Source organism: Hippoglossus hippoglossus, chromosome 14 (genome assembly GCF_009819705.1).
Source record: "Hippoglossus hippoglossus isolate fHipHip1 chromosome 14, fHipHip1.pri, whole genome shotgun sequence".
NCBI classification, from domain to species: Eukaryota; Metazoa; Chordata; class Actinopteri; order Pleuronectiformes; family Pleuronectidae; genus Hippoglossus; species Hippoglossus hippoglossus.
In genome coordinates this window covers 23,997,936-24,116,186 of record NC_047164.1, presented here as the reverse complement: position 1 = coordinate 24,116,186, position 118,251 = coordinate 23,997,936, and the positions used below count along the sequence as shown (strand labels likewise).

Sequence of the window (118,251 nt, the reverse complement as noted above, 5' to 3'; positions counted from 1 at the left end):
TGCAGCCTCACCTCGAGCTGCAGCCTCACCTCGAGCTGCAGCCTCACCTCAAGCTGCAGCCTCACCTCGAGCTGCAGCCTCACCTCGAGCTGCAGCCTCACCTCGAGCTGCAGCCTCACCTCGGGCTGCAGCCTCACCTCAAGCTGCAGCCTCACCTCGGGCTGCAGCCTCACCTCGGGCTGCAGCCTCACCTCGGGCTGCAGCCTCACCTCGAGCTGCAGCCTCACCTCGAGCTGCAGCCTCACCTCGAGCTGCAGCCTCACCTCGAGCTGCAGCCTCACCTCAGGCTGCAGCCTCACCTCGAGCTGCAGCCTCACCTCGAGCTGCAGCCTCACCTCTCTCTCCCCCTCTTCACTACTGACTGGCATTTTTGCTTTATGGCCTCACCTGCCTGGAACCTACCACCTGCGCCGGTAAGTATAAGGTGAGCTAAACAGAAAGACCACTAGAAACCACACTCAACACAAGACCCTGAAGTTTGGACTCTGGGTAACTGCTGACCTATCAATTCAACCTATCTGCACAAATACAGCAGATCAATGCAATAGATTGACTCAAATGTGATCTATTGCAGAACACGTCACCCATTGTCTGTCCCCTTGGGTCTGCCCAGCCCCTCCTCTCTCACAGACCTGATCATGCACACCTGTTTGAGCTGCTGATGTGACCCCACATCACTGGAAAACAAGATCCAAACAGAGCAACACTGTCACACACATAACAGAATAAACAGTGTACACATACTGGCTGTAAAAGAATACAGCACACAACTCAAAAAAGAGTATCTACATAATCTAATCCAAATTCAAATAATAAGCAAATGACCAAATGTTTAATGTAGGGAGACGGCCTAGAGAAAAGGGGGGGGGGGGAACATCCTATTCACTAGGTGAACAGCTTGTTGTGCTGCAGTGGTGGTGTGGATACAGGGTTTTGCGGACTGAGTCCTGCAGCCGGCTTAACTCTGCAGGTCACTTTCACAGTTACAGAAAGAAAGCAGCAACAGCTATTCCCATGCACACCCTATCATTAATATCATCTTTACACTCTTATTGTTTTCATTACAACTAGTCAGAGCTGAAACCTGATGGTGCACAAGTGTTCCTGGTCTCTCTCTCCTCTCTCTCACCCTCTCCTCCCCCCTATCTCTCTCTCTTCTCCCTCCCCTTTTCCACCCACCTCTCCCTCATTTCTCCCTGCTCACCCCAACCGGTCGAGGCAGATGGCCACCCACATTGAGTCTGGTTCTCTTAGAGGTTTCTTCCTGTTAATGAGGGAGTGTTTTCTCTCCACAGTCTCCAAAGTGCTTCTCTTTATGGGAACTGTTGGGTGTCTCTATACATTTTAAGTTCTCGACCTTCTATGTAAAGTGCCTTGAGATAATGTATATTATGATTTGGTGCTGTACAAATAAAATGAATTGAATTGAATTCCCACAGGCCAAGCCAACAGCCCATATCAAACAGACAGGTTTAGAACAGTGCCTTTTTCTTTCCTCATTGATAACATCAAAGTTTTGTTGTCAGTTTTATTTTCTTCTTTTAGTCTAATCTCAGTAGCGCAATGTATTCTTTAATCTTTTAATGTGTTATTTTAATGTTTTTTTTTAACTCATGCAATTTATTAAACTGTAAACTCTTAATTGGCCACTTTGATCTTCTTTGTCTCCGAATTGTTTTCACTCATGTGGCAGAACAAAGAATTAGAGGCAGAGGAGGGTTTAACAGATTAGTTGTAACGCAAAGTAAAGAATCTGAACTTGCTGTATTTGAGCATATAACTGGATTTCAAACAGTAGAGCAGATTGAAAGTGCACTGACAACAGGTAGGCTGGAGAGCAGGTAAAAAGGGGCATGAGCATATAAAGTATCCTTATTGGCAGATGAGGACTAAGCTGGACATGGCATGAAACTAACTTGAGTTGTATCTTGAACCGGAGGCAAACTGGATTAAAGTGGTGATAGCATTTCCTCTCTATGTGACTGGATGTGTGATCTGGCAGTCTGGATGAATGGGGTGGAGTTTGAACACTGCAGCAGGTTGTGGAGTAGATGAACTGATGAACCACAGTTGTGCAGATGAATTGGCCTCAACAGAGACCAGAACAACACACACACACACACACACACACACACACACACACACACACACACACACACACACACACACACACACACACACACACACACACACACACACACAAAACACAAATACAGGGAATACAGTGTCTAACTGGCCTGACCGTCAAGAAGCTAGGCCAGAGTGCCAAGGCTTCTTCTGCTTTTCGTCAAACCTTAGAAATTGAAGAAACAGATTTCTCTGTTTTAAGGTGAGGATTCATCTTGAACCACAGACATGTCAGAGAGCTGTGGGATGTGCAGCATATGTTGGAGACCTAACACCTTAGTGCTCTCTACAGTGACTGCAGACCTAAGAACCTGGCATGTCATCTGGACATTCAACACATCATCAGGTCATTCTAGGCAGTGATTTTGTTGCTGTAACGTAGCGTGTATTGTGAACACAGAGCATACAGTGGAGTCCTCTCTTCCCAATACAAATTACTTCTTATCTTCAATCACTTGCTAGCCCTGACACAGAGGTGCTGAGGCTGTGTATCTGATGAACGTATCATCAGTCAGCTGCATTTTATACACTATCAGATTGTTGATTCCGATACAACAGTGTTTATGATGGGATTCACTTTTGTGGAGCTTGAGGTATAGAGCTTGTTTTAACTTTGTGACTAACAGGGTAAAAAAACATTAACGTAGAAACCTCACAGAGAGTCACATGTGAGGGATCCTTCTCCCAGATGGACAGAAGTGCAAAAGATGCAGCGATTAGAAGAAACATATTTTAACATATTGGAAAGGTGTGTCAATATTTCAAGTATTTATACAGAAGAAAATGTCTGATAGAGATGAAGGGAGCAACAATGACAATTGAAATGGAGGAGTTATTGTCAGTAATGGTAGAATATACTGTATGTGAGTAGGCATATTGTATATCAAGCCGTCTTGTTGTAATCATAGTCCAGGATCAGCTGCCACCACGATCACAATCTACCATCCACCATCGCAATCCAGGATGTGGCCGCAGCAGCCATCCTGGATCTGCAAACGATAAAGCACAAGGGGAAGAAGTCAAGTCTGTAACATGTATTAATGAGACATTAATGTGATAAAGAGGGAGAATTTGAGGGGAAGAAAAGAGAAGCTCCGTGTGTCATGTGTCCCCAGACATTCTCGACCTAAAAGAGTTGGTTAAAGACTGATCAAGAAAACAACCAGCAGACCTGACCATAATGAAAATGTTTATTAGTTATATAATTTCTCATAAATCCCTCCACCTCACATTCACAGTGCAGGACTTTTACTTGTGGAGTATTTCTACTCTAAGATAAGGATCTGCATATTTCCTGCAACATATTTGGCCTGTTTCGTGGCCTCAGCCAACTTTTGATACTGTTCCACAAACTTACAATACATAGACACCAACATGAGCATTTACTTCAAACCACACCTTTTAACATAATGTAATGGATTTTGGAGGAAAGTTATCCCCAAATAATAATTGTAATTATTTTTGCTGGATAACATTTTTGTATTTTTAAAGCTAAATCAAGAACAACTTTAAATTTAAGTTGTTGTTTTTTTAATACACTTTTTTCTTTTGGAGACTTTTTGAAGAATAATTGCTACAAATCTAAACAAAGTAGAACAACATAACAGGAAATGGGAGAAAATCTGCTCTGAGGAAGAGTTGGACTATATGGGACTTTGAATGTGCTGTACATGTTTATTTCAGTTTCTAGATAAACTGGTATTGTAAATCGAATGACTTTGAATTATTGAACAGATCCTGTCAAATTTCACTTTGTTTTTTTGTGTTTCTGTTTATTTATTACTTAATTGAAACAATAGTGGATAAATCCATGACTTTTAAAAGATGTGAGCCTGTATACTCAAATAGCTGCCAGTACTCGTAAACCCCATTTCCTCTTTTCCATAAACCCAGTAATGCAACTTCATGTTTCTCTGTAATTTGACTATTGACAGTTCCTCTCTCACCTTAAATGTTGGCTGCCTCGTTCTCTTGTGTATTGATTGCCATCTGTTGGAACATTTGTGCAATGCTATTAGTAAGACTGATATCACACTCTCACACACAAACACACACATAGCCACAGATGCATATGATAGGTCATTTTGGACTTACCTTGACCACTACTAACCCCAAACTCCTAACCCCAGTCCCTAACGCTACCCCCAGCACGCCAGACCCCAGCCATAACATAAACCTAATCTTAATCTAAATCTAATCAAAGGCAGAAACTCCAACTGTTCCCATTCAGAAACATGAAAAGGAAATTCCGGAAAGGCACAGGCTGGAGAGGGTTATGTTCCACCACAAGGTTATACTGACATAGACCAAATCCTAACATATTATTGCATTATTATTGTTAATATTGTTATCCTGTATTTATTACTACTTCATTTAGTGTCAATGGTGTTTCGCTATATTCACTGACAAGGTCTGAGGTAAAATTCATTCACAGTTATTAGACATGGAGCTAACAAGACAACAGGCCAGTTTATCTTATCTCAGATGACATATTAAATTATAGGAGGCTACTGATCCTATTGAATAGCCCCAGGTCCTCAGGTGAGGCTCCTCTGGTCATTCCCAAACCCCAACTCAGGACTACAAGTGACTGGGTTTTTGCAGACAGGGCCTCTCAGCCCTGGAACTTCCTGTCAGAGGATCTGAGGCTGCAGAATCTCTGATATCTTTTAATACACCTCTTAAAGCTGATCACTATGAAAACGCTTTTGATTCATTCCAAATATTTGTTTCACCTTTGATATGTTTTAATTATATTCTTCTTTATACTGTTTCATTCTCTGTGGCCTGATCTGATTTAATTCTATCATGCTTAATTGATGTATTTTTCCATTCAGAACAATGTTACTCTGTATTAAGCCAAGGTGAATGTTAATGTATGATATAATTCCAGCCATACAGTTTTCATTATATTCAGCTGATTAACTAATATTGTAAATCAATGGGCTCAGAATGTCACAGACTACACGTATCCAGCTTTCAAGGACAGTAACCATTCAAGTCCCTTTACTTGTATCCTGTAAAGGAAGTGTAGGGCCTGTACTATAAGATTGGACATTCTTTGGGAGATTAAAATACACCAGGGAACTACCAGGGCCAGTCTGCCTCCACTGCCTGTGACTAAACACACAAACTAAGTTTATACTTCTGTTATTTTGTATTATTTAGGCCTAACTTCACCACACGTGTCCTGGACATTATATGTGAGGACGGTACACTAATCTGAAAACACTAGAACATAACGTCGCTCCTCATTGGTGTAACCGAACTGTCCATCAGAAGGAGCATCCAGTCACACGTGGCTTTACATGGCGGGGTGGGCATGCTCGGTGTGTACAGTGTGCTGCACAAGTGTTGGTAAATTCACGGCTGGATGTTTGCGAGGAGACTTCGGCACAAAGCTGCCCGGTGACTGTGCGGCCGCCCTCAGGTAAGACCCGCTCAACCTCCGCTGCACGTCTGGAACAAGTGTGAGCAGTCATCACGCGCACAAACACCCAGGAAGCTCCGAACAGAGGCCACTCAGCGGAGGGAGATTGGAGGCAGCTGCAGCCGCTGCTTATCGGGGCTGTCTGGGGCTTTCGGTGACCTTTGTCAGTCGGACCGAGCAGAGACATGAAGTCCAGTGAGGGATGGTGTCCGCGAGCCCAGGCCAGTGTGGGTCCGAGCACTTTGCAGACCGGGGGAGGGGAGGGGAGGGATATAGCCGAGGGCAGAAATTTTCTCCCACCTCGAGGAAAACGAAAGTGATTTGTGTGACTTTCTGTGACTGAACAAGTGTGTGTTTGTGCCAGCACCAGCGCGTCGCGGTGTTCCCTCTGCGGGCCGAGGTCGCTCAATGTGCCACCTTCGCTGACACTAACATTCATCATCTCGTGAAGTGCTGCGTTTCTGTACCGCCGTCAAGCCGCGCTCAGCAGCGCGGACCGTTTCCGGTCCACGTTGTGACGTTAAAAGCGTTCACTTGTACTGGAGATGGGTGGCGACTGTTTCATATTGTGTATTCATTTTATTACAGTGTTATACCTTGGTTGGCACACGATCCGTACCTTATTCTTTTATTCCAGAAGATTACATTGGTATACTTTATTTTACTCTTTTTACATTTTTTGTTTTGTGTTTCTTTTACATGTGCCTTGTTAAAGCACTACACATTGTTTTAATGTTGAAAGGTGCCATAAAATTAAACTTGACTTAAGAATTACTACACTAGGTTCACTTAAAAAATAGCCTTTGTTTATTTGTTTGACATGTTGACAACATGTTGTAAAATACCTTAAGTTGAGGGCTGCGGAGAGAATGTACTGAGAAGAAATGGAATGTATTGATACGAGTTATGTTGTACATTGTGATACATTTATAATAATAATAGTAATAATAACAACCTTATGTGAAGAGCACACAAAATACAGCGCTGCACAACAAGAAATCAAATGGTTAAAATACAGAAGAAAGTACCTTAATAATAATAATAACGATAATACTAATAATAAAAGACTAAAATAGCCTGGCACCCCAAATAACTTCAGGAATACGCCTTAAGAAAAAAAGTTTTTAAGCTTAGACACGTACCAGACAACATTATTTGCTCAGGCTATTCATTCCAGAGCCTTGGGGGCCTGATGACTGGAAGTTTTCAGTCCAGATAATAACCAATAACCATCACATCGGAGCCAAACTACAGTGGGTCATAGCTGAGGAGAGATATCTACTGTCTGGAGCTGCATCCACTTTCTGTCAACAACCTGGAGCCTCGTTGCGTTGAGTACAAACGCTTTTATTGTGGTGACGAATGTCCGTGCTTCCGGCGTATCGGTCGGACTTGACGCGGCTGTGTCTCCGGTGCCGAACTGTTATGATGTGTCAATAAGTTAAAAGGTGGACGGCACCAATGATGAGAGGCCTCCTCCGGCACCTGAGCGGGATTCCTGAGGTACGTTGAGCCACCGAGGCGCCGCTCATCACAGACAACTTGTGCTTTGATTCAAAAGCCTCCAGCTCTCACTCAGTCACTCAGAAATATTATTATCGCCGCTGTGGACATGATGTCCGCCTGCTGCCGTCGCCTCGCAGTCTCCCGTCTCTCACCGACATTTGACGGAGGAGCAGTGTTTCACAGCAGCCGGTCCTCGGTGTCGCCGCTCCGCTCCCGCAGCTCCTCTCTCCTGTTTGAAAACACCGTGTAAAATAAATGTTTCTCAGTGAGGCGGTGTGACCCCCTCCTCCTCCTCCTCCTCCTGCTGCTCCTCCTGCTCTCCGCATCAAATACTCTTTAAAACCTGCGACGTTCGTCCGGCAGCTGCCGCGGCGGCACCGACCATCACCGTCCTGTCGGCAGCTGTTCTACGAGCTCTCAGTGTGTTCGACCATCGCAGGTTAAAACCGTGACACGTCCAGTTAGCAGGCTGCGGAGCTAGCAAGCTAACTAGCTACTTTTATTCCTAGTAACGCTGCGAGGAAATGGAGCGAGTGCTCAGCAAAACACTGGCCACGGATGCATGTGCCTGGGCAGAAAATCCCCAGTTTAATTAATCAGTGTGGATGTATTGTCCTCGGAGTGGGAGACATTGTCAGCGGAGAGTTTGACAGCAGTGAATTATCCCCCCACCACTGTACTGTACTTGGGGTTTCTCCTCCAACCCGAAGCAAGATGGACTCTCATTCGGCTTGTCTGTCTTGTCAGGGCTCGCATCGACGTTGTGCACGGAGATGAAAATGTCTGCTTAGGGGTAAGAACACGTTCGGGGGACAGACTGGTGTTTTATGGTTTGTTGTTGACAAATGTTTTTCTGTTAATGTGCGGGAGGAAGTCGCTACAGCGGCTCAAGACTTTACTCCCGACACAGTCCGACCAGGCATCAGCAGTTTTACCTGACAACACCACGCAGCCTCTGCGGATCTGAGACCCTCCTGTGCCTGCCCGGCCCGCCACTGTGGTGTTGTTTGAAATGCATCCAGTGGTCGCAGGTCTCTGGCCTGCGTGCTGTGGCCACAAGGGCGGATCGACTGCACGATTTGAATGATCAGTGATCACATCCGACAAAATGTCCCACCGTGCTGTGCAGCCGGGCAGCTCCTGGGCTATGCCACCCACCAATGCTCTGCTAAAGTTGCTCAGCACACATTTATTCCTGCAGCCGGGCTCAAGCTGTGGCAGAATAGTTGCAGATATGTGACCATGTAGCATGACTGAGAACCGTGTCTTGTGTTTTATAGGTCATCGTCATTGCATGACAAAGGCAGTGGCAGATCCATCTTCATCACTCATACAGCATTTCCATAGTTTCATCTCCAGTAAGTATCCCTGGTTTACACATGACTTCCATACATACATACACTGACAACTGGATGGTGTCCAAAGGAACAAACAGCCATTCAGTCACTCATTCACTGACTGGTACATTTCATGTGTCATGTTTGATAGACATCCAGGACAAATGCAAACCTGTTGAGGGACAGAAAAACAACAAAGCTAAATAAACAAATATCTAAGTTCATCTTTATCAATGTTCAGCTGTTCTCTGATCTGTATGAGTGTAGAACATGACAGTGCCCTGCAGATGATACTAAGACAACGTGGCAGTGATAAATGCTTCATACAGTCCTCTTCTGGTTTTGTTAGTGAAACACAAACGTAGAGAGGACACCAACATGAACATTTTAACAGTGTTGTGCTGAATGAAATATAATCAGTGCAACAGTCAATTACAAGGCACTTGATAGTATAAAGGGCAAAGACACACTTCCCAATACATAAAATCAATGTACTTTGGTGCCTCCATAATATTTATGAGGTCTCCAGGTTCCCTTATTCTTTATTCAACAACTTTCTCTGAAATATTTGACCTTATAAATCACTTTTCATGATTAGTGAATTGACGGCTTGCAGCAGTTCCTCCGGTCTGCGGCTGGCTGACCACTGCTGTTGTGACTTTGTTGCTGTTATCTTTTTGCAATGAAAACTTGCCAGGGGCAGCTCTAAGAAAGCACAGAGTCCGCCAATGACCGTGTGCAGCTCCTGTAGTGACCAGTAACACAGAAGAGGTTCATGCTCATTGGTCAACAGCAATTACATAATTTTGTGCTGGTAGACCCCCTCCTCCCTCAAGAATATTTTAAAAAGTGCAATCTAGTATGGTTTTATAAATGCCAATAAATAATTACATAATCTACAGTATGTTTGTTTTAGTTGTGGGAGCACTTACTTTCAGAAAAGCAAGTCTGAGTTCCCCTGATCCTTCATCGTGTACATATTATAATTTTGGTTTTGATTGGACTTTTATAAATTACATTGATCTATCAAAACATATATCACACCTCATCACCATCACAGAACCAAGCTTAGATTTAATCACTTGCTTCCTCAGTGGTTTGTGATATTAGAGGGTGGTATTTCTTATGTGTTTTGGAGATTCACCCAAACTGCAGGAGCACTTACTGGCTCAGAGTGACCACACGTTCTTCTACCAATATTCCAGAGGGAGTTTCCAACAAAGTGCCAGACACATCCACATGATGATATAGTTTAAGCGTCAGAAATGAATGTGACTACCTGTGCTTCACATTGAGAAAGCACAAGTGTGTAGTAAAACACTTTTTACCATCTTTTTTCAAAGGTCCCACAACAGGAGGTCTGTGTAAAGCCAGCTGAGGCAGAACATTAGCATATTAAATAAAAGCAAATGAAATGATGGCCAGTGGGGGATAATAATTTTGCTTTTTCTCTTGCTCCCCTGCTGAATATTAAACTAAAGCAAATCAACATAGAAGCTGTAATTCATAGTTTTAAAGAGATCTTCAACTTTCAGTCAAGCCCATTAAAAAAAATCCTTAGTTTGTTTCAGCGACATAGGGATGAGTTCCCCTTTTGATTTTCATAATCCCTTTATTCCGTCTGGAAGCCAGTAAAGACTTAAACAAATTCAACCCATTTTGCAAAATATTGTAGATGATTGTGGCAGGACTGATAAGGACATTGAGTATTCTCATTTCGAATTTGTTACAGATCTGTGTCTCAGCATGTTAATGTTCATGTTTTTGTGAAGAAGGCCTTAAGAAGAGTTCAGTTGGTTTAGAATTGGTTTCTGTAAATTACTGCTTTCACATCATAGTAGCTTTTTTTGTTCATTTTATTATATTTTAAATGTTTTCCATATATTAGAGGGTTCCTACAGTAAATTTGATTTTAAGATAATGTCACATTAAATGTTAAACTTTATTTCTATTTAAATTGATGTTATATACTCTATATTGTTGCTGGTATAACAGTGACACTAATATGTTCTTATTGAATTGTGCATATATATGTAGGTGATTACTTGATTAGTTCCTGCACATTACCATTATTTTGGTAGCAAGTATCTCTTATTTTCTGCGTCCATAAGACAACATATATCTTTTTGTAGAGACATGATCTTATGGTGTGTCAAATCCATTGTTCTTTTTAGGTGCGGTAGTACCATGAAAGGTGGAGGAAGGGGTAAGGAGCCACCTGTTATCGGGGAGGTCACTGGCAAGCGCCCCAAACGCAAATGCCTTCAGTGGCACCCACTTCTCTCCAAAAAGACTCTAGATTTCTCTGAGGAGGAGGAAGAAGATGATGAAGAGGAGCTGGAGAAGGTGAATAGATAGATGTACTTTATTGATCCCAATTTGAAAATGATTGCAAGTACGCTAAATGGCTTGACAGGTCCATGAACGGAATAACAAATCTGTCATTTTATCACAACCAACTGAACGGCATTGCATCTAAAGATTTATGGATTTCTTATCAGCAGCCAGTGTTGTGTGGCCAGGACAAGGGGTCGCAAATGGAGTGTGGAAGCACAACAGAGGATGTGGAGGAGGACTCAAATGAACAACGAGCACGGCGGCCAATGAACGCATTCCTTCTCTTCTGCAAACGCCACCGGTCTCTGGTGCGACAGCAACACCCTCGCCTGGACAACCGCGGGGCCACCAAGATCCTGGCTGATTGGTGGGCTGTGCTGGAGCCCAAAGAGAAGCAGAAATACACTGACATGGCCAAGGAGGTGAGGCTGCTCTCTGACTCTAACTCCGTTACTAACATTAATTGTAACTTTACCTTCTGGTATCTCCAAAGTAACAAGAGTCAGTTTTTTGTGAACATTATTTTTTTAGGAACCGGTGCATCGTAGTAAAAGTTATGCTCCTGGAAATATATATATATATATATATATTTTAAATAAAAAAACGTAATATAAAAACTACTAGTTACTAAAGTTACTGCCATGGAACAGGACTTCTCTCACTAGTGTCAGTTAAGATACAGTATAAATATCAAACTTGTGCAAATTAAGTCTTGCATCATAGCAGACATTCTAGCTTTAATGATAACCCTCCTATTCATGTTTCCTTTATGCTCCTTGTGTAATTATGATAAAGAAAAATGTTTGGTCTGTTCAGGTTTGCATGGTTTATATAGAAGATTGGAAGTTGATCTGAAGTGATGAACTATATTGTGCCAAAAATGTATTTAATGGGATGAACATTTTTGCACCAATAAGGTGAACACTGCTTATCCCACAATGCAATGCATCACAGTTTATAGATGAAAAATATACAGTCATGCACACATGTCAGTGATTATGATGAAAACAAACATGATTCAGTATCTGAGCTCCTTGTGTAATAGAAACAGTTGAGTGTCTGTTAAATTGAGAATTATGACACTGACAGTTGGTTATGGTTATTGGTTACATTTTTTCAGGCCACTATCAAATCTGATCAAACTACACCTTCACAGATCTGATGATGTCGATCAATTGAAATTTATAGTTCAAGTTAACACTGGGTCAACAGTACAATGAAAGGAAGAGAAGAAACAGGTCAGCTGAGCAGTGCAATATTTACATTAAAATAAAAAGTAAGGTAGAAAGAGCTTAATATAAAAAAAGTCAAATACAATACTAAGAAAAAGTATACATTCAGGGGTGAAGTGTAACATTCAAGGATGCAAAAGTAGTGACAACTCAAATTGGATGGAATTTGTATGTATAAGTTATTGCACATTTTCCAGAGGTGAGTTGAGAGAAAAAATACTGCAAACAGGCAGGTAAACAGATATGCTGAGGGTCGTTGGACATGAATTGACTACGAGATTGGGCATGAATTGACTTTTGAACTTTTTATTAACGTTACTTCATGTTTTTTTTGCTAAACTATGATTGTTCTTGTTAAGTCATTAGTATTGAATAGGAAAACAGAGAAATGCACGTATTGTTTTTAAACTAAATCCATTCTGGATGTTCTTTCAGTACAAGGAGGCTTTCATGAAGGCAAACCCGGGCTACAAGTGGTGTCCCACCACCAGCAAGCCAGTTAAGAGTCCCTCCTGTCCACCAGTCAGCAATCCTCGCAAAAAGGTTTGGTCCTTCTCTTCCAACTCATCCAAGGACTCCACCACTGCCAAAAAAGTGCCCAAAACTGACAGCATGCCACAGTTAAACTTTGCCATGGCAGGTGTGTATAGTTACAGTTTATGAGTTCAATGTAACGTTACAAAATGTAGGATTGTTTTTTTTGACTAGTGTCATTTCACCGTCAGATCCTACTAAGATGGGAGGCCTTAGCATGCTGCTATTAGCTGGGGAACATGCCCTCACGAACAGGGAGGTAAGTCACTGCAGCAAGCCACCCAGGGGTGCATCCATCTAATGCACCAATGTGTGTTAGTTTTATCTGTATCACAGAAAACATTTGTGTCTTTAAAATGTCAGTTTTTTGTACTTAATCCCAGTGTTCTTTACCTCTTTAGACCCCTTCCAGCACCAAACCTAGTTTACCCGACACAGCCAGTGAAGAGAACTGCTTTCCAGGGGAACAGGAAGAGGTTTGTTCTGAGGTTATATTTCTCTTCCTCCTATACTCTGAACATGTTACACCCATGGCTACACCACATACTTGATGTTCATGTTGTCTTGCTAAAGTGGGTCACTAATGGGGTCTGACTAAACTCTAATATGTGCAAAGTTAAAAATGTCTTTAGGAACTCTTGTATGTATATCGACAATAGGAAACAACATAATGTATTCAATAAGTATATTTACTCAAGCATGGCTTGTACATGTTTCCATATCACGTTTATATATCGACTGATATTTCTGAAGCCAAGATCATTATTACTCCACTTAAGTTTATTTGCTTTATTCACTGTTAGTATGCACATTCAGACTACACATTTGTGCACCAATTTGATAAGTGAATTATTATATTATGATTATTTCCGTATTATAAGAATATATTATTTTGAAAAGGGCCATCCTGCAAAAGTACTTTTTCTATTGGTGTTTTGGGTGATTTCAAAACATAGGTTTGACACATCACAATTTGCACAAAAGTGTACATTTTTTTCAATATTCACAAATCACAATTTGTGTCATAGGGCTTCACAGGGGCTACATCCTCTGCAAGAGTAAGGGAAAAACTACCCCAGAATCATTTTTAACACATATTGTGTCAATCCATAATCCACCATCTCATCACATCATTGATGATTTGAACTGTGACTGGCTGAACCCACTTAGCACAGAAGTGGTATTCAAAGCTTACAGCAGCACTGACTTGTTTCTTCTTGCCTTGTTTTGATTCACAGATGTTGTCTGGAACAATACCGAAAAGAGGGCTTGATGTTACTGAAAGCAGGGTTAAGACTGCCATTTCCCCACCGGCAGAGGTACGACCTTCAGTTCGTGAAAGATGTCTCATTTAACTGTTTGCATCTGTGTTCCTATATCGATGAATGCCATGTCTTGAAGTCATTGCCAAGTTGAAAGCAGGATTCAGTTTTTCCTAATTGGCATAGGTAAATGCCCCGCCAATGCCCATAAAAGAGCATGGAACTGCAGTGCTGTGTGCATGCCATACAGTCTATGGTGCACACACAAAAATCTCAGAAACTGAAAAGAACATTTAAGAAGCCAAGAATGATTGAATGAAAATCTAAAGATGGCGCTGTACCAGACTCAAACTGTAAAAAAAATTGTAATATTTTGTAGTGTCAGCAGTGAACATAAAATACCACAAAATGGAATGCAGTTACACGTTCAGTGAAAGCTGTATCGCTAGAAATCAGCATTATTAAAGTAAAAAAACCTTTTGATCTGAGATTTGAGAAAAAATATAGTTGAACACAGAAGAGAGAAGCGGGGAGAAAAGAAAGGTGCACAGAGTAAACTGAGCTGGAGCAGCTCGTCATTGGAAACACAGCACTGCAGGTGAGCCCTCAGCTGAGAGTCTGTGGACACTCGACCTGAGCCTGACAGGATCCATCAGGACCGAGCATGTTGGGCCAGTTTCAGACTAAATGTTTTCAATCATATTTGGGTTCAGGTCCTGCTCGATGCGCAGGGAGCTCTGCCTCCACAGACCTGGGTGCAGTGCACACCATGTGGTATAAGATATAAGCTCAGTTTTCAGAGTTAACAGGCCACACTTGGATAGAACATTTGAACTAAAAGCTGTGGCAGTAAAACTATGGAACATGTCACACATTTAATATGTGAACAGCAGTCGGTAAAACCTAAAGACGTGTGAATATTTCTGTGACTAAATATTCATGTTTAAAAAGTGTTATCTTTTTCAGTATATACCAAATATTATGTGTGTTCCCCTCCTCAAAACAATTATAATACGATGCAATATTATGGTAATTTCAATCTTATTATAAAACACTAGTAAAAAACTCAATAACTGAATTAGTTTACAGAAGCATTTCAGTTGTCAAGTGTGCATAAGAGTGCTCTTCAGTGTGCGTAGATTCTGTTCTTGCATAAGAACAAATCCCAGATAAGAAAACATTTGTGAATGTCAGAATCTTTGTAAAAACGGTTTAGAATGGTTGGTGAATGAGGCCCAATGTTCCATGGAATGCACAGTGACCACTGAGTAGTATTAGTCCATTTTACAGATTAAACAAAGCTTTGATGCAAATCATTTGAATCAAGGATTTTAGTTTTCAAGTTATTCAAGTTATTCAAGTTATTCGATTAATCGTTGCAGCCCTACATAATTGTGTTAAAACTGACCAGAATGGCAACATGCTGTGCACCTAAAGTACCCAGATGGATCACTTACAATCGTGTCTAAAATGGCCGCCACTTCTCACCCTCAATGGTCGCCATCTTCGCTGTGGACCTGAGGGTTAAGGACCAAATGTATTTTTAAACTTAAATAACAGCAGAGGAAGGAGGACATGTCATTGGTTCTAATGGTGATGTAATTTCCATGTCACATTGCATAGAAGGCACTCACAAAATACAATCAAATATAATTGTTTAGGTCAGGTGCAGTAAAACAGGCAGCGATTGTCATTTTCAGTGAGCGCACCATGTTTGATATTAACACAGTGTACTACATGTGAATGTAGTACACATGTGAATCTGTGAGTAGAGACAATGTCCAACCCCATGAAACCACAGCGTGATGTCAACTAGCCAGTCAGTATCAACTAAAAAACTGAAACTGGGATTTAGGATATTGGACATGGTATGTTATAATAAGTGGGCTCTCTCCAGCTCTCTTTGGACTTAACTCAGGTTTTCCAGTTTGATCTTGCTTTTAATTTGGGTGAGATCACCTGGATAACATATGCCACTTGGCTAACCTGCTCCAGTGCAGATTAACTTCAGGGAAACAGATCCAAACCTGCCTGACACAGAGTTACAAGTAATACAGAGCAGTAGGTATTTTTACACATCAGTCGAATGCTTTTACTGTCCCACAATTTCCATGTGCCCACTTTGTTTTTAAAACGGAGCATTTAACAAAAAGGTTTATGTATGCGGACAGAATTCTGGACAGTGTCACAGCTTGTATTACTTTTCACTCTTACTCCATCACTGCAGCTCAAAATAACATAAAATTACTTAATGAAAAAAAAAAATACAATTAATTAGCTACCTTGGCTATAGATGCTGCATTCTGCATACACAGGCATTAAGTACTTCTCCTCTCTGCTTTGTCAGCAGTTACAGTCTGACAATACTTTTGTTCATCAGAAAAAGGATTTCTCACTCTGTATCCCCTGCATTTCATTTCTGATTATTTCTGATAATTGTTGTAGCTGTCAAATGAGCTCACTCATAGCTGGATTGGTAAACACTGAGTAGTAAACAGTTCCAGTTGGTACCCAGCCTCACAACACCCGTTATCTAGGGTCACTGATATTAGATTCAGTGAAGCCAGAGAACCTAAAGAGGGAAACTTTAAAGATTAATGTGTTTCATGGTACAGGCCCTACATGTAGTATTTTCTACTATAAAAATGAAAAAGGTGACATTTCTAGTAGTAAGTCAATATGTTACTGTATGTTCACAGTCATCTCTGTCTGCGGCACCTGAAGGAAAACCATGCAAACAGTCAGCTCTATTCCAGCTTGCTGAGGTAAGACATTGGACAGTTTGCACACAGACACAGTGCATGTTAAAGCTTCAGTTTTATTCTGGGACTCCACAAGAAGCTTCCCACTATTCACTGTTCAAAATTGTTTTATCTCAAACTTTTCACATTGTGACAATTGTAATGTGATCTCTACTAGAATTGATACATGATATCATGTTCAAATTACACATTATTTATCTCAGTCCGTTCACTGCTGCAGTGCCTCTATTCACTGAATACAGAGAAAGTGTTATAAATGTCAGAATGAAGTGTGTAGTGCAGTTAATTGCTCATTGGCATAAATCTGATCCTATGTCACATGATGGTTATTAATGCCATCAGCAGATTCACATATGAGTATATATACATATCTGCTTAGAAAAGATCAGTCAATCAGAATTTTCACCAACAGTAAAAAGCATTTCGGCCATTCTAAGATTAGATCAATTTTAGAAGTGTTATACAGTACAATTTGTAGAATTTTGTAATTAGTTTTACAAACAAACTATATATATTACAGGCAAAGATAGAGAGTTAGTATCAAAGAGTACAGTACATTTGACCAATTAACTCTGAGTGTGTGTTTTGTGTTTTGAAAGATGTGCTTAGCGTCGGAAGCTGGAAAGATGGACACAGTTGTGTCTCAGCCAGAGGACAGCTCCTCTGCTGCCTCTATCCAGCAAACTAGAGTCAAGCCAGAGATCAAGGAAGAGAAAGCAGACACGAATGACTGTCCTCCCTCCTCTCACACATCAGCCCTCTTACCTTCATCTTCTGTCACGTCTACCTCCACTGATGCCATTCCCCAACAACTTAGCAGCCAAAATGCATGTGTCAAAAAGAAGAGCAAGAAAAAAGAGGTAACCAAGTCACATGATAACAATGAGATCCCTTGCACAGCAAAGAAGATCTTCAAAAAGTCTAACCATGCAGAATCAGACGCGGATAGTGTTTTCAGTACGATTGAAGCCGTGGCCAAAGGGGCGTGGAAAGACACAGAGGAGAAGGCCAAGAAAAAGATTCAGAGTGGTCCTAGTGGTGCTAGCTCTGGTTTTCCCAAAAAGAAGAGCAAGCCCAAAGTCAAGACCTCTATTTCAGAAAAGGAGGAGGAGATGGATACAGACAGTGCGCAGTGTGCACAGTACAGTTCCTCTGAAGTGGAGATACAGGAAGAGATGACCAACATGAGTCCCAAGACAGAAGCAGAGGAAGCAAGTATTGGAAGCACAGACCTTCAGGACAGCATGACAGAGCTCCATCACTCCCCCTGCAACTTTTCACCTGCTAAGCTCAAAGACGAGGACAAGGGGATGGAGAGGCAGGGTGAAGTGACCTTTGAGTCCAACATGGAGCACCGCGGCTCAAGGAAATCAGAACGGAGCTGTAAAGGAGCCTTGTATAAAACCCTGGTTTCTGAGGGAATGCTTACTTCACTAAGAGCCAACATTGACCGAGGTACCCATTTTAATTCCAGGGCAAACCAATTAATAAATGAAGGAGGCATAATCCAGTCTGTGTATGGCATCTGGTTAATATTTCCTGTTTGTTTGACTTGTTTTATGTGTGTGCGCGAGTAGGTAAAAGAGGAGCTTTCCGTGGTTCTGATCCTGATGCAAACTGGTGCGATGACAGCTGGACTGTTCCCCAGGTGGTACCTAATAATTCCAAGAAGCTGAAAAAGTCCAAGCCCAAAGATGAATCTTCACAGGGGTGAGTCAGGTCTCCTCATAGAACTACTGTACGTTGAAGGATTCTGTGCAGCGATTGATGACAGACTGAGATATATATATATATATATATATATATATATATATATATATATATATATTAGAGTATTTGATAATTCTGGAGGGGTATTGCTGCCGCACGAAAAAAGTGCGATACATAAGAATCAAGATATAACATTATGTTAACGTTAAAACTACACATTTTACATTAAAACCAAAAACCTTTCACATTAAAACCAAAAACTTTTCATGTTATAACTCATTGCCTCAATGTTTTATGTTTTAACGATAAGCAGTCAGATATTTAATTATTGTTATGAGGATGGTTGTACATCCTCTTTCGGGCTTCATTATTCTGCACACAGCAGAGTATTATTTTCACAACCTCTTTGTCTGTGCGTATCTCAACAATGCATGTACGTATTTTCACCAAATTTGTGTGAAAATACAAGTGAATATTACTGGGCCGGTATTTGTGTGCCTCTGCCCGGTTCTCTGCTGTGACCTCCTCCAACACAAAAAGCAGGAGCAGGCGGTTTCAACTCTTAAAAAGAAACTGCAGATTCTGTGATTTAATTAGCAACATTAACTTTAAGATGTTCACCTGCACACACAAATTCTTTATCTACATTATCAGCCTTCTCTCATACAGGGGACGGTGATGGCTGAGAGGGGATGACAGAATTATTAGCAGGAGGATGATTGCCGACTGACAATATACGTTATAACGTTAAAAGTTTTACATGTGATTTCTGATTTGTTCTTTTCTTTTTCTAGTATGGCATAAGATACACTTCTATAGATATTAGATTTTTTTTGCCCCCATGTTTTTGTCCACTATGTATTAAATATATTATACAATATCTGAAATATCGACAGTGTATACAGTTTGAACATCAATTTAACTTTATCAGAACACCCAGGTTAAAAGTAATCTTTCTACATCTTTGTACGCATTCAGTTATACTCACACCCCCAATAAGCATCTGTTTTTCTGTGTAGTCACTGGCCCTCTGGTAGTTTGAGTCCCTGCAGACACATTTAGCTTTTTAAAGATGCATCACTGACTTTTTACTCATAGATCTGTTTCCTTTTATTGAGTTCCCTCAGCTCAGCTTATTAAAAAAATATTGGTAACCTGATGGCGAAGTTAAAATGTCTACGCAAAACTTTGACTTAATTCTTAACATGATTTGGTTGAACAGGTTTAGTTAGTCTATTGACTATATACTTAACGATATGAACTCTGATCTTCACTTGTCAGCCTAGGGAAACTGGAGGAGGAGTTTGAAAAGAAATTTAACAGCCTACCACAGTATAGCCCAATGACATTTGATAAGAAGGGCACTACTGTCGTAAAGAAGAAGAAGAGCGACAGCTCCACTGTCCAAGAGGAGGCCTTGAAAGTCGGAAAAGGTAAGAACAGAGTGAAAGATTTCTCCAGTGAATAAACACAATGGCTGTTCTTTAATATCTCATTTCATCCATGGCCCACTCTGCACCTGTTTTTAAAATCATATTTTCCACACCTTAGGTGAACAGGACCGATTCTTTCTGTTTAAAAAACAACATCATTTGGACTTCATAACACAGCATTTCCATGCTCTTTTTTTCTTTGTTTTTGCTACATCAGGACCATCTCCATCTCAGAAAAAGACTTCATTCCACAAGATTGTTAGGAAGCAAAAACAGAAAAAGGAGAAACCAGTGGACAAAGGTGAACTAGAATGTCGATGTTTGTGCATTATATAGCAGGGATGTGAACATTTTAACAGATTCATGTGTCAGTTACCCATTACTAATGTGACCAAGACCAACGAAATGTTATAGTTAAAGACATATTTTTAATGAGAAGAATGTCATTACTTCAAACTCAAATATCTAGTTTATTGTGTAAAACAGTCGAGATTAAGAGCAACTTGAAATAGAGTCTTTAACATATGGCCATTATTTTGTGGAACATGGCTGAGCTACCTAAAATTCACTGAGATTTAAACAAACATCTCTATGTATTTCATGCATTAGACTTACATTGTTCAATTTGTACCGTTTCTACTATTAGCATATTTATATATACTTGGCTGCTGATGCCTATATGCTAACAATAACTTTCATCTGTTGTGATTGAAGACCTTAGTAACTCAAGTCCATGTTAAGAAGATTCTAAAATTGGGCCATTGATTTTCATGAGTACATTTGCAATGTTCAAATCATATATATTTGTATGACCTTTTCTCCACTGCAGTGCTACAGAGTGATTCCACCATGCCGGATTCAGCTTCAAAAGCCAAATCATGTGCCCCCGTTGCCACAATGTGCCCAGATTTGCAGGGTACCACTAGTATGGAGATGCTAGTTGGTAGCCAGAAGAGGAAAGCGAGGAAGACCAAGATCACACACTTGGTGCGCACAGCTGATGGCAGTGTGTCTCCAGCTGAGGGTGAGTGATGAACGATTCATTGATTGATCTATAGATCAGTTGGTGTGGAATTAGATCTTCTTTCTTTTACATTGCATTATTTTAAACCACCGAGAGACTTGGGTAAGAATTAATGGTACTACTTTAAATTTACTCCGTTCCTACCTCTCCAACATAACCTTCTCAGTCACTCTCAGCTGAGATGTGGTGTCCCTCATGGCTCTGTCCTTGGTCCCCTTTTGTGATCTATGCTGCATCTTGGCCAGGTCATTCAAAGTCATGATATATTTGATCATTTTTAGGCAGACAACTAATTTACATATGCCATTAAAACCCAGAGATCTGACTCTGAGCGGTCTAACAATCTCGTAACCTGCCTATCTGATATTAAATCCTCGAAGTTCCACAATTTCCTTAAATTCAATGATTACAAGTCTGAGGTCATCCTGTTTAGTCTCACTAATTCCATCTTCTTCGTTACTGCTAATCTTTCTGATCGGACGAACAATACCAAGCTGACTGTATATCTTCTCGCTGTGATTATTGCAATGCACTTTACTCAGGTGTCAGCCAGAGCTCCCTCCAGTGTCTCCAGCTGATACAAACTGTTGCTGCCCAGTTTATCACTGGGACAAGGCATGACCACGTCACCCCTGCGCTGGCCTCCTTACTCTAGCTCCCTGTTAAATTTCATATTGATTTCAAGATTTTATTGCTCACTATTAAGCCCCTTAATAGCCTTACACTCAAATACCTTTCAGAATTATTGACTAACATCTGCAAATGTAGCAGTGCTGGTTACTCCCAGGTCTCACCGTGTATTAACGGGTGACAAAGCTTTTGCTATTAAAGCCGATAAATTATGTAATTTGCTTCCCATTTTACTTAGACAGAATAATTCTCCACCTTCTTTTAAATCCATTTTTAAAACTTTTCTTTTTTTTGAAAGCTTCCACAAATTATTGACATTGGCTCTTAATTACACTTACTAATCCTATTTATTTATACAATTGTATGTGTTTTATTTTTCTATTCCCTCTGCGCATGTTCCATTGTTTTATTCAAATTATTTTTGTCCAGTGCTATCACTTGCTTGTAAAGCACATTTTTAAGAAAAGTGCTATTTATATAAGAGCTATAAGTGCTACTTTTTCATTGTACATAATACAAAACTTATTTCTCAAATTGTATCATTACATGTTTTAATTTCTTTAAATTTACTATAGATTTTTTCATTTTTTTAGCTGAATTTTAGGAACATTTATGGAAAAAGCCATAAAAGCACAACTGATAGCTCACTAGTTGGAGACTACACTTTCAGAGAGGAAGTTCTTCTGATCCATCAAAAAGAGCCATATTATCAAAATATAAGCCACAGATTAGTTTAACATTAAGAATGCTACGCGTTTTGTGTAGACAGTTTAAAATATGATTATAATAACAACATTTTAATAAACCAACCATAACCACACAGATTAAGGAAATCTGTCAATATGTGACATAGTATTCTTAATCATGATCATATCTTTCTTTTTGTATAGGGGCTAAGTATTCTGTAAGTCACTTTTAATTCCTAAAAAAAGTTGATATTAATTAAAACAAATAAAATAAAATAAACTAGTTTTATTTAACTACTTTTCTTAGGAGGGTTGACACTGATGTCTCCCCTAAAAAATACTATGATTCAGTGATCCCAGCACAGCACAATTTTTTAAGCTGCATCACTGTATACAGAGCAAGGCAGGGGCCGCAGTGTGACAAGTTGTAACATTCACAAACTGAGTGTCTTGTTTTAAAATGACAAGCCGCAAAACTGGTGATGGGCAGTGCGACTCAGTGCTGGTGTCAGGCTGACATCGCTGTCAGCAGCCAGGCACGACAAACACTCCCTGATGTTAGGACTTCATTACTGGGCTCTGACCTTTTACTTTCTCATTTCTCAAAAAAAAAATTTAAGTAAGAAAGTTATGTATGGGAGTACAGTGTACAGCTCGGCTGCGTGGGCAGGAAGGTGAATGATAGATTTTCACATTTGTAGATAAGGTATAATGAAGAAAATACTTTAGTAATACAATAGAAAATTATAGATAAGAAAAAGCAGGAACCAATGATCCAAAGGCACTTGACCATATAATCCACTGAAAATAAAAATAACCCCACCCTCCTCGAGTCAATTGTATTGGTTACAACTGCTGACAATTCTGACATTTTCTCCATTAAATACATTGTGTTTTTTTTGCTACAGAGGACAAAACTAGGGACCTGAACCAGGAACAGGATAAGAAGCCATTACACCAACAGAATTTATGCAATGAAAAAGGGTGCTACAGTAATCCCAGAGCAGAGGAGACGGAGAGGAGCACCGTACCACAAGAGCTACCTGCTTTCTTCAGCTTGGCAGCCCTCGCTGAGGTAGCAGCCATGGAAAACGTTCACAGGTGGAGACAAAGCACAAGTTATACACAATAATGATGTGTAAATAGTAACATATGCTACAGTGTGATTTTCATGAAATGTCCTTTATGTGCCTGATAACTGACTTATAATGAATGACTTATAGTTTGCAAAGGTTTTTTGAACTTTTACGACCTAATTTTGATTCTGCCTTGTATTAGACTGTCACGGCCAACTCAACTCTTCATCATATCTAGTCTCCAAGGAACAGACCAGTGTGTTGTATGTAGACAGTTTAATGTGAAGAAAAATCATACAAATCTTTTCACCCTCCCTCCGTATTAGTCCCTGTCTGTATTCCAAAAAGCTTAGTTTCCAGGCAGGCCCACCACAGCTTGATCAGACCTGGGTGCATGTCCCTAGCATCTTGGGGCCCAGTTGGGATCTTTCTTCCTGATCCAGAGCCATTGGCTGCATTGGTCTGCAGTCTGTGATGTTTCTGTTATGGTCTGGCGCTGGGCTTGTCCATGGATTTTTTTGGTGGATGTTGCAATAAAACCCCTGCAGCCAACCTCCACAGGGCAAACTATTGCTTTCCAGCCGCGTTGCTCTGCCTCAAATGCCATGCATACCGCAGCCTTTTCCTCTCATTCGCTTCATCAACTCCATCCTCCCAGGGTACTGTCAAGTCTACAAAGTAGTCAACACGCAGGATGTTGGACCAGAGTATCAGGTCTGCTCTTTTTTTTGATTGGTCAACTACGTGACAGAAATCTCTCGGACCTTACTTTAGCTATAAACACCACTTTAGCCATGGTAACTATTGTGTCAGTTCTGCTGTAGCCTACTAACTTGAGCCAAACTCGCCGGTAGGTGGACATGTTACAGGTTATATGTTACATGGCGACACATTAACCAGAAAACATCTGAAATGCAAACAAGGCATTTCAGGAGTTTTCAATGTACACTAGTCATGTGCATGTCAGTGCAAACAGGAAGCACATTGTCTGCTCTGGAGTTGGTTGCTCAGTTGCAACCAAGAAACAGCAATGGTGAAAAATGGTAATAAATTGGTAAAAGCAGGCATTTCTTTACCTGGACTGACCAGTTGGAACTGTTACTGCCAGTAAGTGTTAGCAACACTTTGTATTTAGTGCTGGTTGTTGAGTTGTGACTAATGAGACCCAATCGAGAAGCGAATGTGGGTGACTGTCATCATTTCCAAAAGTCTCTAGCCATTTTCAGACATGACCTGCGGTTAAACTCCGTAGCCAATTCTTCGGATTTTACCTGCAGTCTGCCTTACACGCATGCACAACACAGCGGGAGGTTCTCTGCACAGACGCGTTCACAACAGCATCAAATCGTCTGCATTATTCAGGCGCGAGGTGGTGCAGCCGGGTGCAGCAGACAGAGGTGTAGGATAATAAATATGCAAATGTCCATGCTGAAGCCCATGTTTTACAGTTGCCTTCATGTACCTTTCTCAACTTGACTCTGCACTCTAGCTCTGACAGAAAAGACAGCAGTAGATTAGAGCAAAGTGTCACTGTATATGCAAGTATTTAAAACACATTGTCCAATGTCCTGTTTCAGAGGCCAGAGAGGCTTGGCTGAGAGTCAGAAGAAAGAGCTTGCCCAGACTCCAGTCCTCATCTCCTGTGCTGATCAGTGAAACTCTGCTGCTGTTATGAGAAGCCACAACCTGGACATTGACAGTGGAGCTTTATTTCCTCAGTGGTAAGCCCACGCTGAAGGGAGACTTGAACAGGAAGCTTTGGAAGGACTCCTTCCTCCTTATGGTGAATTTGCTTGAGCTCGGGTTCACGTTGGGGGAAAGACACCTTCTCCTCCTCCTCCCTGCTCCTTGCTATCTCAGTGTTTCCCTGAAGCCTTCCTTTGGTTTGAGGCAGGATGCCTTTCTTCACCCCCCTTAGATGCTCTGTTAGGGCCTGTGGAAGAACCAAGCTATCTCTTAGTGCATGGGTTCCCCTATAGAGATGGTTCAGTTTGTTGTACACTGTTTTGTCAACTAGAGGCCATTTTTAAGGTCATATCTTGCCGTTTAATAAAGAGCATTTTAGGTAAGAAAAGACCCAATAATGCATTGGTTTTTATAGACAAACACAGCTTGCTGTCACCTTTTTACCTCACACACACGCCTACTGAAGAGCTCCCTGCACCTCTGGTAGAATACCTCCCTATTTGAATAGCTCTTATCCCTTCCATGTCCTCCAGCTTCAACCCAAAATGAATTTAACCAGGGTAAATAATCATGATGGATAGGCATCCATTAGCAACTACTTGCTTAGTGTTTCCCTTTGGTACACTGTTGTGGTGTACCCAAACTACAGATAAACCATGGATGAGCATTTGATATGTATGTCAAGATGATCCTACTGTAAAACAGTATGTGGTAGCTAGAAATAATCATTTTAGACTGAATGTTTAAGAATACAACTGTGCATACCTTTGCATTTGGACTAGAGTTCACTGTGTCCCTGTCTGGCTCATGAAACAGTAAGATTGCTTTGAAACTGCTTCTTGTTATGGGGAGATGGTGTGGAAGTAATTCAGATATAGCCTTAACCCTCCCACCTAGACCCTCTTTACCACCACAAAGCCCTCAACCAGCTTCTTGCTCAATACCATCATAGTCCCCAAGTCAGTTTAACATTTTTGAATAGTGAAAATGCAGTTTTTGTCAATACTTGATCTTATTGCAGTTTGCGTAGCAATTAGAATGGTCAGTTCCTTGTGTGCAACTTATTTCATGAAAGGTTTTTGTTAGTTAGTTTGTTTTTCAATTACATAAACACTGCACTAATTTGTAGCTTAAGTTTGAGTTGCTCTTGGAAGGGTAATAAAATGCCTTGTCTCCACCAGACAGAGTTCTTACTTTAAGTTAATTAAGGCCTGTCTCAATAGTGTCTTGAGTGTCCTGGCCAAAGCCAGCCACAAACTCCCATGTAAAAGATCAGGGGTTTGCCAATGTAAATGGATTAAATTTGTGAAAGGGTTTTATTCTGTATGTCTCATAAAATGAGCAATTTGGAAACAAAAAACATTTTCTGTTTTTTATTTCTTGTGGAAATCAGACTGAGCTGTGCTATAGTCCCTCTCAGAGCTAATGGAGACAAGGCATTTCATAATAATTTGATAATAACTTCCCCATTTGTTTCCTATTGGCCTTTTGAGATTTTATTGCCAAGTAATGGTCTACTCAGAGGTCCCATGTAATCCATGTTTTAATTTGTACAAGTATTTATCTGTGCTCTTTCTGTTTTGGATTTATTGTGTTATGTTGGTCAGGATCATTCCAGTTCCATGCCGCTGTCCTGGCTGTACTTTAGTTTGCAGTTGATAAGCAGTAGTAATACAGTCCTGCTGAAGGTGTGTTGTCTTCCCAAGGGTCGGTGGAACCTGGAAGAGCTGCCACAGGCTTGTGGAGGCTACCTGAGAGCTACAGACTCCCCAGCAATACCCCTCACCTCCTTAGCAAGCAGCTTGTAGTTCCTCTGTGTAGACCAATACTTTAGTGATCACATTTTCGATTCAGTCACATTTATAACGTTTATAGATTTGTCTTTTCTGTTCTGTTTTAAATGTGCATTTATGATGCTGTTTTTACCAGGTCCTCTTTATGAGCTTGGTTTTTCTTGAGGTCAAGTTTACTGGATTAAGACTGTTGTCAAAAAAAGATCAAGCTCATAGACAACTAATGTATCTGTGCTTACCTGCTAAGCAAATGGGCACTAACATAAAATGCAGCGTCTCTTGACAATAAGCTTGTCTTTTCACCTCTGGAGGAGTGTGTTTCACTATGACTGCATCACTATTTCTTAGACACTTAATGTCAGGACCAACAAATAAGAAAGTAATGGGTCTTAGAGAACTTGTGGATCTTGAAAAAAGTGTTTCTTCCTAAATCAAGGCATTGCTACATGGTAATAGGGTTTTGCTTATGTAGGCCCTTGTGTGCAAGTTTTGTAGTAGATGCAAAAAACTATAATTGCTTGAGATTTATCCTTAAAATCTAATAAACAAAGTGTAAATGTTTCCCAGTTAAGTTAAAGGAGACCACAGTATGCTTTACAAAAATGTAATATTAAACGGAATAGCTCATTTAAATATTTTGGCTGGACCGCAACAGCACGGCAGGCTGCTATAAACTTAAACGCCAGTCTGTGACCGACTGAGTGATTGCATTATACTACTGCTTGAGCCAAGTGTTCCAGCTTTCCCCATTGGGTTTTTGCTCGCCTGAAATGAATTGGTGCGACCAGTTTGCTACCATAAGAGGTGCACTGACGGGCAGTGTTGCCAACTTAGCGCCTTTATTGTCTGCAACAAACCTTAGCTACTTTCTGTAAAAGACAGTCACCCGTATTTGGCCGCAGGCACAAAGTCTGGCTTTTCCTTCGTAGGCTAACCTTTATGACTCTTATCCAATTGACTGCAGTTACATGGATGCGAATGAGCTTCGAACGTTCTGATAAATCATTTCACTCAGCCATTGTCTGTTACTCACATGTCTGGCGATTTCGTTGACCGTCATCAAATTTATAAAATCAGGATTTTAGCACAGCAGTCACTGCTGGGTAATATGTCGTTTTAATAGGCCATGTTTCTGTCACTGTTTCATAAATGTTCCATTGTTTGACACAGAAACAGAAAAAGTCATGTCAAAGACAACAGCTTTATTTTGAACTTAGCTGTATTAAAATCTGTATATGTGAGCACAGAGGGTAGGAGAGAGGCAAAAAAGGCTGAAACCAGCTGACACTAAGCAGAATGCAAATATGACACCATGACATTGATATGAAATAGTATTTTACATCATATAACATTTAGTGACTTTTCAAGCAGGATTTTGCTACTTCCTAATGAAAGTAGTTGTTTACAGCGGTTCCTACGTCCTCAATGCGCGGTCCAGCCATATACTAGGTTTTGACCTTGTCTTCTTTAAATATGTAAGAAAGTCACATTAGGATGTTAACATCCAAGCAGTAAACTGTATAGTTCTTCCACTGGTGGACATCAGTGTAGGTCTTTGCAAGACAAAATTGTCTTCCCCCAAAATAGATATATATTTGCTTTTGAGTTTATTGACATTTGCCAAAGAAAAGGAACACTTATATTCAAATGGAAATATTGTCAAAAAAAAAGAAAAAGAAAAGACGGAAACAAAGCTAGCGTACCAGTTGCACTGCATTTTCTAGGTGTGTAAATCTTCAGGTAACAATGTCAGCACAATTCATCCTATGTATCTAATGGGCTTTCCTTGGTGTTTGAACCCAGAGTTGGAATGATGTGCAACAAAAGAGCACCACTCAATGCCTCTTTTAGTATACAGTATTTGCACCTTATGACCCAAACCAAAATGATCATGATCTTTGAAAAAATATATATAAATTTTTACCCACTCTCTAGAAATTATGCATTTTAACATTACATAGGCGAGAAATCAGTCAATAACAAATCCACACATCTACAAAACAGCCATAATACTGTCATTTCTCCACCCCCTCACCTTTTCTATCTAGAAAATGCTTCTATAAAGTTGAAATTCCTATATTAGTTACCTAAATGACTATAATACCCTTTGTGCTAGTACTGTCTTCTTGAATGTAATCATTTTGTACCTGTATTTTTCTAATTCAGTCTTGATTGTACTGTACGTATGCTATGATGGTATACTGTTCCTTAGGTGCATAGTTACAACCGTTCTCACGACAGGATAGGTGCTGTGCTGCAGACTCAGTGGAAATGTGTGAAGATTTTAAGTCCGAAGGACTTACTGTACCATGTGAGCATTAATGAGAGATTCTTGCTGTTTGAGTGGCGGGACAATAGCTTTCCCTGGTTTGCTACTATTTTTTTCTTTGCAGTAAAAGTGAAAGTCTGTTCAGGACAGTTTATGAAACAGGGATGCTCCTGCAATCAGACCGAACAACTGAATGCTTGAGTTTCAACTTATTTATTACTGTTCTTTTTTATAGGTTTAGTGGAATAAAGGATCAATGGAATATACAACTGAATATGCACCCATTTATACATGAACATGTATAAGATTATCTACCCTTTACTGGAATGTAGATCATGGCTTTGTTTTTGTTTTTTTGTGATGAGATTATGCCAGATGTTTTGATTCTCTTTCCTCCATGTAGTTTTTACAACATTTGCTTAATCTAATTTATCTTATTGGTAAGCATCATGACAGATATGTTTTTTGATTGTTACAGCCCACTTGTTAAATGCAGCCTTACTGGAACCCCTGCTTAGTGAGGGATCCCTCATCCACCCACCACCCTTACCCCACCTACAACTTCTATGTCATAACACTGTTTGCTGATGCAACTATTATTCCTTTTACACTTTCTGCTGACGCAATTATAACTTCTTGAACACCTATTAAAATAACGTCTATTCCACCTGTGTGAAAAAGATTTTTGTTCTTTATTCTGATTTTCAAAGCACATTATTTGGTTCACTGAACACCAACATACACCTGCAGTTCAGGATTTCCTCACATGGTTATACTGTAGTGAAGTGTTATATTGAGCCGTCATGGTATAAAATGTAGGATACTACATCTTTGCATAGTTATAAAGATCATTTTACATAGTGTTAAAGATAGTGCCTCTGTGTTTTGTAGGGTGCTAACCTCGAGCAGTGGAGAGCCTGGTGATCAAATAACAGCCACAGTGAAATATGTTGTATTCTGTAAATCTTGAACTTACTAAACTTAAGCTGACTTGAGTATAATTCCTGAGATTTACCAGGAATCATTGAGTCAAATCAGTGCCAGCATCGCATCAATGAAAGTTCAGCTGGATCCTCTGGTGTGCTAACATGTCAGACATGTACATATATACAGTATAAGGTTTTTCCAACGATATTCTTAATTCTGTGGGGGTGTTTCCCATTCATCAGGTTATGGTAAACCTGATGAATGTCTGTGTGTGTCCCTGCAATGAAGACAAGCAGGAGTGTCTTCAGGACAAGTCCCTGACAGTTCCTGAGTAGCCCAGAAAAAGACATCAACCCACAGAGGATGTACAGAGCTGGAGATGAAAGTTATATCATCCACGGTCCCCAGGCTGACTTCAGATGAGCTGATCCGTCAGGAGGAAGGAGACAAAGTGAAGAAATCCAGGTGTGAAGCTCATAGAGACCTGAAGCTGTAAGTGTTTCCTTAAGGGACTTCAACAAATTACTGAATTAAAGATTTTTGTAAATGAGATTTCATTTAGGGATATTCAAGAAATTTGCTATACTTTCTAATGTATTATTAAATGTAGATGGATGGGCACACATCAGTTTTATCCACTGGAAATAAACTGTCCATGCAACTAAAGTGGAGTGGTGTGGAAACGTGTTCACCTGTGATCTGGTGGGACGTTTACAGACAGAATAACTTTACAGAATAAGATTCAATAAAAACAGTACTTTCGTTTTTTCTATTGTCAATGGTCACGTGTTGATAGATCGAGGATCGACAACGCCGGTTTGCTCACGTGACTTTTGTGTCACATGACGACGCCCTGTTCCACTCAGCTAACGCTAACAAAATGGCAGCCTTCTTACAGTGGCGGAAATTTGTCTTCTTCGACAAAGACACGGTGAAGGATCCGGTGGATAATGGGAAGAACTGTGTTCTTCCGAGCGGAGTCTCGGCCTGTGACTCGGGCCGTGGCCACATCGTCCTGGGAGATATCCTTTACCAGCAGCGAGCAGCTAATGTTGTGCTAGCTCCTGACAGCTGATGCTAGCTAACATGAAAGTAAACACTTGTTATTTGGTGTCTGTGTTAGAAATAAAAGAAACTTAACGGCACATGGGATCAAGCAGTGAGCTGAGGACTGACCGGTAGTCAGGTCCGTTTCCGTTCGCTGCTTTTAGAAACAGCGTCGCACCAAACTCTGTTTAAAAACCTTTAAAGTCTGGATTTATTCCACCCGAAGCTCGAGTGGCCTTGGGAATTTCTTTCTACTTCGCTATTGATTCTTCACACTGGACAACAAATAGCTGGTGAAACGACCTCCGGAATAACCCCCTTAAACCCCATAGCAACATGACTTCAGCAGAGCCATGACTGTGCAGCCAGGAGAACGGAGTGGTCCAGGTCAACCCAGGACAGTGGTGTGTACAGATTTGAGTGGCTCTTCACAGACGGAAGCTGAATTTCCAAACGTGTACATGGAGTTTGGTTTTAATAGAAAACACCAGGTACCGGAGGGAGGGATAGAGCAGTGGCAGATCTCTAACACTGTAAATGTATCGACAGAGAAGCCTCCTCTTTCCTCTCAAAGCAGAACATGTTCCCTTGCTGCACTATCCAGATGTGCATGCACAGCTGTTGTATTAGTAGAGCACAGACACTACTGCCTTACAGAAATGCAACTTTATAGAATTAGTTAGCAGGGTTGGTGGTCAGTGATTTCATTGACAGACAAGCTTCCCATAGCCTAAAATGACCAAACTTGATTTATCATGCCGACTGCATCTTGTGCAACAGCTATGTCCAACTGTCTTTAACATTCATGATGTCACATATGGATGGCAAGATCTGGCTCATGACGCGCTCCCTGCAGCTGACCTTTTTTCAGGCCTACAAGCTGCGAGTGACACACCTTTACCAGCTGAAGCAGCACAGCATCCTGGTGTCAGTGGGGCAGGATGAACAAGGAATAAACCCTCTAGTAAGTGTCTCTTTCAAGAGAAGCCTAAAGCACAGAACATTTGCGCCAGTGATTTCATGGAAACTGAGGCGGCTCTCATTTCACAGGTAAAGGTCTGGAACCTAGACAAGAGAGACAGTGGAAATCCTCTCTGCACCAGGATTTTTCCTGCGATTCCTGGCAACAAACCGACTGAAGTGTCTTGCCTCGGTGTGCACGAGAACCTCAACTTCATGGCCATCGGTAAGACACAATGGAAGGGTCTGCTTCCTGCCCATTCACCCAGCACTCATTGTTTGGCTAACACAGAGTTTTCTCTTCCCAGATTATAATGGCTGTTGTGTTTCTTGACAGGCTTCACAGATGGCAGTGTGGTTTTGACCAAAGGTGACATCACCAGGGATCGCCACAGTAAGACTCTAACACTGCACGAGGGGAGCAGCCCAGTCACTGGCCTCGCCTTCCGCCAAGTGGCAAAGGTCACACATCTGTTTGTTGCCACTCTGGAGAAGGTTCATGTAAGTCTGGTCGCTCTGAGAACATTGGGCTGCGTGGTGGAGATAAACCCTTTCAACTTTTATAGAGCCTTGCTTTAACAGTAAAGCTGTTTGCAGACATGACCTGAGGGTAAAATCCAGAGAATTGGCTACGGATTTTACCTGCAGTTTGGCAGGAAGCGACGTGTTCACTTATTTGCGGAGATCACATGGTTTTCTTTACCACACAGACACCGTCATCAGCTCTTCTTTCCACTAACTCTTTGCAGGGTTCCTGCAGCTCCTTAAAAAGTCTTAAATTAAAATCAATGAAATTAAGGTCTTAAATTATCTTAAATTGACCATAAGTTTGCTGCAAAGTATTACAATTGCAGGCAATGCATTTAAGGCTGATGGGGAAACTGTCAAGCACCAATGGGTGTTGATTTCTACTACGCTGAATGTTAAGTATTCATGTGGGAAGAGCACGACACAGCGCCACACAATTCTCAGTCTTTCATATCAGTGGTCAGCTATGGAACTGCAATCAGCCCTGTAATTCCTGAAAGTAATGTCTCTCCATGTCAGTTGTAGTGTGTGAACCATTCAACAGTGTAGTTTCTTAACACAATCAAACAAATGCAAATTGTGAACACAGTGATGTATCATTTATATTCCTTTAGGCTACACTGTAGTTTTAGAGAAATCACCTTTGTGTCCTCTTGAGGTTTATGTAAAGGGTCAGTGAGCACTTGAATTTTGTCCGACATAATAGTCATGTGATCGAAAAAAAGTTTTTTGTTGAAGTCAATGAAGCTTCATTGGCAGACATGACCATAACATTGTACAACTAATAAACAATAAGACTAATAATAATATACTAATAGTAACAATTGCAACAATGCTAATAACATTGATAATTGTAATTTAACAGGATATTTACAACAAAAAGAACTTACACGTGTGTGTGTATATATGTATGTGTGCAAAGTAACTTTATTTTTAAAATATTTCTTCTAATGTCCCTAAGTGTTACACTCACTTAATGTTATTGTTCTAATATCTTAATAAACTTATAAATAGGTTAAATACATTCTCTTAAAAACTGTATTTATTGAGGTCTTGAAAAGCACAAAATTTGACATCTTCATCAGTGTCTTCTATGTTTGTAGCTCAGCTTTTTCATTGGGATATATTTTTGCTTTTTTCAGTTTTGCATCTGTCACGCCTTAGAAGCGCCATCAACTCGCTCATGGTGAATCCGCGCTTTGTTCTCACATCGAATTCTCCTGAATTTCTATTGACTTTATACTAGTAGGCTTGGCAGAGAAACTGTGGAGCCTCTCACTCTGACATTTGCATTCACACATGCACCTACTCAGGTGAAAATATGGAGTATCTGCGTATGTCTGAAAGCAGCTTAAGTCAACATGTAATTGAAATTTTGAAAGAGAAGATACTATTGTCAACCTGAAGATGAACCACACAGTCAGCTAAATTCCTGACATTTTTTTTGTACTCCATTCTGACCTCCCATCATCTCGCTTCTTGTCTCCTCTTGTTCAGTGCTACACCCTGTCCATCAAGGAGTATCCAAAAGTTGAGCTTGATACACATGGCTGTGGACTCCGCTGCTCCTCACTTGCAGATCCTTCCCAGGATTCCCAGTTCATTGTGGCCGGTGATGAATGCGTGTACCTGTATCAGCCCGATGAGCGAGGGCCCTGCTTCGCCTTCGATGGACACAAGCTGCTCGCCAAGTGGCACCGAGGTTACCTGTTTTTACTCATCAGGGATGCAAAGTCACCAAACAAGTAAGGACAAGACTGAATAAACAAGTAGAAGTTACATGGTGGCTTAAGGATCTCTGCGCTGTTATGGGCAACTTTTAACACTCTGGTAATATGTGAATATGTATGATAGAGAAGCCACATATAGAAGCACTGTATGAATGTGTGAATATAACCTTTAATATAAAGCACTTTGAAGAAATGCAATATAAGTTCAGTTCATCCAATGAGTAAATGAGTCTTGGAAACGTCGCATTACATTCATTACCACATTTGACTGTCTGATTCAACAGGGTGATGTTTGAAGAAGAACAGTCCTGGTTCCTGTGAGACTGTTGACACTGTCTTTTCTGTTCAGGGCAGGGTTTGGTAGCAGGGAGAGCTCTCCATCAGAAAAACAGCTTCTCACCATCTATGACCTGGACAACAAGTTCATTGCCTACAGTTCCTCTTTTGATGATGTCGTCGATGTGGTGGCAGAGTGGGGCTCCTTTTACATCCTAACCAGGGATGGAAAAATGTTTGTTCTTCAAGAGAAAGACACACAGACCAAGCTGGAGGTGAGTCCATTGGCCTGTGATAATGTGAAATGAACTCACTAAATCAGCTCACTCACTGTTATTACTGTGGATCAGGCAGCAATGTTGTTCCATGCTTATTTGTCTTTTAAGATGCTGTTTAAAAAGAACCTGTTTGTGATGGCCATAAACCTGGCTAAGAGCCAGCACCTGGACAGTGACGGCCTGTCAGAGATCTTCAGGCAGTATGGGGACCACCTCTATTTAAAGGGAGACCATGACGGTGCCATCCAGCAGTACATTCGGTAACTACATCACCAAATATTTGCCAGCAAGCTGCTGTTATTGTCATAGATTAGACTGTGATATTTGCTGTGAAGGGTTGAGATACAACCACTCAGAAAACATCCCTGTATGTTCTCACAGCACCATTGGGAAACTGGAGCCATCGTACGTTATCAGGAAATTTCTGGACGCACAGAGGATCCACAACCTGACGGCATATCTGCAGGCCCTGCACAGACAGTCACTGGCTAACGCAGACCACACCACACTGCTGCTGAACTGTTACACAAAGCTGAAGGACAGCTCCAAGCTGGAGGAGTTCATTAAGGTGACTGTCTGCTAAATGTCAGCACTGTGTGAGTGATGTATGATAAGCTGCTTTCAGACATGCACTGAACTTTAGAGATCCTCAGGACTTTCTCCACAGGGGCTGTATGTGTGAATGTAAATTATCTCTGTGAAGATTTTTGTGGCAACTGAAAGACTGGAAACCAGTAAGACTAGAACCATTTACAATTTAAAAGTGAGCGATGCAGGTTTTAGAGATGAAAACAAATGAAAGTTTGTGAAAGTGAAGGAAGTGGAACAATGTGTCTGTGTTAATGAGCTAACAGCTGCCATATCAAATGCTGACACCACTGTCTTTCTGTAATCTATTTCAACAGAGTAGTGACAGTGAGGTCCACTTTGATGTGGAGATTGCCATCAAGGTTCTAAGGCAGGCCGGCTACCACAGTCACGCTGTTTTCTTGGCTGAGAAGCACATGCACCATGAATGGTACCTGAAGATCCAGCTGGAGGACCTCAAGGTAAATAATAAAACATACAAGCATTTGCAAACCTTTACTAATTTAAAAACACAATTTCAAATGTAAAAAAACATTTTAAAAAACTGCTGTAAAGTGAGAAAAGAATGTATCCATTAGGGATATAATTTAACACAAATGCAGAATTTTAATAGTCTCTGAACAGACAGACAGCTTCCACATGTTTATCTGTTTATCAATCAATTATAGTAATGAAAATATAATTTTCTTCATTGCAGTATAACAAAAGGTTAATTATATAAGGGCTGGGCAATATTACTTCAAGTCAATATCCCGATTATTTCAAACTTTTTACTTGATTACCATTATGAACAATTATTTTATAACACCCCCCAAATGGGGACAAGTGACTCTGCCCCTCTGCTCTTTTCGAGTCACTCACACGTAGAACTGATCTTTATAAATACCTGCTGAATTCATATTTATGTGTTGGCAGTTAAACGGGTGTCGCTTCTTGTGCAACAATGAAGTTAAAACACTGTGTTGCCTCATAATCTCTCTCTGTGTGTGTGTGTGTGTGTGTGTGTGTGTGTGTGTGTGTGTGTGTGTGTGTGTGTGTGTGTGTGTGTGTGTGTGTGTGTGTGTGTGTGTGTGTGTGTGTGTGTGTGTGTGTGTGTGTGTGTGTGTGTGTGTCCGTGTCCGTGTCCCTGTCGCGCTTCACACAAACTGAAGATCACATTTATTTAGTTACTTATCGATCATGCGGATCGTTCTAGTCACTTTAACCCTGAAGTCCTGGCTGTGCGCGTCATGTTACAGACACAAAAATGTTACACTTTTTATCAATGTGTTTATATACGTGTCTCCTAAACTTTAGAGCTAGTCAAACAAACACAAAGTAAACTTCAAGTACTGTAGCCTAAGTGTTTTAATAACTTCTGATTAGTGCTGGTGTTTATTGTTAACGTGTAAAGTGAGCGCAGGTCAGTGGGGGAGTGAGGAGGGAGGACATGCAGCGGGGTGATACGGCACGTAACGTAGCGGAAACCCCACAGTTTGAGAATTCAGGCATTTTTTTTAATGTTTCACTGTTCACCAAATAAATAAAACCACAGTAAATTGGTTTCTCCAGTTTTCACTTCTCCAGAATTAGAAAGAAATAATGATTCAACATTTTTCTTGATAATTGTCTATATCGAATGAGATGAACAAATTTATAGTAATACCATTTTGACCATATCACCCAGCTCTGTTTATTATTCCTGAGCACAGTCATTGGCACTATGTTTTTTCGTTGTCTGTCAGTCTGTCCCATTACTGTGAACACAACATCTGCGGAACGACTTGAGAGAATTTTGGTCAAATTAGGTACAAACCTTCACTTGGACTAAAAGATGAACTGATTAGACTGGGTTGGTCACATGATTTCTGATATCTATCAATGATAAACATCCATAAATCCCTGATCAAAGTGCTGCTTATAACATGAGAACTTCTCTCATAATCATCAGCTGATTATTGTCCCTGCAGGGTGAACAGAAGCTGCTTGTAGCCGAAGCAGCAGGACTTTCCATGATGCATATGTGCCCAAAATTAAACAAAAAAGACAGACGTGTGGATAGAATCTGAAGAACAACACTCAGACATGCTGCTCCACTCTTCAGTAAGAGTTCAGCAGCTGTGTTGTGCAGTGCAGGATAAAGTTTGATATTTCACATTTCATGATCTGATCCTGACTGCTGACCCTGGTGACTTTACAGAAGGAAACTGATGAGTTGAAGTTAGCGACCATCTCATAAGTGCTTGCAAAAGAGCCAAGAGAGCATTTCAAATTTTTGTTAATAGCTTTCAAATTTTTTCATTGACACTTAAAATGAATATTATTATCATCTGGACCCCCTCTCATCGCACAATCAAACTCCCAGTGCAATTCTTCCCTTCGGTAAAACCTCCTCTTCTCAATTAAATTCAACTTTATTGCAGACACAAAGGTCCATATCTATATACAATACAATAAAATACAAACAAACGACATATAAATACAATCAAAGCAGCTCACAAATCCAAGATAATTAAGTTATTGTTAGGACACATACAGGCATTTGTTCCAGTGTTTCCAGAAACAAGAGGAATACCTTGTGTCATTCTGTTGAGGCTCAGTTGAGGACATTATGATGACATTTGTCGAATCAGTTTATCGACACAAATTTAGCAATCATAAACACACTCTTCTTAGGGTTAAACTTCATATCAAACTGCAAACCATAATCTGAGCAGAATCTAAGTAGCTGCTGCAAACCAGCACTATAAGTAAACAAAACAAGTCCATCATCAGCATAAAAAAGATGGTCCACACCATATACACAAATCGGTGCCATGTTTGTTTTTAAAACCAAATTGATTGTCAGTGGTTATATTCTTGAAGTCTATCCAAGAGATGTTGTTGAAGTACTTTGGAAACTGTACAAGCCAGAGGAATTGGTCTGTAATTTTCCATGCTGGATATTTTTTCCAGTTTTGTTCTTAACAACTGGCACTAATACGAAAGACAACGTGGAGTCAGGCAATATGCCAGGCATATATGGCATAGCATAGCAGACCAGTAAAACAAACATCAAGTAACACTGAGATCCTGTGGCTAGCATATTTCAGATGTTCTGTTGTATGGTCATGGCCACATGCTTTGTACTGCCAATTTCTCAATGGCACATTTCACCAGGTCTAATAACCATACCAACCCTGTTAGAAACGTCACCTACATTAAATTCTTCACTCTTAATACAATTAAAAATATCACTGTAATGATTTCTATATAATACAGCACTACTTTCAGACCCAGTGACCCAATCAATACTGGAAGGCAAGGGCATCTTGCTGTTATTCATAACCATAACTTCTTTCCAAAATAGAAAGACATTATTTTGCTGACGCCTTTTGGCCATAGAGTTTGCCCTCATGGCCTGCTCATTTCTTTTAACAAAACATTTTGCATATTTGAACCTAGCATTTGCATGTCTCGTGTTCAACCTCTGGAACATGTCTAGTTTCTAAAAGCTTCTTTGGCCTCAGTATGAAGTTCAGACACATATTCATTCAACTCAGGTCTCAAATTATATTGTCTCACTCTTTTTTTGGCAAAATGCTCTACTGCTATTATGTAAACAATTCACAATGTCATAATACATAAATCTCCAGTGGGACTTTGGTTATTACAATTAATGTTACACCAGAGAATAGCATCAAGTGGTACATCAATGTTACTCAGGCACTTCTCAGTCAGTGATTCATAATACCAGAGTTTCCCACTTTGCTCGTGGTTTTCTTTATCAATTAGCTCATGTAAACTCTCAACATTTAATATCGTAAAGACAGGTATATTGTCGGTTGTGGCAAAACTGTACAGAATTTAAACTCTCTCCATCCCGTCATGAGCATCAGCTGTACATATACAGTGATCCAACCAAGATGTAGTGTGCCATGCTTCACTAATATATGTGAAACTATCTTCTGGTAACAACACCTTGCTTGACAGCACCAGCTTGCTAGGGAGTTATTACCTGAAATATCAGCGTTCATGTCCTCAACAACAAATACACATGCATATGCACACTCTCTAACAAAACAACTTATAAAAGCAAGACTGTTAAAGGGATAGTTCACCAACAATTGAAAATTCACTTATTACCTACACACCACGATGGAGGGGTAGGTGAAGTGTGTGAGTCCACAAAACACTTCTGGAGTCTCAACGGTAAACTTTGTTGCAGCAGAATCCAATAGAATGGTAGTCAATGGTGACCTCTTCTTCAGATGTAATAAAACAACAGAAAAAACACAACATGCCTCCATACTGCTCCTGTGGTGTCACCCAAGTGTCCGCAAGCTCCGACATTCATATTCGACTCGAAACAAGGTCATTTACACCAAGTTTTAGGCCTAAAAGTCCACTGGTATGGCTAAGCTAGCGGACGTAGCAACACAATGGTGTGTCCGTGGGTCCATGAACGCACCTCGTAGGAAAAATCAGTGAACATTTAGGCTTAAAACAAGGTGTAAATTAGGCTGTTTCAAATCGAATATGAATGTCGGGGCTTGCGGACACTTGGATGACACCACACAAGCAGTATGGAGGCATGTTATGTTTTTTCTGTTTTATTACATCTGAAGTGTTTTATTGTGCCATTTACTTCAGTTGTATTGGATTCTGCTGCAGAAAAGTTTACCCCTGAGACTCCTAAAGTGTTTTGTGGACTCGTACACTTCACCCACTCCTCCATCGGCATAGTAGTGTGTAGATAATGAACGAATTTTCATTTTTCGGTGAACTATCCCTTAAAGATATTCATCCTCATTTAGATAACATTCACAAGGTGTGTAAACATTTACAATTACAAAAGCATTCTTATTATTTACAACTTTAATTGCTATGCACCATTCCACCTCTTTGCCTAATCACACTGACTGGTGGATCATATTTCTTATGCCAAAGTATGGCCACCCCCCCAGATATTGTGCCACGTGCTATCTTCGTGCTTAAATCTGTCTTGTTTAGCTAACAAAGTATCCCGTATGCACAGGACATCAGTATTCTCCAGGAGTTTGTCAATAATAATGCGTCGTGCTTTGTCCCCATCACTCTGCCCTAAGCGTAAGACCTCGCAAGTTATATGACACCACTCCGATAGTCATGATTCACTGTCAAATCTGCTGCACATCTGATGCCCCAGGCACATTTTTTGCAGCAGTAAGTGCAGCCCAAGGCTTTCGCGCTTCATAGAAGAAGTATAAAGCTCTTTAACACAGAAAATGAAGCAGTTTAGACAGTTGTAGATCCACACCTTTTTTGTTTTATAAACAGATACAGTGGAAACTGCAGTGTTTCCCCTAGGTTTACAGCTTGGGGGGCGGCGGACACGGACACAAAAACTTAAAGGAATCATGATGTTCATGTGTTTCTTTTAATGACAGCAGTCAATATAACATCTGAACAATTTTTGAACTGTACATTGAACTAAACATGAATGGAATTATCCACAAAGTGTGCAGCTTTTGTCACTTGTCGGGGGCAGGGCGTGCAACACTTGGGCTCTTTTCTGTACTTGGACCCGGAGCAGGAGAGCTACTCCGGCTGCTACTCGCAGGAGAGTGAGTGTTGCCATCTTCACCACCCTGGGAGCGTTTAAAAAACACGGATATTTTTATCTGCTTTTCAGGTGGTTGATGCGACATGTTTTCCGATGGATGCTCTCTGTCCGCTGGTGGGAGTGTGCTCACCTGTGTGTGCGCGCACGTGTCAGTGTGTGTGTGCGTGCGTGCGCACGTGTCTGTGTGTGCGTGTGTACATGCCGTTGTGTAAATAAGATAAATAACATAAGGCCATTTAGTTTGTTTAATAAAAGAGCAAGCTATAGAAAGGTATAGGAAAGGTAACCTTAAATGACTTATGTTGAGATCTGGCGCTATATTAAAAAAAATTAAAAATTAAAAATTAACTTGACCTTCCAGGGGGGGTGGGGGGTGCCGTTGGGGGCACTTACAGTGTTCATCAGTAATTTACTGCTCTTCTCCTTCTCTGCCTCTATCATTCGCTCTGCGCACTGCCAACCGAATTGAGCTAAACTGAGCACGCCTCGCCATTTCCTCTAGCTCTCTATGCATTGTCTACGTTTACAAATACAGAAGTTACGGAATTCACTTATAACTGATTTATCTTATTGTGCCCCTCCAACACTTAGAATTATCAGGAAGGGCTACGTTACATCGGACGTTTGCCTTTTGAACAAGCTGAAAGCACCATGAAGCATTACGGCAAGACGCTGATGCACCATGTTCCTGAAGGCACCACACTGCTCCTGAAGGGCCTGTGCACCACCTACCAACCCAGTGGAGACGCTGGTGAAAAAGGCAGCCCAGAGAGGAGTCGCGTCAATAAGGTCAGTCTGTAGTGATGCTGTTTTCTTTATGTGTGGGGGGGCTAAAAACCTTCTGCTCCTGAAATGAGTCCTGATAGCTATATTGGATTTTGTTTAAGGCCAACTCTGAGGAATTCATCCCAGTTTTTGCAAACAACCCTCGAGAACTGAAAGCCTTCCTGGAGCACATGATCGAGGTGGACCCCCGTTCTTCCCAGGGTGTGTATGACACACTGCTGGAGCTCCGGCTGCAAGACTGGGCACATGAACAGGACCCAGAGGTCAGTGCAAAACAGCCAAACTAGCTAAGAATCCTAGCACAATGAAATAACAATGCAGTTTGCAGTAGAAAGTAATTGCTGTGTGATGTCATTCCAGAAAATTTGAAAGTTTAGCAGAATTTGAATTGTTGTTTAACGAGGGAAGAATTATTTTAACTTATTTTCTTCTCATGCATGTGTGTGTCAGAGAAAAAAGGTCCTGCAGGGGGAGGCGGTGTCACTGCTGAGGAGTGACCACACTGTGTTTGATAAAGCCCTGGTCCTGTGCCAGATGCACAACTTCAAAGAAGGTGTCCTCTACCTTTATGAGAAGGGCAAACTGTAAGTAAGGAGCACAGCATCATCTGAATATGAATGAAGCCAGGTAATGGGATCATCTCATTACTTGCTGCTTTCATGTGGCAAACAAAACAAGTCTGGAAGTGGAAGTGTGTTACTAACAACATGAGCCAGTTTGAGATCATTGTTGCTGTGTATAGTTTATTATTGATTATTGATGATTGATGCAATTTGGCATGACATTATTTCTTAATAATGCTTAATGTGATATTTTTGTTAAACCCCTTGAATTTAAGTCTACACTTATTTGAAATACACTGGTTGTGTACAGACGTAAAATTACAAAAACTGTGACACTATCCAAATACATACAGACCTGACTGTATAATTTATTCAGGGTTGGATGTTCATCTTCATTATTGCACTTTGGATGAAAGTGTGGGTCTGCGGTTTCATGCCCGTTGAGCTGAGAACTATGACCCAAAGTATGTTCATTTTTAATTTTATAACCATTAACATTTGTGTGCAGGTACCAGCAGATAATGCACTACCACATGCAGAATGAAGAGTATGGAAAAGTGGTAGAGGCCTGCAAGCGCTATGGGGATCAAGAGGGTTGCCTCTGGGAGCAGGCACTTGGATACTTTGCTAGAAAAGAAGAGGACTGCAAGGCCTACATCAGTGAGGTCCTACATCATATCGACCAAAACAACCTGATGCCTCCCTTACTTGGTGAGCTGGTGAACATTTGATTTCATACTTAATGCAAGTTAGTTTGGATGTCATATTAGAATCAGTTCAGGAGAAGACAGAGCGTTGAGCTCTCATGGCATCAGTAAGATGCTGTTTGAAAAGAAGAGGCATTCCCATCTTACATCCATTGTTTTTGTACGGCCATAGTGGTGCAGACACTGGCACACAACTCGACGGCCACTCTCTCCGTCATCAAGGACTACCTCATCAACAAGCTGCAGAGGGAGAGCCAGCAGATAGAGGACGATGAACGCAAAATCTGCCAGTACCGCGAGGAAACTGCTCACCTCCGTTCTGAGATCCAGGAGCTCAAAACAAGGTTGGTCACATGACGGACTTTACCCCTGAACAGCTAGGGCAGGGGTCAAATTAGCTTGGGGCCACTGCTGGTAGTGTCATCTCAAAAGAGGGCCACTTCAATGTTCAAGTAGTGCAACAAAGAGCAATATTAGTAAAATTGTGCTTCTTTATTTCCATTACCAACATAATAATATGCTAAATGAAAACAGCAGTTGTTTAAATATTTAGTTTTTAACAGTTAGTACATATCTATTTTCCTTAATCTTAGTAAGTGATGAACTAGTAAGTACGTAGCAGTAAGTAACTTACTGAAACCTTGTATTGAACTAACAAGATGAAATCGCTATGAAATCGTATACAAATACATTTGTATTTAGGACACCTGACAGTACTTCTACTCATATTTTCTTCATACTTGATAGAATAATGCAAATATTTTATACTCATTAGTTTTAAGTTAGTGCAAATATTTTTTTCCATTAGAATAACATAAAAACCTTGTACTGAAGGGGATGAAACCCTGAATAATGTATGTCTTACCAGACACCGGGCAGTGCTTCTGCTCACACAGCTGAGCCACATTGGCCCTGATGGAGGTCACAGTTGACACCCTGAGTGCAGCTTCAAGATGGGCATCGGTGAGCCCGGACCTGTACATTTATTGAAGTTCATATTTGAGTTTCTCACACTGATATGTGCTCCCAAAAAAGCACATTATCTGGCTGATCACTTTGGACAGTTCTGGGAAGGATGGATGCAATTCTCTTAGAAATTGTCCAGTCATGTCTTTTCCCTGTGCCCTTCAGAATTTAGTTTTTAGCTCACTGTTGCACTGCAAGTCAATAAGTTCCATTTGCAACACACAAGTGTCACGGTGTGCCTTGAAGTCAGCAAAACGCTCATCAAACTCCTGCTGTAGGTTTTCAATAGCAGTGGCATCTCCATCCCCACTGAATGCTCTGCCCTCTTCCACAAGAGATCTGCATGCTGGGAAATTACTGAGGTTTTTTGCAGACAGCTGAGTTTTCCACAATCTCAGTTTTGTGGAGAAGGCTTTCACACTTTCATAAGCTGCTGTGATGAGCTGGCCAGGGCCCAGCAGCTTCAGGTTAAGGATGTTCAGCTCCCTGTGTTATGTCCTCTAAAAATGCAAGATCCATGATCCATTGTGAATCATCAGGTTCAGGAACATCCATTCTGCCATATTCCATGAATCTCTTCACCTCTGCTCTTATCTCACTTAACTCAAAACATCTCTTCAAGACTTTTCCCCTGCTGAGCCAGCACACATCAGTGCAGTACATCACCATATGCTGACTCGATTTCTTCTAAAAAAGACCCCGAACTGGCAGTGCTCTAAACTCCTGGAGCTGATGTAATTGATACATTTCAGGAAGGCGGACATGACATTTCAAGCATTTGCTGCACAATGCCTGGTGTATGAGACAGTGCAGAACAACTGCTGGATCCGCATTTTCCTTCTCTCATTTTTTTTTAACCAGTGCTACCAGTCTGTCTTTTTAAATCTGTCATGGACGTGGCTCCATCAGTGGTAATGCCTACTATTCCGTTCAATGACAAACCAGCCCGCTCTATGGCACCATACAGCTGCTGAAGTATATCCTTGGCTGTGGTACGGCTGTGCATTGGAGACAAACTCAGCAACTTCTCTGTCACCTCAGATTTCTCATAAATACCTCTGATGAAAATGGCCAGCACTGGTGGTTTGGTCTGTACTTTACTCGAGCGCCACAGTGTATGCAGTTAAGCGTCAGGCTTTGTAGAGTAATTGTTAATAAATGTCACTTGATAACTCGTTAATCCGCTCTGCCACTGTGTTTGTTGATAGCGAGATATTATTGAACAAGCTCTCCTTTCCTGGACATAGAATATCAGCAACTTGCAACATGCGGTCTTTCAAAAACTGCACTTTTAATGGCTTTCACGCTTTGCCGATTAATTCACTCACCACATAACTTGCTTCCATCCGCGTCCTTCTTGGCTTTATGAAAAAGACGTTGCTGAGATGTTAGCTTTCTGTAGCTGTGTGGCTCGTTTTTTACTCTTGTCTCACTCGTATTTCTCTTAATGTTCACTGTGTTCAGTTGAGTAGTGATGCTTGAGATTATATTCCTCAAGCATCTGCTAGGGTGCAGATGCAGAACAGCAAATTTTTCATTGCATATCAGGCAGGTAGCATTCCCATTGAAAAAGTACTGTAATGCCAGTGTTCAGCGTCCACTTTTCTTTTCGGTTTGGAAAGCAACATCTTTATTGTTCATGGACAACCAACGAATACAGCTCTGAATCTGCTCTCTTCCGCTCTCTTCATCTTCACCTTTAACCTTTGCTCGGATTTTGCATCAAACTAAATAAATTTTTAAACAGAATTGTTTTTTTATTTTAATTGCACATAAAGGGGTAGTTTAAATTACCCACGATAATGTGGAACAACTAATTGATAGTAAAGTCCCAAACAATGTTCACAGGCCTGATTATATTATATTTTGTGCATCAGATCGCTAGACTTATAGAGGGGGGGTAGCCCGGGGGCCGGGAGTTTTACACCCCTAAGCTAGGGTCTTCTCTTAATAGATAAACATCAGCAATTTTTCTACTACAATTCTATCATCCTCAGTTTTTGTGACTTTAATTTCTGTCAGTTGCAGCCACTGGAGTCTCAGATTGACGGTGAATGTTTACCCCAATCTTTCCACACAGTGCCAAGATATTCCAGAAGACCAAGTGCAACATGTGCAACAGTCCCCTGGAGCTGCCCTCTGTTCATTTCCTGTGCAGTCACTCCTTCCACCAACACTGCTTCGAAAGCTACGCTGAGAGTGAGGCTGAGTGCCCAACGTGCACCCCTGAGAACCGAAAAGTCATGGACATGCTGCGTGCACAGGACCAGAAACGCGACCTGCACGACCACTTCAGCAGACAGGTATTAATTAAACTGTGAACAAAAAACAATTTAACGTATATGTTTCATTTACATCCTTTTATTCTGAAATCATTTGAAATAATCAATCTAATCTATCTTCTTTACTCCTCCCCTGGGTGGAATTTAGTCATAGTTATTCTATGTTAGCAACTGACTGATAAATTCAAGTCTTTTCTGTGCTTTTCAGTTACGCAGCTCCAACGATGGTTTCTCAGTGGTGGCTGACTATTTTGGTCGAGGAGTGTTCAACAAACTGACTCTGGTCACTGACCTGCCTGGCAGCAAAACAGTCGGGAATCTAGAAGTCAACCTGCAGAGAGACCTGCTCATCCACACCAAGAGGAACTGCTAGAACCCTCAGTCCGTAATCACAGTGTGATTCCTGCTGGAGCTGGAGCTCTATCTCCAGCTTCGACCACGTGCTTTGTTGCGGGGGTGCCACTTTATTCAGCAGAGAATGCATTTGCCTGCTTTTAGTACCTGTTGTGGACCTGTTAGCATAATTGTGTTCGTAGTCTGTGTCATGATTCACTGGAGACTGCATAAATGTACTTAGATTTAAAACATGCAAAACCTCGCTCAACGATAACTTGGAGAATTCTGCTTTGGATTCTTTGCTTGTAGTCATGTGATCTTACACAGAACCTTCAAAAACAGTTGAACCAGCTGCCATTAATACTTTATTTTGATGGCTTTCACACTATCTTAATAATTAACAATAAATAAAGTCATTATTAAGTGTATTTTCTCCCCTGGCTGTATTGGTTTTGCGGCTGTCACCTGCCAGTCTAGCCTTTTAAAAATACACAGAACTTGTATGATGACATCGATTATCAGTTTATATTACATCGCAAGAAACTAGGACATGGGAAAACCTTCAGTACCCTAGCAGCTAGGGTATTGAAGGTTGGGCCCAGCTCATCTATGATTCACTGGTTCCTGAGCCTGACTGTGTCTGAGACACTCTACATTATCTGTTTCATCTGCATGCTTATAATGTCTTGGCTCCTTGGGGTATGTACTTTAACTGAAGCTTATTTGCACTGATGCTTCAGCCTCTCCACATAAACATGTTATTTACATGGTGGAACCTGCTCTGTGATGCTCTCACCTCAGAAATCACATTGGCCCCTGAGTGCAGTTACATGGAGGGTGGGGACTTCTTCCAAAGCTTCTGTTCCTCCTCTCTGTAGTGTTCTGAGAGGAGAGCCTCTTTGCTCTAGACACATACTTTCTTTAACATGAATATCAGTGATGGGTACTATAAGTAGTTGCATGCAAAATAAGCCAAAATTTGTCTTCTTGGCCAGTGGGTTCACTCAGGTGACCGAGGCTGAAGCGGACCACCCCTGATCTTATTTCACTGGCCTGTCATCTGGTCTTTGTTTGGCACTACACACCTTTCAACTGTTGATGAAGAGAATTGTTGTTGAATGAGGTTTCCTGCCACTGCACTGTATACTGATCTGAATGTTGTCTCCTCTTTTTGAACAGCATTTACAAAAGCTAAAGACAACACTGCAGCATCAGCAGAATAATGAATGCACGTTTTATGTTACCAACTGTTGTGTTACTGGTCAAAAATACTTCATAAATCATCACAATACACAATTATCACAGGAAGCTGTGTTGGACTATTGCAATGCCTTTCAGAAACCAATAAAACTGTTTGAAACAGCAGTTGAGCTGGACGCTGTGGACACTAACTCCTGTTTGGGTAAGGGGCTCAGGTTACAAGCAGCAATCACATCCACAGAGGCTTTTGATGAGAAGAACAACAAACAATGAGGCTGTACTTGTTAGATGTCATGGAAAAGTCAGCTCACTAACTACTTATTCTATCAAGATGCACACACACACTTAGGGGTGAGAACCCTGCTCTGTTACATCTGCACACAGGGTAACAACAAGCGACACAATCTCATCACAGTAGGTGCTACAGGAGGTGATTGCATTGTTCCACTCACAAAAAGTAATGTCAGTCTCTTAAAGCTGCACTACACGGGGTTTCCATCCCAGCCACTGTTCCACTACTGGACAGGTACAGTTCATTCAGCTTGATTCATTCCGAACAGGCATGTGCTCTGCTCAGACTTTACCTGGAACTGTCGTCAGTCTGTATCACGCCCACTATTTGGACGTGGACCAATCGCTTCTGGCCAGAAACGCGTTCTCGACGCCGCTCACCTCACGTGGACCAATCACAGAGCAGTGCGTGGAGCGAGGTGGGCGGGCCCTGGACCGGAGTGGGGGTCATCGTTAGCTGTTGCGGTTTCTCAAAGTCAGCGAGAGTTACTCACCGGAAATACAGGGGGCGGCCTTTCAAAACAAGAGCACGGCCTTTAATAATGGTTTCTATATATGTATTTTCTCTATATTTAAGGGCCAAAATTGTAATTGTATGTGAATTATAATGGTAATGGTAGCTTCACTGACTAGTGTTTTTCTGTCAGGATGTAATAAAGCGGTAAAAATTGGATTTGAAAAAGAAAAGAACAGTAACCAGCGCCTTTCAAATGCCTTACATGGTTATAGATTCAAATTAGATTTTTATTTTCAATATGGTATCCATTTAAAATGTAGTTGTTTGCGCCACCAATTAGTCGACGGGGTGTTTTATTCTTTCACACTAACCGGATGCAGTATATTTGCTTCTAGTTAACTTGGTGGGACTTCTTCTCCCGGCAGCGGCTCGAGTGGATCCAATGAGGTGACGCCGCGTTCCGGGCCCGACTGCTGAGAGCGAGCCGGTGATAAGGTGTCTAAAGACGGCCACAGCGTGACAACACAGAGGCTGCGAGTCCAGACAAAGCCCAGCAACACGAACCCGAGAGCGGTCTCCTTCTGCTGGTCGCCCCGCCACACTCCGGTCAGAGCCCGCCCGAGCAGAGGTGAGTTCCTGCCCCGGCACACTGTCAGTCACGCTCTCTTATTGATGGTGGTCTGACATGGAGCTAGCTAACAGTAGCTGTCAACTTCTCTCAGCTGCAGCCGGCGAAGCGCTGCCTTTGTACCGGAGCAGCTGCACAGATGTTTCACACGGGGATGTTTCACTGGAACTGAGCGGTTATTTCAAACCAGTAACTGTTATCCGTTCACTTAGCTTAGCAGCAAGCAGCGGCAACTTCTCCGGTGAGCTGCCGCTTCAGCAGGGTGACTTCCAGAAGCTAACGGTCTCATGTGTGTTTTAAACCGTGAGGGTTTGAACCGTGCATCCATTTTACCGTCATGCGTCACTGGCTCACCGGGACTGCAAGAGTCTGTGCTGCACATTTCCTCCTTCTAACCTGCAGCACAGACACGGATGTGGCTTTTGATGAACGCTCTCTGGATGTTGAGCTCTGGCTCCAGTCTGTCTTCACACAGGGTTTAAAAAGCATACACTTCCCTTTTGAGTGCAGCGTGGTCAAAGCAAACATCGAAGCCTGACACGTGTTTGAAGGCTACTCACCTGTCTGGTAGGGATCAGGTGCATCAGATGCTTGGGCAAAGGGCAAATGGTCATACCCAGCACTGGCTCTGCGACCTGCCGTAGGTGAAGCAGAACCATGAGGAAACATGGACGGCCATCAGGAGACAGGAGTACGATATACAGCTGTGAAGAAATCATGAATGAGCGTAGAAGCAAATAGAGCAGGTGTGTCTTCTCAGGTGGGAGATCATGTTGCTCCTTCCCCCACACAGACAGAAACCGTCTCTGGATGAGAAGCATCTCTGCAGAGCAGCTTGACCGTCAGTGAATCTGAGAGATTTCGACCGTAGTGTGTGACGTTACCGTAGAAGAAATGTCAGAGATGACCTGGCCTTGTTCCTGGGATTGTTTTTCATTCATTTCATTTCCTCTTTGTAGCTCATCATGGGGGAGAAGAGGATGCTGGCACCGGTTGCTCTCTTCTGCCTTGTTCTGGCAATGTTGCCTTCTCACACAGGTAATATGACCCATCAACCTCTGCACACATTGTCCTAATTGCAGCGTTGAGCAGTGTGAACAATGCCATACCAATAAATACATGCATGCTATTATGGATCAGTCAGTGGAAATACCTGAGCTGCGTGAATACTTGAGCTCAGGTGTTTCCCCTCTGCCTCAGGAGCTTCATGTGGCCTTTGTGTGCTTTGTTTTTTACAGTGACTTTAGCTGTCATGTCAGTTGACCTGGGCAGTGAGTGGATGAAAATGGCGATAGTGAAACCTGGCGTGCCAATGGAGATAGTTCTCAACAAGTGAGTATAACTAAGCGTTTGTTTTCATCATAGTACAGTGTGTACTCTATGCCTTGATGTCAAAGGAAATGTAACTGAGTGACATTTTAAATAGAGTAAATGAAGCTAAACACTGTGCGTGTGTTGTCTTTTCTTTTAGGGAGTCACGGAGGAAAACGCCTATTGCCGTGTGTCTCAAAGAGAATGAGAGACTTTTTGGAGACAATGCACTGGGAATGGTATGGCTTCTTCTCAAGTTGACTAAATTGCATGTGATACAACATCAGCCTAATTGAGTATTGATGATTTCTTTGTATGCTATTAATGCTCATGTATTTTGTACATTTCAGTCTGTGAAGAACCCCAAAACTGTATATAGGCACCTCCAAAGCCTACTGGGTAAAAAGCATGAGAACCTCCAGGTGGCGCTCTACCAGAAACGTTTTCCTGAGCACCAGATGGAGGTGGACCCAGTGAGAGGGACAACTTACTTTAAAAACTCAGAGTGAGTCTTTTTTTTTACTTGTTCCCTGCTTCACATTTCAATTTTTCATGATACAGTAAAAGCAAACATTAACTCTTTTGTCCATTCATATAGAATCTTAAATATTTTGCAAGTGGTTTCCACAGTGGTGGTTCATCACATACCTAGTATGTACACTAACTAGTTCAGTGTCGGTTCTAAACTTGTCTGTTTGCTTTGCCTGTTGTAATGATTCCTTGTCATTAGTGTGTCCTCCTCAAGCAGACCTACAATACACTGTCACTCTTGTATTGTTTGTATGCTGCACATTGTGTGCAGAGCTTTTTATAAACATTCTATGGTGCAGATTGAAGTTAGGAATCTTTGTGTTTATCCTACCTGCTTTATCTGCAGCGAAGATTTTAGGGTCAGTGTTTTTCATAAAATGAAACTGAATTAACTTAATTACTGTTCAGGTGTGTGGCTACTATATAAGTTTGAATGATTTACTGAACTGGCTTAATCTGTTAAGCAATCCGCAGAATCTTCAGACCCAAGTTCACACCATTTCAAAATAAAGGCACTGAAACATCAACCAAATATTTTTTTATTCCTGATCATATAGAATCTTTTCCAATAATGTGACTGATTAAGTAGGTATTGTACAGATGGTTCTAGAGTCATATCACATCTGTCTTTTTTCCTCCAGAGAGATGCAGTTCAATCCTGAGGAGCTCCTTGGGATGGTGCTCAATTACTCTCGTGGACTGTGTCAGGACTATGCAGGTCAGTTGGCTCAGGGAAGAAGATGCATCATTGTATTACATTTTACGAACATATGAGCGAAGTATATTCATTTGCATCTCTTCTTTTTCCATCCTCCTAATCTCTCTAACTCCCAGAACAACCAATCAAAGATGCAGTGATCACCGTCCCATCCTTTTTCAACCAGGCAGAGCGTAGGGCAGTCTTGCAGGCCGCACAGATGGGCGGTCTAAAGGTCCTTCAGATCATCAATGACAACACAGCCGTGGCCTTGAACTACGGGGTCTTCAGGAGGAAAGATATCGACAACACAGCTAAGGTGCACATTCAGCATTTCTCCTAAGTGCATGTTTAAGAATCAGTCTGGTTATATTCTGCAGTCAGCAAGTGACTATTCTCTCCTGTAGTTGACAAATCCTATGTCCAGACCCAAACTAACAGTTAATGTCTCCTGCTGATAGTCTGATACACTATCTTATTCCGCTGTGCCACCATTGTTTCCAAACCCTATTAACATTCACCAGTGAGCCACACCTTTTCCACCGAATGAACTCTGGATCTTGAGCCGGTTTCCTTGTGAATTCATGCAACCTTTGTACAAAACCAGAGTTTTTTTCAAACCATTGTAATCGATGATGCATCATCATGTACAATGCACAATTAATGTAAACAGCAGTAGCAAAGATTGAACTGATTACGCCTGAGCTTTTATTCTGTTATTACAAATATGGGATTTGTTATCTAAAAAAACAAAAAACATCACAGACCATCTACTAATGATAAGATGTGGAGGACTATTTCATGTAACACAAATCCTCTCTCTTTCCAGTTTGTAGAATATGATGCGTCATGTTCATATTTGAGTTCAATGTGCTGTTTTTTAGTCAAAATGCTTAGAAATGTTCAAACCGAGGTGCACGAACTGGAACCGACGCACAATACCACTACCGACCTTCTGGTTAGAGGACGACCTCCGCCTCAACCCTGAGCCACATTGTTCCCTAAATACTTCACAGAGAACATCAGTCCCTGAACAAATGAATGAATATCAGTTTTGTCCACGCTTCACGTTTAGCACTGTCTTTAACTATAGAAAAACAAACATAACTGACTGACTGTCTGATCTGGTTCTTTTTCAGAATGTGATGTTTTATGACATGGGCTCGGGTAGCACTACTGCCACCATTGTCACGTATCAGACGGTCAAAACCAAGGAGTTTGGCACCCAGCCCCAGTTGCAGATCCGAGGTGTCGGGTGAGTCCACTGATCCTTGAGGTGGCATCTCAGATTGCTTGTATCAGCACAGTGTTGAGGCTGTGTAATGGTCTGTTGTCAGGCCTGTTGTCTCAAAGAGCTTCTGAAATGAGTGAAAACGTGTGATATGAGGATAAAAAAGATGTGGTGAGTGATTGGAAATGTGTCTTGGGTGCGCTCACACCTGTACGGTTCCTGTAATCCGATCACAAGTGGCCAGTTCTGATTTAGAATGTGTCTCCAGTGACCACTGTGATCAGATCCCACCATTTTTAAGCCATTTCGACAATACAGAGGGGTCAGTTGTGTTTATGACCCTGATCAGACCTGGTATCAACATCTGTCCTGAGTGATGTAATGGCAAGTGGTCAGCGCAAAGTACAGGTCTGAACGTATACTTAACAGAGCCCTACACTACGTCCTGAATGTGGTGGTAATATCTCATCTTGGTGCAGTCACACATGTACTCAGAGTTGTCCACTTGAGATGTGATTATTCTACATTCAGAGGTGGTTTGGGACCTGGGAAATAGGTTCAGATAGTTTCAAACATCTGCAATGTGTTTGTTAGAAATTCTCTTATTACAGCTTTAGAGAACTTCCTGTTTTAAAGCTCTGTTAGACTCCACCCTAACCCTCCCACTACATCCTCATTGTGTTTGCTAATGCAGGAATCAGGAGCTAGCTAGTCTCTTACTAGCATAGTAAGAGACTTCTTTTCCCATTTTTGCGCCCGTTGTGTGTTAGAAAAATCCCCCCCACTCGCTCGCAGTGAATTCTGTGGAAGATCTGCTGTGTTCTCACATCAGCTTCTCCGGAGTTAGAAATTCCAGAGGCTCTCACTCGGACATTTGTGTTCACACATACAGCCCCTGTGGAGAAAGTCTGGCGGATCACCAGAATTCAGTGCCTGTCCAAAAGCAGCTCTATTAGTGCACCCTTTTTTTGAGTGTTAAAGAAATAATTAAAGGAAGTGTGGTAAGGATAAGAGATGTTTGATGAATGTGTTTGTGTCCTGGAATGTCTTTGAATAGAAGGAACAGTAAATGCTTCCTGCTTTTGACGGGCAACTTGCATAATAATAAAAAAAAATAGTCACTTGTCAGAAACTTCATAGACGTCCATGTAGACTAAGGTGTGCCTCTCTTCTTCTGCCTCTAGGTTTGACCGTGGGTTGGGGGGCTTTGAGATGGACCTGCGACTGCGGGACCACCTGGCCAAACTGTTCAACGCGCAGAAGAAGAGCACTAAAGATGTGAGGGAGAACCATCGGGCCATGGCCAAACTGCTCAAAGAGGCCCAGAGGCTAAAGACGGTGCTTAGTGCAAACATGGACTTCATGGCTCAGGTGAGTACACTGGAGTGAACCCTCTATTATCAGTCCATCTTGCCGGTTGTGTATTTCACAGTCGTGTCTGTCAGAACCATCTGTAGCACCTTAATTAATTGAATGACTTAAAACACAGTTCTGTTGACTTTAGTGATTTTTCTCAACTTTATTAAATTCACTGTTTTAAGGTCTCAGTAATGTGGAATTTTCTTCAGACTCCTGTCCAAACTCAGTATCACTGCAGTGAAAAGTGTCCTTTTTTCAGGTGGAAGGTTTGATGGATGACATTGACTTCAAATCGAAGGTGACCAGGTCTGACTTTGAAGAAATGTGTGCTGATCTTTTTGAAAGGGTGCCTCGCCCGGTGGAGGAGGCCCTCGCTGTTGCAGAAATGAAGCTGGTCAGTTTTCTCATTGCATTGCTCTGTCTTATCTGTGTCTGATCAAGTTCATCCGGGTCGTAACATAACTTTAATGACACATGTGGGCATATTGATGAGCTTGTTGCTGTAGACATGTGATACAGAAGAACTAGATAAGGCGAAATTGAAATAGAATTTCATATCAACAAAAGAACACAGGGTCCTTTTATACATATGATGTTCTATTGTTGTCCAGTCCACCCTGTTATTGAAGGAAGGTATGACCATTCATTTTAAAAGTCTTGGGCAAAATAAGCACATCACAAAAGAAAATTGTGACATGGTGGATGTGCTCTTCTTCCACTTTCAAACTGAATTTTGACATTAAAGATCCCAAGCAGAAATGTTTAAATTCTATTCACCTTTTTTCATCTAAGAGTTATCTTTTTTTTTTTTTTTTTCAATATATTATATCTAAAGAAATCACTGGATGTCTTCTACATTGAATTGTCCATTGTCAGTGTATGAGCTCTGGAGGGTTCATGTTTCTACATAATACATGATGCATTGGAACAAAATTGCTAGTTGTGCTATGAATGCTGCAGGAACATCCAGATAACAAAAAGTAAAACTCATTTTTGAGTAAAGGCTATTTAAAAAATTGAAAAGAAACGTTTAACGGTGGTAGGTGGTGGATGTGGAGATCACGTAATTTTCCAATCACCAAAAATTCTAGACATCCTTGTCTGTGTCTTCTACGCGGTGAATCATTCTCACATCAGATTCCCCCGACTTTCTGCGGACTTTATACTTGGAGGCGAGGTAGAGAAAGTCTGTAGCTAATCCGGAGGCTCTCACTCAGACATTTGCATTCACACATGCACCTCCTCTGGAGAAAGTGCGGAGAGTCTCCAGAGGAGGTGCATGTTTGAAAGCAGCTTTAGTTGGCCCTGTTTATTTAAAAATTTTTGTTAGTTTCCTTACCTTTTCATTATGACTCGCACTGCTGTAAATGAATGGATGTCTGTTGTACTGCTGCAAAACTGACTTCTTCTTTTTGTGCCGACAGGATGAAATTGAGCAGGTGATTTTAGTCGGTGGCGCCACCCGCGTCCCTAAAGTTCAGGAAGTGCTGCTCAAAGCTGTGGGGAAGTGAGTGTCATGCTGCTCTCATTTGAACAACTTTCACTTTCCCAACATAAATTGATTGATTTCACATGATTCTCTTTTACTTAATATAGGAAAAGTGAGTTGTGTTCCTGCAGGTTTGGATGTGTTGATAGTACCTGTGTGTAATTGTGTATATTTTTCCTCACAGGGAGGAGCTGGGGAAGAACATCAATGCAGATGAGGCTGCAGCCATGGGTGCCGTGTACCAGGCTGCTGCCCTCAGCAAGGCCTTCAAGGTCAAACCTTTCCTGGTCAGAGATGCCGCTGTCTTCCCCATTCAGGTAAGTGCATGTTGTTCACTGACAGCACTCAAGTAAATCTTTGCTGTTACTTTTTGATCTTAGATGAGCTGTATTAATCATTAGTGAGGAAACTTGCACCCATCTTTATTTCAATAACACCCAGCTGTGGAGATGTGATGTGTCGCAGTATGTAGTGTTTAAAATGTTCCTCATTTGTACACTGTTCAGAGTTTTTGAGAAGACCTCGACCCATAGTATGGGTGAATGGTAATAAACTGTACTTTGAGTGGTCATGAAGATTAGAAATACAGACCATTTACCTAAAACTCAGTCAGTTAGTTACCTGACCTAAAAATGAAGCCATGTTAACCACGTGGTTAATTAACCACATGTTGCATAATTCTATCAGGTGGAGTTCACCCGTGAGGCAGAGGAGGATGGGGTCAAAACTTCGAAACACAACAAACGTATCCTCTTCCAGAGGATGGCGCCCTACCCCCAGCGCAAGGTCATAACATTCAACCGCTACAACGATGACTTTTCCTTCGAAATCAACTACGGAGACCTCAGCTTCCTGAGTCAGGATGACCTCAGGTGGGATAGTTGTAGTTGAATTTGTTTTAACCCATGTTCCCTCATGATTTACATATGTTGAATGTAACAGCTGTTCTCCCCTGACCCTGTTGGTCATGTGTTGCAGTGTGTTTGGCTCTGTGAACCTGACCACTGTCAAACTGTCTGGAGTGGGCAGCAGCTTCCAGAAGCACGCAGACGCTGAGTCAAAAGGCATCAAAGCCCATTTCAACATGGATGAAAGTGGAGTGCTCCTGCTGGATCGGGCAAGTTACCCTTTTGTGTTATTGTAGCCTCCTTATTCAACATTCAATTTAATTTGAGTTGTGCCAAATCACAACATGCATTGTCTCTACATTTACACGGAACCATTTCTAACATGCTGTTCACAGAGAAATACTAGTAAACACAATATTAATAGCTGATTTAAATACTATGATCAACGTCACTATGGGGATATTTCATTTTTGTAAATTGTCCTTCACAGGTGGAGTCTGTCTTTGAGACAATTGTGGAGGAAAAAGAAGAGGAATCGACATTAACTAGTAGGTTTTGAAAGTAAAAAATCAGCTCTTAAGTCAGTGTTAGAAGAGCAACACCTGAGGTTTTTTAATTTTGGGGACCTCTCAGTGAAATTCACCATCTGTCGGTGAGGTACTTTGGTTCCTGGTCACAGGCTTGGGGAGAGGCACAATGGGTAGTTCATTTAAAGGGCCCATATTGTGTTAAATACATTTTATGGGCTTTTACTATTCTCTCAGCCCCATCCAGCCGGGGAACCCAGAATGAGACCGGTGATAGGCCTCGTCGCATGTCACTCAAAGTGCAGTCAGCCAATTAGAGGAGGGGCTCAAGATGCAGGTGAAAACAGCCTGTTCTGTTTGGAGGGCCAGAAAGAGGCAGAAGAGAGGACATGGAAATACACATTGCAGCAGTTTTTTCGACTTTACACCACTGATATATCATCTCAGGGGACCAATACCTCAAATTAAATCCCAGAAAGGTGTAAAATATGGGCCCTTTTTAAATGAGGCGGTATGACGTGAGTTGTTAAAGCAGCAATGTCAGTCCAGATGATTTTGTGTGCGTCTTTCATTGTTTTTTGTCACAGTAAATTCCTTCTCTCTCTGTTCATTAAATCACAGCAGCAGGAAACATGTATGATAACCTGCATCCTCTGATGAGAGTAGCCACAGCGCAGTGCTGTCACACACGCTATCATTACCTCGATTCAATTTAATCACCTGAAAACAATCCCAGGCTGCTCCGAGACACACTCGCCACCACACACATCGGACTGCTTGGGTTAGAACATGTTCAGCCAGCTCGTGTGGGAGATATCAGATTACCTGTGCGCATGAATCTTGTTCTTGCTGATTTATGCAACATTAAAATCCATGTTATAGAATGTATAAGACTTATCATAACAGAGCCATCACATTACTCTTTCAGAACTGGGTAACACAATTTCTACCTTGTTTGGAGGAGGATCCTCAGAACCTGCCCCAAATGTAACTGAGCCTATCCTGGTAAGTGCAGCTGTGTTCATACAACACAATGATAGGTTTGTTAATGAAATACAGTAAGGCCTGTATGAATGAAGGATTTTTACATTTAGGGATTCATTTCTTTATCCTGGTTTTTCTGTAACAATTGTTAGACTGAACTGCTTTAAGTCATTGTTCACTCAAGTGTCAGGTGGCAGTGCTCACACATGCCTTACCATAGATGCAAACCCTGTTCCCTAATTTGTGACATCCAGGATGAGGAGGAAGTACCACCAGAGTCAGGAAAGGACGACAAGGACGAAAAGGACGACAAGGACGAGGTCCAGAAGGACGACAAGGACGAGGTCCAGAAGGACGAGGCTGCCAAGGAAAAGCAGGATGATTCTGAAAAAAGTGAAAAGACTGAAGAGAAAAGCCAGGAACAGACAGAGGAGGAAGGCAGCAAGAATGATGCCAAAGTAAGATTTGTCCCATGTTCTCACTTGCAAAGCTCATGTAGACTGTCTGTCGATTGGTTCTAAACTTTGTACAGAATTTTGTGAAAATCTATGTTTTAAGAGAGAATGGCCTGAACAAATGTGGCATTGAAAGGAAACATATCACTGTCTTTGAAGGAGGAAAAGGAAGGAGAGAAATCTGCAAACGCTGAGGCCGAGAAGGAGAAGGAGGAGGAGGAAGAGAAGAAGGCCAAACCTCAGAAAAAGACCAAGATCTCTGATGAGATCACAGTGGAACTGATCATCAAGGACATCTTCGATCCCACTGCAGATATTCTCACTTCCTCTAAAAAGAAGTAAAGGAGCGATTAATGTTTCTTCCTCAGCTTTTTTGTAATTGGTTCTCAGTTCTGTCAGCTGAATTAAGTCTGTGTCTTTTCAGGCTGCAAGATTTGACAGACAGAGACCTGGCCAAACAGGAACGAGAGAAGACACTCAACAGTTTGGAAGCGTTTGTCTTTGAGACACAGGTTAGCATCAGACACTGTCTGTGAGTTTTACCTTTTTATCTGTCCTTGTTTTTTAAGCAAGGTCTTTGAAGCTTAGAGTGGACTACAAGCACATTATCCCTCTGAAATAATTAGAGATGCTCCAACCTGATTTCAATGCCTGAATTTCGATATCTAACAATACCAGAAGTCGTTTTGTCTTTTAATATAAGAATATTATGATTATTATGGTTATTATGTAGAAGGCCACACAACGCTGTAGTTAATCAAACATCAATTTATGAAAAGAGCAAAACCTATACAGAAATGTATTATAATGTAGATCAGAGCTAAACAACTTCAATAGCAAGTAGGCCAAATGGAAAAATCATTGGGGGTGGCTGTAAAAAGCCCTAATTTGGTGCCTGGGGTAGTTTCTACTGCCACTGTTCCTTCATACACTGATCTTTTTAATACCTGATTGTTAACATGTAGAGAGTTCTAAAAAGGAGAATTAGGAATTAGAAAATTGAAGGAAAAAATGACTCGGTGAAAAGATAAAGCAATGTAAAATATAAAATGTGGAGAAACATATTGATCATATACTGAATGTTATTGCAGGATGCTCCATTACATCATATTAACTTAATGTAACATGATCTGGCTCACCTGACATGACAACTACATACTGTTTCTAGAGGAAGGAAATGAGTCAGTATCAGTCCTTCCTCGGTCCTCAGCTGCTGTGACTCTGTCTGTAGATCATTTTACGGCCATTCCCACAGAATTAAGTCCATTTTTGGTGGTAACATGTTTGCATGTGCAGGCGCACAAAGGTAATTTTCACATGGATCAGATTCTGAGTGAGAGGTGAAGCGTCCACAGACAAAAGAGTGAAAGAGAAGTTCTCACGTGAGAGAACGAACTGCATTGCATCAGGTCTGACTGTGTGGATGGTCAAAATGTTATGGACCATAGCACAAGCAGGCACCCACCAAATTGCACCTGGACAAATTAGAATAAACTGGACCACCAAAGTCTAGATAATTAATGGGAAATGCTGAGTTTCTAAGAGTTAAACCAGATTCATAACAAACAAACTCTGCAGACAGACTTTCAAAGTTCATTGCTCTTGGAAAGGGTTATTATTAATGTGCTATTATCATTATATCAGTGGTATGAAATGATTTCAAAATAATGACAATATAATTTATCACAATAATACATAATATATCAGCCAACCAAATGTGTTATCATGACCTACCTTAATTTTTTAATAATGCACCAAGTTAGAGGTTTCATTGATCAGTTGACAGCTTTAGTTTTTCATATCCAAGCAAAATTTGTATTCTACAATGAAATCTCCGAACTGAATCGATATTGAATCGAGACCTTTTTAAATCGGAATCGATTTGGGATATCAGTGGCGATACCCTGCCCCAATCGGCACCAGATACTGATATTGGATTGGATCTCTCCCATCTAAAAAAATAGCCATGTCACCAGTGCTTCTTCCAAAGAAAACACAATACTTCATACTTTACAATACTATTTCTCCAGGACAAACTGTACCAAGAGGATTATCAGCTGGTGGTGTCAGAGGAGGAGAAGGAGCAGATCTCTGCCAAGCTGACGGAGGTGTCAGAGTGGATGGATGAGGATGGTTACACGGCCTCCACCAAACAGCTAAGGGAGAGGCTGTCTCAGCTGAGGAGCTTGTGCAAGGACATGTTTTTCAGGGTGGAGGAGAGGCGCAAGTGGCCGGACCGCCTGGCTGCTCTGAACGGTATGCTCAACACCTCCAGCTTCTTCTTAAGGTGAGTGCTGATAGGGGGGGTGACAGAGCTGGGGATGTGAACACTTTGTGTTGACTCGGTGCATGTTTACAATACGCTCGTTAAATTAGCAAATGCATCATTTTACCGTCCGTCCTCACAACCGTATGTCCACACTAATATGTTTGAGTTTTAAAAGTCCATGGTTGTGTTTTTAGTTTTAGACAAGAAGAAACTGAACCTAACGTGTCACAATGATGACACGTTAGCTTCCTGATTAAGTAAAGTCAGTCATGGCGTATCCTTCCCTGTTTGGTCACTCTCCTATTAACATGACCCTTTTCTGGGGAAAATTCAAAAGACAGACTCCCAGTGGTGATGCAGCATAGAAAACAGATTATTGTTTAGACTCATTCATTTGTTATCAAATTAAAAGGTACTACTCTGGTCACAGCCTTGGCCCACCTCTTTCATGAGACCAAAATCCAAGGTACTGCCAGATGTACTGTGTATGTTGATGCCATTACTACTCACTTGATGTTGGCCTTGAGATAGATTTGTGGTTTTCCTAGTGAAAAGAAGGTAAAGAGGTGAGACTCCTGTTTTACAGGTGTTGAACATATTTCACTGTGGTTAGAGGTGTGGAAATTTCTTGATTCTTAGATGCATCGCGATGCGGACTTGGAAGACTCTGCATCGATGCAGAGACGGAACATAATCGCTTCATGTTGTCCGCTACGTTCATTGTTTTAGGCACAAAACTGAATGAATGTCAAATCTGTGTGGAGAGCACTGACCTCTGTCATAGACTTACTGTTGTAGTCTGATTTTGAATTGAAAACTTTATTTTATAAATTACGGCACAAGTCTTAGTTTCAGCCATGTGCAGTAATATAGAAAATTGTGGATGTGATACATTGAAATGCGTCGAGATGCATTGTTGTGAATGGGATCGTTGACTGCTGAATAGTAATCGAATCGTGAGGCTAGTGAAGATGCACACCTCTAAAAGAGGTTAACCATGACCATGAAATGCTGTGAGGATTCAAGTCGTGCTCACATAAAGTTTAGAATTTCAGCAGCTTCACATAAACGGTGTCTTTTTCTGTTTCTCTTTCCAAGGAGTGCCAGACTGATTCCTGAAGACGACCAGATCTTCACTGAAGTTGAGCTGAATATGTTAGAAACCCTCATCAATGAAACAGGGGTAGGTGATGAATGACTTAATGGTGTCAGATTGTCCTTACACCACTCTAGAGAATTATTCAAGACCTACATGCTATTACGTTTACTGGGATATTAAAATAATATTAATGTTATATGACATAAAGGGAGGCGGAGCTCAGCTCTAGCAGGGTACGATTTGGACACCCTCTTAACCCCTGCGCCTCAGTAAGGTTAGGATCTGCAAGAGAGATTAAAAATAAAATGGTTAAAGCAGCAGAATCCACAGATCATATCCAGACTTTTCCCCTTTCAAGCCTAAGCCCCTGATGACACCACCATGACATTATCAGGATTAATTTCTCAGACTCTAGAAAACACGTTCCAGAGCCACTGAAGACATCTTTTAACTTCTTTTACGGCTGGGTGGTTCTCTTTGAATCGAGTAAACTGATCCTCATGTGTCAATTGTTCCAGACATGGAAGAACGAGACGGTGACACAGCAGGAGAAACGCTCTCCAAAAGAGCGACCGGTCCTGCTGTCCAAAGACATCGAGTCCAAGCTGGCACTGCTGGATCGAGAGGTCAACTACTTACTCAACAAGGCCAAGTTTGCCAAACCCAAGGCTAAACCCAAAGCTAAAAACGCCACCAGCTCAGAGAAAGGCAGCAAGGCCAATAACACAGCTGAGGAGAAAGTCATCCCTCCCACAGAGACCACAGACCCGAAGAGCGGTGGGTCAAACAGCACAACACACACACACCTGTTGTTCTTTCACTGTAAACACAAGAAAAGAATCAGAACTGTAATAAATCTGGAATAACAATGTTTTGTTTTATGTTGAAATGCAGAAAGTCCAGAAGAGGCTCAGCCGGGCGACGCCCCGCCTACCGAGAGCACTGTACACAAAGACTCAGACAGCCAATCACAGCCCTCGGAAGAAACAACAACCACAGGTCGGTCTGCCATACCTGTTGCTGATAATGCCAGAGAACTTTAGGGTGTCGACAAAATAACTGGAAAAAACCAAATGTGGTCTAGTACAGCCCTAAACTTCAGGCTCAGAAGTCACCTGGATGAAGTCCCTGGCACACACTATCTACACGAATGGAACTTTATAGCACTGCAGTGGATTGCATTAGATTATTAATCATTCTCACTCATTTCAGCTATAATGAATGACCAAGTCCAGGTCCAGTTTTTTCTCAAACAAGGCCCTAGATTATAACAGTTAAAACATGATATTTATAGAAGAGAGTGAAATTCGACTATTGCATAATGAACCATAATAAAAGAAAAAACACAATGTCACGAAGCTGGAATGATACATAAGTGTATTTCTGTCAAAAGCAATAAATCATGCATAATAATGCTGATGTCATTTCTTAAAAGGTTGCATTACATTCTCGTCCCATCCAGAGGAGCATTTGTTTTACATGTTGACAACTTGTTCTATAAATTGATTTTAGAGGCTAAAAACCGAGACAGGCAGCTCCCTCTTTGCTCTTTGATTATTCTCCTACTGATGACGAAACAGGTCGCCATTTTTCCCTCTGACTTCAAACTGAGGCTTTTCAAATGTTGCATTGAGTCAGTGTCAGCTGACAGGCTTTTAGTCATTTCCTTAAATCTGTAAATGTGGGCATCAGTTCCTCTGCCCTTGTAGTTGTGGACTGGAGAGGAAACTTTCTCACTGCTGTGAGCCCTTTTCTACTGATGAATAGAGCTGATTTAATGCCACGTACATTCTGTGTTTATTTTTTTTCCTTCTCTGTCCTCATTTTCAGCACCAAGGGACAAGGCCAAACCTGACAACCATATAGACGATGAATTATAACAGCTGGAACTGGGGGAAAAGAAATCACTATATTTATTGACAGTGTATAAATGTTCAAGTTCCTTCTTGCTCTGTTTTTTTTTTTTTTCTTTTTTTTGCCCCGTTCGTTGAACTGCTGAGAGCTGAATGGATGAAGACCGGAGTCCACACTCATCTCCTTCTCCCATTTGTCTCCTTTTGCCCTTCATCTCTCTCACTTTCATGGATTCTGTAAGCAATGGACACTTGCAACACGAGGAACCAGTCAAATAAAAATAGAGCCCCACACTGTGTGTGTGTGTTGTGATAGATGCACGGCCCAGACAAAAGCCCCTTTCACATCCAACAGATGGTTTCCTCAATGCTGATTCAGGCCATATAGAAATAAAAATTTGACAAGAATGAGTGCTGTAACACTAGTCATTCGTGAACTTCTCATTTCCTGCTTTGTCCTCTGCACTGTATCCTCAGCCATGCTGTGTTGTTGTGAGATTAATGTTTGTCCTAACACCTGCTCTTTACTTTCACTGACCTGTCATGGATTGAGTGCACTAGAGTCCTCTAGAGGAAACTCTGTGGATAGATAGATTTTTTTTTTTTGTTTTAACTCCAAACCCAAAAATGTATTTTGTAAATTTGTAGAAAACAGACAAAAGGTGGAAGCAAATGTCAAACACATCCAGTTTATGTAAAAAAGGTATCGTGAGTACAGTGGATTGGTTGGAATGGAAAGCATCTTTAATCTGGTGAATCATAACGATTGATAGGGCTGCGTGGTATAATATCCAAAGTCATACTGTCATTTCTCAGTGAGCAGCACAATAAGAAGGAAGATTGATTTATCTATGACCAGTAATGCTGGTATAAACATGTGGAAACTACCTGGCTGAGAATAGAACTTGAAGGTGTGTCTATCCGTCATAAGTCACTTGCATTCAATATTTTTAGTAAGCTTATTTGATTGGATTTAATGATGAATCTCCAACATTACACATCCCCTAAAGTCCATATTCACCAACAGTTTTTTCCCAAACTATTGAATCTATAGAATCATAATTGCCTCAGAAGTTGCCAAATAGGGAACATATGAAATTGAAATGGCGTCTCCACATATCTGCCTAACATTAGGCTTCGGATCCTGACCCAAATTAATCATGACTCTACTGATGCCCGTCCAACCTCTGAAAAGGGCTTGAATGTGTTTCAGTGACAGCAGACGGACTGCATGTTTTCAAAGTGTCATGAGCTGCTGACACTATAGAAGAGGTGGAAGTGCTGTCACTGCTCTTTACCTCGAGGTGCCCTCTGCTGCAGCTTCCTGCCCACATGTTGGCTCCACTTCTCCCACCAGGTGTGGGTCAGTGGTGTGCTTCTTTGTTATTGGCACTCTGGATTATTTAAAGGGGAAAGTTAAAATCAAACAAACAAAGGCAGAAATGGAAGATGCAAATGATGTTTCTAAACTGTTAATAAAGAATCTTTTTGTTTTTAATTTGTCATTTTGGTTCTGTTTCAGAAGCACTAATTGAGCTAGTTCATGCTTTTGTCTGTGGTTTTGAGAGGACCTACTCTGTGATAAATGCTAACAGGAGGGTTGGTCTCACACTCCTGTAAATCAGATTTAGCCACCGAATTATAAGGAGACTGATAAGTGAACTGCTGACACATCAGAGTGACGACTCACAGGAGGTCTGACTGCAAGAAGGCTGCATCAAGTCTTACTTCTTTAACATAGTTGATTGTGTCAAATCCAGCACTTAAAAAAGTATGAACCACACTGACTTCATCATATGCTTTTATTTAAAGGTCCAGTACAAAAATACAGTATTGATTTAGACACCGAGCACTTTATGAGGAACACCAGTTTATTTGGCAGTAGTGCAATGTATATAAATCCTGCAGATACAGGTCAGGAGCTCCAGTTAATGTTCATTTAAACTTCAGAATGATGAAAACGTGATCTCAGTGACTTTGACAGTTAAAGTCAGACGGGCTGGTTTTAATATTTGTGAAACTGCTGATTCCCTTTATTTTTACCACACAATTGAGTTTTTACTCAGAATGAAGCGTATCAAGTGAGCAGCAGTTCTGTGTTGATGAGAATGGAGAATGGTCAGACAGGTGGGAGCTGACACAAACGCTACGGAAACTACATAACCTATCTACAAACTAGTGAGTAGAAAAGCATCTGAAAATGAACATCACGTCCAACCATGAGGTAGATGATCTACAACAGCAGAGACCACATCGGGTTCACTCCTGTCAGGCAAGAACCCATGTGTGAGGCTGCAGTGACACAGACTCAAGATGGTTAAGGAGGAAAAATGCAGCCTGGTCTAATGAATCTGGATTTCTGCTGAACTGAATCAGAATTTTTCCTCATCAGGAATCCGTCCATAGAAAGGCTTCCGCTTTTCCGGGCTCAGGTCGCACAGGTAGCCGGTCAAGTAGGGTATCTCCCTAGCCACATTTTCCGGCAGAGAACCATGGCCTTGGACCAGAAGGAGCTGATTCTCATCCTGCCTCACACTCAGCTACAAACCGCCCCTATGAACACCGGAAAACCACATCATCTGCAAAAAGCACACGCCGCATATGGACCCAACACACCATGAATTAACAGTCCAGACTAATGGTGGTGGTGTAATGGTGTGGGCAATAAACAATTTGTAGGGGATGAGGGGGGATGTCATCTGGTGTCACCGGATGTGAATCCAGTCGGACCTCTGTGATGCGGTAGAACAGAGATTGGCAGCTTGAATGAGTAGCTGACAAATCTGTTACATATTGCCATGACTGCATCACGTCATTTCTGCAGAGTCTCAGAGGAAAGTTTCTACCGCCTTTTGGAATCTGCTCTGAAGGTGTATGAGAGCAATGGGAGGAAAGATCCAGTGGTGTTTCTGATAAAGTGCTCGCTGAGTGTTCAGCTTGTAAAATCGCATCTTGTAAAAGGATTGTAAGAAACACCATAGAAACTCACCGTAACTAAAACCCCCAAAAATATTTATCAAACGCCTTTATTAGAAACAGAAATACAAAATGTGTGAGCCTTTAGTAGATATAAATAGAAATTTTACTACAGTACCCATAACCCTGGTTTAACAATTGAAAATACCCCACAAATCCATTAACCTCACATCAGAATGTCTAAAGCTTTGTGCAAGGTATTTGTTGTATGGGCAACAGGACCTCTTCGCAGGAGATGATTCCCTTATTACTGAAACATACCCAACAGTAAACCCCAACCTTTTCACTCTGTATGTCCTGTTTACTTGTGTTCTTCACATAGGCTAAATAAAAAGTCAAAGTGACAAGATTAGAAGACAAATTTGTTCTCACCCTTTCTTATTTAAATAATGTTGTATTATATATATATATGATAATACCAATTAATGCAAAACGGTGTTTGAGTAACTTCTGACATCTGCTCTCACTCATTTAAGCTCCCATAGTATTGTGAACCGTACTGAATGAAAGAGGACAGAATCCTTTTCAAGCTGTCGTTACCCTCAGTCATTCTTTGGTGCACAGAATTGTTTTGTTTGAAATGGAATAGAATTTCTGGTAAACAACGAAAGCAACCAGCGTGAGGCAGATGACTCCGACAGTGCCTGCAATGACTGAAACCACCACCACAGTGTTATTCTCATGGGTCTGCTGAATCCCTGGAAAGGAAGAAAAAAGAATTGACCACTTAGAGCAATGTATATTTTTTATACTAATGAGCATAACTGTATGTATGTACAACATGTCAACTGTTTCCCCTGATCCTTCACATAAGGTGACTACAGTCTGAGTAATGACGTTTAAAGATCCATCTATCCATTTATTTTTGGCAACTTGTTCAATTTTTGGTTAGAGCGACTTGACCTTGACAGGAGTTCATCCAGTAGAAACTTGATTGGATGAGGGAACCACCTCAAATAATTTCTTCTAATTATGTACTTGTTTCTACATTATGTTTTCTGAACACATCCAAACACATGCTCCTAGTCGGACACCCTCAAAGGCAGGTTGAACAGTCTGCCCCATCACTGTGTGAAGGGACCAGCCCTGTAGGATTGTTTTAGAAAGATACAAAACCTGTCATACCTCTTTTACACTGAAGTATACTTGGGTATTTTAAACACAGGTTAAACCCGCCTCCACTGTGGCATGTTCCACATCACCTCACTGGCTCTCCAAATTAGCGTGTTAACCCATGTTCCACATTTCCATCACTGCTGATTGGAGCCAGAGCCGATGAAAACCTGTGCAGAGTCATTTGACCTGGGAGTGAATGCCAATTGTATCCATTCCGATTGCAGACAAAAGCCAGATGTTAATGGGTGTTGGTGGGTTTTGGGACCAGTGGAAAAGGGGCTTCAAATGCCACTGGAAAGTAGTGGGGTGAGGGGGTTTCGGACATTGTTCTGCCATCCGACAAGCACTTTGGTGGAAGCCGGGTGCCTTTATCTGATGTGGAGGTGAGACGATATGGAGGGTTTGAACTTCCTTGCTTCAGTTTACATGTGAATAACTGAGAGCAACACTGTGAATACCTTCGAGGAGAGACTGTCTGAGACTTATTCCCACATGTATTTGTTTTTGGAAAACGTGTTCCTTTGTTCCCCATATAGACTGTAAAGCAACGGTTAATAGAACTACCAGATTATTGAGCAGGGGTTCGACAGGATGTTTACAGCGATGTTCATGTAATACAGTACACAAGCCAAGTAAGTCTTCTGACAGAATACATGCTGTCTATGCTGACTATGTATTAAGTTGCCAGGAACTGTAAATTCACCACTTCTAAGCAGAAGGCAGAAGATACAATTCTCTCTTGACTGCTGCCTCTGTCTGCCTCAGAATCAATCCAACATGCATGCCCACTTCTTGCAGTGATTGGCCAATATTTCCAAGATGAGGGATTGAACTTCACCCTTAAGAGATCAACACTATGAATCCCCTCCATCAGAGACTGTCTCAAAGCCTCTTGGATCAAAGCCCACTAACAAGGTGCTCACCTGCACCTTCCCCTCCCAGGACAGGCTCTAAGACATGGTCCCATTTACATTTGTCAAGTGAGGAGTCTCCCATTTTGGACAAATTAACTCAATAAATTATATAATAATCTGAAAAACCAAATAGACATAGTAGTCCAAAGTAACTGTTATCAATGTTAGTAGATAGAATTGAAGTAATCAAAGGAGAGAACTCTGCATACCTCCAGATCCCAGCATATTGCCTACGAGAAGAAAAGACAAAGGAAACCTTCAAGTCATTCATGAGCAAAGGTAAATTCAGACTTAAAACACATAACAGTGCCTTTGTTACTATTGTATATTTTACAGACCATGTGGGTTCTTACCATTATCTAAGCGGGTAGTGATTGGGCCTGAGGTGATCGTGGCTGAGTCACTCACTGTGGTGTCCTGGTTGTTGCTGATGCTGCGACGCCTCCTGGAGCTGGTGCTGCTGGTGCAGTTCTGCAGGGGAATCAGGTACTTGTCATTTTGGTTCAGACAGTTTTGTGTGTGTTACATTTGAGCCACAAAACCAACAAATCCAAGAAGGTAAATTTTGGATTGGCTGCACATTAATACTGATAATGGTTAACATGCAAATAGATTTGTTGAGAAGAGAATTTAGCATTTTTGGCTCAAACTAAATTATTTTTGGCCTTTATATAATGTCTCTTTAAAACATAACTTATGTAAGCAGTTGCAAATCATATTTTTTTAATTGCTCACTCAAGAATGAGTCACAAATAGAACACTATCGAAAAGCTCCATATAATTGCATTTCATTTAACTTTATATCTAGATCCACAGTGTATCATTTGTGCAGTATCCTAATAAATTAAGCTCATGCTGAACTAATCTTTATCTACAGTGAAGTAGTTAGTCCTGTGTAGACGAGCAGAAAGAGGGTGTTTGGAGGAGGAATCTGACCTGAGTGAGGCTGGGGCAGAAGGAGTTTACACAGAGCCTGGTGGCACAGTGGACGTAGTAGGTGGAGAGAGATTCTGTGCTTTGGACAAAGCGGAAAGCTTCGAATGAAAAGCGGGCATCCTGTTGCTCTCCATTGGTTCCTATTACAGTCTGGCCATCCAGGTCACACCTTGAAAAAGAGGAGATGGTGTTTTCGTTTTTTTTTCTACAAGGTTTTATCTATAATCGATAAATTCTGACCAAAAGACACATGATTTTACCACTAAAACCCTCGTATTTGCATATAACAAAATGGAGATGAGTTTAGCTGGAAGGTGAACCTATTATATTTTGATTTATAGATGGTACATTTTTAATCCCTGTGGCTGAAATTATCAAACAATCAACCACTGAGCCAACTTCACATGGTAATAAAGACCATGATGTGGTTGAATACTCAAAAAGCAACTCTGTTTCTATTTTACTTTTCATCTTTGTAACTCACCCGACAAAGAGGTCATGGTATGTGTCTTTAATGTGGAAAGGCGAGGAGGTGGCATAACATCGGTCTAGGAGCACGTTGAATCTGCCAAGTTTTGGTATCAGCACATTAAAAGGCCAGACATACAAACATTTTCAGTTGAGATCACAGTGGCTTTAAAGAGTATTTCAGACCCCTGCACCTTTTGCAGACTTTATTGTGTTGTAGATTTTTGATGGATACAATTTTTGGTTGAGTTGAATTTTTTTTGTTTTATTATCTATGAGAAGTGTCTACAATTTGATTGGAGTCCACCTGTGGCAACTATAATTGACTGGCCATAATTTAGAAAGACGCATACATGTGTCTATATTCACACTGGATTTCAGGACAAAGACCAACTCATTAGGTCCATAGAACTATGTAGACCTCCATGATAACATTTTGTGTTGGGGCGTAGATCAAAGCAAGGGGTTAAAAGCAGTTCTAAAGCTACCAGTGTTCCCAGGAGCACAGTTGCCTCAAAAGAAGAATGTAGATCCATCCAGCCCAACTGAGCTTTGGTCAGGGATATGAACGAGACACTTACAGAAGCTGAGGCTCTGTTTCATGACCCGGATGCTGACTTCAGTTCAGTTTAGTTAGGTAGATAGAAAACTTCCAATCTATTTTACAAAAGACTGCATAAAGGCTCTAAATAATTGTATCTGTTTTAGATTTTCAATAAAATTGCAAAACTTTCAAAAAATGTGCTCCCACTTTATCATTGAAGATCATTGAGTGTAGATTGGTGGGCACAATTGGCAATTTATCAATTTAGAATTAACACAACAAAGCATTGAAAAAGATAACAGGGTCTGACTACTTTCTGAAGATGAACTAAAACCAGTATACTCTGTACCTGTTGCTGAGGTTGGATGCCCTTACTTCTACAAAGATCCTGGTCTTTAGCTCCAGGCCTCCGAGGGGGATTTGTAGGCTGGAGGAGTAGCTATTGTCCTTTACATCCAACAACAGAGGAGAGGAGAGGAGGCTGTTTAGAGTGATGCATGTTGTTCCTTCTGACAGAATGAGTTCTAGTATCAGGTTTCAATCTGGGAAAAGGCAAGGGTCGTTCTGCTGACGTTGTCTGGGCTATATGATGCAGTTGTATATAATGACATCATCATTAGTCACATCTAAAACAATAGTATCCAGTATCCAAACAAAGGTACAAAGATGACTGAGTTTATCTGAGCTGGCATCATCAAATTATTCCACTTGATATAGTTTATTTATGTCTCATAGGTAATCTGAATTCTACAATAAATAATAAACACATGAAGACAAGAAACCTTTTCATGCTAATTTAACTACCAGAAGTTATAGTTCAGTTTATATTAGTGTATCCTTGTGTTTAGCCTAACTTTCCCGAAATATTCAGCATTGTCTTAAAAATAAAGAAGGTTTGAGGGATAAGAATGTTTAAGGTTTGTTAGAACAAAGTAACTTATCCTAGACTGAGATTAAAGGGGGTGTTTGCCTATTTGGGAAATAGAATTATTCACTTTATAACCATGAGTGAGATGAGAAAAATGACTCCAGAGACTCAAGGAAGAAACTGTGTTCATTCAAGATAAAGTCCAGTTCCTAACCCCCCTAAGACCACCTAGTGTCATTTTTACACCAGGCTGCTCCCCATATTTTAGACTATTAACCCTTAAAGCTGATCTACTGGACTTCATATTCAGCATGAAGACATGAGAGTGGGATCCATCTTCTCATAAATTGTAGGCTAACGGCTTCACTCAAGTGAATAAACTTATTTTCCATGTATTAACAAAGTAAGTACTGAAGCCTATAGATTGTAAATACAGTGGGGTCCAAAGGTCTGAGAGCACATTGACAATCTGTAATATTTTCAGACAAACCTAGAGGAATCAGAAAGATTGGGGGTTGAGTTAGTGACTTTGACCAACGCATTGGTAAAGAAGGTCTTGAGCTGTATCCTTCCATTGATGGATGTGTTCAGATGATGCTCACATTGATCTACTCATCAGAGTCTCATTCAAGCAATTTAACTTACACCCAGTGTTCACATGTTATAAGTTTCTAGGAGGTCACTGTTCAGCATTGATATTGATAGTAGGAGAAATGGCATCAGAACTGTTTGAGTCAGAAGGCAAGTTGTGATTCTGAGCAAATAGAAGCTTTCTCAGTTTAAATCATGACTCTACGGAAGATTTCTAATGGTCGGTGCAGGAACCTAAAGTGATAAAGACTAGTAAAGGGCTATATTTAAAACAGACCATTTACCTTTTACCACTTGTATCCAAAGCCTGATCAGGCTGACTAGAAGGGATCAGAGGATCAGTAGATACAGATACAGAATTTCCTAAGCAAGCAAATTGATGTCCCAGAAAGCTAAGAATTCTCAGACATTTGGATCCCACTGATTATTCGGATGAGTTAAAGAAGCTGATTGGATGATTACAAATAGATTGTTTAGATTTACAATATGCCTGGAAGTACTATTATTGGCAATATCGCTATCATCATTACAATCTTCATTACTGCTCCCTTCATCTCCTTCAGACATTTTCTTTTGTATAGATACTTTAATCAGTGATACACCTTTCCATTTATGTTAGACGCTGTCTTTTCTCATGGATATTGTAAATATAAAATTATTTTGTTGATGTCCTCTGCCATCAGAAAACATTTATATCACCTCTGTCCACCCTGGGAGAGGGATCCCTACTTTGCAATTCTCTGTGGCATTTCTACATTTATTTCCCCCTGTTTTTTTTATGTAGTTTTTCCTTACTTTAGTCAAGGGTTGAGGGTGGAGGATGTTGCACCTTGTTAAGCCCTATGAGGCAAATTCTTACTTGAACACATGGGTTATACAAATAACATTTCATTGCTGTTAATAAATGATTTCCTTGATTTAAAGAATGTAATGTACATCTGGAAGGTGACATGGTGCTGTTTATTCCACTGTGCTATGTGTGTGTGTGTGAAGCAGCTTTCTGGTGACACCTCAGACATCTCACCGTGAAGAGTCTCATGCTCAGTGTGCTGACAAAACTCCCATTATTGTCTTTGACTGCCAGACGGACCCCAGATCTGTTGGGAAAAAAGAAAAAGTTCTGTCAACCACTGGAATTCATTACAGGAAACACCCGAGTGGTTGACAACCAGGTCATCATTCATTTGATACATGAGGGAACAACACACCAGGGTGAGATTCAAACCCTCCTGAAACTAGACACACAGGTAACACACACCTCTGAGGACACTGCTGCTCCATGAAGCCTCACTGAAGATGGTAACGTGACACTTTCTAATATACAGTAAATCTGTGGTTCATTCATTATCTGTGGGGAATAAGCTTTGATATAAAAATCATTAACCCTTAATGTCATTTTTATCCATAGATGAATGTATTTTAAATATATATCCGGCCGTTTCTACTGATTTATCTCTACACTCAACACTTAAAGAGTTGACACAAGAGATAAAAAATAATCTCTCATCCTTGCTACTCTGGATTTTAATTCAACAGTGGGAGAAGCTCCTCTCTAAAGAGGATGGAGCTGACTTTGACAAGACTGGAGCCTTTTCACACGGCTCCCTCAGAGGGAATGTGAGACAGAGTGGACAGTTTGTTAATGCCTGGGATCACGGCAGCATCAATTAACTATCATGTGAGTGATTAAAGAAAACATAATGACTGACTCAACCATAGCGCTGAATCCCAGTGGCAATAACTGATCAGGTTAACCAGCCACTTCCCCTGCTATCTATTCCAAACTGGAAGAGTAAAACAAATCCCTTCTTATGCACCTGAATGTTTTAGTGGGTTAAGAGCAGTGTCAAACTACACACAAACTAAAAAAAATGTACATTCTATATAATTTTAAATAATATAAAAATAAGTTATCTTTGATTTGCAAAGGAAGAGCAGAGTGTAGGAGTGCATGATCAGCAATGATTGTAATTATTGTGTGAAAGTTTTCACCATCTAACAGCAGCAATGGAAAACTAGACTTGCGAGCAAGTACAATGCGGTCCAGAGCCTCACCACCGCGGGGAAGTGACGCGGTCATGTCCCCCGGTCGCCCCAGGAAGAGGAATTCGCTCGGGACTCAACGGGAAGGATGTCAGACCGTGTCCAAGTGTCCATCGGCAGGCGCCAGAGAATGCTTGCTGATCACGATTCAGCTGAGGTCTTGAGTCGGCTGGGAAAAATTTAGGTTATTCCAATGAAGTGTGAACCAGAGGGACTACTTGCAGTTTCCAGTAGGTGGCGCTGTTGAGCCATTCTGCCTCAACTGCCCAATATAATCCTTGTGTTCACATAGTGACTCTTATTGTATGCGTCCATTTTGAGGCAGATTGGTGCATGTGCAGTGACTTTACAGCCACTTCCTGTTTGTTGACGTTCCATCCAAATGCACGCCATTATGGTTCAATATAGTGGGGTTAGTGTCACAAGATGGCGTCACCAGCATCTCAAGGTTTCCCTGACCTAATTTGAGGTGGATTAAATGAAAAATGTAGGTGTAGAATGTCAAAGTAAAAAACATGGTACTTCCTGTCACAGATAGGCCGCGCTGTGACTATTAAAGTATATTTGCATATAGAGCTCTTAAGGGCAGGTTCCTTATCACAAAAATGAAATTTGACAGTGATTGGAGCGAAAACATGGAAGTTACAGCTACTTGAAGGTTCTTGGCGAGACATCGAGATTCGCCGCCATGCCAAGCACACGCCCCCTGATGAAAACTCACAAGTCTGATTCTATGGCATCACCAACTCCTTTAGCCTCTCCTGACCAAATTTGTCCCATAAATTGGATGAACGGGCTAACTCCAGGACAATTAAAAGTAAAACGGGACATTTCCTGTTACAGCTAGGTGGCGCTATGACTATCAAAATTCCGCGCCACGCGCCGTATTTAAAATACGTACATTTTCACCAGACCTGACTGCTTACAGTAGCCAATAGCAGCTCTCGTGCTAGGATCGACAACTAGCAGCTTGTTTACAATAGAGAAAATCCAAACACCTAAATCTCCTGTTAAAGGATTTATTTGCCCGTCCCTCAGACTTCTGATAAATGAACAGAGTTGCCCTCTTAAATACCCACAATCCATTTAGAACAAATCACATGACATATCAGCAATATAGATTATTCACTGTACATATTCTCTCACATAATATGTTTCTTTACACTGTATATATTAATTTTATTTTATATCCATTCATATTTTTTTATATTTCAAGATATTACTTTTATATTTAGGTCCCGAGCACGACAGTGCAAGGACCTATTGTTTTCGCTCTGATTATTATTTTTCTTTGTTTTTCTTCTTTTTCTGCATATTGAAATGCTTTTTTGGGAAACGCAACATACTCTAAAGTCAACAAATTCCGCGGGCGTACCAGGTCTGGTGAAAATGGACATATTTTAATGTGGTTGGGAACGTATGTCCATAAATGGCTCGATAGCGCCATTTCAACTAGGGTCTTCCTAAATTTTTACTTTCACCTAGAACAATGAAAATCGGCAAACATGTGTATCATGCCCAGACTTACAAAAAATTCTGTTGACACTCTTCGCCACACCCAACAGGAAGTCGCCAATTTTGGATTGAATATGATATTTGGCGTGATTTTCACACGTACTTCAAATTCGTACTTCTCCTACAGATTTCATGCGATCGACTTCACATTTGGTATACGTCATGTTAGAGACTTTCTGATTAAAAGTTATGTAATCTATGAGTTTTTGTCAGGGGGCGCCAGAAAACAATAGGTGCTCATAACTTCCATGTATATTGTCCAATCTGCCTCAAACCACATATGTACGACAAAGGTCTCGCCCTGAATAGCTCCATATGATAATATTCAATAATAGTCATAGCGCCCCCTAACTGTAACAGGAAATGTCATGTTTTACATTTAAGTATCCTGCAGTTAGCCCGTTCACCCGATTCATGTGAAATTTGGTCAGGAGAGCCTAAAGGAGCTGATAATGCCATAGAATCAAACTTGTGAGTTGTCATCATGGGGCGTGTCCTTGGCATGGCGGCGAATATTGATGTCTCGCCAAGAACCTTCAAGTAACTGTAACTTCCATGTTTTTGCTCCAATCTCTGTCAAACTACATTTTGTGATGAAGAAACCACCCGTTCTTTATGCAAATATACTTTAATAGTCACAGCGCCCCCTAGCTGTGAAAGGAAGTACCATGTTTTATACTTTGTCATGTTATGCCAACATTTTTCATTTGATCCACCTCAAAATTTGCCTCGGTGCGGTCGTGTCGCTTCCCTGCGGTGGCGAGGCTCGGGACCGCAAGTCTAGTTCTATTTATTACTGCTGATGTCTTTTTGCTACTGTAATATTACAAATGTCCCCATTGCGGGACTAATAAAAGGACTTCAAAGCTAATCTATATACATTATAGTAGATACCGAAGCTTTTTTAGATTTACACCAATGGCACTTTAGCCACAAAGGGTTTTAAAGAACAATTTGATATTAGATCTTTTCTGTGAATTTAGTTCTTATATGTTCTCTCTTGATAACATGTTTTTTTCTCTCCATACATCTGCCAGAATGTTGAACTTGTTGTTACACTGACTCTCCCTATTTTAACATAAAACAAGACAGAGATGCCTCTAGTTAGTATTTGTAACAGCTATTTATACTGAACCTATATGGAATACCAACTATTGACGTGACAGTTTATATTTTGCACACTATTTTTATATCCATATTTGCTACGATATCTACTATGAAATGTAGACATTCCGTATTGCTGATTCATCATGTGATTTGTTCCAAATTGATTGTGGGTACTTAAGATGGTGCCTGTTTCTTCATCAGAAATCTGAGGAAGAGCCTTAAAGGTTCAGAGTGTAGAATTTAGTGACATCTAGTGGTGAAGTTGGATGTTGCAGCTGAATACCCCTCACCTCACCCTCATCTTCCAAACATGAAAGAGAACCTGTGTTAGCCTTCAGTTGTCATAAAACTCAAAGGGTGTTTAGTTTGTCCAGTCTGAGCTACTGTAAAAAACATGGCAGCCTCCATAGAGAGAACCCGCTCCTGATGTAAATATAAGGTATTAGAACAGCTCGTATAATTTAGGTGATTATATACTAGTGAAAACATCACAAGGATTATTTTACATACAATTTCTGCCAATAGATCCCTTTCACCTACATCTTACATACTGAAGCTTTAATTGTGCTCACCGGCAAATACTGTAAATCCTTTAGCAGCTTTAGGTGTTCCGCTTTTTTAGGAGTTCCACTTTTTCTAATGTTTTGTGATGTGGATCCAGCACCAATCACATCTTTAGTTTTTTTCTGAATGTACATGTTATATACATTTTTTACAGTAGCTCAACATGTAAAGTCACGGTGACAGCCTGCTCTGTTGTCTTGGTCTTCTCACCAACGCCTTTGCCTACGTCTGTGGATTTAACTCATCTATTGGACAATGTAGGTCCTGTGCACCAGTCACTCACTGGCAGAATTCCAAAAGGCATTATCATTGGATGCAGTATGAGTCATGAGTCACCAAACAGTTTAAACTGTTTTACAGGAAGAGAAGAGACAGAGATTAAGTATTAGAGTTAAAACAAGAGATAAATGAGCAGTTAACACAGGGAGACAAATGTATTATTCATTTCATTGGGCCTTTTAACAGCTAGGTTCACTTACACACTCATCTGAGTATTGTTGACCAGGTACTGCAGAGGGTAGCGGCAGGAGAACTTGTACATCACCTCTTGGTGATAGGTAATGGCTCCTGTACTGGGGTCCACCGAGCAGACCATGCCTGCGATGTTGATGTACTCGACATGGGAGAAGTCTGAAAACAGGCCAGTTCCCGCCTCCTGGGTGACCTTTGAGGAAAGGAGTTTAGTTTGGCTTCGTAAAAATCTATTGTGTGAGTTCTGGGTGTTTTGAGGCATTGATAACTTACTGTCAGCGTGCTGGAGCAGGCACTGATGCCCTCCTCTGTTATGGAGAAGTTGAATCTAACGACAGGTGGGTCCACTGACCAGTCTGCTGTCCCTTTACACAGGTGATTGGAGTGTACTGAGTTGAGCGACAGCAGAGACTCGTTGTATCCATTGAAATAGATGGGGCACAGAAGGATCTGAAGGTCCACTGTCTGAGAGCCACAGACGACCTCGATGTCTGAGTTGACTGAAGAGAGAGACCAGAATCAGCTTTAAGGATCTGTTGCTGTCAACTGTAGAATGGATTTTTAAAGTGCATTCCACAGATTATACACATTACACAGATGTATGACTCTACATGTACCGTGCCCTCTGGGGATCTGGAAGAGAAACATCACAAGTCTTGAACCTTTATTATTTTTTGTAAATGACAGGAAGCCCATGTCACACTGGAGGTGAGGAATCTAGTGGGGGCATGTGGGAGTCTGTCTGAAAGAGTTAACAGGTGAGGTGCTGAGTCCTAGTTATTTCTTCTGCACCGTTAAAAGAAAGGTTCAAGTTAGAACCAAAAGTGAACCATTACCTTACAATGTTTATGGGTTCCCTGAAGAACCAGTTCAATTGGGTGTTTTAGAAAACCAAGAGGTTCTTAAACTAAATTCCCCTCTGGATCAAAAAATAATCTATCCATCTATCTATCTATGCAAACATCAATACATAAATACATCCATACACACATAATCAGTAACCTTTCATAAAGACTTTGTTGAAATTCTACAATTGTATTTTTTAGAAAACTAAAACCTGTTATTTTGAAATATACCTGCTTAAACCAAATTGTTGTTCCTCAGGAAAACCCTTCAAGTTTTCTCCTCAGAAATATGACAGCATATAAGTAATGAAATTAAAATGATCTGAACAAATGAAATTGAAAAAGCAATTCAGTCAGTGTTTTATTTTTAGGAGTAACATTTAAATTAGTAGTTCAACCTCACAATGAAAATAGAGACCTTACCTTGACAACAGCATTGGTGATCAGAATAACAGTTTTAGCTTTACATTACAACATATGTAAAAACATACTACCCGGCCTGTCAAGTTAAACATGTAGGGTTGAACATCTAAGTAACCATCCAGGACACCACAAGGATTCCAGAAAGGGCATTGTCTTCCTCAAGGTTTTGGGGTACTCAGCATGGAAGATGTGATAGAATAAAAAGGCAAACATCAGGTCAAGGGAGATGTCCACGCTGCCATCATCAAGAAGCATCCAAATGCCATCCATCTTCACAGTGATGGCCTGCTCTGTAGGAGGGAACTGGTTCATGCAGTCACTCAGAACACGTTGGAGACAGATATACTGGATCCTGTCAAATACAATAATAAAAAAAAGTCTGACACACTGCATTGTCTGAAAATGAGACAGGTTGTTAGAAACAAAGTTTAAGCTAGTCAGCCTGCCCCCACTGCTAAGTAGATCCTAGAGGAACCAAGTTGACTCTCTCTAAAATAATGTGTTAAGTTTTTTAAGCATCCTAAGGTCCTCAAAGATGCTTTTCCACAGCAAAATAATCTCCACAAAAACAATATGTCTCCTGCACCTTGAGTGCTATGGACTGTTCCAGCCCCAGCACCATCGGTGCTCAAACTCTATATGATATGTAGTATTAAATAGCATTAACTTTATGGGTCCAAGTATATTTTTAGCAATTTCACCTGTCTTGTTTATTTGGCAATAAGCAACATGTTTTTAAAGAAGCACAATAAACATTTAAAATCGAAATTGGTTGATGTTCCTGACCAAAACACCAGAGGATTTATAAGATTCTGATGAATTAAAAAACACAAGTTTTGTTAAGCACATCATCTATAGCTTTTAAAACTTGAATTTGAAACCTCAAAGTAGAATAAATGTTATGTTTGAATAATTCGAACAACAAACACAAAACTCAAAATAATTACAGAACGTGAGACAGAATACTTCACCTTATCAATAATAAACAGCTGTTGTACGTCCCCTTTGAAGACTGATGGTAGGAGGAGTACCACAGCATTGACAATCTAGCCTGAAAAAAGCAAAGACATTATAAAGACAAAGGTGATATTCTCAATAACACATGCCATGGAACATGGTAAACTTCCAATTTTTTTGTAATGGCATCATTGGTGTGGATAATGAAACTACAAGAATTAAATCTTCGCTCTTCCCATTATATATATATATATAAATATATATAATTTAGTTTTTCAAATGATATCTTACCCTCCCATGTTAACTGATGCAGCTGTGCAGACTGCAGGTCAAACAGCAGGGCAGAGCTTCACGCTCGTCCTGGATCTGCAGTGGTAGTTTCACACTTTGAGCAAATCTGGCAAGAAATCAGACTGATAATTAAAATAAACAATATAAATGTAAAATAAAATCTCATTAGAATAGAATATGCATTTGCTGTTCTCCCAACATATATTTAACTTTTAAACATTTGCCCAAACACTAAATATATAGTAAATAGTATCAGTGATATTTGTGCTTGTGGTTAATTAATCGTACACTTAGCCTGTTTGTATATTAAACACAGACAAAGCAACTAATCCAGCATGTACTTGATTATTTGTTGAATTGTGTGGTGGCCATAGCCTTCACTTTTACAGCCTCAAGAAGGGTGGCTAGTGGCTAATGTTAGCTAATGTAGCTAATGCTAATGTGGCTAACGCTAGCTAGCAAGCTAATGCTTAGTTCGCTCTTTAACCAAACAATGTGAGACAAAAACCATTACAATGAGGTAAACGTGTCATGGTTAACTGAGACTCCACCACAGATAAATGATATAATCACATTGTTAGACTGAATTTACCTTGACTGTAGATCTCCAGCTCCAGACCAGAGGGCGGGAAAATACGTGTTGATGATGTACAGACAAAATGGCGATGTTACATTCTTCTTGCCCCAAAAAATTATGATTTAACGTGAAAAGGTTCTTCAAAGCACCAAAAGTGCAGTAAGGTGTGCTTTGAAGAACTCTTCTTTTGAATTCAGTTCCACAAAGAACCATAAACAACGACAAAAAAAAGTTCTACAGCGAGAAAAGGTTCACCAGAGCACAAAACTCAGTTTTCCATTTACATGGACACCACTATTTTAATATTAACCAAATTCCGTTCATCAGAATACTACACTGCCACGTAAACAGCATTATCTGAATACTTGTGGACTATTCTGACCTGAGTCGCATAATATCGACATGTACTGTATGTGTCCAACAGGCATAATAACGTCCTATTGGAGTTTTCACAGCATTTTGTAACATTGACATACAGCAGTTACCAACTTTGATGACACATGCCCTGAGTGACAGTGTAAACAAGTAGCACAAAATGTTGACATGAGTCACAACCAGTCTATGCCATTTTTAATGAAAATGTAAATGGAATATTCTATTAACAACTCATGTAAATGCCAACTGAAATATTGCCTTACAATATCAATTGTTAGAATATGGCTGTGTTTTCTCTCCACAGTTGCCAAAGTGCTGCTCATTGTGGGAACTGTTGGATTTCATCACTGGATTTGTTGCTATGCAAATAAAATTGAATTGAAAACTCCCAATGTTCATTTCATCATGAAATATTGAATATCCAAGCTAAAAAAGTCTGTTGATGTGCCCCACTAACAGTGGCTTGAACCTCAAGGTTAAACTGTAAAAAAGCTGACACAACAATCAACAGTTTAAATAAAATTCTGGTTTCACTATTCATGTCCCTGACTGGCCTCCTCGCGATAGAAATTGTCAAGGCTTTATCAGAAATTAAATAATTTTAAATGATAGTCAAAATTGATCGTATCTGGTCATTTTCAGTTGGTTCTGAATGTGGATGTGTGCTCCAAAGTTGAAGTTTAAAAATGTTTGCAACTAAATGTGTTATTATGTCCTCCTAACTTCTCAAAGCCTCTTTTTTAAGGTTGTCTCATTCTCAAAGCTTTTTAAAACACCCCACCCTGACTCTAGATAAAGACTCTCCTATGATAGCCAGGCTGACACTGTGCTGATGCTTATTAGGTTGCAGTGGGAAGAAAAGAGGGACAGGAATTGGGGGATGGTCGAAGTCAGAGCAGCAGCTGGATGAAAAGGACGAGAGTGTGAGTACTGCTGGTTTCACTGACCTGGACTTCTGAATGTGGAGTGTCCGATGCAGGCATTCTGAGCTCGGGCCAGAAGGAGTGTGGCAAGTTGATACGTAACAAGGACCAGCCACATTGTCCTCAAACTGCAGGGACAGATAGATGACAGAAATCGGACATGCACAAGGGTCCATCCCCAGAGAGCTCACATAGCCAATGAATTGCAAGCTCTCAAATGCTTTCTTCAACATCCCAGTTACAACAAAATTAATTCATCACAAGTGAATGTCCTACTTCCATGATCCTGGAACCCAAGTAATATCAACAAAATATACTTAAATTACCAAAGTAAAAAAAATACTAATCCTGGCCTGATTGATCATTGTATCTGTATCTGGTCAAGGTGCAGCTAGTTTAAACCAGTAGAACAAAGTCTGGGGTTTGTGAGAAGATTAAACATTATAACATTTTGGTAAAATATTGGATAATCTGACCATAAACAGGGGGAAATGCTTCTCGTAGACTCGCTAACAATTTATTTTTTTATATAAGGGATAACATGACTTTGCATAATACTGTATTCATAAGATATGTTCCGGGCTAAGATTTTGCATCAAGTCTTGATCTGAAAAGTATCCAGTAACCACAGCTGTCAGATAAATGGAGTGAAATGAAAGCATTGGAATCGGAATAGCCTACTGATTCTAGAATACAGTGGAGAAGCTCTGATGTGTAAAAATAAATGAAATGGAATTATTCAATTTAAAGTAAAAGTGTACTTCAGGCTATTACTTCAGTGAATATTTTGTTACTAACTATGAGCTTCAGACGTGAGAAAGACTAAACTGAAATAATGCAAATACAGTCCTCAAACAGAGGAACTGAAGAATGCATCAGAACCTTATAATTAAACAGGATACAGTAAATATGATTTGGTGTCACTGTCTCAAAACCTTATTTATGAAATGAAGTTTTTTCCATCATTGGACAGAGCTTACACTGGAGTTAATATATTCTTCACTCACAAAGTGTGATCAGAACAAAAACATAAAGTGTTGCACTGAGATGAGACATGTAACCAAGAAATAAGAAGGAACATAGAGTGATAATCAATCAATCAAATTCCAATAGAAGTTATAGCTGGTAGTAAAACTATTTAGTCATTATTTCTTTTAACCTTTATTAATATTTAAAACATATTTTATTGTTCACAGAGATGAGGAGAGTTTCCCCTTACCTTGTGTGGATGTTGCATCCACCTCTTTCCCTCACTATGTGTCTTCTGTGTGAGCTTGTTCCTCCATGTCACACATTTATACTGACCTCCTTTCTGGCTCAAAGGAGAGGACAGGAAGCCCACAGAGAAGACAGGGAAGAGAGCAACACAAGCTGGTGGGGTCCTACATCCAGATCATCTGTCAGACATGGAACAACAGAGCGGCCTCTATGATGTGTCTTTAGTCTACTTAAGTACCTATAAATTTAACTTGTCATTTCAGCAATGACCTCATCTGCAGTCATTTTTCAAAGCCAAGTGCCCTAAATCTCATCCCATCTGGATTCCAGTTCAAGCAAATCTAGGGATCTGCAGGAAAACCTTTAAAGTTGAATTTATACAAGCTCATAGATGCTGCTCTTAATTTGTTGATTTGTTGATTAGAAAATATGGTTATTTGCATTTTTTTTATAAATAAAATATAATTTTACAAACTACTTAATATTCAACTTTCAGCTAAATACTTAAATATCCATGAGAACTTAAGGCAACTGCCTGAAGACATTACATAACCGGAATGTTAATACCTGCGGAATTGTTTCAGACATTTTTATGAAAGAGCACCCAAAATGGGCCATTTTATAAATCCTGTTCACTCAACTAGTATGTTTATTTTGTTGTTATATTCCCCCACTTCTGCCAGGGGCTACCAGCCTTTGTTCAGAAATGAGGTCTCCTGCACACCATCTCAGAGTTGGAGAGAAAGGCACACCCTGCCAAACAAAACCTGTCACCTGAAACACAAATCCCCCCCAGATCCCCTCCAGGAACCCTGAAGCCCGAGCTGAACAATGGAGGGGAGATGATCTTACACTGAGCTCCGCATGGAGCAGGAGTCCCGTCAGTCCTTTTTCCCATTCAGCAGCCATAAGTGTATCTGAGTGGGTTATTACCCAAAGGGATCCTCTGGAGATCTATTTTTCTTAATCTTGGCTGCAAAGGTTTGCACCAGGTATGGATGTTTGTGTGCGATATGAATTCCTCACTCATGAATCAGGTTTGATTCATTCAGATCGGGATCAGCGTCTGGTTCTTTTGCACATACTGGATTTATCTATTGCTGAGAATAACTTTCTTATCAACAAATCTATATGTTTGCATCGTAATATTTTATTCATTTTTGAAAGGTGACATCACCGCCATCTGACACACAAGTAAGACACACTTCTTCAACTATGACTGGGAACTTGAACCTGTTTGTGTTCTTTATCAGCCATTAAGGTTTATTCTCATCCACTCTTTGATTTCTGTTCCCATTACCTAAGGGCCTTAATATCCAGTTCATCCATGATTGAAGCTGCTCTTTTCATTGTGTGTCACAGTAACTAGATCAGCATAGTATCATGGCCACTCTGTTCAGCTTTGGATGATTATTATATACATCAATTAATATCACCCTTGTGCTTAATCACGTGACCAAGATCTACTGAATGCAATTAACAATACTTGAAATTAAATCCCATCACATTATGCTTCTTCACTGGCTACGTAAGGACATTAAGGATATAAGATGTCTACACATTTTATTGAGTAGAATTTTGTATTGCCTGCAAGTCTTATCTGGAAAACCACTGCTCAGAAACATAATTTACTAAAAGTCAAACTAAAAGAACCATCTGAAGTGATGGACCAGTAAAGAAAGCATTGCCATTGGATTTCTCAGCATATAAGTCTGAATGCCTTTGCCACAGATGTGTTTAATTCTACTAACATACCGAATCTGTCATTTATGACTTGAGTTTAACTACTGTGTGTTGTCCCATTTCAATGCAGTAAATCGTTATTTTTTTAGGGGAATTCTTGTGCATAAAGACACAATCAGTAGAACCATGACTACCCACTGTGTCATATGGGTCATATTTTTATTTGGATCCTGTATTATTTACAGTCTTTTTGCTTTATCATTATACATCCAGGACTGTGACTGTGGCCACATCATGGATTCTGATTGTGGATTCTGATTACAATTGAATTTTTTAGATACACAATATGCCTACTCACATATACTAGCCTACCGTGGTGATACTGATATTACAATTGTCAATGTGGCTCCCTTCATCTCTGTCAGGCATTTTCTTTGATACATCTCTCCATTTCTCATGAATGTTGTTTTATATTATAATTTCATTGACATACACACATCTATTGCACTTCTGTCCGTCCTGGGAGATGGGTCCCTCACATGTGACTCTCAGGTTTCTACCCCTCTCTCTGTGAAGTGGTGAGGGATGTTGCACCGTGTGGATTCGTATGAGACAAGTTGGGATTTGGGAGTAAGGGCTACAAACATAAAATTTGATAAATTTATTGACTTGGATACAAATATGATATCAATTTGATATCTATCAAATTTTATTGGTATAGCCCATATTGACAAATCACAATTTGTCTAATAGGGCTTTAACAAGGTGCGACATCCTCTGTCCTAAACCCTCAACAAGAGTAAGGAAAAACTACTAAAAAGAAATCTTTTAACAGGGGAAAAGAACGTAGAAACCTCAGAGAGAGCCACATGTGGGGGATCCCTCTCCCAGGACGGACAGAAGTGCCCGGTGATATCTAATCTGATGGTGTGTTGGAGTCTTATTTACAAATATATGCTATCACCCCAGTGCACGCCTGCATACTGTCCCCACATCAACTCCAGCCACCACGTGGTGTCGCTGTTCAACCACTTGTGGCCTTACTGTGTGGAGAAGATTGACATCAAAAGGTAGAAACCCAAACACATGTGCATGTAAATTAATAATTAATAAATGGTTTAAAGCAGTGGAGGGTTCCACAGGTTAGGCGCACCAACTTACATCCACTCTAAATTTATTTAGAGAGTTGTTTAAAACGTGACACCACTCAGAAAAAGGCTGATTTAAGCTGAGTGGCAGGCTACAGTTCCACTATATCTCAGGATATTCAGCGTAAGGCCTCGATTCATTTGGCATTCTTTCTCTCCTAAGACAACAATGCTGCAAAATCACAGACGTGGCTTCACCACACACTAAAGGGGCTTTGAAGATCGTCCCTTTGATGATTAGTGACTTGTGTCCCCCCCCCTCTGTTGAGCCTCTGTCCGCCTCTACTTGGAGCTGGTGTACTTGGTCACAGCCTTGGTGCCCTCGGACACGGCGTGCTTGGCCAGCTCGCCGGGCAGCAGCAGGCGGACAGCGGTCTGGATCTCCCTGGAGGTGGAGCGCTTGTTGTAGTGCGCCAGCCGCGACGCTTCACTCAGTTCATGATGCCCATGGCCTTGGAGGAGACCATCCCCGTGTCTGGGTGCACCTGCTTCAGCACCTTGTACACGCAAATGGCGTAACTCTCCTCCCGGCTCCTGCGGCGCTTCCTGTCTCCTTTCTTCTGGGTTTCGGTCACGGACTTTTTGGAGTAACTTCTCAGGCACAGGGGCTGATTTTGCAGGATCAGGCATTTTTCTGCTTTACACACGCCACTGGGGAGCCAGGAAGGGACACGGCGCTGGCTACCACCCCATCACCATCCTGTACTTATAACACAGCCGTGCAAATGAGTGTGTGCCATTCCTTCTCTGCCATTGGAGCACTCCTGATCGGAGGACAAACATTAACGCAAGATGCGCTGAGCCATTGGTTCATATGTTTCAGTTTCACTCCTCCAATCGGAAAAGCCTCTGTGGTTTATATAGATTTTCAGATTTTTTTTCATTACGTGCAGAGCTGTGCTCGCGTCGACGCCATTATCCTGACACCGTGTCATCGTCAACAACCATATTTAAACGATCATGTCTGGCAGAGGGAAAACCGGAGGCAAAGCCCGAGCAAAGGCCAAGTCTCGCTCCTCTCGAGCCGGACTCCAGTTCCCGGTGGGTCGCGTCCACAGGCTACTGCGCAAAGGCAACTATGCGGAGCGCGTCGGGGCCGGGGCTCCGGTGTATTTGGCGGCCGTGCTGGAGTATTTGACAGCTGAGATCCTGGAGCTGGCCGGTAACGCTGCCAGGGACAACAAGAAGACCAGGATCATCCCACGGCACCTCCAGCTGGCCGTGCGCAACGACGAGGAGCTCAACAAGCTGCTGGGAGGTGTGACCATCGCGCAGGGAGGCGTGCTGCCCAACATCCAGGCTGTCCTGCTCCCCAAGAAGACGGAGAAACCGGCCAAGAGCAAGTAAAGACTCCCCGCTGGCCCCGGAGTCCGTCGGGACTAAAAGCTCAGCTGGGAACCGGCTGATTTTCAAATCAGTGTTTGTTTTTCTGCTTATGGACGAACAACCTTCCAAACAGGGGGCAGTGTGTGGTGTTGCTGTTTCTACGTTGTAAACATCCACTCGCTTCTCATCGGGACTATTCATAGACTGCTGTGTAGCCACTGTTGTGTTGTTGGTGTGGAAAATGGAGGCGCATTCTAAAGGCTGGGGATAATGAAGGCCTCAGCAACAAGAAGGGGGAAATCCCGTTGTCAAAATGGACCAATTCTGGGGGGAGGGTGTTTTTATTTTCGCATTGCTGCTACAAAACGTGCTAAATTGTTGTATGGTTTATGTCATGTTCCAATAAATACCCTGCTGCCTTGTGGCACAGGGCGAATACACCCAGGCTTTTTTTTGTTTTCATCCGGGGACCTGCGGTTTGTCTGTGAGGCATGGATGAGCTGCAGCTTCTCTGACCCCAGAGTGCTACAGCTGTGTTCTTCCTCCACTTCAATTCACACCTTCTACACTTTCAGCTCATTGTGTTTGTAACTAAGTTGATCAGTGGACATGTGTTGGTTGGAACGTGATTATGTTTCAGTGATACATTTGTTATTAATACAAAGGTTAAAAAGATTGAGATCAATTGAGATAATTGTGTGATTTGCAGCCACTTGGTTCTTATGTCTGACTCTATCCCTCCTGTGTGAGGGGGACACTTGTGTTTCACACATTCTACTCTGTGTTGCCTCAGAATCGTTTGAAACGAATTGAAATCTGGAGAAAAGCGAATCCTAAAGATTACAACTAGTGTGCAAGCTATTACAACATATGTGCTGTCTGCCTGTAGAGAGGTCTGAGTGCAGGGGCAGGGAGAGAACAGGGTTTTAAACTTTCAATTTAAGTTGCTGCTTAGTTAACTTTTACATCAAAGGAGGCTTTTCTGTATCAAGATTAAGTGTATATTTGCCTGTTTCATATATCGTAAAGGGCAGCAAAAAGTACTACGAAATGACATGAGATACAATGAAATTATCAACAGTTATAACGGATTGCTTTCATTGTATCATTGTTTGTTAACATGTGATACAATATTGGTATGTACAATTTGGTGCAGTATGCTGCATTCTGTTCAAATTGGTTTAAAACTGTATGTAATGTAAAGAATCCTGTGCTTCCCAGAGTCACACAACCTTGCAAAGAACCTCAGAGAAATGTGATAGTGCTCTCACGTTCTCATTTTGTTAGACCATAATCCTTTTTATTAAAGCAGGGCTCAACTGCTGAAAAGATGAATGCAGATATTCCAGTTCATAGTTTTTCTCAACTCTTAATATCTTCTACCATACAATTAAGGTCAGTGATGCCTCTTCACAGGAAAGTGTCCAATTCAGAAGTATGCATGTTCATATAATGTGCACCAAAGAGAGAGAGACAAACAGATTCCAAATTGCATGCTTCAGTCATTATTTATTCATCTGCTCACAAACCTGACATAGAATGCACGTGCAATTTTAGCTGGAAGACCATTTCATCACTCATGAACCTGACTTCACTTAGGTTGCTGGTATTGTTCATGCCTGTTTATTTACTAAGCGGTATGAAGGAGCCACAGACACTGACTAATCAACTTCCTCGATGGTTGGTCCAGTGGATCCACCACCAGAAGGAGCGCCACCAGCTCCAGGGAAGCTGCCTGGCATTCCGCCGGGCATCCCACCTGGAATGCCCCCAGCACCCTGGTACAGCTTGGTGATAATGGGGTTACAGGCTTTCTCCAGTTCCTGTTGCTGATGTTCATATTCTTCCTTTTCTGCAGTCTAGTACAAAGAAATCAAATCATATCTTCTCTTGAGTATAGGAATTACTTAGCAGTTAGAACTTGCAGTTCACTTAAAGATCTATAGTCAGATGTTTTCAGACAGGACCTCAGGAGTTTTCGTCTCACACATGCACAATAGAGCAGAGCGTTCAGGTGAGGGGTGGTGAAGCCAGCAGAGGCAGGATGTAATAATATAAATTCCTCTGGTGAGATCACATGTTTTACTTAACAGCACATCGGCCTTATCACCAAAAGCTCTCTCTACGTTTTTGTCTGTCTTTTTTATGTGTGTGCTACCGTTTGAGATGTTTGTATTCTATATATTTTTCGTCATTTCTGCATCTGTCACGTGTTTGAAACATCATCACAACACACACGCTTGCTGTGACTCCTCCAGAGGATCTCCTGCTGTTTTCTAACATAGGCTCCCCTGGAGAGAAATTAATGACTAGAGGCTGTCACATGGAAATTTGCATTATACAAAACACTAGTGATTGCACATTAAGTCACCATTATCTTATTATATTAATACAATGACAGTGGTTTAGCAGATGTAATACTGTAAAGTCCTAGACAAATGAAATTAAATGTGGAATTATACTTTAATCTACACATTTTACATCCTACTAAATGATGCCATTTAAAATAATATTATATCCATGTCAAAACCTGTAATGCCAATCCACCAATCCTTACCTGGTTCTTGTCAAGCCAGCTGATGACCTCGTTGCACTTGTCCAAGATCTTCTGCTTATCTTCCTCACTGATCTTGCCAGCAATCTTCTCATCCTCCACAGTTGACTTCATGTTGAAAGCATATGACTCCACTCCATTCTTAGCAGACACCTTGTCACGCTGGACATCATCCTCTGACTTGTACTTCTCAGCCTCCTGGACCATGCGTTCAATGTCCTCCTTGCTGAGACGACCTGTCATCAAATAGGTAAGATAAGCATTCAATCATCTGATGTTGGGATAACACTGCAGTTACACTGGGGTTAAGTAGTAATACCCTTGTCATTGGTGATTGTGATCTTGTTCTCCTTTCCAGTGCTCTTGTCGACAGCAGACACATTAAGGATTCCGTTGGCATCAATATCAAATGTCACCTCGATCTGGGGAACACCACGGGGAGCAGGAGGGATGCCTGTCAGCTCAAACTTGCCCAGCAGGTTGTTGTCTCTGGTCATGGCACGCTCACCCTCATAAACCTGTTGGTGTGTTAGCAGACAATGTTTAAACCATGTTTGCTCAGATATCCCAGGGAGGTCTGGGTGATCTCTAGTGGAAACCATGAGTGGCAGAAATAAATATCACCATGGTTATACAGTATGCTACAGCCGTGTACAGCTCACTCAAGTCAATTAAACATCTCAGAAATATACTGGATGTGACATCTGTTACTATGTATAAGACAAACACCTGAATACTATCCACAAGCATCCTCACCTGGATGAGCACACCAGGCTGGTTGTCAGAGTAGGTGGTAAAGGTCTGGGTCTGCTTAGTAGGAATGGTGGTGTTGCGTTTGATCAAGACAGTCATCACGCCTCCAGCAGTCTCAATACCCAGGGACAGAGGGGTGACATCCAGAAGCAGCAGGTCCTGCACATTCTCAGACTTGTCACCAGACAGGATGGCAGCCTGGACAGCTATAAAGACAAAACATCCAGAAAATTATATTAAGTTCGACACTTAGCTAGATAATGAGTGTCCATGACTGTCAGCTGCTGAAAAAGTATGGATATCACAGTCCAAGTCCAAAAACCTAAGTGGTGTATCAATGCAGTCATCAATATGCTCAATACACTTACCAGCTCCATAGGCCACAGCTTCATCAGGATTGATACTCTTGTTGAGCTCCTTGCCATTGAAGAAGTCCTGGAGCAGCTTCTGGATCTTGGGGATACGAGTGGAGCCACCGACCAGCACAATGTCATGGATCTGTCCTTTATCCATCTTGGCGTCACGAAGAGACTTCTCCACAGGGTCCAGCGTGCCACGGAAGAGGTCAGCGTTGAGCTCCTCAAAGCGAGCCCTGGTGATGGAGGTGTAGAAGTCAACTCCCTCATACAGGGAGTCGATCTCGATGCTGGCCTGGGTGCTGGAAGACAATGTGCGCTTTGCCCTCTCACAAGCGGTGCGCAGACGACGGACAGCTCTCTTGTTGTCGCTGATGTCCTTCTTGAACTTGCGCTTGAACTCAGCGATGAAGTGGTTGACCATGCGGCTGTCGAAATCTTCCCCACCAAGATGTGTATCTCCAGCGGTGGACTTGACCTCAAAGATACCATCCTCAATGGTCAAGATGGACACGTCAAAGGTGCCACCGCCAAGATCGAAGATGAGAACGTTCCTTTCTGACCCAACCTGGAAGAAAGAGTGAGCATGACTGTACAGAGGATCTATGTCAATCATTATACTTTGACTACTAATTTAAATCTTACCTTCTTGTCCAAACCATAAGCGATAGCTGCTGCAGTAGGCTCATTTATGATTCTTAACACATTTAAACCAGAGATAGTTCCAGCATCCTTGGTTGCTTGACGTTGCGAGTCATTAAAGTATGCAGGTACTGTAATAACAGCATTTGACACAGACTGAAAAAAAATGGAGTGAAGCGTTAAGTATCACTGTGGCAGGGCTGTTATTACTCAACATGTTTTGAAATTCACCTTCCCGAGGTAAGCTTCAGCAATCTCCTTCATCTTTGTCAGCACCATGGAAGAGATCTCCTCTGGGTAAAAGGTTTTGGTTTCACCTTTGTATTCAACCTCCACTTTGGGGCGTCCACTATCACTAATAATATCGAATGGCCAATGCTTCATGTCAGACTGAACCACTGGATCCTCAAATCGCCTGCCAATTAAACGTTTAGCATCTGCAATGCCAAGGAAACAATGGAAATAAATACTGTTCAAGTTTTTGCTGTTTGTTCAGATAGCTCTAGTTAATTTTACATTCTCACATCAAACACATTCATTCATATGAGATCAGCATGAGCTCACTGGGATCAATTCATATTTCATATCACATATCCTGCGCTAGCCTTACCAAAGACTGTGTTGGTGGGGTTCATGGCAACCTGATTTTTGGCTGCATCTCCAATCAGCCTCTCTGTATCTGTGAAGGCCACATAGCTGGGTGTGGTCCTGTTCCCCTGGTCATTGGCAATGATCTCAACCTTTCCATGCTGGAACACACCAACACAGGAGTAGGTGGTTCCAAGATCGATACCAACTGCTGGTCCCTTAGACATGATTACTCTGTGAAAGTAAAACAATCAATTGTTAATGGTATTCCAGCAGGGGGCAGTAACACTCAGTGAACAGGGCTCCATGTATTACTTTCTATACTGTAAATAAAGTAGTTTTTGGTTGTCATCTCAAATGTGAAGTAGTCACCCTAACCTAAACATAATTTAATGACAGAAAATCTGCCTTTTTAAACCTTAAAACATTTAGCCGCTGCCACCTTCAGGGTGACAGACATAGTGCACTGTTAAACAAATATCCTGTTGTCCTGATGTTTGCCTCGGATCAGATGTTAGTGGAAGGCAGCCATCTGTAGCCCTTGGAAACACAATATATTCTGAACTGAAAAAGTACAAAGGGGCTTTGGGCAAAGTTCAGAGAAGGCTGTGTGTAAAGTCTTTAGGCACACAGCATGGTGCACAATGCCTAAATTTATCCCCCCCATTGGTGCATAGAGAGTTTTTAAAGTAATATTGATGTGCAGGGCATGACTGTGCAGCATGAAGGACAGTGAGTTGCATTCTGCAGCATCACGCTGTAGCTCAAGTGAAACTGCTGATCCCTGGACCATCAGGGGGAGACACCTCTCCCACAGCTTGTGGCCTAAAGGCAAAGTTGGCCTGCTGCAGTGTAGAAGCAATTCTGCATTTATGTACCAAGCTTTTACATTGGTAAAACTGAGTATGCACAAAGTAACATTATTGCTAGTACATTCATTCAATTTACCAACTTTTAAATTCTAGATTATTTGTGATAAGATTATGTCAGAGGAATGACGTACATGAATGAATATGAAATAATATGTACGTGTGCTCTATATGCATCCTAATAATATTATAAGAATATTATTTAATAGAAAGGAATTGTGTCACTATAAACTTTGTACCACAGTAAAATATAGGCCACACTCAAATATCACACACTGTGATATTTGGCCTTAAGAAGCAGAATTACAAACATAAGGTTTGGACAACTCTTCATAGGCATCAGTCTATAGAAAGACATCCTACCTGGATGATGCTGTGGCCTCGACTGCCGCAGTCTGACTCTCCTCCACCAGATGAACACAGGCTTAAGATGCCAGCCTCGCTTCTGTATGAAGCTTCCCCATGGCTTGTGAGCCAATCAGCTTGCAGAACATCAGTGAGCTTCCAGTACATTCTGGCTCAATCCTCGTGTTCCATTTGAGTCATTCTACCTCTGATTGGCTAAAGCCTGGTAAACTGTAAAACAGAGAGAGAGAGAGAGAGAGAGAGAGAGAGAGAGAGAGAGAGAGAGAGAGAGAGAGAGAGAGAGAGAGAGAGAGAGAGAGAGAGAGAGAGAGAGAGACAGAGAGAGAGAGAGAGAGAGAGAGAGACAGAGAGAGAGAGAGAGAGAGAGAGAGAGAGAGAGAGAGAGAGAGAGAGAGACAGAAACAGAAACAGAAGAGGAAAGTTCCAGGGATTTCATCATTGTGAGGTAGAAGCAAATGACTAGGACTGTTAACTTGAAACTTATTACAAATAAATACATAGCATAATTTGTAATCAAATTAATACATTTAACAGTGATGCAGCTTTAATACTTGAGTATACTCTATAAGCATCATACAATTATCAGGCACACTGAGAAAAATGTTTTTTTGGCCCTGTAATGTTTACGTGGCTTTTTTGTTTAAATTCTACAATAAAATATTATTGAAGGGCTTTTACTTCAAAATGCTCTGTGTTATTTAATCTGCTACTTGAAGTTTGTTAGTAATTATGAATCATCATTTTGATAATTAATTTGTATCATTCATGCCAAGTAATATTTACTACCCTTCTGTATTGACTGCACGACCCGACACAATGAAGTAAAGTTTACTTGGGTAACTGAGTGAAATTCGAAACCCTCTTCCTGCTCAGCCAGTGACGTCAGAGGACAGTTAGCGCTCCTTTCACACAATAGGTTAGACCAGTGATTCTCAAACTGTGTGGCGCGGAGGCATTACAGGTGGGGCGCGCGACCGGGAGGGGGAGATGTGACGCCGGGTTCACACAGGACGCGGAAGCGTAGCGCCACGGCGCGCCGCGCCATTCTCAAGCGCGCAGCCGCCTGGCGGTTCACACAGGACGCGCATTTCTCCGCGCCGGTCAGCCCGCGATTCTGCTTTCTCCGCTTGTTGTTGTACCCGTTGAATGTCGGGGTTCGGGGGTAAATGATGATGGTCTTCATAGCCCCCCCACCCCCACCCACCCACCCACCCCTCTCTTTCTGCTTGTGTGCTTGTAGTGGATGGGCAGAGGGGGACATTTAATTATGTGATTGTGAAAATTGTGAAAATTAAAACTCCAGGACAACAGAAGGGGAATACAAAGTATGGGAATGCATATTTGATAATTTATGTCGGATAAAATATGTCATTTATATCGTTTAAAATCATTTTTCAGTGTGTTTCCTGGCGCGATACGCTCGCGGCAAGCGGAAAAAATAGACTCGACGCCGAAACCATCGGTGCAGGGCGCGAGGCGCCCTTGGCCTATGTGAACGGCACAATTGAGTAACAGGGGGGCGGAAAGGAGGCGCCTGGCTTTCCTTGGCGCAGCGCGCCGTGGCGCTGCGCTTCCGCGTCCTGTGTAAACCCGGCGTGAGGCGGAACTAATGTTTTGACGTTTTTCTCTATTTTTGAAAAAGTACAGACTGATGGAGGAATGTAGTGATAACTGTCACCAAAAGTAGGTGACATTTCAGCTAAGTTGAATTTAAGCAGTTATTGCACTATTCTTTGAAAAAAAGTGGCAAATGTCCGAAAAAGTTGTTTGAAAAAGGTTTTTTATTTGCACATCAGAAATTCCTGAAAGTAATGTGAATTTAATGTTCATGTGTATGTTATGTAAATACACATGTTAAACTTGGCCCATTTTGTCATAATTTTGTTGGGGCAGGGGAGCGGGTGGGGCATGAATAATATTCTAGCTCCAAAGTGGGGCATGACAGAAAACGTTTGAGAACCACTGGGTTAGACACTGACCAGAGCAGCAGCACTGACCCAGGAGGACAGACAGCACTGACCCAGGAGGACAGACAGCACCTGGATGATTTTATACCTCATTTGATGAGACAGTTCGTGGATGTGAAGCCACTGGGGTAGGTGTTATGCTTAATTTACTTTGTACATTCATGTTAGCTCATCTGCTAAAGTCAGACTACTTTGCTAGCATTAGCTTAGCTTGCTAGCTATTATCGTTCTGGCACATGTGCTGCTTTTCTAGACACACACCAGCTAATTTTTGTGGACATGTTTTCAGTTGCTGAAGAAGGTGTCCCAATGGTGTAAGCTATGTATCTTCTGTTTGTCTAAATGTATTGTGTTGTGTTTCATTACATTACATTACATTTATCTTAGTAAGTTGGAACATATTGTATCTTTCATTAAAATTGTTTAAAATAGGTATTGGTTAAACTGTATGGTAATTATGAAAGCAGCAGTTAATGTTGCTGCTCAATATTTCAAACTGAGAAGTGTTGTATTGTTTTAGCATGGTGTTTAACTATGTTATGTGTGTTAACCTTTTGTTTTAGAACAAAGAGGAGTTAAGAAGGATCACAACAATTCCTCTCCAGCAAACCATTTGGTCAACATTGGACACTGGTTTTTCGGACAAAGGACAGGGTGGCTTGCATGAAAAAAAGTTCTATGCTGGACTCACTCAGGCAGGTAATGTCTAAAATTCATGTGATGATAATCTTATGTTGGGCTCGTGTACATGGATGGATGTATGGATAACTGGTGACACTTGGTTCATTTGGTCAAAGTTAAATATTTGTATTAGCTTCCCCACCATTATTCCATCTCTACCTTCTATGTCAAGACCCTTGAGATCATGTTTATCATGATTTGATGCTATACAAATAAAATCTAATTGAATTTAATTAAAATGTAAGACCACATTTGAAAAAATATTAAAGGGATGTACTGCATTAAATCATAAAATGCTCACTTTCTACATTTGTAGCTCGCTTCACCACTGCTCGCTCTCTATCCATTGTGAATGTATATGCAGTTATATGATATTCCGTCTCTCGAACAGCAACATATCAAAGGTAGAAGAGACGTCATCATCCGCTGCTTAATGGAGTAACTTGGAGAGTCTGGAGAGGAACTCATCAAGGACTACCAGGTACATTTGTGATGGTTATTCTGACCATAATAAAAACCTAAGACTTACTCTTATCTACGGACAAATACTTTATAGGCAAACCACTCATATCCCTTTGTGTGGTTTAAATTTGGTCTTTTTATCAATTTGCATTCTTCAATAAGATATTTACTACAATTGACATTTAAGATACAGTGCCAATCAAAAAGTTGGCCTAACAACGTTTTGATTGGTATAGTCAATAGTTAAAAACAGTCCATAGTCCATAGTCTTCTAAGTTCTGATTTCAAATGTTTTTGACATCATTTCAGCAAGGAAGCCAAAGAGGACTTCTCTCATCATGACTTTAAGATCTGAAGGAAATGCAGCACAGGACGGCCACAACCCCTGACCATGTCGGTCATCACAAGGGAAAAGAGGTTCTTCATGACTGTTGCAAATGTTTACCTTTTGCTCAAAGGCCCGAACCGAACCGAATTTGTTGAGAATTAACTTAATGCATTTCTATTCTGTATTTCTTACAAAGCTATTGCACTTTACAGTGATCCTTCTTTGAAAATGTAATCTCTGCAGATGTACACGTTTGTCTGTTTAGTCAGACTGTCTGAGTGATTTTCTGAAAGCTCTTGAAATTGTTAAAACGTTTTGGCCACACTGTTGAGCATGAAGCCACTTTGTGTTGCTAAAAGATTGTATTTTGTATTATGGCAGTGGTTTAAAAATATGCAAGCATTGCAGGCTAGCTGAAATATACAACTTAAAGGCCTTAAAGGGTTAGTTTGGATTATTTTATGTGTGATTGTATGAGGTCCTTATCAATAGTCAGTGTATTCGCTACGTGGAGCAACAGCATGAAAGATAAGCAATGATGTGCCATGGACGGGGTAAGCAAAAAAGGTATTTTAGCAAGTTAAAAGACCAACTAAACGCCTTTGGAGAAATCACATATTTTTGTTTGTGTTATTGTGTGACTTTGGGAATCTGAACTGTCCCTAAAACACTGAAGTCACACAATAACACAAATAAACTAAGGATCTAGGCTGGCACCTTTTTTAAATGTCTAAAATGCGTTTGTTGCTGACCCCACCCAGAGCAGTTCATTACTTAGCTTCCTTGCAGGTGCCCATCTCTGCTTCTTCTAACTGGGGATGTGCTGACCGCTATCTACTGTAGCTAATACCCTGACTACAGAAAAATACCTCATACAGCCACACATTTAATAATCCTATCAAACGGTTTAAGAGGTAAAATGCATCAGAAAGGTCACATGTCCTATTTGAAAATGTTTTAGCCTGACTAAGTGTTTCAAATGAAAGTCTGCGGTACTGCTGCTAGCACTGATTTAGATATGTTTTAATGCCCACCAGATTGTATGTGTAAAAAGCAACCTCTTACATCAGTGTTGAAGGGGGAATAAAAGGTGCTGTTTCTGTAAAAACATCTGTTATTTCATGTTTTGTAGAAGTCTTATGTTCAAACAATCGTATTGACAAAAGTAGCTCATGTTAAAAATGCAACAAATCCATAGTATAATAGTGCTGTAAAGTATATCAAATAATATGTAAATATTACTTAGAAATGTCTGGATATAAAGTAAATAAAAGTTAGTTAATTTAAATATTTTCAAAATTAGATACAAACTTAGTTTAAGTACAATTTACTAGCAAAATGTGAGTATATTTTATACCTTAGGGTTAAAATTGCCCGTAAAATCTACTTAAGTATTCTTTATCTACCAAGTCTTACTAGTAAGTAAACTTTACTTGAGGATTTCCCAAGTAAAAATTACAAAGAATTTCTGAGTGAGAATTGTTACCTAGCTTCTGCTAAGTAAATGTCACTCCAAATTTTTCTCAGTGCAGACAATATACTTCAAATTTCAGAAAGAGCTTATAAACAATGGAAATTGAGCTCTTCAGCTTTTGCTTTCACTGTAGAATTATCACATGAGTATCCCTAAATAAGAACGTTAGTGGAAAGCACAGTCGTTACGTCACGGAAGGTCCCTCAGCAGAGTACATAAACTTCAAATAATGAGGAAACAGCAGAGTTGTTGCTAGTGAGTGACTGAGATGGAAGTGAAGCTGCTGCTCACCGTCTTCATGCTCCTCGTACAGGGTGAGTATTTTACTTTCACTACTCGTTGACTGGTATTGTTTGATATGAAAAGCAGTTAACAATAATGAAATAAGACGGTAAACTCAATCTGATCGTAAAAAAATCAGCAGATCATGAACCTGCTGGATGTGATGTGGTGCTTATGAACTCTTCATATATGAAGATAGACATCTTTATATGGAAGTGTCTCATAAGAGTATTTGGTTGTTTTTTGTGATTACAAATTCTGATGCCTGAGGCCAAATTCAAACGGTGGAATTTATCTACAGAGTTATTGTTGTCTTAAGCTTTGAAGTATTAGATTTGAATGTTTAATATATAAAGATTTTGATTTTGTCAGTTATTAGAATGAGTGTCAGAGAGAGAGAGTAAATACATATTGTACATCACTTCCCTTTTATGTGATCTCTTTGTTATACACAGCATAAAGTATTGTGTGTACAACCTCTTTGAATCAGGCTTTAAAAATCAATAACACATCGACTAAATTCTCAAGAAAACTCTTTAATCATTCAATAACTATCGTGTGTATATTTGATATTTATGTTATTATCATGCATTGTTCCAATGTTCAGTTAAAGTAATGTGACATTTAACACTACCCATGCTTGAGAAAAATCTTGATGACCTCTGATGAGCCCACTGCTGGTTTCAACATGCCCCCACAAATGTGTTTTCCAAAAGCCTCGTCATAGGAAAGGACGTGACTGAAACCCCCCGTCTAATAGTGACCATGTTACTTCCTGTCACAACAGACACGCATTCGATGTGGGACGGGTGAGGGGGAATGTGTTTCTTTTGCAGATGCAGTGCAGTGAAAAACACTTCCCCCCCCCAACCACATACAATCACACACACACACACACACACCCACACACTGTGGCTCAGAGAGGTATAGATGAGTCAAACTGTGAGAGGCGGGGTTTGGACTTTGGTCACCTCTGTGAGCGAGGGAGGGAAACTCACTTTCACCAGTTTAATTCTAATCAATTCCTATTATTTTTTCTCATCAGTTTTTAATTCCAGCAGAAGTTTCTCCACTGTTGTATGAAATGTTGTAGATAATATCAATCTGTGCTGTGGAGATGATTCTGTATTCTCAGTGTGAATTTCCAGGCATCAATGTTCCTATTCATTTGATTGCAGTGTCACTTGCACTGTGGCAGCGTGTGACTGTGATGAAAGGTCAGACTCTTGACTTAAGCTGCCCCATTAGTAATCCTCACAAGACCACTGTGGAGTGGAGGAACCCAAAAGGATACGTTATGTTTTTCAATCGCAATAAAGGTGAGGATGACATATAAGAGCACAGGTATTAGCAGCAACATAAATTAGATGGTGGTTGAATGTTGTTTGATTTTTTTCTACCTTGCCTCCAGCTTTAAAGGACAAGCGTTACAGAATCGACAGACTGTCGGAATCCGAATTCTCCATCAGTATTTCCAACATCACCTTCAAAGATGGTGGCAACTACACATGTTCTCACTATGACCACCACACAAAAGAGAAGATAGTGGAGGTGACAGTGTTAGGTATGTGTTCTGCTGCAATTACAGATAATATAATTTTAAAGATATAACCCCACCGTCATTATATTGGCAAAATACTGTAATAACATCACTTTTTGTGCATGATTCTTTTAAAGGTTATCCTAGAATGAAAGTGGCAGAGCATGAAGGACAGCTTGTCATTAAATGCACTGCTGAGGGGAACCACTATCCTCCACAGATCTCCTGGAAAGTAGGCCAGTGGCCTGAGATTAGGGGTGAGTTGCTAACACCTACCGCTACCAACATATTTTTTGTTTCATTTTGAATGCCATATGTGAGCGCTTTAAGGTATAAATTTGAATTTTGGCCGAAGGTCTCAGCAATGTCATATGAAGATGAGTCTTCACGTGCATGATCACATCTGTCCTATCCTACAGGTCATGCCCAAGTCCATCATGAAGATAAAACATATGTGTCCGTGGATATGTTACATGTTCAGCAAGACAAGAAGAGAGTGACTGTGAAATGCCTTGTTCGCCATCCAGCTCTGCTCTCACCACCTCTGATGAACTTTGTCAAAATTGGACAAGGCAGTGAGTACAAACTGAAACGTAGCCTGCTCCTATTTTACTGACTGGAACCTTAGACATTCATTCAAACTAGACTACCGAGTCCATGTCCAATATTGACCACCAGAGAAACTGACTATAATTGGGCCTTGTATTGGCCCACACTTGTTCACTTTAATTACTTCTGAAAAAAGGAAGATACATGTAGGTTTTCAGACATGACCTACAGGTAAAACCCAGAAAATTGTGTTTTGGAGTTTACCAGTAGTTTACCTTTGGCACACACACAATACAGTTCAGTGTGTGTCTAAAAGCAGCTTTAGAGGAACAGTGACAGTGTGAAAGAAGAGGAGTTTTTTCCATGAGCTTCTTCATGACACTGTCTGTGAAAGTTGACCAACAACATGAATATGTAATTGATTTTTAAAAAACATGTAATTTCCTCTTTCTGTAAGATGCAAATAGTCTGCTTCATGTAATTGGATTGAAAAAACAGCTTTGTAGTTTGTTTTGTCTATATGGATTTTGTATTTGAGTTTCTATGATTGAGTTTACTGTTTCTGCTCAGTAACAGTGTGAACCCCCTCTCTGTGTGTGACAGGAAGAAAGTTCCACCGCACAACTACGACTAGTTTACCTACAGCTGCAGGGTCGGCAGAGGTACCGACAACAACCAGTGGGTCCAGACATGAGACAACATCAACAGTCCACCTCACAACCACAGATGCGAATGGGCCTCCATCAGAGAGCTCTATCCAGTTATCAGCTGTTTCCTCCAATCACCCGTTTCCTTCCAGGGAGCCACAGACGGTTTCAGCATCCAGCCGGTCTCCTATAAACCCTGATACAGGCTCACATCTCAGCACTACTGGTGAGCCAAACTGTTGTCACTTGTATATGAAGATCCTTAACGATAAAAATGTCTCTACGATCTGCCTTTAGAGACATCATTAGATGGTTGTAATGTTCAGTAACTTGCAAAATAGTCTTTTAAACCAATATGAAAATAAATCGTGATAAGATCGAGGATCGTGATCCTGCCTGAAAAAAATAGTGATTGATATTTTTGCCTAAATCTAATAGTAATAATAAATGTATTGATGAAACCTAATGCTTTGTAAATTGAATATCTAAATAATGCCAGGAATAACTCAAACTTCACTTAGTTTCCGTTATACTGCAACCCACAGCTTGGGGGATGGAAATGACAGAGATCTCAGCTTGCACAGTGGGTTTCATTTGGTTTCTTAACCCCCCCACTGTAGTTCTGTTTCCTGTGACAGTGAAGTGTCACACTGTATTGTCAGATGTATTCATACATTCTGAGGATGGAACTGTGAGGCTTCACACAAAGGTGAAGATCATTTCCATGATATACAGTTCACAGAGCATCATGTATGATTTGATATTCCAGCTCTAAAAAAAAGGCTTGATGCTTAATTTTCTTTCATTTGAATCTGAAGAACAGTTGGCCAGAGATGAATCAACGCTGAGTTATAAACTAACACTTAAACTTACTGTTCCTAGAAATAACATTCAGTTATTCATCTGATTTGGGCAAAACAGAGCACAACTCACACTGTATGATATCCAGTGTACTGCATTGTAAGATTACATGTAAAATTACTCTTGACCAAATCTGTATTTACAGTCTATGCTCTTAAAAGCCGTGTGTTTTATGCCATCTAGTGGTAACTCTGAAAAACTACAATGGGGTTGTTGCATTAAGAAAACAGGGTTGAGTTGGGCTGCAGCAGCTTATTCGAGGCTGTGTTAATTATTGTCTCGTCCTTCCTCATTACTCTGTAAAGGCTGGACATCTGTGTCTGAAACGACAGAGGAGATCACATCCTACAATAGCACAGGGAGAAACCCACCAGGTAACTTTACATTGCTTACAGTACTGTCTGCATGGCTGACACTACACGTAATGATGGCATAATTATCTAGGGTTGTATACATAATATGTGTAATAGGCTTTAAACGTGACGATGTAAGGTTTTGGTGAAAAACTGCCAACATTCTGTTCATTTCCAGGGAGCACAAATGACCCACGGATGCAGACAGGAAGTCAAGGCAATTCCTCATTACTGGTCTTTCTGGTGACGTGCCTGATTGTCTGTCTCCTGATCGTGGTCACGTTTTTTGCTATCAAGCTGAGGAGAGCGCACATCACCTGGAAGAAAGGTGAGCAGAACTTATTTCCACTTTCTGTCTGACATATTATCAACAACAAGATCAGACTGAAGCTGCTGTTAGACAGAGGTTTAGTCTGGGCGTTAGTCAATTTATGAAGCAAATCCTTAGTGCTGGTTTTCCTCTGCTTCATGTCTGTCCAGAAATATATAAAATATGATATAAATTATAAATAGACTTTCTCTTTGCACACCTCTAATTAGACCGCAAAGCAATGAACTTTCTTTTTTTAATGTATTTATATATTATGACAGTTTTCATTGTTACAGAGAATGAGGACTCTAATCCTTCAGAGGAGAGCAGCAAATCGAAATCAAGCCAAGAGGAGAAGAACTCTAAGGGACAAAGGCGAAGAGGTACACTGATAATTCAGCACACAGAGACTTGAATTCTTCCTGGTCCCAGGACAAGCTTTGTGGATTAAAGAAATGATCATGTGATTGCTGTCAATTGTAAATTTTAGCTTCAGGAAATGTATTAAGTTAATAAAACAAGACTAGTTGAGAGTGTTTGCTCAGTGTTGACATCCCTTGTGTCCACATTAATGTATGAGACAGCTGAATTAAGGAAACCAATCTGAAATGATGAGTTCCATTCAACACTTACAGTCATTTCATTACATTAAACATTAAGAAGCTAATATTAAATATACATATATATGAAAAATGTATAGGTTACACACACCACACACTTTGTGTTGTCTCACTGTAATAATATTTGATACGACACATTCTGACTTTCCAACTTCAGCTCATTTATTCATCAAATTCTTTCAGTGAATAATTCCACTCCTTTAACACCAACATGATGACACACAATCAGGGCTGTAACCGTTTCCTGCAATGAGTCACTGACTGTGACATGCCCTCTCTCTCTGTCTCTCCCTCGCAGGGCTCTTCAACACAGCATTCACACAGTATGTGGCTGAAGAACCAGCAGTGATCCCTTCAAACACAGGTGCCATGTCAGCAACAGAGAGTGTAAATCAGGAGAGGACTTCTGAACCTCAACCCCCATCCCAATCTTCAGCCAAATGTGACATAAAGGAGACAGAGCTATAAGAGTCTGTAAAATACTGCATTGTCTTTGTTTTACTCCACTGGTCACAATGAGTGTATGTTTACACAGAAAAGAATGTGGTGACGCATTGTCTCAACTATAGTACTGTTCTGTAATGTGTAAATACTGTACAGTTTGTTTACATGTAAGAATAAAATATATTTTGCGAGAACATACTTTTTATTTGGACAAATATGTTTATGGGAAATATAAAAAATGTTTTTACATATTATCTTACGATTATTTGTGTGCGCCATTATGTGATGTGACATCCCAAGCATTATATATATTTAAAAAAAATAATACCGATTCTATCAGATACATCCTATCACGTGTGCCACTGGGGGCCAATGGAGACAGAGATCAAATGAAATGCAGAGCATGGTGATGTGTAAGGCCACAAACATACTATTCGTGATGTCAGGCAGTAGCGTATTCATTCACTGAAAAAGTCATTATTTCAAGTGAGAATGAAATGTCTGTATCTTCCTTCCGGTTTGTCTCTCCATTTTCAAAGAGCAACGGGATCAACATATCCCAGTTAGCTCCTGTCTATCCACGCGTTGTTTCTACATCTCATTTCTAATCATTCTAAAGCTAACTCTCTTCGAATTAAAAGCATATGTACATCTGATGGATAGAAAATCCCACGAAACAGGATCTTAAGCCTGAATCAAGGCTGCTGAACCATGCGGTCGTTCACAAGCGATTATGAAACCCAGATCCTGAAACCGGAAGTGGGATGGAGCAGCCCAGCGTCATTCGAGCGTCATTGGTGGACCGCAGAGGAAGACTCGATCTGTGATTGGCTGTTCTGTCGGGTATATAACGTCCCGGTCCCTTCCAGTCCTTCCTTTACTTCTCAAACCGGCAAGGACAAGCCCGCCTCGCTGCACTCCATCCAGCACATCCCCCCAAAGTCATCGGAGGTTCAATTAATCGGTAAGTCTTTTTATCAGAAGTAAGATATATGTAAGAAAGACTCGCATCCGTCGATTGTATGGAGGTAGTTTTCTACTGATACTGCTGATTCATGGTCGCTGTTTTATGACCGAAAATGCTCAGGATACATTTACTTGTTATATCTTATTACTAGTTCAACCATAGGCGATGCAGATGATTAACTTTACAGAGGATTACGTTTAGGATGCGCCTCTAATGGCTGTAACCACGAGCTCAGCGCGTGGGCTAGCTAACGGTAGCTACTTAGCAGAGCGGGGGGTGGGGGTGGGGGACGTTCGAGAATGTTCTCGAACAGCCGGCGTCAAGGCAACAGGAATGACCATACTTCCGGTTGCTCTTTCAGAACAAAGGCCTCTGTCGCAATGCCGTGTCTTTTAATTTTAATAATAAAGAGTGCCTTGAAGTTTGGACCGCCTGATTTAACATCACATTTGTCCCGCTTTGTTTTGTGATTAGTTCATACATCTTAAAAGTTTTAAGCCGGTTTCCGGCGAGCACGATGGCAGCGTTAACTTGAGGCCTCGTTCACTTACATGCAGAATTAGCGCAGTGTCATTGTTTCAGCATTGTCAGTCTTTGGGTACATTGACACTTTAACGCTTTGTATGGTATCTATCGTAACAATGTTTTCAACACACTTTTTATATAGTAGAAATGATAAAGCTATTCCTATAGCAATTACACTGCTGGTGAATGGTTCTGTTTTATTAATTCTAATTGCTGTATTTTCGAGACTACTCTTCTGCGTACAACTCTGAGGTTTCATTTTTAAACGTTTAAAACAATTTTATGAATAAGCTTTCAGTTGTAACCCATGGTATTGACAAATCAACTTTCTTGCAGGAATCATGTCTAAGGGACCAGCGGTCGGTATCGATCTCGGGACCACCTACTCCTGTGTTGGTGTGTTCCAGCATGGGAAAGTGGAGATCATTGCCAATGACCAGGGCAACAGGACCACACCCAGCTATGTGGCCTTCACAGATTCCGAGAGGCTGATTGGGGATGCAGCCAAAAATCAGGTTGCCATGAACCCCACCAACACAGTCTTTGGTAAGAGTTACATTTTATTATTGACAAAAGTGAGCTTGTGTCTTTCTTGTAACAAAAACCTGCTAAAAGTGGAGCAACTCTTCACAATAGTGGGCAACACAACTGAAGAAAAAATTAAATGACTAGCTCCAATATTTTTTATAGTATGCAAGAATGATACAAGTCTTTCATGAACAGTTTCTACATGACTTGTTAATGCGCACCTCACTGTGATGACGATTTTCCCGCCATTCGTAGTTTCCTCCAGAGGTCGAAAGACCAAAGATGGCCAAATCCTTCCTTGGATGTCTGAGTGGGCTTCTGTAATGGAAGTCCACCTTGTCTCAAATTTTGTTTTGGAATTTAACAAAACTGTTTATTTTTGCAGATGCCAAAAGGCTGATTGGCCGCAGGTTTGATGACGCAGTTGTACAATCAGATATGAAGCACTGGCCATTCAATGTCATCAATGACAGCACTCGCCCCAAAGTTCAAGTTGAGTACAAGGGTGAGTCAAAGTCCTTCTACCCAGAGGAGATCTCTTCCATGGTGCTGACCAAGATGAAGGAGATTGCTGAAGCCTACCTCGGAAAAGTATGTTACCAATACATTTTTGAAAGCAAAGCTACGATACTTGAATGCTGTGGAATGAATTCTAATGTTTCTATTCCTTTCAGACTGTCAACAATGCTGTAGTCACAGTGCCCGCCTACTTCAATGACTCCCAGCGCCAGGCCACTAAGGATGCAGGCACTATCTCTGGCCTCAATGTTTTGCGTATCATCAATGAACCAACTGCTGCTGCTATCGCCTATGGTTTGGACAAGAAGGTATATTAACCGTAACAATATATTATTATACTTAAACAATGTTGATGGTTTGAAATAGAATTAATTCTAGTTCTTGGTAGTTGAATAGAGTTTGAAATTTTCATTCCTTTCCAGGTTGGGTCAGAAAGGAACGTTCTCATCTTCGATCTTGGCGGTGGCACCTTTGACGTGTCCATCTTGACCATTGAGGATGGTATCTTTGAGGTCAAGTCCACCGCTGGAGATACACATCTTGGTGGGGAAGATTTCGACAACCGCATGGTCAACCACTTCATCGCTGAGTTCAAGCGCAAGTTCAAGAAGGACATCAGCGACAACAAGAGAGCTGTCCGTCGTCTGCGCACCGCTTGTGAGAGGGCAAAGCGCACATTGTCTTCCAGCACCCAGGCCAGCATCGAGATCGACTCCCTGTATGAGGGAGTTGACTTCTACACCTCCATCACCAGGGCTCGCTTTGAGGAGCTCAACGCTGACCTCTTCCGTGGCACGCTGGACCCTGTGGAGAAGTCTCTTCGTGACGCCAAGATGGATAAAGGACAGATCCATGACATTGTGCTGGTCGGTGGCTCCACTCGTATCCCCAAGATCCAGAAGCTGCTCCAGGACTTCTTCAATGGCAAGGAGCTCAACAAGAGTATCAATCCCGATGAAGCTGTGGCCTATGGAGCTGGTAAGTGTATTGAGCATATTGATGACTGCATTGATACACCACTTAGTTTTTTGGACTGTGATATCCATACTTTTTTAGCAGGTGACGGTCATGGACACTCATTATCTAGCTAAGTGTCGAACTTAATATAATTTTCTGGATGTCAAACTGATGTTTTGTCTTTACAGCTGTCCAGGCTGCCATCCTGTCTGGTGACAAGTCTGAGAATGTGCAGGACCTGCTACTTCTGGATGTCACCCCTCTGTCCCTGGGTATTGAGACTGCTGGAGGCGTGATGACTGTTTTGATCAAACGCAACACCACCATTCCTACTAAGCAGACCCAGACCTTTACCACCTACTCTGACAACCAGCCTGGTGTGCTCATCCAGGTAAGCACATCTGTTTCAATGAGTGTTTGAGCTTAATAAAGTTGAAAAAACTGTAGACCAACATCATTTTAACATTGTCTGCTAACACACCAACAGGTTTATGAGGGTGAGCGTGCCATGACCAGAGACAACAACCTGCTGGGCAAGTTTGAGCTGACAGGCATCCCTCCTGCTCCCCGTGGTGTTCCCCAGATCGAGGTGACATTTGATATTGATGCCAACGGCATCATGAATGTCTCTGCTGCTGACAAGAGCACTGGAAAGGAGAACAAGATCACAATCACCAATGACAAGGGTATTAAATGCTGCTCCACACCAATAATAACTGCGGTGTTATCCCAACATCAGATGATTGAATGCTAATCTTACCTATTTGATGACAGGTCGTCTCAGCAAGGAGGACATTGAACGCATGGTCCAGGAGGCTGAGAAGTACAAGTCAGAGGATGATGTCCAGCGTGACAAGGTGTCTGCTAAGAATGGAGTGGAGTCATATGCTTTCAACATGAAGTCAACTGTGGAGGATGAGAAGCTTGCTGGCAAGATCAGTGAGGAAGATAAGCAGAAGATCTTGGACAAGTGCAACGAGGTCATCAGCTGGCTTGACAAGAACCAGGTAAATACTCTGCTTTTCTTTTTATTCTTTTTTTTTAATGATGTCATTTGTCAGAATACTGAAAGTCCTTGTTTTGCAGACTGCCGAAAGGGATGAGTATGAGCATCAACAGAAGGAGCTGGAGAAGGTGTGCAACCCCATCATCACTAAGCTGTACCAGAGTGCCGGTGGCATGCCAGGTGGTATGCCAGAAGGCATGCCTGGTGGCTTCGGTGGAGCTGGTGGTGCTGGTGGTGCTGCTCCCGGCGCCGGATCATCTGGACCCACCATTGAGGAGGTCGACTAAACATTCCCTCACTTCAGCTGCTACCTCCTGAGAAAGTATTCTAAGAAAGTAACCCTCTTATAGCACAAGTTACAACAAGCTTTAGAGTGTCATTTAAAGATAAAATTGGGTTCTGGGATCACGTTATTGCATCATTTGACAACTGGGAACAGCTTGTAGTTGGCTCCATGGCGCAGTGAGTCGTTAAGAGTTTTGTATGTCACTGCCTTGTTAATAAACTTGAAACCCTCTGTTTGACTCTGTCCATCTTTTTGTCTATAGGACTTCAATCAAGCCTAATGATCAGATTAGAAGCCATTTAAAATTGACTTGAAAGTGTTAGTTAGTTGCTAAACTGGCTAGTTTTTTGACTAGACAAAAACATTTGTTCTAAACCCATTTTAGCAAAGAAATGTACAGAAGTTCTTAAATGCATAATTACCTTGAATGTCACACCTGTTACTCATTAAAAGACTATGGGACGCCATATTTAAAGTAAAAAATTAATGAAATCTTAACTTAAAAATGATTATTAAAATGGTTTTCTGTAAAATAAATTAAACATTTTAGTGTTGGCTGTAAATCTAAAATATAGGCAAACTTCACTCATATTCCCACCCATGGTCAATGTCATTTCCAATAAACCTGACCTAAGGAAGACGGAACACTGAGAAAACACGAGCAGAACATATAAACGTCTCGGAACACAAGACATGGATATGCATTAACCCTTCTAATACACAACATGGATCAAAAAATGACCTGTATTCATTTACTATTTTAACTATGGCTGAGTGTCTCTTAGAAATAAATGTGTTTTCTCATTTAAAATTCCTGATATTTATGAAATAGTATTTCCATTACAACAAATTCATCAATTTCACACATGGGTCAAAAATGACCTGTAAAATTTCCTATGTTATTTCATGCATGGCAGAATCAGAATGTTGTGGCTTCCTGTTCTTCCCTATATGGAGGGATGCTCTTTCCATTAAGACCCATTTTACTCAATTTATTGGACTGGGTCTGAGTTTCCTCAAAGGACTCATCAGATGAGTCTCCTTTGTCATCAAAGGACCCTTCATTTAGGAGAGCTGGATTCAAAGAAACAGCTTGATCCTGTGGAACATAGTCTAGGTCTTATCTCTTAGCTAGGAATATTACCCAGTCTATTAAATGACAACCCAGAGTTGGGACCAGGAAGCAGAGCTGCAGTGCTAAACACCTCTCTGCGCTCCCTCTAGATCAGTCACACAACCACAAACCCATAGAGATTGTCTGTCCACCGTCCCATTAATTTATGTAAATCAAACAATAACGGAGAATTCTACACAAAAAAATTGAATACAAATTAATACAACCTCTGCAACAGCTCAAGAAACAAAGACTTTTAAATGTGGTCTTGTAAACAGATCATTATCATCAAAGGCTTTTTTAGTTAATGAACTAGTCTCAGATCACAACATTGATTTATTGTCCCTCACTGAGACGTGGCTGCATCTCGATGAATATGTCAGCCTAAATGAATCTACTCCCCCCAGTCATGTAAATTCACACGTTCCCCGAGAATTTGGCCGAGGAGGTGGAGTTGCTGCTATTTTTAACTCCAGTCTATCAATTAATCCTAAACCTAAACTAAGCTACAACTCATTTGAATGTCTTGTTCTTAGTCTTCCACACCCATCCAAGAAATACCAACAGCCAATCATATTTGCTGTAGTTTACCATGCACCTGGGGCTTATTCAGAATTTTTAGTTTTTATCAAACCTAGTCCTAAAGACTGTTAAAATTATTATTGTTGGTGACTTTAATATTCATGTTGACAATAATAATGACAGCCTTAGCGTAGCATTTATTTCAGTACTAGACTCAATTGGTTTCAGTCAGTGTGTACACCAACCTACTCATTGTTGTAACCACACACTTGACCTTGTATTATCATACGGTGTCAAAATTGAACATCTAATAGTATTTCCACGTAATCCAATTCTATCAGACCATAATTTAATAACCTTCGATTTTTCATTATCAGAATATATGCCACTAATAAAAAACTCCTTTACTAGATGTCTACCTGATAGTGCTGTAGCTAAATTTAAGGAAATAATTCCAATTACATTTAAACCCGTATTATCTGTTGATATAACCAACGAATTCTTTAAAAACCCTAGCTCCACTGAGATTGACCATCTTGTCGATAGCTCTGTAAAGTCATTACGATTAACATTAGACTCCATAGCGCCTCTAAAAAAGAAACATGTAAAACATAGTAAATTAGCTCCGTGGTATAATTCCAAGGCACATGAGTTAAAACAAGTATCAAGAAAACTAGAAAGGAAGTGGCGCTCCAGCCACCGTGTTGAATATCTCCTAGCCTGGAAGAATAGTGTTAAAGCATATAAGAAGGCCCTCCACAAAGCAAGAGCTGCCTACTACTCAAAACTAATAGAAGAGAATCAAAACAACCCCAGGTTTCTCTTCAGCACTGCAGCCAGGCTGACAGAGAGTCACACCTCCACCGAACCCAGTATTCCTCAATCCCTAAATAGCAATATCTTTATGACCTTCTTTAATGATAAAATTCTAACTATTAGAAATAAATCAACCATCTCCTGCCCTCAATTGGCACTAATACACCATCAAGAATAGAAATCTCAGAAACAGCTGAGAATCCTACCAATTATTTAGACAGCTTCTCTCTGATCACCCTTGATCAGCTGACCAAAATAATCTCATGTTGTAAACCAACAACTTGTATCTTAGATCCCATTCCCACAAAATTACTTAAAGAAATTCTGCCCCTAATTGATGGTACTTTACTGAACACAATCAATCTGTCATTATCATCAGGATATGTACCACAGTCCTTTAAAATAGCTGTAATCAAACCCCTCCTCAAAAAACCCACCCTAGACCCGGAGGTTTTAGCCAACAACAGACCAATATCCAACCTCCCCTTCCTGTCTAAAATCCTTGAAAAAGTTGTAGCAAATCAGCTGTGTGAGTTTCTACAGGAAAATAATGTCTATGAAGACTTTCAGTCGGGGTTTAGAGCCAATCACAGCATGGCAAAAGTCACTAATGACCTTCTAATAGCTTCAGATCAGGGATTTGTGTCTGTCCTCGTTCTGTTAGATCTTAGTGCAGCATTCGACACAATTGACCATCAAATTTTATTACAGAGACTAGAACAGTTAATTAGCATTAAAGGAACCGCCCTAAACTGGTTTAAATCATATTTTTCAGATCGATTCCAATTCGTGCAAATTAATGATGAGTCGTCTGTGCGCACCAAAGTTAACCAGGGTGTTCCACAGGGCTCTGTGCTCGGCCCAATTTTATTCTCATTATATATGCTTCCACTAGGAAACATTATCAGGACACACTGTGTAAATTTTCATTGCAATGCGGATGACACCCAGTTATACTTGTCAATAAAACCTGAACAGTGTAATCAATTAACTAAACTCCAAGCATGTCTCAAGGACATAAAAACCTGGATGAGCCGCAATTTTCTCTTATTAAACTCAGATAAAACAGAAGTTCTAATACTTGGCCCTAAACACCTTAGAGATAGTTTATCTCATGATATAGCTGCGCTAGACGACATTGCCCTTGCTTCCAATGAAACAGTCAGGAACTTGGGAGTGATCTTTGATCCTGATTTGTCCTTTAATTCTCACTTAAAACTAATTTCTAAGACCGCCTTCTTCCACTTGCATAATATCGCAAAAATCAGACATGTCCTTTCTAAAAAAGATGCAGAAAAACGAGTCCACGCCTTTGTTACATCCAGACTTGATTATTCCTTATTATCAGGCTCCAGCAGTAAGTCGTTAAAGACTCTGCAGCTTGTCCAAGATGCCGCAGCACGTGTCCTGACAAGAACCAAGAAAAGAGACCACATTTCTCCTGTATTAGCTTCGCTACACTGGCTTCCGGTTAAATCTAGAATAGAATTTAAAATTATCCTCCTCACCCTCAAGGCCCTTAATAATATGGCACCATTATACCTCAAAGAGCTGATAGTACCTTATCAACCCACTAGAGCACTGCGCTCCCAGAATTCAGGCTTACTTGTCGTCCTTAAAGTCTCTAAAAGCAGAGTAGGAGCCAGAGCTTTCAGCTATCAAGCTCCTCTCCTGTGGAATCATCTCCCACTTTCAGTTCGGGAGGCAGACACCAGCTGTACGTTTAAGAGTAGGCTTAAAACCTTCCTTTACGATAAAGTTTAGAGTTAGAGCTGGTTCAGGTTTGTCTTAGACCTGCTCTTAGTTATGCTGCTATAGGTCTAGAATGTCGGGGGACACATGACACACGGAGCTTCTCTTTCCAGCGTCTCCTTCCTCTTCTCCATCCTCTTCTCCATCCTTATCACATCAAAGAAATTAAGAAAGATAATGTAGGATGAAGGAGGTGGGAAAGCGTAAAGTGTCAAGTGCAAGCAGAGTGGAGAAGGGAAGCAGGTGGAATAAGGGAGTGATTTGGGGAATACCAGTCCATAGCTGAAATAAGAGCAAATCTGAAAGGTGGGAAATTGAAGGATGCCGAGAGATTACTGGCCTTCAGAGAAGGGGTGAAGAGGGATAGTGAAAGCATATTGCTGGAATTTGAGGAAGAGACTCTTCCAAAGAGAGTAGTGCTGGGATACATGACATACATACCAATACCAATAAGATGCTTTAAATGTCAAAGATTTGGTCATACTGCTATGACATGTAAAGGAAAAAGAAGGTGTGCTAGATGTGGTGAGGATCATGAGAATGAACAGTGTGGGAAAGGGATGCAACCAAAATGTTGTAACTATGGAGGAAACCATAGCATATACGGAGGATGTGAAGTAATAAGGAGGGAGGTAGAGATTCAACAGGTAAGGGTACAAAACAAAATCACATATGCAGATGCTGTCAAGAGGTAGAGAGTCAAGACACAACCAAAAGAGGGCAAAGTGTGGGTTGATTTAAAGAAACTAGTCACTTTTATAGCAGGAGTCATAAATGCTACAACGGAAACTAAATCACAAAACGGAAAGACTACAAATAATAGCATAAGCAGCTGCAAATCACCTGAACATTAATGAACTAACTTGGGAGGGAGTGAGAAGTGATCTCAGTGCACAGGCAAGCCAAGAGGCAGCATGGGTTGGATAACACATGGTTTTAATATTACAATGGAATGCAAGGAATTTGGTAGCAAATGGACAAGAACTTAAAAACTTTATTAATCAGTTATCCAGTATCCCCAACATTGTTTGTGTGCAAGAAACAAGGTTGAAACCAAATCTGGACTTTAAAATCCTCAATTATACAGCGGTTAGGTGTGATAGGTAGAGGGGGTAGGAGGAGGGTGCACTACATTTATCAAGGAAAATATGACATTTAGAGTTGTCAGTAAGGTGAAAGAAGAGAATAATATATTGTGGTAGAAATATAGACAAAAGAAGAACAGTTTAACATCATAAATTACTATAACTAGAAATCAATAGACTCAAGAAGATACAAGGACAGACTAGGAATCATATCTGTTGGTGTGGGGATTTTAATTCAGCACATTGTGGGGAGGGAGAAAGACAGACACAAATGGGGAGAAAATAGAATAACTATTGGAGGATAGTAATTTAGTATGTATTAATGATGGGAGAGGGACAAGGATAGATGTACACACAGGTAACACTAGATTTGACACTGGTATCAAGTGAGTTGGCAGGGAAATGTGAGTGGAAAGTATGGGAAGACTCAACAATTGGACGTAACCACTACCCAATATTTAGTAACATACACATAGGCTGGGAAGTAAAAGTAGAAGAAAGAGAAGTAAAGTGGATAGTCAGTAGTAAAACCATCAAAGAAATAAATAGAGTTTTTAAAGAATTAAAGAGAACCCACAATTTAACAAAGCTAATTGTCAGGAAAGTTGTGAAGAAAGCAAAGAGACAAAATTGGAGAGAATTCAGAAGCAAAATAGGCAGATCAACTCCTATAAACAATGTATGGGGAATGAAAAAAATCGGGAATCCGAAGTGGCAGTACCCAATATTAAAAGTTGGAGAGAAAACAGCAATAACAAATGAAGACAAGGCAGAAATAATGGTTAAGACGTTTGCAGAGATTCCCAGTTCTGACAATCTAACAGAGGAAAGGAAGCAAAGGAGGGAAGAAACTAGATAAGCAAACCCAGGGATTATACAGACAAGAGAAAGTACAAATGGTGTGATGGATGCAACTTTTACTTTACAAGAGATGAGGAGAGCCATAGGAAAAACTGCGTTAACATCTCCAGGGAAAGACCAAATCTGTTATACAATGTCAAAACACTTGGGAAAGCAGACAGAAAATCAAACTTTTAGAGATATATAATAAAATATGGGAAGAGGGGAAATTACCCACTTGCTGGAAGGAAGCAGTCATCATATAGAATAAAACCAGGAAAGGACCTGACAAAACCAACAAGCTACAGACCAATTGCACTTACATCACATATTGGAAAAATAATGATCACTGACAGAATGACATTCCATATAGAGAGTAGGCATTTGTTATCTCCTTATCAGAGTGGTTTTAGGAAAGGGAGGGGAACAATGGATCCAATCATCTGTTTAGAGACAGAAATTAGGAAAGCTCAAGTTAATAAAGAATTTATGGCAGTGCTCTTTGATGTTGAGAAGGCTTATGACATGGTATGGAATGAGGGTTTAATAATTAAACTTGCCAAAATGGGAATAACAGGAAGAACTTTTAATTGGATAAAAAACTTTTTGTTTGACAGATATATCAGGTAAAGATGGGAACCACAATATCAACCAGGAATAAGGTAGATAACGGAACGCCTCAGGGCAGTGTGATCAGCCCAAAACTTTTTTCCATCATGATTAATAATGTGTACTCAGACATAAGTTCAGATATAGGAAAATCATTATTTGCTGATGATGGGACCTTATGGAAAAGGGGTAAAAACTTCAAATGAATCCAAGAGAAGATACAAAATGCATTAAGGATGGTCGTATGCATGGGGATTTAGGTTTTCTGGGGGGGAAATTAATGTAATGATCTTTTCTAGGAAAAAGGTAAGAGAGGCTATAGTTTGTTTTTGGAACAATTAGAGCAGGTAAGCACATTCCGATTTCTGGGTTTTTTATTTTACACAAAGCTGACCTGGAATGTACATATAAATAAGATGGAGAAAATATGCAAAATAGTTCTTAATGTAATGAGATGTCTCAAAGGGTCTGAATGGGGAGCCAGTAGAAGAGATTTGAAGAATATACACTACCGTTCAAAAGTTTGGGGTCACTTAGAAATTTCCTTATTTTTCAAAGAAAAGCACTGTTTTTTTCAATGAAGATAACATTAAATTAATCAGAAATACATTCTATACATTGTTAATGTGGTAAATGACTATTCTAGGTGGAAACGTCTGGTTTTTAATGAAATATCTACATAGGTGTATAGAGGCCCATTTCCAGCAACTATCACTCCAGTGTTCTAATGGTACATTGTGTTTGCTAATCGCCTTAGAAGACTAATGGATGATTAGAAAACCCTTGAAAACCCTTGTGCAATTATGTTAGCACAGCTGAAAACTGTTTTGCTGGTGAGAGAAGCTATAAAACTGGCCTTCCTTTGAGCTAGTTGAGTATCTGGAGCATCACATTTGTGGGTTCGATTATACACTCAAAATGGCCAGAAAAAGAGAACTTTCATGTGAAACTCGCCAGTCTATTCTTGTTCTTAGAAATGAAGGCTATTCCATGCGAGAAATTGCGAAGAAACTGAAAATTTCCTACAACGGTGTGTACTACTCCCTTCAGAGAACAGCACAAACGGGCTCTAACCAGAGTAGAAAGAGAAGTGGGAGGCCCCGGTGCACCACTCAGCAAGAAGACAAGTATATTAGAGTCTCTAGTTTGAGAAATAGACGCCTCACAGGTCCTCAACTGGCAGCTTCTTTAAATGGTACCCGCAAAACGCCAGTGTCAACGTCTACAGTGAAGAGGCAACTCCGGGATGCTGGCCTTCTAGGCAGAGTGGCAAAGAAAAAGCCATATCTGAGACTGGCCAATAAAAAGAAAAGATTGATATGGGCAAAAGAACACAGACATTGGACAGAGGAAGATTGGAAAAAAGTGTTATGGACAGACGAATCAAAGTTTGAGGTGTTTGGATCACACAGAAGAACATTTGTGAGACGCAGAACAGGTGAAAAGATGCTGGAAGAGTGCCTGACGCCATCTGTCAAGCATGGTGGAGGTAATGTGATGGTCTGGGGCTGCTTTGGTGCTGGTAAAGTGGGAGATTTGTACAAGGTAAAAGGGATTTTAAATAAGGAAGGCTATCACTCCATATCACTCCACAAAGTGTGACTTTTCATGGAAAACACGAAATTGTCTGGGTGACCCCAAACTTTTGAACGGTAGTGTATATATAGCTTTAATAAGATCAGTTATAAACTATGAAAGTGTGGTTTACAGATCAGCAGCAAAAACTTTGCTAGATAAACTAGAAAGAATACAAAATCAGGCACTGAGACTATGTTGTGGGGCTATTAAGACCTACCCAAATACAGTTGTCCAAGTGGAGATGGGAGAAATGCCACTGAACATCAGATACAAACAGCTTATACTAAACTACTGGTCAAATCTACAAGGACACAAAGAAGAAGGACACCCAACTGTGAGGGCCCTTAGACCATGCTGGGAAATTGAGAAAGCAAAGACAGGATGTTACGTATGGACAGCAAGTAAAATGGCAAAAAAGATGAGGTTGCATGAAAAAATATACGGCGCAACAGTTCCTTATCCTGTGAAACCGACATGGTTATTTCCCCCTGTATCATTAGACTTTTATATCCAAGAAAAAAGGAAGAGAGACAAAGGAAAAGGAAATTGGGCAGACATAGTAGAGGGAAGACTAAGGACTACACACAATACTCTGGTCCCAATATACACAGGTAGCATTCATTAAGCTGAAGCCAAAACAATAATTGGCAAAAACAATGGAATGAGCGAGGTAAAGGACGCCATGTATTAAATAAAGCAAAAAGTGGGTGGAATGAAAACAATAGGACAAAACCCTAGAGAACAGACAGTTATATCAAGGCTAAGAATAAGACACACAGGACTAAACAAAACAATGCACTTCATTGGGAAGCTTCCACCAGGACAGTGTGAATGTGGTTTAGGGGAAGAAACTGTGGAATTCACTGCCAGAAATATAACACTGAGAGAGGAAAACTAGAGAAGGAGCTGAGGAAATGTTGAGTGGAAGAGTTAAACCTGAAGAATTTGTTCAGTATTGGAGAAGGAAAATATAAAGTATTGCTTGAGTTTTTAAAAGAAACTGGTTTAATAAAGAGGATCTA

General features: G+C 40.8%; 9 protein-coding genes, 1 long non-coding RNA gene and 1 other non-coding gene across 27 annotated transcripts; 8 read left to right on the top strand and 3 right to left on the bottom strand.

Annotated features, from left to right (window-relative positions):
- The first annotated feature begins 5,337 nt into the window (after positions 1–5,337).
- Positions 5,338–29,505, top strand: LOC117774248 (HMG box transcription factor BBX). Of its 8 annotated transcripts, none has more exons than XM_034606507.1 (16): positions 5,444–5,557; positions 8,344–8,421; positions 10,575–10,746; positions 10,902–11,159; positions 12,405–12,609; positions 12,695–12,762; positions 12,905–12,979; positions 13,742–13,822; positions 16,465–16,530; positions 17,127–17,982; positions 18,105–18,237; positions 19,519–19,670; positions 19,888–19,971; positions 20,500–20,694; positions 22,919–23,111; positions 24,664–24,742. In XM_034606507.1, the coding sequence occupies exons 3-16, from the start codon at positions 10,588–10,590 to the stop codon at positions 24,740–24,742; spliced, it is 2,604 nt and encodes an 867-aa protein (XP_034462398.1). In that variant the 5' UTR covers positions 5,444–5,557; positions 8,344–8,421; positions 10,575–10,587. The 8 variants fall into 8 exon arrangements, with proteins under 8 accessions (XP_034462394.1, XP_034462396.1, XP_034462395.1 ...); XM_034606506.1 differs by lacking the exon at positions 5,444–5,557 and adding an exon at positions 6,477–7,060; XM_034606508.1 differs by lacking the exon at positions 5,444–5,557 and adding an exon at positions 6,477–7,856.
- A 1,087-nt stretch (positions 29,506–30,592) lies between these two features.
- vps11 (VPS11 core subunit of CORVET and HOPS complexes) lies at positions 30,593–47,736 on the top strand. The gene is made up of 16 exons (XM_034606915.1): positions 30,593–30,783; positions 31,624–31,772; positions 31,859–31,994; positions 32,106–32,269; positions 33,794–34,041; positions 34,376–34,577; positions 34,689–34,840; positions 34,962–35,148; positions 35,486–35,629; positions 41,323–41,520; positions 41,619–41,780; positions 41,968–42,101; positions 42,589–42,791; positions 42,960–43,131; positions 45,834–46,056; positions 46,244–47,736. The coding sequence occupies exons 1-16, from the start codon at positions 30,642–30,644 to the stop codon at positions 46,406–46,408; spliced, it is 2,781 nt and encodes a 926-aa protein (XP_034462806.1). The 5' UTR covers positions 30,593–30,641; the 3' UTR covers positions 46,409–47,736.
- Positions 47,737–48,742: 1,006 nt separating this feature from the next.
- On the top strand, positions 48,743–65,098 carry hyou1 (hypoxia up-regulated 1). Of its 5 annotated transcripts, none has more exons than XM_034606269.1 (25): positions 48,792–48,947; positions 49,907–49,985; positions 50,186–50,279; positions 50,419–50,497; positions 50,609–50,763; positions 51,431–51,507; positions 51,624–51,805; positions 52,626–52,741; positions 53,902–54,088; positions 54,336–54,470; positions 55,501–55,583; positions 55,750–55,882; positions 56,253–56,437; positions 56,544–56,682; positions 56,904–56,961; positions 57,869–57,945; positions 58,179–58,225; positions 58,289–58,382; positions 58,539–58,717; positions 58,804–58,891; positions 60,410–60,666; positions 61,747–61,831; positions 62,266–62,524; positions 62,642–62,746; positions 63,578–65,098. In XM_034606269.1, the coding sequence occupies exons 2-25, from the start codon at positions 49,913–49,915 to the stop codon at positions 63,625–63,627; spliced, it is 2,937 nt and encodes a 978-aa protein (XP_034462160.1). In that variant the 5' UTR covers positions 48,792–48,947; positions 49,907–49,912; the 3' UTR covers positions 63,628–65,098. The 5 variants fall into 5 exon arrangements, with proteins under 5 accessions (XP_034462155.1, XP_034462160.1, XP_034462158.1 ...); XM_034606267.1 differs by having other exon boundaries at positions 58,179–58,243; XM_034606268.1 differs by having other exon boundaries at positions 58,179–58,244; positions 58,299–58,382.
- Positions 65,099–66,105: 1,007 nt separating this feature from the next.
- On the bottom strand, positions 66,106–83,480 carry si:ch73-261i21.5 (zona pellucida-like domain-containing protein 1). The gene is given in 12 exon segments (XM_034606277.1): positions 66,106–66,807; positions 67,116–67,274; positions 68,816–68,836; positions 68,960–69,077; positions 69,543–69,711; positions 70,027–70,107; positions 70,904–71,001; positions 73,038–73,110; positions 77,722–77,944; positions 77,947–78,213; positions 82,129–82,232; positions 83,410–83,480. Coding segments are annotated over 10 exon segments (1,296 nt in total). The 5' UTR covers positions 82,223–82,232; positions 83,410–83,480; the 3' UTR covers positions 66,106–66,807; positions 67,116–67,122.
- Positions 83,481–85,958: 2,478 nt separating this feature from the next.
- LOC117774854 (histone H2B 5) lies at positions 85,959–86,845 on the bottom strand (the record flags this gene model as incomplete). Its single annotated transcript, XM_034607513.1, is given in 2 exon segments — positions 85,959–86,587; positions 86,590–86,845. Coding segments are annotated over 2 exon segments (408 nt in total), but the record flags the coding sequence as incomplete, so codon positions are not given.
- A 172-nt stretch (positions 86,846–87,017) lies between these two features.
- On the top strand, positions 87,018–87,919 carry LOC117774137 (histone H2A). The gene has a single exon (XM_034606278.1). It carries the CDS (start codon positions 87,114–87,116, stop codon positions 87,498–87,500), a length of 387 nt encoding a protein of 128 aa, XP_034462169.1. The 5' UTR covers positions 87,018–87,113; the 3' UTR covers positions 87,501–87,919.
- A 1,056-nt stretch (positions 87,920–88,975) lies between these two features.
- Positions 88,976–93,668, bottom strand: LOC117774134 (heat shock cognate 71 kDa protein). Its single transcript, XM_034606270.1, has 9 exons — positions 93,605–93,668; positions 92,395–92,606; positions 92,016–92,221; positions 91,788–91,940; positions 91,155–91,710; positions 90,790–90,992; positions 90,353–90,551; positions 90,037–90,269; positions 88,976–89,338 (listed from the first exon to the last, which is right to left on the bottom strand). Exons 2-9 carry the CDS (start codon positions 92,597–92,599, stop codon positions 89,141–89,143), a joined length of 1,953 nt encoding a protein of 650 aa, XP_034462161.1. The 5' UTR covers positions 92,600–92,606; positions 93,605–93,668; the 3' UTR covers positions 88,976–89,140.
- Positions 93,669–95,590: 1,922 nt separating this feature from the next.
- LOC117774138 lies at positions 95,591–97,089 on the top strand. 2 transcript variants are annotated; one of them, XR_004616023.1, is made up of 4 exons: positions 95,591–95,702; positions 96,138–96,273; positions 96,647–96,736; positions 97,027–97,089. It is a non-coding gene; the product is annotated as an uncharacterized LOC117774138 (long non-coding RNA). The 2 variants fall into 2 exon arrangements; XR_004616024.1 differs by having other exon boundaries at positions 97,031–97,083.
- Positions 97,090–98,571: 1,482 nt separating this feature from the next.
- LOC117774135 (cytotoxic and regulatory T-cell molecule) lies at positions 98,572–104,317 on the top strand. 5 transcript variants are annotated; one of them, XM_034606275.1, is made up of 10 exons: positions 98,572–98,833; positions 99,980–100,120; positions 100,213–100,365; positions 100,479–100,598; positions 100,761–100,916; positions 101,494–101,763; positions 102,704–102,772; positions 102,930–103,079; positions 103,358–103,444; positions 103,980–104,317. In XM_034606275.1, exons 1-10 carry the CDS (start codon positions 98,788–98,790, stop codon positions 104,147–104,149), a joined length of 1,362 nt encoding a protein of 453 aa, XP_034462166.1. In that variant the 5' UTR covers positions 98,572–98,787; the 3' UTR covers positions 104,150–104,317. The 5 variants fall into 5 exon arrangements, with proteins under 5 accessions (XP_034462166.1, XP_034462164.1, XP_034462165.1 ...); XM_034606273.1 differs by having other exon boundaries at positions 103,343–103,444; XM_034606274.1 differs by lacking the exon at positions 98,572–98,833 and having other exon boundaries at positions 99,568–100,120; positions 102,731–102,772; positions 103,343–103,444.
- Positions 104,318–104,896: 579 nt separating this feature from the next.
- On the top strand, positions 104,897–109,144 carry LOC117774132 (heat shock cognate 71 kDa protein). Its single transcript, XM_034606263.1, has 9 exons — positions 104,897–105,089; positions 105,954–106,163; positions 106,531–106,736; positions 106,820–106,972; positions 107,087–107,642; positions 107,810–108,012; positions 108,109–108,307; positions 108,396–108,628; positions 108,708–109,144. Exons 2-9 carry the CDS (start codon positions 105,959–105,961, stop codon positions 108,912–108,914), a joined length of 1,962 nt encoding a protein of 653 aa, XP_034462154.1. The 5' UTR covers positions 104,897–105,089; positions 105,954–105,958; the 3' UTR covers positions 108,915–109,144.
- LOC117775000 lies at positions 106,368–106,459 on the top strand. The gene has a single exon (XR_004616162.1). It is a non-coding gene; the product is annotated as a small nucleolar RNA SNORD14 (small nucleolar RNA).
- Positions 109,145–118,251: the final 9,107 nt, after the last annotated feature.

Excerpts from the sequence above, each read along its gene's own strand:
- LOC117774248 (XM_034606502.1), top strand. The coding sequence starts at position 5,436 with ATGGCGGGGTGGGCATGCTCGGTGTGTACAGTGTGCTGCACAAGTGTT. Across the intron at positions 13,823-16,464 it reads CCATTTCCCCACCGGCAGAG|TCATCTCTGTCTGCGGCACC; the intron begins GTACGACCTTCA and ends GTATGTTCACAG. Across the intron at positions 17,983-18,104 it reads AAGAGCCAACATTGACCGAG|GTAAAAGAGGAGCTTTCCGT; the intron begins GTACCCATTTTA and ends GTGCGCGAGTAG.
- vps11 (XM_034606915.1), top strand. The coding sequence starts at position 30,642 with ATGGCAGCCTTCTTACAGTGGCGGAAATTTGTCTTCTTCGACAAAGAC. Across the intron at positions 34,042-34,375 it reads GATGCAAAGTCACCAAACAA|GGCAGGGTTTGGTAGCAGGG; the intron begins GTAAGGACAAGA and ends TTTTCTGTTCAG. Across the intron at positions 41,781-41,967 it reads CACATGAACAGGACCCAGAG|AGAAAAAAGGTCCTGCAGGG; the intron begins GTCAGTGCAAAA and ends TGTGTGTGTCAG.
- hyou1 (XM_034606264.1), top strand. The coding sequence starts at position 49,913 with ATGGGGGAGAAGAGGATGCTGGCACCGGTTGCTCTCTTCTGCCTTGTT. Across the intron at positions 50,498-50,608 it reads GAGACAATGCACTGGGAATG|TCTGTGAAGAACCCCAAAAC; the intron begins GTATGGCTTCTT and ends TGTACATTTCAG. Across the intron at positions 58,718-58,803 it reads CTCACTTCCTCTAAAAAGAA|GCTGCAAGATTTGACAGACA; the intron begins GTAAAGGAGCGA and ends GTGTCTTTTCAG.
- LOC117774137 (XM_034606278.1), top strand. The coding sequence starts at position 87,114 with ATGTCTGGCAGAGGGAAAACCGGAGGCAAAGCCCGAGCAAAGGCCAAG.
- LOC117774134 (XM_034606270.1), bottom strand. The coding sequence starts at position 92,599 with ATGTCTAAGGGACCAGCAGTTGGTATCGATCTTGGAACCACCTACTCC. Across the intron at positions 91,711-91,787 it reads CTTATGGTTTGGACAAGAAG|GTTGGGTCAGAAAGGAACGT; the intron begins GTAAGATTTAAA and ends TCTTTCTTCCAG. Across the intron at positions 90,552-90,789 it reads AGCCTGGTGTGCTCATCCAG|GTTTATGAGGGTGAGCGTGC; the intron begins GTGAGGATGCTT and ends ACACACCAACAG.
- LOC117774135 (XM_034606271.1), top strand. The coding sequence starts at position 99,919 with ATGATTCTGTATTCTCAGTGTGAATTTCCAGGCATCAATGTTCCTATT. Across the intron at positions 101,764-102,703 it reads CTCACATCTCAGCACTACTG|GCTGGACATCTGTGTCTGAA; the intron begins GTGAGCCAAACT and ends TACTCTGTAAAG. Across the intron at positions 102,773-102,929 it reads CACAGGGAGAAACCCACCAG|GGAGCACAAATGACCCACGG; the intron begins GTAACTTTACAT and ends GTTCATTTCCAG.
- LOC117774132 (XM_034606263.1), top strand. The coding sequence starts at position 105,959 with ATGTCTAAGGGACCAGCGGTCGGTATCGATCTCGGGACCACCTACTCC. Across the intron at positions 107,643-107,809 it reads AGCTGTGGCCTATGGAGCTG|CTGTCCAGGCTGCCATCCTG; the intron begins GTAAGTGTATTG and ends TTGTCTTTACAG. Across the intron at positions 108,629-108,707 it reads GCTGGCTTGACAAGAACCAG|ACTGCCGAAAGGGATGAGTA; the intron begins GTAAATACTCTG and ends CTTGTTTTGCAG.